This window comes from Pistacia vera, unplaced genomic scaffold (genome assembly GCF_008641045.1).
Source record: "Pistacia vera cultivar Batoury unplaced genomic scaffold, PisVer_v2 Contig576, whole genome shotgun sequence".
Lineage (NCBI taxonomy): Eukaryota > Viridiplantae > Streptophyta > Magnoliopsida > Sapindales > Anacardiaceae > Pistacia > Pistacia vera.
In genome coordinates this window covers 144,705-286,864 of record NW_022196419.1, presented here as the reverse complement: position 1 = coordinate 286,864, position 142,160 = coordinate 144,705, and the positions used below count along the sequence as shown (strand labels likewise).

At 36.2% G+C, this 142,160-nt stretch overlaps 13 protein-coding genes across 17 annotated transcripts; 7 read left to right on the top strand and 6 right to left on the bottom strand.

Annotated features, from left to right (window-relative positions):
* Positions 1–26,479: 26,479 nt before the first annotated feature.
* Positions 26,480–36,414, top strand: LOC116109246 (AT-hook motif nuclear-localized protein 7-like). Its single transcript, XM_031395484.1, has 6 exons — positions 26,480–27,092; positions 27,785–27,852; positions 27,930–28,061; positions 29,185–29,346; positions 35,774–36,110; positions 36,198–36,414. Exons 1-5 carry the CDS (start codon positions 26,666–26,668, stop codon positions 36,098–36,100), a joined length of 1,116 nt encoding a protein of 371 aa, XP_031251344.1. The 5' UTR covers positions 26,480–26,665; the 3' UTR covers positions 36,101–36,110; positions 36,198–36,414.
* A 204-nt stretch (positions 36,415–36,618) lies between these two features.
* On the bottom strand, positions 36,619–38,904 carry LOC116109235 (uncharacterized FCP1 homology domain-containing protein C1271.03c-like). The gene is made up of 8 exons (XM_031395467.1): positions 38,821–38,904; positions 38,425–38,563; positions 38,291–38,338; positions 37,631–37,858; positions 37,464–37,545; positions 37,305–37,371; positions 37,022–37,207; positions 36,619–36,930 (listed from the first exon to the last, which is right to left on the bottom strand). The coding sequence occupies exons 1-8, from the start codon at positions 38,902–38,904 to the stop codon at positions 36,688–36,690; spliced, it is 1,077 nt and encodes a 358-aa protein (XP_031251327.1). The 3' UTR covers positions 36,619–36,687.
* A 17,509-nt stretch (positions 38,905–56,413) lies between these two features.
* LOC116109234 (GRAS family protein RAM1-like) lies at positions 56,414–58,218 on the top strand. The gene has a single exon (XM_031395466.1). The coding sequence runs from the start codon at positions 56,414–56,416 to the stop codon at positions 57,962–57,964; it is 1,551 nt and encodes a 516-aa protein (XP_031251326.1). The 3' UTR covers positions 57,965–58,218.
* Positions 58,219–60,577: 2,359 nt separating this feature from the next.
* Positions 60,578–63,227, top strand: LOC116109242 (nucleoside diphosphate kinase 2, chloroplastic). The gene is made up of 7 exons (XM_031395478.1): positions 60,578–60,881; positions 61,075–61,131; positions 61,421–61,507; positions 61,860–61,940; positions 62,017–62,129; positions 62,261–62,310; positions 62,999–63,227. The coding sequence occupies exons 1-7, from the start codon at positions 60,642–60,644 to the stop codon at positions 63,064–63,066; spliced, it is 696 nt and encodes a 231-aa protein (XP_031251338.1). The 5' UTR covers positions 60,578–60,641; the 3' UTR covers positions 63,067–63,227.
* Positions 63,228–67,386: 4,159 nt separating this feature from the next.
* Positions 67,387–72,650, bottom strand: LOC116109243 (uncharacterized aarF domain-containing protein kinase 1). Of its 2 annotated transcripts, XR_004124745.1 has the most exons (10): positions 72,429–72,650; positions 72,213–72,341; positions 71,554–71,748; positions 70,601–70,648; positions 70,397–70,525; positions 69,980–70,104; positions 68,791–68,901; positions 68,224–68,332; positions 67,879–68,001; positions 67,387–67,525 (listed from the first exon to the last, which is right to left on the bottom strand). XR_004124745.1 is itself a non-coding variant. In XM_031395479.1 (9 exons), exons 1-9 carry the CDS (start codon positions 72,540–72,542, stop codon positions 67,875–67,877), a joined length of 1,083 nt encoding a protein of 360 aa, XP_031251339.1. In that variant the 5' UTR covers positions 72,543–72,650. The 2 variants fall into 2 exon arrangements, 1 of the variants encoding a protein (XP_031251339.1); XM_031395479.1 differs by lacking the exon at positions 67,387–67,525 and having other exon boundaries at positions 67,875–67,997.
* A 2,294-nt stretch (positions 72,651–74,944) lies between these two features.
* On the bottom strand, positions 74,945–78,940 carry LOC116109240 (26S proteasome non-ATPase regulatory subunit 6 homolog). Its single transcript, XM_031395476.1, has 8 exons — positions 78,790–78,940; positions 78,574–78,688; positions 76,644–76,734; positions 76,391–76,536; positions 76,078–76,297; positions 75,860–75,968; positions 75,497–75,665; positions 74,945–75,351 (listed from the first exon to the last, which is right to left on the bottom strand). The coding sequence occupies exons 1-8, from the start codon at positions 78,923–78,925 to the stop codon at positions 75,177–75,179; spliced, it is 1,161 nt and encodes a 386-aa protein (XP_031251336.1). The 5' UTR covers positions 78,926–78,940; the 3' UTR covers positions 74,945–75,176.
* A 3,188-nt stretch (positions 78,941–82,128) lies between these two features.
* On the top strand, positions 82,129–84,807 carry LOC116109241 (probable ubiquitin-like-specific protease 2A). Its single transcript, XM_031395477.1, has 8 exons — positions 82,129–82,209; positions 82,618–82,864; positions 82,945–83,112; positions 83,200–83,331; positions 83,422–83,503; positions 83,585–83,695; positions 83,790–84,186; positions 84,361–84,807. Exons 1-7 carry the CDS (start codon positions 82,149–82,151, stop codon positions 83,853–83,855), a joined length of 867 nt encoding a protein of 288 aa, XP_031251337.1. The 5' UTR covers positions 82,129–82,148; the 3' UTR covers positions 83,856–84,186; positions 84,361–84,807.
* An 88-nt stretch (positions 84,808–84,895) lies between these two features.
* LOC116109233 (telomere length regulation protein TEL2 homolog) lies at positions 84,896–89,978 on the bottom strand. Its single transcript, XM_031395465.1, has 10 exons — positions 89,923–89,978; positions 89,603–89,788; positions 89,221–89,381; positions 88,636–88,912; positions 87,841–88,055; positions 87,482–87,580; positions 86,870–87,396; positions 85,881–86,650; positions 85,370–85,568; positions 84,896–85,146 (listed from the first exon to the last, which is right to left on the bottom strand). Exons 1-10 carry the CDS (start codon positions 89,976–89,978, stop codon positions 84,988–84,990), a joined length of 2,649 nt encoding a protein of 882 aa, XP_031251325.1. The 3' UTR covers positions 84,896–84,987.
* Positions 89,979–100,939: 10,961 nt separating this feature from the next.
* LOC116109237 (26S proteasome non-ATPase regulatory subunit 6 homolog) lies at positions 100,940–105,011 on the bottom strand. Its single transcript, XM_031395471.1, has 8 exons — positions 104,786–105,011; positions 104,569–104,683; positions 102,639–102,729; positions 102,386–102,531; positions 102,073–102,292; positions 101,855–101,963; positions 101,492–101,660; positions 100,940–101,346 (listed from the first exon to the last, which is right to left on the bottom strand). The coding sequence occupies exons 1-8, from the start codon at positions 104,919–104,921 to the stop codon at positions 101,172–101,174; spliced, it is 1,161 nt and encodes a 386-aa protein (XP_031251331.1). The 5' UTR covers positions 104,922–105,011; the 3' UTR covers positions 100,940–101,171.
* A 2,337-nt stretch (positions 105,012–107,348) lies between these two features.
* LOC116109239 (probable ubiquitin-like-specific protease 2A) lies at positions 107,349–110,091 on the top strand. Its single transcript, XM_031395475.1, has 8 exons — positions 107,349–107,493; positions 107,902–108,148; positions 108,229–108,396; positions 108,484–108,615; positions 108,706–108,787; positions 108,869–108,979; positions 109,074–109,470; positions 109,645–110,091. The coding sequence occupies exons 1-7, from the start codon at positions 107,433–107,435 to the stop codon at positions 109,137–109,139; spliced, it is 867 nt and encodes a 288-aa protein (XP_031251335.1). The 5' UTR covers positions 107,349–107,432; the 3' UTR covers positions 109,140–109,470; positions 109,645–110,091.
* An 88-nt stretch (positions 110,092–110,179) lies between these two features.
* LOC116109238 (telomere length regulation protein TEL2 homolog) lies at positions 110,180–117,250 on the bottom strand. Of its 2 annotated transcripts, none has more exons than XM_031395473.1 (14): positions 117,051–117,250; positions 116,785–116,969; positions 116,462–116,490; positions 116,251–116,353; positions 115,727–115,898; positions 114,884–115,069; positions 114,502–114,662; positions 113,920–114,196; positions 113,125–113,339; positions 112,766–112,864; positions 112,154–112,680; positions 111,165–111,934; positions 110,654–110,852; positions 110,180–110,430 (listed from the first exon to the last, which is right to left on the bottom strand). In XM_031395473.1, the coding sequence occupies exons 2-14, from the start codon at positions 116,951–116,953 to the stop codon at positions 110,272–110,274; spliced, it is 3,066 nt and encodes a 1,021-aa protein (XP_031251333.1). In that variant the 5' UTR covers positions 116,954–116,969; positions 117,051–117,250; the 3' UTR covers positions 110,180–110,271. The 2 variants fall into 2 exon arrangements, with proteins under 2 accessions (XP_031251333.1, XP_031251332.1); XM_031395472.1 differs by having other exon boundaries at positions 116,785–116,958.
* Positions 117,251–126,611: 9,361 nt separating this feature from the next.
* Positions 126,612–131,315, top strand: LOC116109244 (TMV resistance protein N-like). 3 transcript variants are annotated; one of them, XM_031395482.1, is made up of 4 exons: positions 126,612–127,112; positions 127,298–127,341; positions 128,846–129,372; positions 131,086–131,315. In XM_031395482.1, the coding sequence occupies exons 3-4, from the start codon at positions 128,900–128,902 to the stop codon at positions 131,228–131,230; spliced, it is 618 nt and encodes a 205-aa protein (XP_031251342.1). In that variant the 5' UTR covers positions 126,612–127,112; positions 127,298–127,341; positions 128,846–128,899; the 3' UTR covers positions 131,231–131,315. The 3 variants fall into 3 exon arrangements, with proteins under 3 accessions (XP_031251342.1, XP_031251340.1, XP_031251343.1); XM_031395480.1 differs by having other exon boundaries at positions 127,295–127,341; XM_031395483.1 differs by having other exon boundaries at positions 126,622–126,714.
* On the top strand, positions 131,227–132,706 carry LOC116109232 (TMV resistance protein N-like). The gene is made up of 3 exons (XM_031395464.1): positions 131,227–132,179; positions 132,317–132,379; positions 132,578–132,706. Exons 1-3 carry the CDS (start codon positions 131,238–131,240, stop codon positions 132,704–132,706), a joined length of 1,134 nt encoding a protein of 377 aa, XP_031251324.1. The 5' UTR covers positions 131,227–131,237.
* The last annotated feature ends 9,454 nt before the right edge of the window (positions 132,707–142,160 follow it).

Genomic DNA, 142,160 nt, shown 5'->3' with positions numbered 1-142,160 from the left:
CTCTTGATCCCTAAAAAGATCCATTCCATCATAAAAAAGACGACGAAAAGATACTTGGTCCTGAAGTACTGTATCTAAATGCAATAGGTGCACTATTATATTTGGCACAATGTACAAGACCAGACATAACATTTGCAGTGAATCTGTTGGCAAGATTTAGCTCTACACCAACTCACTGACATTGGAATGGGATCAAACATGTCTTTCGTTACCTCAATGGAACAAAGGACATGGGATTATTTTATCCAAGGAAATATGTTAATAATCCTAAATTAGTTGGCTATACAAATGTTGGGTACCTTTCTGATCCTTACAAAGCCCGCTCTCAGAGTGGATATGTTTTCCCCTACAATGGTACTACAATATCATGGTGCTCTACAAAACAAACATTGGTAGCCACTTCCTCCAATCACTCCGAGATTCTTGCGCTTCTTGAAGCCAGCCGAGAATGCGTATGGTTAAAATCTGTCATCCATCTTATCGAAAGTACATGCAAATTGTCATGTACCTAAGATGCTCCGACAATTATAAATCAAGACGATGTAGCATGTATTGCCCAAGTCAATGGAGGATATATCAAATGAGACAAAACCAAGCATATTTCACCGAAGTGCTTTTACACTCACAAACTCTAGTAAAATCGAGAGATTGATGTCAAACAAATACACTCCAGTGATAATCTTGCAGATTTATTCACTAAGGCCTTACCGACATCGACATTTGAAAAGTTAGTATATAACATCGGTATGCAGTGGCTAAATAAGTTACTAAATTAATTCTAATATTATGAGGGGGAGCATTAATCAAGAGAAGCATCAATTAGGGGGAGTTTTTAGAAAAGTTTATTGTACTGGACATATGTGCACTATACTCTTTTTTTCTTAATCAAGTTTTGTTCCACTAGGTTTCCTAACAAGGTTTTTAATGAGGTAGTATAAAGCACGTCCAACTGCACGTTACAATTTCATTGTAAAGTTGTATTTCTTTACTTAGGTTTTTTCCCACATCATTTTTCTTAAGTAAGGTTAAATATAATTATCTGTAAATAGTGGAGGTCCAAGGGAGAGTGTTGTAAAATATTATGGACCTCCACTGTCTTGAACTTTGAGGCGGTGGAGGCGATCAAAAGGAGGAGGGGGTTTTTCTATAAATACCCCCCTCCCCTTCATTCTTAGTAATGAAAAAAGTTTGAGAGGTTCATATCATTTAAATAAAAATATGGAGAGGCTTTAGGCAATATCAATTAAGTCTCACAATTCTCAATTCTCTTTCTTTATTCCTTCTCTCTCTTATTTGTTAATTTATTCCCTTATTTGAGTTTATTATTTTTATTATTATATATACACACGAAAATTCTTTAGTCAAAATCGTTCTAACATAATTATATTAAGGTCATATTTGAATACCGTTTGATTCACTCATGTGATTGAAATNTAGAGTTAAAAGATATAAAAACCCTTACACATGATATAATAATAAAATTTCATTGGGATTTTTGAAATTATAAAAATCTCTCTGTCGTTATTAAATCGTTAAAATTTATAACACTTAAAATTTATTGATAAAAATTTTATGTTATTTTTAAATTTTCAAAGGAATTTTTGTTACTTTATTAAATATTTGAGGGATTAATCCATTGCCTCTCTTTCATTGCTTCATACTATGGTTATTAGTATCCTATGATACCCAAAACGTATCATACGATATGATTCGATACAGGTCGCTAACGATACGTATAAGAAAGTGTATCCTAAAACTTTCGATACGTTGATATGTGTCCTATGATACGATACGTATCCGTTCGTATCCTTAAAAATATCGATACAAATCGATACGACTTTATTAATTTGGGCCAAATGCCCAAAAAAAAAATCGGGTGGAAATCGGATCACCCAATCTGATTCACTAAAATCAGCCCAAATTTACCCATTTTACATGGAAAAAATGAAGAGGAACATGTGTTGTCCATTTTGCATGATAATAATAATACAATTGGAGATATTAGATATTGACATTAATCTTAGAAATAATATGAATGATTGAGAGAAAAAAAATATAGATTCTTAATTTTGTGATTAATTTTGATTATGTAATACCATAATTTAAAGCCAAGAATACCACAAAATTCTTTAATTAATTTTGAAGATGATATTAATTTTAAAAATTTTTTTTTTAATTTTTTGGAAAAAGATGTATCGTATAATAAGATACGTGATACATTATTTAAAAAATTAAATTTTTGATATACGGTAAAATACACGAAATAACAATCGTACTTTCTACACCTAAAGTTTTGTATCTGTGATTTTTTTTTTTTTTTTTTTTTTTTTTCCTTGTTACGTATTGACTCTGGAGACCGGAGAGATGGAAGTTTCTTAAAATTTGGGGTTGAATGTGGCAGAAAATACGGGTTTGTTGGTCAGCAACTCAACATGAATTACAGTCTCTGTCAAAATATTACATTCAATATCGATCAGAGTCAAATATTGGTTTTCAAAATTTTTGTTTTAATAGAATAAAATTATTTTCCCTTATATTAAAGATTAAAAAAAGAATATAGATTCTAATATGGTAGGCGGATTCTTTCATGTGATAGTCATCTGTTATTAAACACTATTTACCATTATCACAACAACTACGCATTATTTTTTTTTTTTTTTCTTCCTTCTGAGAGGAGAAATAGCATTAGATATAGATGGTCCCAGAAACTTTTAATATTGGAGTAAAGAAATGTGGCATGAAGATATCAATAATGATGCAGAAACTAGAAAAGAGAAACAAATAGCTCTCATTTGGTACTTTTATTTATTCAGATTGATTTAGATTGAATATATGCAACTAACGAAAGTCATATAGATGGTCAATTTTTATTGCACTTCTTCCCACTATGCAGTTCATGAGCTCATGTTCTGAATCAATTGCATGCTAAAAGAAGCTTCTCAATTTTTTTTTTTTTTTAATTTTTCGTGGGTTGATATATTGCAATAAGATCATGTTTATCCTTACCATAATCTAATAATCTTTAAAAGGTCAAAAAGTTGGGATTTGACTACAAAGCATGATCATTAAACTCATAAATGTTAGTGTTTGTGGAATAATACAACACACTATTGCTTCTTTTGTTTGATGGATTTTATTCATTGGAATAAGATTAATCAAAGACGTAATCAATAGGCTTTGAAAAACTTATATATAAAATAAACCTTGGTAATGACCAAAGATTGTAATATCTTATATCATAATGATTTTGGGTATGTAAAATTTTTCTTCAAAAAAATTATAATATATTTTGGTATGAGCTAACAGTTTGCCATTAATATCTGGGGTCATTGAAGCCTAAAGACAAGTAGTCACAATGTTATTATGGTAGCAATCCAAGGTTGAACCCAAAACCAAGGAATTGACAAACCTCCTAACCGTCAGATAACCTTATTTATCATATAAATATGCATTTTTATATCTTTGTAAATAAACTTCAAGATGTTGATAGCTGTATCAGCTGCAGCCAAGTTTTCGGCTAATCATTAGTTCTATTACAATTAAGCAAGTTCAAGATCGAGCCGAGCCTGTGAGTTTCGATTTTCTAGTCAACTCGAACTCAATATCGGGGGATATTGAGCTCGAATTCGAGCTCCTTAAAAGAGCCAATCAGGGCTTAGTCAAGGCTCATTTGACCTTAAGAAAAGTTAAAGCTAGTTCTCTATATGAAATTCATGTCTGCAATGATAACTTGGCCTATTACAGCAAAGCAGTTTTCAAATGAGAAATCATTGCGGATTTGTTGAAGATTGGTGTGACGGTTGGGAGCATGCACTGGGTGTCCTGGAGCAATTAGCCTTGGGCTGTGTAGGGAGAGACAAGGTGGAGATAGAGGTGCAAAGGCTGATGAGTGGCAGAGGAGGCAGTGAAGATGGGAGAAGAGCTAGAGAGCTTGGAGAGAAGGCCAAGAGAGTTGTTGAAGCAGGTGGTCATCTTATATGGATGTTGATGCTTTGATTCATGAGAACAAGTCTCTCTAGAATCTTTTGAGTCTGAAGTCTATTTGCTGTACGGCTACGGCAAGAAGAACGGCGTTTGAGCTTCTGGAGATTACAAATACAGGTGGCATCGGTGTCATCTGACGAGAGAACATCAACAACGACAAACAATAGGGATTGATGGTATTGTGAAGTGTTAGGGATTTAGGGATTTTGAATTCTTGATTTAGGTATCGTGTTATACTAATTTTAAAATTGGGAGGTATTTGTCATTTAAAAATTTTAGTTATAAAATATCATTTAATCCCCATATTTCTAAAAGCATCAAAAGAACTGGTTATGCGAGTCAGTCAGCTTTGGCGCCACAGCCTTCAGCCGAGTGAATACTATCGAACTCAACTCGATTTACAACGAGCGAGTTGAGCTTTGACAGATTTAACGAGTCGAGCCAGTTGGTGAAAGCACTCGGCTTGACGACACCGACAAACCCTAGTTTGAACTTTGAAATTACCCTCTATTGTATTTTTATTTTTAGTTATGTCATTCAGGAAAAAAAGAAAATTTAATCCAAACAAAAAATATTTTTTTCCCAAGCCCATATATATAATATAATAAAAAAAATTGATTTGTTATTAATAACATTGAGCAGTTAAATTTTACATTATTATAAGTGAATAAATATTACTAAATTATCCTCTTATCATTTATTTGAACACGTAAAACTTAACGGCAAAGAGTAGAGGGATTTCTATTATTTCTGATACTTTAGTGAGAATTTTGTTATTTTATCATACCTCCACGGATTAAGTCATTAACCTATTTTAAAATATAATATTGGAATTTTTAAATTTCATTTTTCGTTAAAGTAATTTTAACTGTAAGCTTTAGCAAACTTTTTCTTATTCTAAAGGAAGAAAAAATATATCCCAATTAGAGTGTGTTTACATAATTCATTTGTTTGCGAGAGAGAATTTCTTCCTTTTATCTTTTATATTGGGACTCTTCAAGTTCAAGGAAATTAATTGCAAAATATTTTAGGTTGGTATTCCTTTATTCAAGGCGTGTATTGGAAAACCAAATTTCTAATTTTAATAATGGAAGCCCACATTGAAGTTAAAATAAATTTATTAACAAATTGTTGCCTTGAAACTCTTTAACCCCACATGCTCATCACTAGAGAATCTACTTTTATTTTTATTTTTTTAAACTACTTTTCTTTTTATTTTTTATTATTTAAATTGAATTAAAATTAACATTAATAGATTTGAATAGCTGTGTTTGTGTGTGTCAATATGCCTGCTACAAAAAGAGAAGGGAAAATCTTAAGAAAAGAAAACATACATGATTATGAAGAGATCTTCAAACCTTATGGTAACTGGCTTTAAAGTTAATATATTATTTTAATTTGCTTTTTCTTAAACCCTTATTTAATGAATTAATTTCAGGATTATTGACTAATTTTTTTGTATTATAAATTTAATACAGCCGTTTTTTATGACTCAAGAATGTTAGCTAGCATGAATTATCTTCACTTTTACATCTTTCTTCCTTCTTTTTTATATCGAGTAAATAATAATACGTTGAACGAATACTTGAATGATAAATAAATGATAATAAATTTATTCTAGATCTAATCTTTTGAATTCTGGGCACAATTTTTAAAGAAAGAAATTTTGGATTTGCTTCTTTTCTGGTTTGACTTAAGAATTAATTAATATGTTAATTTGAAAATTAGGTAGAGAAAAAACAAAGTTTACCAAACGTTTTTAACAATTTTATCAATAAAAATTAAGTATGAAATTTAGATTTATGAACGGGTAGAATTATCAAGGAGAAAACTTGCAGTTATGTATAAACACTAGTGGTTTCACTTATTTTATTTATGAGCATTGAATATTAAATACTTGCATATATTCTTTTATTATAGACTTTATTTTGAATTCGTTAATGTAGAGCAGCTAAATTCAAACCAGTTGAACGGCCACATGTTGAAGAATTAAGAATGTTATAGCAATTCGATAAAGAATTTTTTTTACTCTATTATCTTTAAATTTAATGTTTTCCTTTTTATAGGTAAGTAATGTCATTAGTGGTATTAAATTTGACGATGGACCTACAGCATAAAATTAAATACCCCATCGGACTCGGATTTTAAATTATTCACAAGGAATTAAATTTATTTATTTATTTCAATTATTATTAATAATAATACCACTATCTAATTTTAAATAAAATCCATTTCTCTCTCTTATGAGTACATTCAAATTCAACCTCTCTTATAAAATTAATGGGGTGTTTATCTAAGCTGGTCAAACTCTAAATTAAACTGACATGTTTATTTATAACTTTTTTAAGCTTATAAGTTGAGTTTATAAGTAAAAAAAAAAAAAATAAGTTGGAGAGTGGGTACTTTTTTGTTTTGGTTTTGTGCTTATAAGCTAGTTTGACCAAGTATATTACCACATTATCATTGTTTAATTTTAAAATTTATAGTATACCCTTGTTTAATGTAGTACCATTTTTAGTCATTTTATAATAAAATGTACTTATAGTCACATTTTACAAACACGTCAACTACTTATCAGTTACTTATAGTACTTTAACCAAACACGTAATTACTTAAAATTGCAATACTTATAAGCTAAAGCTAAATAGCTTATAAGCTAATTTTCATAAGCTCAGACAAACACCCCCTAAAATAACATTGCTAAACAAATTTCTCATCTAAATGATGGGTTCATGTCTTAATGATAATAATTAACATATGGTTTTTTATGTTTTCGAATTTAACTTAATATAAGTTATTAAGATCTTTTAAGCTAACCCTAAGATGTTGGTCTGAGGGTCAAAAATATTTGCTCTCTTTATTGATTTCCTGGGTTCAAACCATATTAGGGTCACTTATCACAATTGTAACTTACCTTAAAACATTGAGTTTATAGAGTGTTCAATAAGCATTAGATATTAGTTGAGATATTTGTAAACTGGCCCAAACACCCTGATCATTAAAAAAAAAAATGGATCTTCTAAGCTTTCTTTTCTTTTTTTCGTCTTAATTAAATGAAGATTTTGAACATTTTTGTAATTTTGTCCAAGTAGAAAAACCGTGTTTCATAGAACCAAGAAACTTATTAAGTTGTTTAAGCATTATCAAAGTTTTAGAATAAATTTATATAGATAAAATAAATTAAAACTATAACTTATCTACACGGATATTTTTTATTCATGTTGTGTCAAATTCTAGGTTTTGACATGTTTTTTTATCCTATAAAATATCATTATTATTGTATTATTATTAAATAAATATTACATTCAATATCGATCAGAGTCAAAATGTTGGTTTTCATAAATTTTTGTTTTAATAGAATAAAATTATTTTCCCTTATATTAAAGATTAAAAAAAGAATATAGATGTCTAATATGGTAGGCGGATTCTTTCATGTGTTATTAAACACTATTTACCGATTATCACAACAACTACGCATTATTTTTTTTTTATTTTTTTATTTTTTCTTCTTTAGAGAGGAGAAATAGCATTAGATATAGATGGTCCCAGAAACTTTTAATATTTTGGAGTAAAGAAATGTGGCATGAAGATATCAATAATGATGCAGAAACTAGAAAAGAGAAAAACAAATAGCTCTCATTTGGTACTTCTTATTTATTCAGATTGATTTAGATTGAATATACTGCAACTAACGAAAGTCATATAGATGGTCATATTTTTATTGCACTTTCTTCCCACTATGCGTTCATGAGCTCATGTTCTGAATCAATTGCATGCTAAAAGAAGCTTCTCAATTTTTATTTTTATTTTTTTAATTTTTCGTGGGTTGATATATTGCAATAAGATCATGTTTATCCTTACCATAATCTAATTAATCTTTTAAAAGGTCAAAAAGTTGGGATTTGACTACAAAGCATGATCATTAAACTCATAAATGTTAGTGTTTGTGGAAATACATACACCACACTATTGCTTCTTTTGTTTGATGGATTTTATTCATTGGAATAAGATTAATTCAAAGACATGTAATCAATAGGCTTTGAATAAAACTTATATATAAAATAAACCTTGGTAATGACCAAAGATTGTAATATCTTATATCATAATTGATTTTGGGTATGTAAAATTTTTCTTCAAAAAAATTGTATATATATTTTGGTAACTAGTATCCTAACCTCTGGGGTCCATTGAAGCCTAAATGATCAGATAAGTCACAATGTTATTATGATAGACAGTCTAAGATTTGAACCCAAAAACTCAAGAAATTGAACAAACCTCCCTAACCGTTCAGTCAACCCTTTATTTATCATATAAATATAGCATTTTTATATCCTTTGTAAATAAACTTCAAGATGTAGCCAAGTTTTCGACTAATCCAACTTAGTTCTATTACAATTAATGCAAGTTCAAGATCGAGCCGAGCCAGTTGAGCTTTCGATTTTCTAGCTCAACTCGAACTCAATTATCGGGGGATAATTGAGCTCGAATTCGAGCTCCTTAAAAGAGCTCTAATTCGAGCCGGCTTAGTCAAGGCTCATTTGACCTTAAGAAAAGTTAAAGCTAGTTCTCCATATGAAATTCATGTCTGCCAATGATAACTTGGCCTATTACAGCAAAGCAGTTTTCAAATGAGAAACTGATTGCGGATCTGTTGAAGATTGGTGTGACGGTTGGGAGCATGCACTGGGTGTCCTGGAGCAATTAGCCTTGGGCTGCTGTAGGGAGAGACAAGGTGGAGATGGCGGTGCAAAGGCTGATGAGTGGCAGCAAGGAGGCAGTGAAGATGAGGAGAAGAGCTAGAGAGCTTGGAGAGAAGGCCAAGAGAGTTGTTGAAGCAGGTGGCTCATCTTATATGGATGTTGATGCTTTGATTCATGAGAACAAGTCTCTCTAGAAATCTTTTGAGTCTTGAAGTCTATTTGCTGTACGTCTACGGCAAGAAGAACGGCGTTTGTAGCTTCTGGAGATTACAAATACAGGTGGCATCGGTGTCATCTGACGACAAGAACATCAACAACGACAAACAATAGGGATTGATGGTATTGTGAAGTGTTAGGGATTTAGGGATTTTGAATTTCTGATTTAGGTATCGTGTTATACTAATTTTAAAATTGGGAGGTGATTTGTCGCATTTACAAATATTTAGTTATAAAATATCATTTTAATCCCCCATAATTTCTAAAAGCATCCAAAAGAATCCTGGTTATGCGAGTCAGTCAGCTTTGGCTCGCAAGCCTATCAAGCCGAGTGAATACTGATCGAACTCAACTCGATTATTACAACGAGCCGAGTTGAGCTTTTGACAAGATTTAATCGAGTCGAGCTGAGTTGGCTGACAAGCTACTCGGCTCGACGGACACCTAACAGCCCTAGTTTGAACTTTGAAATTACCCTCTATTGTATTTTTATCTTTTTAGTTATGTCATTCATTAGAGTTAAAAGATATAAAAACCCTTACACATGATATAATAATAAAATTTCATTGGGATTTTTGAAATTATAAAAATCTCTCTGTCGTTATTAAATCGTTAAAATTTATAACACTTAAAATTTATTGATAAAAATTTTATGTTATTTTTAAATTTTCAAAGGAATTTTTGTTACTTTATTAAATATTTGAGGGATTAATCCATTGCCTCTCTTTCATTGCTTCATACTATGGTTATTAGTATCATATGATACTCAATACGTATCATACGATATGATTCAATACAGATCGCCAACGATACGTATCAGAGAGTGTATCCTAAAATTTTCGATACGTTAATATGTATCTTATGATACGATACGTATCCTTAAAAATACCGATACAAATCGATACGACTTTATTAATTTAGGTCAAATGCCCCAAAAAAAAATCGGGTCGAAATCGAATCGCCCAATCTGGTTCACTAAAATCTGCTCAAATTTACCCATTTTGCATGGAAAAAATGAAGAGGAACATGTGTTGCCCATTTTGCATGATAATAATAATACAATTGGAGATATTAGATGTTGACATTAATCTTGAAAATAATATGAATGGTTGAGAGAAAAAAATATAGATTCTTAATTTTGTGATTAATTTTGATTATGTAATATCATAATTTAAAGTTAAGAATATCACAAAATTCTTTAATTAATTTTGAAGATTGATGTTAATTTTTAAAAAAAAATTACTAATTTTTTTTTGAAAAAAATGTATCCTATAATACGATGCATGATACATTATTTAAAAAATTAAGTTTTTGATACACGATGCGATACGCGAATTAAAAATCACACTTCCTACATCTAAAGTTTTGTATGGGTGATTTTTTTTTTTTTTTTTTTTTTTTTTCCTTGTTACGTATGACTCTGGAGACGGAGGAGGAAGTTTCTTAAAATTTGGGGTTGAATGTGGCATAAAATACGGGTTTGTTGGTCAGCAACTCAACATGAATTACAGTCTCTGTCAGTCGTTAGAATCTAGGTACTCTTATTTGGAACCTTTTATTATAAGAAGACGGCCAGTCGGCAACGCTACGAGAACATTAAAACGATGTCGTCAAAGGATGTAAAATCTTAGCCTAATTGAAGATGAAACGAAGATTGAAGGGTGAAAGAGAGTCAATGTTTAGAATGGTGAGAACTGAGAAGGAAGGCAGAGAAACAGAAACTTTTTGTTAATATTAGAAGGGATTGCGTGTTGGGTCAGGACCGTCAACGGTCTTACCGACAGCTTTTAATTACTGCTTGCTTTTTGCAGAGTTAAAATAAAATACCATTTTTCTTATTTTTCTATTTCATCTTTTCATTGGACGTCATGTGAATGTGATTGGGGCGCCCTCCCCTTTTATATGTTCTAATTTTTGGATTTATGTAAAATTATTTAATTTACATTTTGGACATTATCCGACAAGTGAATCAAATCAAAACTATAATTAAGTATAGTTAAGAAAAATATAAAAAGAAAAAGAAAGCTTGACCTACCTTCTCTCTAGGACGGGTTTTTTCAGTAAACCCCCACTAATTTGAGAAATTATCAAGTAGCGCCCACTGATTTGAGAAATTAGACCCTAACCCCCAATCTGTAAAGTTTTGTTGTTATTGTTAACGGACATGCAAGTAGAGTTTAGAAGGGCAGGCATTTTTTACTTCTTGCCTTTCCCAGGAGAACCCTAGCTAATTTTTTCTCTTTCTCCATCTTACCTTTTATCTTTTCTCTTGCTACTTTATTTTCTCTCTCTTTTACCCTTCACATCTTTCCTTACTCACTGATAAACGTATTAGTAGGCTACCAAGAGGCCAAATCGGGCCTCTTAAGGCTACTTAGAGGCCTAATATGGCCTTAAAAGACATTCATAGAGGCGAATCCAACATATACTAACATTGAAAGGATGAATTTGGCATCATTGACACCGAGGCTAGATTTGGCCTCTTGACCAATAGAGGCCAAATCGACTTCTACGCAGCCTTCAAGGGCTAGATTTGTCTTTTTTAGCTTCCATGAAGCCTCTTTTGGCCTTTATTACAAGGCCTTTGGTGGCCTCAAGCGGTGGAGCCCTTAAGGCCTCTAGTGGCTATCGTGAGGCCATAGAGGCCTCCAACTACGCCAAGAGGTCGTTGGAGGTGGCGACACTAGTGGTAGAAGGTGGTTACGATTAGGGGGTGGCAACAAAGGTGATTGGGAGATTAGGGGTTGTATTATTATTATTTTTTAAAGGTAAAATTTTTTTTTCACTCCTTAATAGATTTTCATTAACGAAACTGGATAAAATAGAGGATAGGGTCCAATTTCCCAAACCAATGGGTACTTTGTAATTCCTTAAACAAGTGGGGGTTTACTAAATGTTTTCCCCAAGGAATAAAAATACTGATCCCTCTTCAATTTGGTCAATCAAATGTAAATAGTGTTTTTTAATTCCTTTGTTTTTAACTAACACATTAAATTAATTTAATACTCAATAGGTTTTGACTTATTTGGTCAGTTTCTTCATTGTTTTTTCTCAACTCTAAATACAACCATATTTTCATTCAAAAAATTTCAAATGTTAATAACTTGTTTTTTTGTTTTAATTTTTGTTTATTTGTTAGGAGTGATGCTATATGCACCCTATTAATTCGCTTATTAGCCCTCATTCAAATAAATTCACATTAATTTCATATTACCCTTAGTTATGATTTTTTTTTTTTTAAATTACTTTACTTTCATACAAAATACCAAAACCAAGTGAAGCCCATTGTAGCGGAACCACTCATTCCATGAACATAAAACTCACTACTCACTAGACAACAAGTCATTCGTATGAATTTTGAGTCATAAACTATACATAATGGGATTAAATGTTTGCATTGTGGAAAAAAAAAATTATTTTGATGGAAATTATTTCATTTTGAAGTTAAAAAATATATCACATTACTTTATCCATTGAAAGAGTACTGAAAATTAAAGTAGCTAGAGACTATGGTTCATATGTTTTTAAGTAAAAGTCGATTGACTTGAAATAGAAGACATAAATTTTCAGAACTCTAGTATGAAACTTCTTTTGGGATATATATATATATATANTCCCTCTTCAATTTGGTCAATCAAATGTAAATAGTGTTTTTTAATTCCTTTGTTTTTAACTAACACATTAAATTAATTTAATACTCAATAGGTTTTGACTTATTTGGTCAGTTTCTTCATTGTTTTTTCTCAACTCTAAATACAACCATATTTTCATTCAAAAAATTTCAAATGTTAATAACTTGTTTTTTTGTTTTAATTTTTGTTTATTTGTTAGGAGTGATGCTATATGCACCCTATTAATTCGCTTATTAGCCCTCATTCAAATAAATTCACATTAATTTCATATTACCCTTAGTTATGATTTTTTTTTTTTTAAATTACTTTACTTTCATACAAAATACCAAAACCAAGTGAAGCCCATTGTAGCGGAACCACTCATTCCATGAACATAAAACTCACTACTCACTAGACAACAAGTCATTCGCATGAATTTTGAGTCATAAACTATACATAATGGGATTAAATGTTTGCATTGTGGAAAAAAAAAATGATTTTGATGGAAATTATTTCATTTTGAAGTTAAAAAATATATCAGATTACTTTATCCATTGAAAGAGTACTGAAAATTAAAGTAGCTAGAGACTACGGTTCATATGTTTTTAAGTAAAAGTCGATTGACTTGAAATAGAAGACATAAATTTTCAGAACTCTAGTATGAAACTTCTTTTGGGATATATATATATATATATATAGTTTTTGTGAGGGTATATAATACTTTCTGAAAATTATAATATTATATAGTTTTTGTGATTTCCACGAGCATTCATACTTTCTTAAAAATACAACATACTATACAGGTTTTATTACATAAAATTATATAAAAGATATTATATACTTCATAATATTAATGACGTGAGGTTGGATCAGCCCTCAGGTGGCAGTTAAGAGGCCTTATTTGGCCTCAATTGGTTACGTGAGGCCTCAAAGGCTTTCACGGCCGCCACAAGATCTCTAGTGGCTGTCGGGAGGCCTTGAAAGCCTCTAGCAATGTTCTCAGGCCATTGGAGGTGGTGTTGATGTCGACGGCAAAAAAAATTTGTGAATGGGGGTGTTTTAAAATTTTGTGATTAGGGGTGTTGTAAAGTTCTCGATAGGTTGAACAAGGGCAAATGTCATTTAGCAATCTAACAAATTTTCATTAACGAATGTGGAGGCTTATTGTTAAATTGCAAAATGCATAGGGTTTTAACTCAATATAAATATATTTGATTGATTATGAATTGCGGCTTAGTTTGAAATTGTTGTAGTTTCTCCCATAATCATTTAAAGTAATACTACACATACAGTATTTTTATACAACATTTCTCATACAATATTATGTGGTAAAATATGATTGGTTAATTTTAAATTAAAGTTAAACTTTTACTCAATCATCTTTTGCTACATAATATTGTATAAGAATATTATATGTGTAATATTATTCAATCATTTATGAGTTATAACTTTAGAAATAATCAATTTCAGAAATAATCTATTAGGGTGTTTGTTTTATTTAATTTTAAAACTACTTTTGATTTTAGGAAATAAGATATGACCAATACAAAATTACCAAAAAGGGTATTTTTTAAGTACACTTTTGTGTTATTATTTAAATATATTGAATTTAATTTCTTTAAAAAATTAAGAACTTATAAAATAAAAAAAAACTGGTCGGCAAAGTTGCTAGTCAGTTGTCGGTGGTTGTGGATGGCCATTGTTGTCAGAAATTTTTTTCTGGTAACTGACATGACATTGTCATGATCATCAAAATCACAGCCTGACAATCTACTCGAATATGTTGGCGGTTTAACCAAATTATCTAGTGTTACACCGCAAGAAGCCAGAGAGTTTCTGATAGAACCCTCGGACAACCACTCAACCACACAACACAGTAAACCAAAAAGACACAGACAAACTCAAGAATTATATCCAATGTAAAACTGGGTTGATTCTAATTGATATTGATTAAAAAATAAAGGACAGTTTACAAAGCAGTGCTCAACTACAATGAAATGAAAATGAGTAACAGATAGTCCCAACAATTCGAGGAGCTAGAGACCTCCTTGATTCACTATTGATAATAATCTGCCTTTTTAACAAATGGCTCTCCCTTTTATACATAAATCAGTTAACAGAATTATTCCCTTCTAAATAATTGGTTCTTCACACGCCACATGCCTCAAGCCATCCTCCACTAATGCATGCCTCTTCAATTCAGTTAATGGTCTTTTACCGTTGTGCCCTTTGTGTTGGTATACCTTCTTGATGGGAGGTCTATCAATCCCTCCCCCCTCCCTTGAAGAGCCACCTTGTCCCTAAGGTGGAAGTGAGGGAATTGAAGCTTGATGATGTTTGTCAGCTTCTAGGTGGCTTCAAATGGGGCTAAGTCTTTCCACTTAATGAGGACTTCCTGAGAGCCATTCACCAATGTGCAGACTGCCAAAACAGATTCTAGTTGTACCTACAACTCCATGTCCTTGGTAAGGCATGAGGGTAGAGGTTGGATGGGAACCGAGCTGTGCAGGCTATGCTTAAGCTGGGATACGTGAAAAAGGGGATGTATTTTGGCTGTTGGAGGGAGCACCAGTTTGTATGCAACCTGTCCAATTTTTTCCAAAATGGGAAATGGTCCATAAAAACGTGGGCTCAACTTTTCATTGAGTTTAGAAGCCAAGGACCTGAAGCAATATGGCTGAAGTTTTAAAAACACTTGGTCTCCCGGCTGAAAAGTAAAATCCTAGCCATGGGCATCCGCTTAGGATTTCATATGGGCCTAGGCAACACTCAGGTTATGCTTCCGCGTGTCCAAGATGGAGTTACAATCAGCCATTTACTGATTCACCTCTTCAACCAGTGATGGGCAATCGGTGAAGCGTAGAAGAGTGGGTGGGTCGCGGTCGTAAAGTGCTTTGAAGGGTGTCATCTTGGCTGCACTATGATAGGTAGAATTATACCAAAATTCAGCCCATGCTAATCACCTTGGCCAGTTTTTAGGTTGGTTGCTACAAAAACAACAGAGATAGGCTTCTAAACAACGGTTGACTACCTTCGTTTGGCCATCGGTTTGAGGATGATACACTGAACAGAATTTCAGCTTGGTACCTGCTACCTTAAACAATTCTTGCCAAAACTGACTTATGAACACTCGGTCTCTATCGAACACAATCGACTTGGGGAAACCATGCAGTTTGACAACCTCCAAAACAAACATATCAGCCACTTCTTTGGTCATGTAGGGGTGGTATAAGGGAAGGATGTGACTATACTTAGTTAACCGATCCACAATTGCCAATATCATGTCCTGTCCCTTGGCTTTGGGCAGCCCCCCTATAAAGTCCATACTAATGTCCTCAAACACTTGGGTGGGCATGAGTAAAGGCTGGAGAAGTCCTGTTGGCTTAAGAGCTGACTGTTTATTCAATTGACAGACTGAACACTGCTGTACAAAAGCCTAAACATCCCTTTTAATGCCCTCCCAATAAACCAGATTTGTAACTCGTTTATATGTTCTAAAAAAACCAGAATGCCTCCTGCTGGACTGTTGTGGAATTCATCCAACAATCGAGGAATAAATTTAGAGGATTCTGGAAGCACTAACCTGTGTTTGTAAAGAAGACAGCCACAGTGGAGACTGTAGTTTGGGTGGCTCTGGGGACAAACATCAAGTCTTGGATGATGGTCCGGAGCTTCACATCTTATTGTGCCTCAGCCGCAATACCATCGAATTTTGAGAAAGTAACGACCAATACAACAGCTAACTTTATGTCTTCTCTTCAGGATAAGGCATCGGCCACTTGGTTTGAGCTACCAGGTTGATTAAATGATATCTGAGTAACCTAGAAGCTTAGAAATCCATTTTTGCTATTCAGGAGTCTTCACCCTCTGATCTGTCAAGAATTGCAAACTGCGCTGGTCCGTTTTGATAATGAAGTTTTGTTCGCTGAGGTAATGGCTCCATTTGTGAACTGCAAACACGATTGCCATCAATTTCCTTTCATATACTGACTTTTGCTGTGATTGGTCGGAAAACGCTTTGCTGAAGAAAGCTATGGGACATTGGTTTTGAATTAAGACAGCTCCCAACCCTTGCCCAGATGCGTCGGTGTGGACTTCAAATGGGAGACTGAAATCGAGGACAACCAACTTGGGGACTGAGGAATGGCATTTTCAGTTTTTCAAAGGCTTGTTGAGCCAGTTCATTCCATCCGAAGGCGTCTTTCTGAAGCAATTTAGTCAACGGTTGAGCTATTAACCCATAATCCTTAACGAATCTGCGGTAATACCCTGTCAATCCCAAGAAACCCCTTAGACCTTTGATGGTCTGTAGAACGGGCCATGATAACATTGACTTAACTTTGGCGGGATCTGCCCTGACACCTTCTAAAGAGATCAAATGTCCTAAGTACTCCAACCTCAACTATGCAAATAGACACTTTTTGTGGTTGACGACAAGCTCATGTTCAGTCAGGATTTGAAAGGCATATCTCAGGTGATTGAGGTGAGCTTCTAGGTCTAGGATGTAGATTAAGATGTCATCAAAAAATACCAGTGCAAATTTCCTCAAAATTGGTCTGAAAATTGTATTCATCAGGGCTTGGAAAGTGAAGGGGGCATTAGTCAACCCGAATGGCATGACCAAGAACGCATAGTGCCCCTCATGAGTCCGAAATGCGGTTTTCGGCACATCCTCTATCTTTACTCTGATCTGGTGATATCCAGATTTTAAATCCAATTTAGAAAATACTATAGCACCTGCCAACTAATCTAGCAACATATCAATGGAAGGTATCAGAAATTTGTCGAGTATGGTTATGTTGTTAAGGGCGCGGTAATGAACACAAAAACGCCAGCTGCCGTCTTTCTTCTTAACCAACAACACCGGACTTGCAAAAAGGCTAGTACTTGGTTGGATTATTCCCGACACCATCATCTCACCCACCAACCTCTCTATCTCATTCTTTTGGGCATATGAGTATTTGTAAGGATGTAGGTTAGGGGGTTTGGATTGATTTTGGAGAGTTATGGCATCGTTAGTCGATCTCTTAGATGGTAAACAATGGTGTTGTTCAAACAAATGGTGGAACTCTTTAATTAAGGCAGCAACTCCAAGCTCCATAGGTTCGATCTTCTTCTCTCCTTTCCTTTCGATAGAGACAAATTCTACCACATACCCTGCTCCCTCACTTTGTAGTTTCTTGGGCATTGCTTTGAGAGAGACTACAGTCTTAACTAAGAAGGGATCACTTTGCAACACAATTTTCTTCCCGTTACTATCGAACGCCATTGTTAGGTTTTTCTAGTTAGAGCACACATCTCCCAACGTGCTCAACCAGGATATCCCCAACATCACATCAGCTCCTCCTAAATCAAAGGGGAAAAAATCCTGTGTCAACTCAACCTCCTGAATACTTATACTCAATTTTTTGCAAATCACTTCTCCTCTAACTGTGAAACCATTCCCCACCATCACTCCAAATTGTTTTTCCTTTTCAATGTCCAGGCCTAGCTTCCGCACTAATTTTTTGAGATGAAATTGTGGGATGCCCCACTATCCACCAGCACAATTACTGTCTCATCTCTAATCAACCCCTTGAGCTTCAGAGTTTTGACCATCGTCATCCCTACAATAGAGTTCATCAACAAAGCCAAGTGGTTACCTACCATGTTGATGTCATCGTTGGCTTCAGAGTTGGGCTCCTCCTTTTCCGGTGTGTCAGCATCGGTGACTAACAAAATCTGCAGTGACCTCGCTTTAGCAGTGACCTCGCTTTACACCGATGAGTTGGACTGTACATTTCATCGCATCTAAAGCACATCCCACATTCCTTCTTGCTCTGAATCTCGGAGTCAGTCATGCACCGAAATCCTGGCATGGGTGTATTGGTGGATCTCTCTCGTCGTTCACCTATTCTGTTTGGAGTAAAGTCTGAATTGTGTGAAAAGGGGCTGGGGCTCCACGCGTTTGTGCGCCATGTTTTCTGGGTTGGGAATGACCCGGTTGTAGTGCTCCATTTTATTAGTTTGGGTTCTAAATGGTTTGGGCCTACTTTTCTCCAAGACCCAATTTTTCTCCTCTACTCTATGGGCTTATTCAATGAGTGAAAAAAGTGTGGTTGGTTGGGCCAAATGCAATTCGGCCCGGATCTCTTCTTTGAGTCCATTGAGAAAAATACCCATCAGCAATTCTTCCCCTACCTCGCGCAAGGGAGCAAAATGTTCTTCAAAATTTTTCCTAAACTCTGTTACTGTTCCAGTTTGCTTTAATGTTACTAGTGCTTCATATGCTGAGCCTTTGAAGGATGGTCGAAATCTCACAACCATAGTAGCCTTAAAGGCTTCCCATGAACTGATTGGTGCCCTTGATTCAACCCACTGATACCAATTCAGTGCACGCCCCTCTATACAAACCGCAACAGCTTCTACTTTTTCTCCCTTTGCATAACGATTGACTGAGAAATAACGATCTGCTCTGAAGGTCCATCCGTAGAGATCCTCCCCATTAAACACTAGTAACTCTAATTTTTTACTCTTCCTTTCCTCCTTAGAGCTCTCGGTTTCTTTACTCTGATCAACTCTGCCATTGTCATTGCTATTTGAGCTCTCCCCCAATCGCGACTAGTATTGGCCTCCTTATCCTCCTTCAACCTCATCCATTCCCACAGCGCAAGGAGATATCCCTTGATGCTTCCTAACTCTTCCTTCATCCCTCCTAGCTCCTTCTCCATATTACCCATTTCCTTCTCCAATCCCTCAACCTTCTGTTCCATTCTCGATTTAGTCATTACCCACACAAGGCTTTAATACCAATTGATAGGAACCCACTTCAATAACTCAACAATTTGGGTTGGGGCATGGGTCTTTCATAGGCCTGGGTAGAACTCTTCTTGGAAAACTGGTTTGCCAAGGGAGGGTGCCCAAGCCTTTATAACCCAAATGCCTACCATTTTCCTTTTCAATCTGGGATCCTAACATTCCCCCACGCTTCGAGACCTAACGCCCTCGTTGGTCTTCTTTCCAAAGAGCGCCCGCCCTCATTGGTCTTTACTGCCCTCTTTTTGGGTCTTACTTCGCCTAAAAGCCTGTCAGACCCTAGAAGCCTGTCAGCAACTCTCCTTCTCGACCCCTCGGGGGGCCCACTAGGCCCTACTGCATGGGTTCCACATTAGCCTCTTTACCCCTTGGGTGACTTCGCATATCCCCTTTCCTTGGGGTAGCAGCCCAAGCCCAAGGTCAGCCTGCCACGCGTCCGCAAGATCATGCTCTAATACCAATTGATAGGAACCCACTCCAATAACTCAACAATTTAGGCTGGGCCATGGGTCTTTCATGAGCTTAGGTAGAACTCTCTTTGGAAAACCGGCTTGCCAAGGGAGGGTGCCCAAGCCTTTATAACCCACATGCCCACCTTTTTCCTTTTCAATGTGGGATCCTAGCATTTCCCCACGCTTTGAGACCCAACGCCCTCGTTGGTCTTCTTTCTAGAGAGTGTCCACCCTCATCGACCTTTACTGCCCTCCTTTTGGGTCTTAGTTCGCCTAGAAGCCTGTCAAGCCCTAGAAGCCTATCAATAACTCTCTTTCTCGACCCTTTAGGGGACCTACTAAGTCTTGTTACATGGGCTCCACGTCGGCCTCTTTACCCTTTGGGTGACTTCGCGGATTCCCTTTCCTTGGGGTCGCAGCTCGAGCCCAAGGTCAGCCTGCCACGCGTCCGCAGGATCATGCTCTGATACCAATTGATAGAACACCAGGACAACCACTCAACCACGCAACACAGTAAACCAAAAAGACATAGACAAACTCAAGAATTATATCTAATGTAAAACTAGGTTGATTCTAATTGATATTGATTAAGAAATAAAGGACAGTTTACAGAGAAGTGCTCAACTACAATGAAATGAAAATGAGTAACAAATAGTCCCAGTAGTTCGAGGAGCTAGAGACCTCCTTGATTCACTATTGATAATAATCTGCCTTTTTCACAAATGGATCTCCCTTTTATACATAAATCAACTAGCAAAATTATTCCCTTCTAACTAATTGGTTCTTCACATGCCACATGCCTTAAGCCATCCTCCACTAACACATTCCTCTTCAATTACATTAATGGCCTTTTACCCTCTGTGTTGGTATACCTTCTTGATGGGAGATCTATCAGTTTTGAAGAAACTTTGTTGGACTGCTATGGCAAACCGCCGCTTTATTTGAACAAACCATCGCCACCATTATGTAGATCGTCGTCTGGCCATCTCAATGGTGCCAGCGGTGTAATTGCACTCATTGAGAAACAAATTCTAGTAATGGTGAATCCGACTGGCTCTCCTGTGGCCAATTTATGTATTTTCTGTTTTTAATATTTTTATATTATTTTAACAATCTAATTTAAAATTTGTTTATACAAAAATTAGAATTTATGTTTAATCTTTAGGCATTTTGGTAATTGACTTTTCTAAGAGCTGATTTTGAATTAAAAAAACTAGAAATACCTGGTCTTGAGATCCTTGAAAAAAATAGATTATGGAAGAAGTATATTGTTCCGTAATTACTTTTGGAATGTGTTTACGAAACACATTTTAGATCATTGCTTAAAAAATAAGTGATAATGGAAGATGTTACAACAAACCTAGACTCACCCGACCTATTATTTATTAATAATCAATCATTTACTAATAGTTAAGTTGGTTAAGAGATATTAAGGAAATAACAAAAAATGAAAGGGGATTAGAAAAAATCAACCACATTTCTAAACCTTAAACCATATTGGTCAACAACTATCACGATTCCAAATTTATTTTCATGTAATTTACTCTCTTTCTCTTTTAATTTGAAATTCAATTTTGTGTTGTCTCCATTTTTGACAAATTGAAGTATTACTTTTAGCCATAATTAATCATTTTCATAAGATTACCGCTGAAGAAAACCGAAAATTTGATTGGAAGAGTTGGAAATTTGGTTTAGAAAGTATTGGTATTTTGGAGTTTGATTTATTGGATTTTTAATTAATCTATTAGTTTATGTTGGATATGGTGTATACTTCTCTTAGCCTTGACGAATTGTCTACCTACGGCGACTCACGGTAAGTGCAATGTTTTGGAATTAGTTTATTAATAGTTGGGCCTGGGTCGGGTTAGATTCTGGTAAGCCCAAATGGGGTTAGGGTTTTCTATTATGAGTATTTTGTAATAGTTAGAGGCCTAATGTGAAAAAGAATTGAGAGTTATAGTGAGCTATCATTGTAATTGCGTCAAGTTCTGATACTCAATAAGAATTCTCGGTTTGAATACTATACGTAGTTCCTTAATTGGAACGAACTAGAGTAAATCGTGTGTTCTATCTTTTATATTATACTTGTAATGCTTTCTTTCTAGCTAGAATACTCGTAAAATAACAGTAAAACTCACTAAATATATATAGGAAAATATACATGTAGATGAGTTTAAAATAACTTTACATCATGTAACAAAACTTCTCGAAATAGTCTCGACAGTGTTGCTCGCTCCTTCCGCTTCTTGACACTCCTTCCGAACGCCTCTCATCTACTACCTGCAAAAACATTGAAAATAACGGGGTGAGCACTAATTGCTCAGTAAGTAAACCCATTAGGCTACTCCTTTCTTTCCGTTGTTCAATTTCTGAATTTTTTTCCTTACAACACATTTCTTTCTTTTTCTTTGGTCTTTCTATATTCTTTCTCTCTATTCTTTCTATATTCTTGTTTCTCACTTACTCACGAGTAAGCAGAACTGGAGAAACTAATTCTCAATAATATGAATGCCATGATGCATATGCATAAATGCATAAAGAATGCAATTTCTTTTCTGTTTCTCTTCTTTCTTTCTCTTCTGTTCTTTCTTTCTGTGTTCTATTCTTTCTTTCTTTTTGTTCTGTTCTTTCTTTCTTTTTATTATTTCTTTCTTTCTTTCTTTTCTTTCTTTCTTCTTTACTATTCTCATCCATGTGTATGTGCATGGAACTATGCTCATTCTTTTCTATTCTTTCTAAATGCAAATGTGAGAATACATTATGACATATAAAAATATCATTAGAGAACTAGTATTTTTTACCAACAACATTCCCATATTTGAAATCAATCATAGATTATTAGACTAAAAATATTTTGAGGTAGTCATTCTGCACAGGTCATATTCAAGAAGGCATATCTCGAGTTATACACATCAGATTGCTACGACTTGGTCTCGTCTTAAAGCTTAGAGACATGGCTACAACTTTTATGTTTAGGTCTCAACCCAATTCAATCGGTAAGATGCCCAAAAATCATTCAGAAGGTCACGGCTATGACATGGCAACCATGGTAACATGTTTTCTCTTAGGATTTTCATCAAACAAATTGCATGCATACTCAAACTCTAATTTGGCTACACTTATTCTTCTTTCTCAAGCCACCAATATTTGGAGGAAAACTCCCTTAAATCAACACTAAACCTAGCTAGGAAAATACACTCCATAAATCACCATTAAGACAAAGTCTACATTCTCATGGCTGAATTGTAATTATCATCAAGTATCAATCTCATCAAAACTTCTCAAAAACATAAGCACATACATACATGTACAAATCTCTACAAACTTACTCAAATCAAACTTAGGGTTGGATTTACTTACCTTGATCTTGGGTAGTTCCACATTAGAAACTCTCTCTTTGGGTAGATGTCCTCTCCTTCTTAAACCCTTAGCATATAACTATTAGAATTCAACACTTTAAAAATTAATCTCACATCTTATTGCAATATCTCTTACCTTTGGATGGTTAGGATTGAATATCTACCAAAATCCAACCAAAAATCCTTTAAATTGCCTTGGAAATTTGATGAAGAAAATGAGAGAATTTGGAGATGAAAGTGGCGTGTGAAGGAGTAGAGAATGATAGGGTTTTCAAGAATGAACCTAGGATATCTCATTTATTACTTATACTTGCCCATTTTGTCCTTGTACTTTCTATGAAATTCCATCTATGTCCCTTAGTCAATTACAATAATACCCTCATTTTTATTAACTTCTTCATGAAATTCTTTCTCTTTTCACTCCCCACTTTTTCAACTAATTATGTGTGAAAAGACCATTTTACCACTAATGAAATTTTAAGGCATTTTCTTCACATTTTCTGAAAATAACTTTAACAAAAAAAATCAACTAAGGGTATAAGGGCATAAGTTAAGTTACATACCTCAATGTGGGCGTTACAATACTTTACTTGTGATGTGTTTGATTTTTAGTTTCAACAGTTTATAGAGTTTTTTTTTTTTCTGATAAAGTATCTGAGTATACTAGGTTATTATGTGCTACTACTTGCTATAGTATTAACATGACAAAAAATTGAGAATTGTGTATATCTTAATCTAAAAAGAAGAACTAGAAATTCGTCTTAAACCAACCCAGATTTTGTGTGAACTTTAGGTTAGCATATTGTCATGGATCCTACATCGAAAGGGAAATGGGGGGGTCTTGGGTTTATAAGGGGGAGAGTCCCTCCACCTAATAGGTTAGCCTTTTGGGTGTGAAATTCTCAACTCATGACAAGTGGTATCAAAGCTGACCCCAATCCATTTTTCAGTGTCCCGCCAAGTGTCCACACAGAGGGGCGTCCACATGTGATTGTGGGTCCACTCAAGGATAAGGTGGACGGGTAGGCAGGGGGCCCCACTTGTGACTGGTGGGGGGGGCATCACAGATTGGGTGGGAGAGAATGTCATGGATCCACATCGGAAGGGAAATTTTTTTTTTGGGGGGGGGGGGGGGGGTGGGGGGGTGTCAGGGTGTTGGGTTATAAGGGAGAGTCCCTCCACCTAATAGGTTAGCCTTTTCGGTATGAAACTCTCAACCCATGACATGTGCAACCTTGGGGTAGGAGAGGCCAACTTAGATTAGGGTATGCAAAATGTTGGATATTTTGAAAAATAATAAAGGAGAAAACAACTGTAGAAGAGTCAAGAAGTGGTTTTTTTAACCCCTAAAAATTGGTTAATTTATAAATATCCCTTAAGTTAAACTGATTTAATTACTACCCCTTTTAAGTGAAGCACATACCAAAAGTTTGCACTGTCTCTATTTCTAATTATTATAAATTTAGTAAACGACTTTTTCCCACCCAAATAATGGTTTAATGACACTTTCTCACCCATAAACTATTAAAATACCACTGACTACCCAAATTTATATTCCAGCGGTGAACAAAAGCAAATTCGGTCCAGCCATTAGGGCTTTTAAAAGGAGAGGCCGATGAGTCTTTTAGTGGTGGAAGGTTAGATTTTGGTGGTTGGATTGATCGCAATTTGACTTGGGAAGGGCGATGCGCAAATGCTAATCGCTCGATTGCCGACAATTGTGGGGTCGATGAGAATTGATTTAAGGGATTTTGGTGAGTGATGATTGTGAAGAGAATGATGGTGTGAGTCATAACATGCCGGAGTGGGAAACATAATATAAATTTGGATAGTAAAGTAATACTTCAAAAGTACGTGTTTTTTTTTTTTTTTTTTTCGGATAAAAAGAGCCAAACCTTAAGGAAAATCAATAATATGCTGCAAAGAATTATGGATCTCTCACCATTTGACACATTTCATCATACTATTGCCACCTCTTGATGGCAAAGGGTGGTATCAATTTTGTGGCACCTAGTGGCTAAATGGCAAGATTTGATTAGTTTGGGGGTGGCAAGAATTACTATGTAAACCCTTCCTCCTCTTTGTAATTCTTGTGTACTAAAGTGAGATGATAATAAATTTCAACCCCTTTGTTGTTCTTCTATTTCATAGCCCTTATCTTTCATTAGTTATGTATTAGTCCTTATATTGTCTTATATTTCGTAATTATTACAACATAATATCATCAAAAAAAAATATCGATGTAATAATAATATATTCTTAAGTTTTGTAAGCCATTATTAGCTAACTCAATTAACAAAAAGCTGTACACCACTTTCAATCTAGATTTAAGTTGGATTAATAAAAAACTATATAATATCCAAGAAATACGGACCAATATAAAAGAGGTTGGTAGTGCTCAATTCACAAAACCTAAAAGTAGAAGCAGGGAAATAAATGCTGTTTTAACTATGGTGGGTTGCCTTTCAATCAAATTAAGGAGGTGCCCATATCATATCTCTCAACTTTAAAAGAAATTATAATTAATTATAATGAGAACAAATTAAAATTCGGATTCCAATTATGTTGAAAAACGTAAGTTAGGGATTTGAACCTTTTTATTTTATTTTAATCAAAACAAAAAAAAAAATAAAAAGGGATTATTTTAAGGCGAGTTTATTGCTTTAACAGCAAAGCACCAGTTTGACTGCATTTTAATCCAAAGTTGTTTTGTGGACTTCCAAAACCGCCTTATTATTACTCTCCTTTTTCTTTCTTTCTTTCTTTTTTTTTTTTTTTTTTTTTTCTTTTTAACCATATTCTAAACTATTGCATGAGATATTACTCTTTTGCCCTTTCATAATAATAATATTGGATACGAAATAAATGAATTTTTTTAATAGAAATTCGATTTAATAAGATTTTCAACATGATTCAATTTCTATTTGCCAAAATTTTTAATATGATTAAGATGTTTGCAACAAAATATGTATGAAAATTTGAATTCAATGTATTTAAAATAGATTAAAATCTAATTCAATTCAACTCATTAAATTAAATAAATTGAAATCCATGAATGAAATTCACCCATCCAATCAACAAAATAAATTTATAATAACTCATGCAACACGTGACATTTTGAAATAATATTAATTATACCCAATCAATTTTATTATAAAATTGAATTTATCATAATCAGAGAAATATCATGAAAATCAAATCATATTAATGGACAAATTTGATTATATTTAAAAAAAAAATCATAAAATAGTACAAAGTTGTGACTTAAAAGAATGTGAAAAGGGTAATTTGGGTAAGGAAGGGCATTATAGTAATTGTATAAACCATACCGTGGAGTCCAGTCAAGAAAAAGACCAGTTTTCTGAGTCTTTTGCTTCTCCATTAATGGAGGGAAGTTCATAAAATTTCTCCAAAGTTCAAAAAGCTACACCACCTTCTACTTCTGGCGCCATTTGCAGTTACCCTTCTCTCTTTCAAACTTCTCTTCCATTTCTAGAAATAAAAAAACTCACACTTCTCTCTGAGTTTCCCTTTCAAATTCTTTCTTCATGGAAGAAAAAGAAAGCACTATATCCGGATCAACAGGTGGTAACTCGTACACTGACTCACCTCCACCAGTGAGTAACAACGTGTTGTTGCCGCAACCGCCGCCGCCGTCGTCTCAAGTAGCGGTCAGTAATGTGGAAAGGAACATTGATCTTAGTGCAGGGGCAATTGCAGTTGCAGCAGCCCCAGAAAATAATAATAACAATAATAATAATAGTGGTGGTAGCGGGGATTTGTTTGGAAAGAAAAAAAGAGGGAGGCCGAGAAAATATGATTCTGAAGGAAACTTGAGGTTGCAACCTTCTTCTTTTCCACTTGTATCGTCACCTCCTGGTTTTACTTTGACTCCTTCTCCGGATTATTCTTCTTCAAAAAGGGGTCGAGGTAGGCCTCCGGGTTCTGGTAACTGGCAGCTTCTTGCTTCTTTAGGTAAGTTCCGGGAAAAGTTTTCATGTTTGCGTTTGGTTGCTGAGAAAATGCTGGAAAGTGAAGGGAAGATGTTAGAATTTTTTGGTTTATTTTAATGTTTGCTAACCTTTTTTTAAAAAAAAAAAGTAAATATTACTCAAGTTACATCACAGAAGGAAAAAGAAAATTCTCGATATTTGTTTTGTTTTGTTTTCTAATAAAAAGCATTCCTAAAAATTAAAAAAAAAAAAAAAAAAAAAACTTTGTTATTTTATTTATTTTGTCTTTCATTGTCTCACCAACCCCATATGTGGTTGGTTGATAAAAACTCATTGTGAGAATTGAAAGAGTAGGTTGATCTATGGTGGGATTGAGATCTTAATTTCAACTCAGCAGATAATTGTAATTTTTTTAATGGATTTCTGACCAGGCTGGCTTCAACGAAATTGAACTTTTTTCTTCTTCTTAATTTTAATTAAAATTGCTGGTAATTCTCGCATAATAACACTTTAAAGTTGAATGTGTACTTGAAAAGGTCAGTCTTTCAGTATCATCATTGAACATTAATAATTAAGATTTTCCTGTGATCATAGAAATGAGTCAAGTTAAAGATTGTGTAGTACTTGTCATTATGCTCACTTTTTTAATGGGAAGAATTTGCTTTAGATTGTTATAATTTGATAAATATTACATCTGGAATTTGATCTGTGAAGGTGAATTGTTCGCGAACACAGCGGGAGGGGACTTCACACCTCATGTTGTAACCGTTAATACTGGGGAGGTAATGGACGTGTTTATGAATGCTTCGGTGAATTAGTTAAGAATATCTAAGACGAATCTTCCTCAAAATCTTGGCAGGATGTTGCTGGAAAGATTCTTTCGTTTTCGCAGAAGGGTCCTCGAGGAATTTGCATTCTCTCGGCTAATGGAGCTGTTTCTAATGTTACCATTCGCCAACCAGGGTCCTCTGGTGGTATCTTGACATATGAGGTATCAACTCCGAACTGAAAATTTTGTTTTTATGGCTTTTATTTCTTTCTTGGAATTTCTCCCTTCCTCTGCTTCCACAATAATTAATTGGGTTGGTGAGGTTTCCTTTCTCGTTCTATCATTCAATTATTAAATAATAATATAATACTCAAGTTACCTGTACAAATAGATATATACATAATACATGGGCAGTAGTTAACATGACAATCCATAACATTTCCACATCAGTTTGCATGTATAAATGTATGAATATTTTGTAAGTGTGGCATTCATTACTAAATCATCAACACTATGTTTAATAAATGTGATTTCTGAGGGCACATGCTGATATGTTTTAAGTACTAAAAGAACACAAATTTCCCCAAAGATACAACGACATATGCTCAGAAAATATGTTCTTTTAGTATTTCAGAAATTCAGTTCAGTTACTGGAGCAATATCAATGATAAGCTCTTAACTAGAACACCCCAAATAATTCATTACTAACATTCAAACCCTTCATTAACATACTCTCAGAGAATATGCTCTGTTTATATTTATAAAATCTGGAAAGCCCGATTGGAAGAATTAATGGTAAAATTGAGCCGAAAATAGCCCCGAGAGTCCTTACTATCAGACAAGCTAACTTGAGCCTCACAGATGATCTTTGAGCTCAAAACAGCAGTCTTACGCCCCAAATTCCAAGTCTAATTCTTTTTCACATACACGCTTGACCAAATTTTTTGTTCAACATATATTACGTTGCACAAACTTTATTTCTTTGGAAAACTTTGAAACTTGAGGCCGTGTTCTTGCTATATATCCTGGACACTTCATATATGCAGGCGGGAGGTTTTTCTCATCCAGTTTTGTCGTGTTTATAGAGAAGTAGGACTGTTACAGAATTTGTACCATGTGATAAATGTCCAACTGCCAGTAACTCAGTTAACTTCAATATCATCTTTCGTATCACCCGCTATGATTGTTTCATCTAAACATATTCTCCGATGCAGCACAGAGTAATTTATGTTTGTGCTCCTTGGCTTTGTTTGTTTTCATGATGATTTTACCACTTACTGATAAGACCTTCATTGAGATTTATATCTTTGTTCCTTCTAAATTTTTAGTAAAATATTCTTTGCAGGGTCGCTTCGAGATACTGTCATTATCTGGTTCATTCACAGTCAGTGATACAGGTGGCGTAAGAAGTAGGACCGGTGGATTGAGCGTTTCGTTGGCTGGACCTGATGGGCGTGTTATAGGTGGTGGTCTTGCTGGTTTATTACTGGCTGCTAGCCCTATCCAGGTAAGGCCTTTTTCTGCCTTTTGTCTATCTGAATTATTTTAATCAAACTCTCAGTTTTGAGCAAGAGAACAGAGCACTTTTCTCCTAATTTCTGGTATTAACCTGTTTCTTAAATAATTATTCTCTGTACCAATCTTATAGCTCCTGAAGTACTTCTTTAATAATATATAGCTTTCTCTCCCAATATGATTGTAATTAGAGAGAACATTAGTGAACTTGCATGTGAATTTGATAAACGCTGACCTGTGAATCACCAAGAAACACATGACAAATCTATCCAATACAAATTCACAATCAATAAGCACAGTACAGAAAAGGAAATAAACTTTCTATATTGATGTTAAAATAGAACAGTACATCCAAAGATCATGTTATATCATCTACCCAATGAACAAGCAACAAATTGGAACAATTCTAAGTATAGCACCCAATGAACAAGCAACAAATTGGAACAATTCTAAGTATAGCAAAGAAAATAAAGATAAGACTGAACTTCGAGGGTCAGTCACCTCCCCTTCTAAACCTTAACCCTCTTTTCTGAATATCCTCCAATTCCTTCTCTCCCTCACTTTTATTCCCTGACACCTTTTGCTCATAACCGAACTCTTCTTCCTTCCAATCTGATTAGGCCACATGTCCTCCCAAAAACAACTCCTAACCTCATGCATAACAAATATTCCTCTACTTCTCACCTCTACCCTTCCTACTGTAGACTAGCCTCCCAAGTGGCTTATCATTACCCTCCCCAAGGAGAACCACCTTATCCTCAAGGTGGAAAGAAAGAAATTGAGAGTGGATTGTGTTAAAATCCTCTCAAGTGTTTTCATAAGGAGCTAAGCCTTTCCATTGAATTAGTACCTCCCATTGTCCATTCAAGAGCTTTCTTTTCTTGAGTACAGCTTCAGGTTCAACCTGCAAAATAAAATCTTCATTGAGGGCTTCTGGTAGAGGTTGACTATTGGGGAGTGAGGAAATTGGCTTCTTCAATTGCGAGACATGGAAAATGTCATGAATACGAGCTAAGGGAGGTAATGCTAGCCTGTAAGGTACGACCCCAATTCTATTCGTGATCACAAATGGACCGTAAAACCTCGGACTAGGTTTCTTATTATATCGACGAGCTAGAGATCTTAATCTGTAGGACTATAACTTCAAATACATGGATTCCCCAATCTCAAACGTAACTTCTCGCCGTTGGTTATTAGTATAAGTCTTCATTCGGTTTTGAGCCTTGAGGAGATTCTTCTTTAACTCCTCTATGATATTGTTGCGATTTCGAAGTTGTTGGTCGACTTCTTCGACTGAGGAAGTGCGGTCAGCATACCTCAACACTGTTGGAGGGTCGCGTCCATAGAGAGCCTTAAATGGACACATACCTGTGGAGCTACTATAAGTTGTGTTAAACCAAAACTCTGCCCACGGAGCCCATCTCAGCCACTATTGGGGTTGGCTATTGTAAAAGCACCTGAGGTACATCTCCAAACATTGGTTACCACTTCGGTTTGACCATCTGTTTGTGAGTGGTAAGCTGAATTCATGTGCAGTTGGGTTCCTGACTGTTTAACTAATTCTCCCCAAAAGTGGCTCATGAAAACTCTATCCCGATCTGAAACAATGGTGCGAGGAAACCCATGCAACCGTACCACCTCTTTGATAAATAGATCAACGACCACTTTAGCTGTGTAAGGATGCTTGAGAGTTATAAAATGGCTATATTTTGTAAGATGATCAACAACTACCAGAATTGTATCTACCCCATGAACCTTTAGAGGCCCCATAACAAAGTCCATAGAGACATTTTCCCACGCTTGGTTAGGAATAGGCAATGGCTGTAGCAGACCCGCTGGGCTCAAGGCATCGTATTTGTTCCGTTGGCAAATAATGCAAGCTTCCACAAACTCCTTAATATCTTTCTTCATCCCCTCCCAAAACACTATATTTGTGATGCGTTTATATGTTCGAAAGAAACCCGAATGGCCCCAATGGGTGAGGAATGAAACTCATGTAATATTTTCTAGATATGAGGTCCAGATTTAGGCACCACCAGCCTGTCATGGTACAACAGGTGTCGGCCCACCAATTTGAAATAAGGATGGCTATTTGGTCAATCAAAAGTTGTTGCATGATCCCGTGTAACTTGTCATCCTGATTAATGGCATCTTCTAAATTTGTTATACCTGAGCAGCAACTCATAGAAAGAGCGTGATGCTCGACAACTTCCGGCATTCTAGAGAGAGCATTTGTTGCCTTGTTCTGTGGCCCAGGTTTGTACTGAATTATAAAATCTAACCCCAATAACTTGATAATCTATTTTTGGTGATTCTCACTCAACAATTTCTGGTCAGTTAAGAAATGAAGACTTCGCTAATCTGTCCGCATAACAAAACGTCTTCCAAAAGATAATGACGCCATTTTGCACAGTCATAACTATAGCCATTAATTCTCGTTCATAAACTAATTTAAGTTTGGAATTTAGAGACAAACCTTTGTTGAGAAAGGCAATAGGTCACCCCTCATGCATCAACACGGCCCCTAAACCATTCCCGGAAGCATCAGTCTCTATGATAAATTCTTGTGTGAAATTAGGCATTTAGAGGACTGGAACACTCGTCATGAGTTTTTTTAATTCTTCAAAAACACCTTGAGCTGTTGTACTCCACACAAACGAATCTTTCTTTAATAGAGCAGTGAGTGGGAGGGCTATCTTTCCATAATCCCGAACAAATTGTCGATAATATCCTGTCAAACCAAGAAAGCCTCTGAGTGTCTTGATGTCCCTTGGCGTTGGCCATTTAGTAATGCTCTATATCTTTGAGGGGTCAACCGCCACTCCTTTTGCTGAGATCACATGCCCCAAATACCCTAATTGTTGCTGCTTGAAATGACATTTTTTCTTATTGACCGCCAACTAATTATCTAATAGTGTCTTTAAGATAATGCTTAGATGCCTTGCATGCTCACCCATCTCCTTACTATAAATTAGTATGTCGTCAAAGAAAACTAACAAAAACTTCCTCAAATACGGCTTGAAGACATCATTCATTACTACTTGAAAGGTGGTTGGTGCATTGGTTAGGCCGAGGGGCATAATCAGAAATTCATAGTGCCCTTCGTGTGTTCGGAAAGCTGTTTGTGTGTGTCCTCTGGTTTAACTCTGATTTGATGATAGCCTGACTTCAAATCAAGCTTGGAAAACACTGTTGCCCATTCTAACTCATCAAATAACTCGTCGACAGCTGGAATCGGGAATTGGTCTGGAACTGTCACCTTGTTAATTGCCCTATAATCCACACAAAATCTCCACCCACCATCCTTCTTCTTTACCAATAAAATAGGACTTGAGAATGGACTTATGCTCGGCTTTATAATCCTAGAGGCCAGTATTTCCTTGACAATGCGCTTTATCTGATAGTAAGGGTACCTATACAGTCTAAGGTTTGGTGGTTGAGTTCTTGGAACTACTTGAATGGTGTGGTCTCTCGATCTGGCAGGTGGTAATCCTGGAAGTGGATTAAAAACTTGACTAGATTTCTCCAACACATCCAGCAATTGATCATCAATATCCCCATTTTCATCACACTGTGTCTGAATCTGTCTAAACTCTATCAAACAACCCTGCCCTTCACGTTACAAGGCCTTAATCATAGCTTTGAGAGACACCATGGTTTTGTTAAGTGATGGATCCCCACACAAACTAACTGTCTGATATCCCAATTTAAACCTCATTGTTTGCTTTCTCCAATTAGTGACTTTCTCACCTAGAGTCTTCAGCCATGCAATTCCCAGAACAGCATCAACACTACTCATGTCAAATGGAAAGAAGTTTTGAACGATGGTAACACCTTGTAACTCCATACAAACATCTCTACACTCTCTTTCACACCTCACGTTATACCCATCACCCACTCTAACCCCAAAAGACTGAGTTCCTACTATCGATATCCCCAACCTTTTAACCACCTCAGAACTGATAAAATTGTGGGAAGCCCCACTATCAATCAATACAATCAACTTCTTATCTTTGATTCTTCCTTTAAGCTTCATTGTCTTTGGACTATTGATCCCCACCATCAAGCTGAGAGAAAGTTCGACATTTTCTTGTTGTCGCTCAATTTCAGGTTCAACTGTTTCTCCATCACCAATCGATTTTGGTTCATCTTCTTCTTCATCAATTAAGATGATTTGGAATTGTTTTTCACCACATTTGTGTCCAGGAAAGAACTTACCGTCGCATCTAAAGCAAAGGCCTTTCTCCTTTTTTTTTTTTTTTTTTTTTTTGGATTTCTGCGTCTGTCATCTTTCTAAATGGAACTCTTTTCGTTGAAAGTTGGTCGCTCAAAGGTTCGAAAAGAAGATGGTGGTTGGTCGCGAGGGGAGTAATTGGGTGACGAACTCTGTATTGAGGATTCAGGTGTTCGTTGATTGTAATTGGAAACAGGGGTTGATTTTAGGGATTCTGGCAAATTTGGGAATTTTGGGTTGTCATTGGGTCAGGTCAGATTTCTGGATCCATGGTTGTTGAACCTATATGAAAGCCCAGCTCCACTCATGCGGGTAAACTTAGTTGCTCCTAATTGGGCTTCCTCTAAGGCTTGATTTCTCTCCTCTATTCTTTGGGCCAATTCAATTATTTGAATTAAAGAGCTAGGTTGGGCTAAACGAACTTCAACTCTGATCTCAACTTTAAGCCCATTTACAAAAGCAGCCTGTAATATCTCTTCCTTCTCCTCTACCAAAAGTGCAGCCACCACTTCAGATTGTCGACGAAATTCAGCCATTGAACCAATCTGTCTCATCGCCATTAAGGACTCATGAGGATTATGCTGTTGTGATCTACTAAACCTCTAGAGGAGTGCAAGTTTAAACATGGCCCACGAACTTATCGGAGTTCTGGATTCAGTCCACTGGAACCAATTGATGGTCTCACCTTCCATAAAAATGGCCGCCGTTGTCAGTTTCCCTTTCTCAGATATTCCGTTAAGGTTGTAGTAATGCTCCACTCTAAAAATCCATTCGTAAGGGTCCTCGCCAGAGAATATTGGCATTTCCAATTTTTGTCCTCCTATTTCACTGCGATTCTGGCTACTGTCACCAGACCCACTAGCTCCATTAGGATTTTTTACTTGGTGAGAGCGAACATTTCCCAATGAGTGCATCTCTGTTCTGCCAACTTCTTCTTCGTCCTTTCTTCACACCCAGGATTGTATCTCTACCAAACATTCTCGAATAGTACCCATTTCAACCCCTAACTTTGTAACTTCTTTCTCAACATTATCCATTCTAGAATCCATTCTCGTCACAACCATTACCTGGACACTAGTGCTCTGATATCACTTGATAGAACACTGAACTGTGAATCACCAAGAAACACACAATAAATCTATCCAATACGAATTCACAATCAATAAGCACAGTAAAGAAAAGGAAATAAACTCTATATTGACGTTAAAATAGAGCAGTACATCCAGAGATCATGTTCTATCATCTACCAAGTGAACAAGCAACAAATTGGAACAATTCTAAGTACAACAAAGAAAATAAAGATAAGACTGAACTTCGAGGGTCAGTCACCTCCCCTTCTAAACCTTAACCTTCTTTTCTGAATATCCTCCAATTCCTTCTCTCTCTCACTTTTATTCTCTGACACCTTTTGCTCCTAACCGAATTCTTCTTCCTTCCAATCTCATAGGCCACCTATCCTCCCAAAAACAACTCCTAACCTCATGCATAACAAATATTCCTCTACTTCTCACCTCTACCCTTCCTACTGTAGACCAGCCTCCCAAGTGGCTCATCAGAATCAAACACAACTACACTTATAAATACAACCATGACCTTGATCACAAATTTTTATAATTTAATTAATAATAAGCACAATTTGAACGTAAGACCACTAAATAACTTGACTTTTATATCATTTTAAGTAACCACTTAACCTCAAAACTTAAGTTTATAGTTATAGATGAGGATCCAACAAAAATATTTATGCACTTCCTGGTTGTATTCACCAGGTCATGGTTTATATGTCTATGTATTACAAAAATATCCTATATTAAAACCCAGCAATCAAATATGCTATTTTATGCCGCTTGCTATAAACTTGATGAAAATGCTGAAAAATTTAATACATTCTACACGTAGTCTGAATTTACCTCAATGGATACACACTCTTTGAGTGATGTTTTATGCAAACTTCATGTTAAATTAGTGTGCTAAATGGAACTGAAATGTGCTTTATTCAAATACATTAGTTAAGGACATACATGATGAACTGGTTTTATACAATGAAACATGTAGCTATATTTTGTTATTGCTCGTTGATTAAGAAATGGGAAAAAGAAAAAGAAGAAATACTTTCAACTATTTTTTACCATTTATGCTACTGTATTTGATGGATGACTTACATTGGTTCTGCTTCGTTCATTAGATTGTGGTAGGAAGTTTCATGCCAAATGGTTACAAGGTACATAAAAGGAAGCACCATCGAGAACATGCGATTCCTTCTATGTCTCCGGGTGCTCCTGATACAGTGACAGCAGCAAGACCAATTTCACAGGCAAAACCTTATGGGGAGACCTGTTTGACCCCTGTAACTCCAATACTGGTACAAAACCACGCAGAAGTGAATAACACCAAAAACAACGAACAATTGCCAAATGTCACATCATCCCCTAGTCCGGGTTGGAATGGCTCAGAGACCACATCTAACCAGGGGCCATCTCCTGATATCAATGTGTCTTTGCTCAGTGAATAGGCTGTACAAGGTATGTTTATATTTACTGCTCAGAAAAATTAAAAAACAAAGAACTAGTGGAGAAACATAAATAATTCTTATTCCCGTTCATTTTCAGGTGTATTTCGAGACTTGGAGGCTGATGTGATAACTGGATGAACTAATCTTATTTCATTTTTATTGTAACAATTAGATTAATTAACATGAAGTTCCCAAATTGCTGCCTGAAATTTAGAAATTAGAAACAAATGCAGCATTCATTTTTTAGCAATGTTGTAGAAGTATTTTTATTTTACAAAAATACTGATCGTCAACTGAACTAAATTAAGACAATTCTATTCATTCACTTGATATTATGTTTAGTTCTCCTTTCTCTTGTAATCTTGTTTGCCATTCTTGTGAATGATCGTTTCTTGATATGCATTTCAGCGTTTAGTTTTTGCTGTTCCAGAGCTGGTATTCTGCCTCATTGCAGCTTTTAATTATTAGATTTATTCATTGCTTAGTGAGGGAGAAAAACAGAATAAAGATATGCAAAGTCAAGCCACAAATTATTATATTAGATGAACAGCCACTTCACACACCCTTGCAAATGTATCATTTTCTTATCACCATTCATCACTTAAAAGAGTAGCTTTTTTGATGTGGGTGACAACCTTGGAATAATAATCCCAATGAGGATGCAAGGCTGTTATTGCAGGCTGTCCAAATGGGTGCTCTTTGATATATGAAGGAACATCATCTGCATCTACCAGGCCATCCAAGTACAGCCTCAGCTCGCCCTTAGGACCTAAGGCATCATCATCAACATCGCTTGCTTTGTATTCAGTTGGAAACACTGATGTGTGGGGCTGCAAGACAAAAGACATAAGATTAGGAAATCCCGAAGAAAATTTTCAGTTGTTCAAGTAAGAATATAATTGATGTTGGTTGACATATTACAGGATTTAGCAAAGCCTTGTAAGCGTCAGTATCAATCAACAATGTGTTGGACGATAAATATTGCCCCACACGCGAAGGTAGATTAGAGTATTTGTTTTCCCATATTTTGTCCAACTCCTTGAGAAAAATGGGCTTGTCTTTCTTCTCCAGGGTGCTGAACCCAGAATTCGTACATTCATTTTGCTCCTATAAGAAACCATCAGACATTTTAGAAATTCTTCAGCAGTACTTATCAATCTTAAAATTGGAGATAAATACTAAACAGTGTATAGTTTATGCTTACCCAAGCAAACAACAGTTTGCTTCTCAAACCAGCCATTATACAATCAAGGGCATTACTCATGTACCACCTGTTTTGGTATAAGTCTTGTGGAGTTAGGAAAACAGCATTAAATTTCAAAAGAAATAGAAATTAATAAATTATTATTTTAATAATACTAACTCCCTTGCAGATGACCATATTCCTACTTCAAATCTTTCCAGGCAAAACTTCATAAAGTCAGTACAGTAAGGTCTCTTGTAAACTGCAAGAAAGAATGAATTTCTTAAAAGATTAGTTTCATTAATTAATTATGATCAGTAGGCCAACAAAAATATGAAAACTTTCACCTATATAACTTCCATGGGCAGCGTCAGGACTGCGATAGATTGGAACGCTTGACCTCTGCTTATGACAGACCCTATGGCAAAGCAACCCTCCTAGCCCAAAAATAACAAGTTTCTTTCTTGGACCCAGATTCAGTTTCATCAATGAGAGACCACCATAATCTTCTGCATCTTCTTCCAAACCGCCGTGATCATAGCATACAATTTTCTTGTTCTTGTCGTAAATGTTTCCTGCCATTTTTGGAATTATATGTAGAAACACAGATTATTTTTGCGCAAAGGAGAGTGTTGAAGATGAATTATACAACTAAAAAGTTACCCGCCTTCTCTTGGAAGGTTCATCATTAGAAGAGAAATTTTCTTTTGGCTTTATCACCTGATTGGCTGTTTGTTACTTTCTTCGGAGAAAGTATAACTAAAATCTTTTAATAATTTACAGGCAGTAATAATTTAAGTATAACTAAAATCTTTTAATAATTTACAGGCAGTAATAATTTAAGTATAACTAAAATCTTTTAATAATTTACAGGCAGTAATAATTTAACGAAGTCAAGAAGATTGAAGTCGTCGGAATTTGATAGTGGAAGACCAAGACTTTTCAACTTTTTTCTTTTATGTAGGAAGTCTGAATAATAAGTAGAAATTATATATATATATACTGACTCTTTTGCAGATGACCAAATTCCCACTTCAAATCTTCGGAAGCAAAACCTCATAGACTCTTATGAGAAAGGTCTCTTAAAAGAATATATATGATTTATAAAAGTTAAAAAACATTAGACAGCTATTGAGTTTACCTAAATGGCTTCCATAATGAGCATCAGGTGTGTGCGCATTGGGAATGCTGGACTTGTTAGCCAAATTAGCCCTGTGTATTAGTAAACCATTGGGACTTCTGACAAGAGGTTTCTTTCTGGGTCCAAGGTTCACCTTCTCCTGTCAAAGGCCAACATCATCTTCCGCGTCTTCAAAAATCATCTCTGTTGCTGATAAGAGCTTGAATGTTGATATTTTGTTAGTGATTTAATTGGTTTATTTATGGAAAAATGTGTTTAAAGTATGGAATTTGGATTAATTTTTTCATAAATACCATTTATGGGATCACAAGTACATTTTAAGTGTTTTCAGGCTCAAACAGATTTTTGAAGGGAAAAGAATGATGTCGATGGGACTCACAACGTGTAGGAACAAACGGCACAGGAATCAGAGTCGAAACGAGAAAGTTGTGGCGCGTCAAAGACGTTACGTAAAATCTGGAAATCCTTTATCATGAGCATGTTTCGATATTTCTGTCATAACTTGAGCTGTAGAAGTCGGAATTCGACGATTCTGGTGGCGTTGGAAAGCTTATTCAGAGAGCTACAATGTTTTTGTTGGTGACTTTATCAAATTCTGAAGATTACGGATGCCTTGGACAGAAAGAACGATCACCGCAGTGACCATTCTTACCGCCGCGGCGATGGGTCACGGGTGTGTGTTAATTCATTATCCTAATCCGAATCTGAATGGGCTAAGTTTTCCAATCTTTTTCCTAAGCACAACCAGAACCCTAGGGATATAAAAGAGGGTCTTTAAGAAGTTAAAAGGGGGATTGAAAAGGGGAGAAAGGACGGCTACTACATTGGAGATTGGAGTTCTTGTGATTCTCATTCACAAATTAGCGAAGTGTTTATATTTTTCTTTCTTGAACCCATGTCATTCAATACAATGGTTGTTTTCATTATTGTAATTATGAACTGAATCTCTTTTCTAGGGCTAAAGATGTAGCCCAATTTATGAATATGTGTTGATTTAATTTGTTGTTAATTCTTATTGAGCATTTAATTCTAAGTTTTATTATTATGCATAATGCTTTCAATTCTTAAGGATCTGAGAGTTGAATGATATCATGAGTTGGGTTGAGATCTAGAGATGAAACCTGATTTGTCTAAGGTAATAAAACCATAGATTGAGTGAACGCTAGAGATAGGTTACCACGATCTGTGAGGCTCTGGTAAATTCTATAGAACTTAATGATCTCTTAACTCTTAAATCCAACTTAGAGATATTTTGGGTTGTTGCTTAAGGGTTAATTCGCTAATTGTTCGAGAGAAAGTTAGTGGAATAACAGGGAATTTGGCCTTTAGAATAAGCTTACTTAGGTTAGCAATAATTGTCGATGCATATGACTAAATTGGTGTGAAATCTGTGCCCTAGGTTTAGTCATATTGATCTTTACATCAAAGTGTTTACAAATTCTGCATTTATTTAGTCTTTAGTTTGTTATTTTTTTCATTAAAGCTATTCTTAAAATTCTGTTTTATCAAATAGCAATAGAATAGAGTAGTTTGGTACTTGGCAAGTAGTTGATTCGACACGCGTTTACTCGAGCTTTATTACTTGCACGATTTCATACACTTGCGAATAGCATGTCAGATGTCTACCTTATTTTCTACTAGACTAGTTGCAGCAAGCAATTGTGGATCCTATTTTTAGTTTTATAGCTTCTTATTGCCAACTTTTCAACTTCCTTCTTTTATGTAAGCTAATAATGGTACAAGGTTCAAAGTCGGAGAAATGATCCCATCCGACCTTAATTGTTCAGTTGTTAAATTGACGAGTTCAGCTTTGGAGATTATAGTACTTTGCTAATCTAGAGGTACAAGTTATTGTAGGACTCTTCAATTCGCTGTGTATTTATTACATCTAAATCCTGGAAAAAAAAAAAAAATCTTTTGTTTTCTTTTTCTGAAGTCATTATATTGGACTTCCCTTATACAGGAAAAACTCTCTATATAGTGATACTCTATAAAAATAAACTCCATATTATAAGAAGTTATAATTTTTCTAATTCTTGTCTTAAGGAAAGTTGCTTCCACATAGTAATAATTATATATATATATTACAAAAAAATATATGCTACGTTATATTAAAGGTTTAAAATGAAATAAAATTTTTATCTAAAGTTGTTTGGGACAATGATTTATGCTTTAGAGTTGTTACGACACTTTTTAACTTGCGGGTATGTAATAATTTGTTAGCATAGACATCTTCTTGTTAAAACCAAAATATTTCTAGCTTTTCAAGCATGTTTAGAGCTTCATGGCTCGAAACTTTTTGTATTTCTATACTATCATCCTCAGGATTATTTTCTTTCTCTTCTTGTCTAATTGCAGTAATGATTTCTTCTTCAGTTAAAGTACATACGACTTGTTACTCATTTGGATGAGCGAGGAAGATATTAATATGCATTCGATTAGTATAGTGAAGTTGTCGAATCTGATCACTCAATTCTGCAATGAGTCTTTTATTTTCTACATCCACTTCATTTGTAACTTGCAATTCATCAAAACCGAGGGTCCTAATTTTGCAATGCTTAAAACAATTGACAATTGTCTGTGACTTCACATCAATTGACCATGCAGCAACTGCATTTTCAATTTTATTAAGGATACTTTTCTTTTCTGGTTCTAATACATGATCTTCTATCCGTTTCAAAAATAGGCAATTAAACGTTGACTATAATAACCTTTGAAATTTCTAATGATGCCTACATCACACAACTGGATTTTGGAAGTGCTACTTGGTGGTAAGAACACAACAGTTGTGTGATACTAATACTGATACCAATACTACTAAAACAATTAATTGAAATCCCAATACACACTATTAAAACATGAATTATAAAATAAGAAATCAAAATATTAATTTTTGTAACTATACCTCTATTAAATTAGAACTTCTTTATAGTAATAAATTAGTTTGATCCCACCATTATGACTATAAAGAGGTTTTACTATATATACATATATATAATTAGCCTCATAAATGAAAAGGATAAAACCTATTAGAACATCTCCAAATGACTCTTTATATGACCCAAACTCTTTATTATAAAGAGTTTATCTATAAAAACAAGAGTCTAACAAACTCTTTATTTTTAAAATATAAATTAGAGAGTGAGTTTGACTCTCTACATTTAGAGGGTCAAATTTCACTCTCTATCCTAATTTTAATTAATAAACTACAAGTTCATATCTATTTTATTTATTAATTCTCTCTCCCATTAAGTCTCTTTCTTAAAAATAAAAATCATCTTCATTAAATTTAAAGAGTCTATTGGATTTGAATAAAAAATGTGTTCTTTTTATTTTAAAATTAATGAAGATGCGCTTTATTTATATGAAAGATGCTCTTTAAAATAAAGAGCACTATTAGAGATACTCGGCCAGCAAATTTCTTCTTGGTTCAGAATAGGTTAATAACTCACAAGAAAAGAATTTGGTGAGAAAAATGATAGACAAATCTCACATTTTCATTTACATAATACTATGAGTTTAAACTGCAGGGTCCTTATGCATGAATTTTAAAAAATTCAATATTTGCCAAAGCAATAGAATGATATGTGTTGATGCGTGATTTTGATACCAACGAAACGCACGTGTGAAATGCTGAGCTGGCTCAGAAGGCACACGTGAATGTAAGAGAAAATGAGAGTAAATGCAATAGGAACAGCTTTTAAAGTGGTTCGGATGCTAAGGAAGCAAGTCTTATGTCCACTGATGTTTGTATTAATGATAGAGGTCAGGTCGCTTTAGCGAACTGACTTACAAAATGATAGTACAAGAGAGAGAATGCTATATATTCTTGAGAGAGAGTAGCTAATCCCTTAAATGAGAGAGGGACTCTCAATTGTTATAGTGGGATGGATTAAGGTTATCATTACTGAATCTGTGAGTTGGTGGGATTATCCGTACAAATCTTCCTTTACGTCCCATTACCCACCTTCCAGAGTTATTTACGCGATTTGGTGCAGGAATTTGGACATGTGGAAGCTTTCCAGCTCCTGGCTAGTCTGGCGCGCACCCATTATACTGACAGGAGCATGCTGCTCCTTTCCTCACGTGACTCGGCTGCGGGTGTACCCATGCTCTGACTTTTACACGCTGACTGGACCTTACGTCAGCCCTGCATTCTTTAGGCATAACAAAAGTCCCTTAGTTTTTAAGGTTTGAGGATTGAACCTTGGAAACTATAATTCATGCCGCGACTGGATGCTTTCAGGAAATTCTGGTGATTCCGACCTGTTTGAAAAGAGGTTGGGGTAGTGCTTTTTGCGAACACGACCTCGCATGGTTATCGCTTGTTAAGGATGAGCGACCTGACCTCGTCAAGCGTTACCTGTTGTACTTTCAATACGGATGCATTTAATGAAGCAGCCTCTGCTCTGACAAACGTGTCATGTGCGTAATAAGTGCCAACCAGACGCATTAAATGCGTGGTGTGCTGACACGATACCCTTTATCAGAACATTAAATGCATGACATGTTGAAACGACACCCCTTATCAGAGCATTAAATGCAGATTGGGGCGCAATTAATGTTGAGGGAGAGAGTGTCGTCGCTTGAGTTTTTCAACTGAAAAGGATAAGGGTTTGGTTTTCTTTAATCGTGACGGTCACTCTTCCTCACTGATCTACGACATGTGGTCGTGATCAATGGTGAGACATTTTTCTGCCCAAATGTCATTTTGATTTCTAGAAAACCAAGCGTCGTTTCCTTTGCTATAAAAACTCAGATCCATCCCAGGCAATGTCACCACACTTGTCTTTTTCAGAGAGAGCAAGAGACTTTCGCAAGCTTGGAATCTTTGCCTTCCAAACCAGCGTGCTTTTGATATTTGAAGCAGAAGGAGCCATTTTCGTATTCCGAGAGGTAAGAATCGTTCTCTGCTTTTATTTTCTTATTCCCCGTGGTTGGTAAATGGCATTAGTCTTCCGGTAGTTGATCGGAGACGAGACGCTCATGTCGGGTTCGAGCCATGAATGGCAGCTTGAATCATTCTGTTAGAGTTTTCTCTAGGATTTAGGGAGTTTGTTTCCTTCTGCGTCATCGTACGGAATAGCGTACGATGGCTAAATGACCCCCCTGCTTGTCGCTTTTGCAGACCAGTAGAATGGACCCCTCAACGACCAGATCTAAGGAAGGAGTCGGTTCGTCCTCGCAGGGTGCTCCGAATGTCACTCCTGAGGTCTACTCGATACTCACCAGGGAAGAGTTCGAGAGGGTGACAAAACAATATGATGTCAATGTGGAAGTTTTCCGTGATATGACCCGCTCATCGCGATACCCTTCAAGTGGGATGCTCGCGATCTCCAAGGAGATCTTCAAGCGTGGGGGGTTGATCCCCTTCCGCCCTTTTGTTAGGTCGTTCTTGGATCACTTCGGGATTGCGCCGATGCAACTCATGTCGAACGCGTATGTTATTGTTGTTACCATGTACATCGCGTGTCGTGAGAATGGGCTGGGCAAGCTAACCGCGGCGGAGCTCGGCTGCTCGTATTACTTGAAAACGAGCAAGGACAGGGATTCTTATTACTTGTCAAGGTGACCCACTATAGCCGCAGGGATACACAGCTACCCTAGCAACGCGGGGGCCTACGAAACGAAGTTTTTCTTCTTTCGTTATGACGGCCATTACCACTTTTAGGACCCAAGTAAGTTCTTTTCCCTTGGCGAATTCATCAAATTTGAAGTGCATTCTTTTTTTAACGACATGTTTCTGTTTGGCAGTTAACAAGTCGACCGACTTAGGCCTACTCTTCGATCCGGATGGGATTGTAGCTTTCGGCTTCCTGCCCGAAGCTAGTCACAACACTAAGAAGCTCGTGACGACTGCGAATCTACGGAAATACGGTTTCTTCAACGCAAACGCATCCTTAGAGCCCCCATTGCGTAAGTCTTGCTAACTGGGTCTTTTCTGGTCATGCAATGAATTACTTTTGCTAACGATGCTTGCATGCAGCGACCATGCCTCCGAAGGTGTTAGAGTCGCCGCGACGAAGACAATTCAATTTTTCGCGGGCAAGGACCGCCAGGGCGACCGATACTGCTCATACCGTTCCCTCGGCTAAAGGTGCCACATCGGGAGCCCCAGTGTGACCTACTGGAACTTCTCAGCCTCAACCTTCGGACGCACCAATTCGACCTGCGAGGGCTTCCCAGCCATCAACTGTTCGCCTGAGGCTAAAGACAACGGCTCAATGACCAAAGAAGAAGAGAAAGCAAATTCAGGCCAAAGAGTCAGAGACCGAATCTAAGGGTGATCAGCCTGGGAGGTCGCAGCTAGACGTCGGGAGGAGGTTGGGTAAGGAACCGACAGTCGGCATGACCTCTGTTGAAGGCGTAGAGAAGGAAACTTCAGTGCTGGCCTCTCTGGGGGACCTGCCGGAACACCTACAGTCAATAGTCTACACTTTGCTAGAGTACGGACTCTCAGAAGCATTTGAGGAGTTCGTCGGTTCCAGTGACATGGACCTAATGTCCACCTCGCTCTAGCACTTAAGCAAGGTAAACGAACTATCCTCGGCGAGGACTTCCCTTACTTCTTTTTGATAAACTAACTTGCTAATTTTTTCTTGTTCGCAGGCCCTGCTTTCCATGCAACTATCCCTGCAGAAGGTTCGGCTGAGAGCTGCAAAGGGGGAGGTCGCATTGAAGGAAGAGAACGCACAGCTCAAGTGAGGCCTAGAAGCCACCGAAGTAGAAAGCGGCCTATCTTCTGAGTCGGCGAACCGGTACTTGAGCGAAAGAAATGCGGCTCTTCGCACAGTGGACTTCCAAAAAGCCGAGCTCGAGAAGCATGGGGTCCTAGTAAAGGAGCTCCAAAGGGCCATAGCCAGACTCTCCAAGGAGGTCGGTGAGAGGGACCAGGAGCTCAAAACGACCTCTCTGCGGGCCTTGCGAGCAGAACAAGAGAGTGAGGCCTCCGAGAAGCAAAGGCAAGCTCTTGAGGCCGAACTCCAAGTAAGTCAGGGAAAAGTTGCTTCCCTGACTGAAGAGTTACAGAATCAGGCAGCGCAGGTCGAAGAGAAGGCTACCGAATGGGCGATCGAGTCCATCTATGCCTTGCGGCCGAAGAATCCGCATATTGATATGTCTGACCTCCCGGAGGATTGGCGGGAAACTCTCATGTCCATGGCATGACAGGATGATGAAGCGACAGCCGCCCGAAGATCCGATCAGGGAGAGGGTTCGGGACATGCCCCGGAGAAGCCTCCTGCCGATCAGCCTTAGGATGATGAGGTTGGTCCTCTAGGAATCAGATCAGGGCTAACAGTTGTACCGTCTTGCTTGTTGTACTCCATATTAATGAAATATATTTTGCTTTTACAATTTCTGTTCGCTTTATTATATATGAGTTCACATTCTAACGGCTTATATTGGAACAAATCTATGCGAACATGATAACACGTTTATACGAACAATATTACATGCGAAGACTATTACAAGCGAACAGAATAATACTTATTTACATTTACAAAGATCAAAAAATAATCTTTACAAGGAAAACTGAGTTCGGAATTACTGATAATGTGGTCGGAGGTGCTCAGCATTCCAAGCTCGAAGTACTTTGGAACCGTTCAGCCTTTTGAGATGATAAGTCCCCGGGCCTTATCACTTTGGCGATGCGATATGGAACTTCCCAGTTCAGTCCCAAAACACTTGCATTTGGTTCCCTAGTTCCGAGAAGAACTTCCTTTAAAACAAGGTCGCCGACTCGAAAATCTCTTCTTTTGACCTTAGAGATTGCTGATAGACCACTACTCTAAGTTGAGCCTTGCTGCAATGTTCTTCAACTAGGTCCAAACTTGCGCGCATAAGCGCTTCATTATCAGCTTCGCTGTACAGGTCCCTCTGAAGTGAACTAGTTCCCACCTCCATAAGGATCATCGCTTTGCAACCATACACTAACGAAAAAGGGGTTTCTACGGTAGAGGTTCTCGGAGTTGTTCTGTATGCCTATAGGACTTCGGGGAGGTCGTCAGCCCAATTCCCCTTGGTTACGCTAAGCTTTGCCTTTAGAGTGTGCTTGATGGTTTTGTTGACTGCTTCAACTTGACCATTTGCTTGCAGTCTCGCGACTGAGACGAATTTTTTGTGAATACCCAGCTCGTCGCAAAACTGTTTGAACTCGTCGTTGTCGAATTGTTTGCCATTGTCCGAGATAAGGGTATGAGGAATCCCATAGAGGCACACGATGTTCTTGAAAACGAAGTCCTTGAACTTTTTGATCGTGATCGCGGCCAGTGGTTCTGCCTCGACCCACTTGGTGAAGTAATCCACCGCGACCACGACATACTTTACTCTCCCTTTACCAACTGGCATGGGACCGATAAGATCGATTCCCCACATGGAGAATGGCCAGGGGCTGGTCATGGTTATCAGTTGGTGGGAAGGAGCTTGCAGTATATTCGTGAACCGCTGGCACTTGTCACACCTCTTGACAAAGTTGTAGGCGTCTTCTTGGATTAGGGGTCAATAGTACCCTTGGCGAACAACTTTGTTAGCGAGGGATCGTGCGACGGTGTGATTACCGCAGATCCCTTCATGTATCTCCCTCATGATGTAGTATGTTTCTTCGCTGTTTACACATCGAAGGAGAGGGGCGCTAAAACCCCGCCTATACAACTGGTCTCCGATAAGGGTGTAACAAGAAAACCTTGTTCGGATGGTCCTCGCCTCGACCTTGTTGTCGGGCAAAGTTCCATCTCTGAGATGCCGAATGATAGGGGTCATCCAGGAATCTGATTCTGTTACATTCACAGCCTATTCGATTGGGCTGATATTGGGGATTTCGATGAATCGAACAGGAATGCTCTCCGGTGCATCCGAGTCTAATGACGAGGCTATCCTTGCTAAAGCATCTGCCACAAAGTTGCTATCTCTAGGAATCTGTGTGATCGCAAAGTGCTTGAATGGCTCGAGTGTGGCCTTTGCTGTTTTCAGGTAACTGATCATGTTTTCTTCCTTAGCTTGGTACTCTCCTAAAATCTGGTTGACGACCAGTATGGAGTCGCTGTGGATACTGATCGCGGTTGCACCCATGTCTCTGGCCAACTGTAGTCCAGCAAGCAGAGCTTCATACTCGGCCTCATTATTGGTTGCCTTGAACCCAAACCGGAGAATGCCATGAATGCGAGCCCCTTCGAGACTCAAAAGGAGAAGACCTGCTCCGGCGCTTTTTCTGTTCAATGATCCATCGACGTAAAGGCTCTAAGTCGATAGATTTTAGACAATTTCCTGAATGACTTCGTTGGGTTGTTGCTCCAACTCATCTGTCTCATCCGTCAGATGATGTGAAAATTCTGATATGAAGTTAGCACCAGCCTGCCCTTTTATAGTTGCTTTCGGTCTGTGCTTTAGATCAAACTAGCTTAATTCCCTGGCCCATTTGAGCAGTGTACCCAATGCCTCTGGTTTCTGGAGGACCTGCCTGAGCGGGTAATTCGTCATTACATGGATCGTACGGGCGTGGAAATAAGGTCATAACTTTCTAGAAGCGATCAGTAGGGCATAGGCTAATCGTTCCATTTTTGGATACTGCATCTCGGCATCCAATAGACGCTTGCTCGCGTAATACACTGGTCATTGGACCTTTTCCTCTTCCCAAACTAAGGCTGCATTGACCGCGAACTGAGAAACGGATAGGTACAGGAGGAGGATCTCTTGCGGGAGAGGCTTGGACAGAAGAGATGGCTTCCCGAGGTGTTTTTTAATACTTTGGAACGTCTGTTCGCACTCGGGAGTCCACTGGAACTTTTTATTGGCCTTCAGAACATTGAAGAATGGCAAACAGCGATATGTTAACCTCGATATGAAGCGACTTAGCGCCGCTATTCGCCCATTAAGGCTCATGACCTGTTTTTTGCTGGACAGGCTTTCTATATCGCGGAGAGCTTGAATTTTCTCGGGGTTGATTTCTATACCACGTTGGTTAACGGTGTATCCTAAGAATTTTCCCAAGGATACTCCAAACGAGCACTTAAGGGGGTTTAGCTTCATTCTGTATAGTTGGAGGATATCAAATATCTCAACGAGATGCGCTATGTGATCTGAAGCGACATGGGACTTGACTAGCATGTCATCTATATAAACCTCCATTGACTTACAGATATGTTCGGAGAACATCCGGTTAACCAACCGCTGGTAGGTCCCGCTAGCATTCTTGAGGCCGAAGGGCATAACTCTGTAGCAATACAGTCCCTGATCTATAACAAAGGATATATGCTCTTCATCTAGCACGTACATCGAAATTTGATTATATCCCGACTACGCTCCATGAAACTTAGTAGATCGTGCCCCGAGGTGGCATCCACGATCTGGTCGATTCTGGGTAGGAGAAAGTTATCTTTCGGGCATGCTTTGTTGAGGTCGGTGAAGTTGACGCAGGTTCGCCATTTGCCATTAGGCTTTTTTACTAGAATCGGGTTGGCAACCTAGGCCGGGTAGAGCGCTTCTCGGATGGATCCGTTCCGAAGGAGGTTATCCACCTCTAGTTTTAAGGCGGCATATCGCTCCGGATCCATCGCTCTTCTTTTTTGATGAACCGACTTGGCTTCACTGTCGATGTTTAATGTATGGCGAATTATATCCGGGCTGATCCCGACCATATCCGCATGTGACCACGCGAACACATCGATGTTCTCTCTGAGGAAGCTGGTCAGTTTGGTGGTGAGCTGGGGATTGAGATTGCTCCCGATCCTTAACACTCTGCTCGGCTCGCTCTGCTCAACCGATACTTCAGACAGATCCTCAACTGACCCACTGGAAGGGCATTCCTGAATACGAGGATCCATATTATCCTTGGCTGGACCAGGCTGCGGCTCGATTCGGCTGATCGCCATCGCCTGTCGGGGAATGCCATGTGAAATACCTTTCCCTTTGTACGCCATCTGTACTGCTTTCATATAACAATCGTGAGATACGCACTGAGATCCGCTGACTTCCCCTATCCCCGTTAGGGTGGGGAACTTCATCTTCAGATGGTATATCGAAGTGACTGCCTTGAAGTTTCTTGGCAGAGGTCGCCCCAAGATACCATTAAAAGCAGACGGGCAATCCACTATCAAAAATTTAGTTACCTTGGTCACCTCGTCAAAGTCACCCAGTGTGACTGGAAGCAAGATCGTTCCTTTGGGGATCAGGTGGTCCCTTGTAAAACCGTATAGAGGGAACAAGGCGGGTTTCACTCGGCCTTATCCAGGTTCATTCTTTCGAAAGTTGTCTGGAACAGGATGTTCACAGCCCTTCCATTATCCACCAACATCTTGTGGGTGTTATGGCACCCTATCAGAGGCGTGATCACAAAAGCGTCATCATAGGGATGATGCAGCCGAACTGCATCCTTTTCGGAGAAGGTAATTTCCTCCTCCTTGCGAACCTTCTGTGGTCACCGCGACGCGCTCATCACACTGATAGGGTCGTGATGAGCGGCGCGAGCATACCTTTCCTAGGCGCCTCGAGAGTTCCCCACGAAGTGCGGTCCTCCGAAGATCAAATTGACGTTGCATACCCCATTGCGATCACGTCGCTTCTTTCCAGGTTTCCCTTGACTTTTCTCTTGCGCAAGAGTGGAGTCATCAATATATTCCTTGAAATGCCCCTACTTGATGAGGTCTTCGATTGCCTGCTTGAGAGCTCAGCGCTCATCGGTGTGATGCCCATTATCCCGATGGTAAGATAGTATTTTTTACTATTTTTGGCTGATGGGGGATTTTTCATGGGCTCAGGCTCTTCAAGCAGGCTGGCTTATTCTGATTTATCAAGAATAACCGATACAGATGCATTCAAAGGTGTATATTGATTTCTGTCGCGATCGCGACGAGGAACAGGAGCATAAGACTTTTTGGGCTCATAGCGCGGTTTCTTTCATTTTCGTTGATCATCAGTAGCCCATCTACGATCAACTCTCCTATCCCGACCAGACGAACTACCCGAAGAGCCGTGGTCGCGGCGGTGAAGCGCCGCCATGGAACTTTCAATATAGAGGTATTTCTCCGCAAGGTTATAGAAACGAGTTAGGGAAACATCATCCTCAGCCTGTAACTCTTTCCACAGGTCAGTCTGTGGGCGAACTCCTGCTATGATGAGAGTCCGAACAGACTCCTCAGGAGTGTGAGCTACCTTGTTAAGCTTTCTATGGAATCGATCGCTGTACAATTGGAGGGATTCATCCCTCTCTTGTCTTATGTTGCTAAGGTAGCTCAAAGGCATCGAGAACTTTCGATTTGCTTGGAAATGCCTCAGGAATGTCGTGCTCATTTGAGGCCACGAGTTGATCGATCCCGCTGGGAGCGACCTGAACCATCGTTTGGCATGAGAGGTCAGGGTTACTGCTAAACAACGACACTTTGCTAGATCTGAGACCTAGTGAAGCTCCATCAGGTCGTTGAATTCATATAAATGATCTTGCGAATCAAAATTTCCATCAAACGTCCGCATGTCGAGCATTCTAAATCTTGATAGGAGTGGGGCGGCTAACACTGCCGGAGAAAAAAGGGGAAGTGGACGCGACCTGCCCTTGCTCGTTTTACTGAGCTCTTAGCTGGTCTAAAACTTGCTGTAACTCCTCAATCTGAGGCAACGGAGCTATCTGGGGATTGGTTTCTCCCATGCGAGTCCGACCTTCACGGTTGCAGTTGAGAAAAGTCCAGAGGTTGGATTCCTCTTCGCCTCGGCCGACAATTTCAGCCGCCCTCGACACACGCTGGCTAGAGCCGTGTGATAGCGACGAATGGTGTAGGGAATTGTCACGACCTTCGCGGTGGTACGAACCGCCCTGCGAAGTGTGGGAACCTCCCGCATGATGATGATTAGGGTTGTTTTGCTGGCGATGATAAGAATCGCCCCACCTCGCACTTTTATGGGGGTGTGCATGCAACGTGGCATGGGACGACTCGACTTGTGACTTTTCATCGAGTCTTAACGCCACGGGTATTCTACTTGGGACGTGGTCGGTGTTCACCAGCCCTTTGGAGCCCTTAGGCCCCTTTTTTGCCACTTGTTACACTTTCTTCGACGCGCTGCAGTGCTCGCGGCATGGGCTATCTCCCTTTGTTGTGCTTTCGCATGACCTGCAGGCGTTTTTTGCGGTTGCACCGTCCCAGCTGATTTGGGTGGCACGCCCTAGTCCAAACGGTCCAACCTTCGGTTGACTGGAGGGTATTGTTGAACCTCTCCAGGTAGCTTTTGATGGCAGGGTCAAGTTGTGAACTTGACGGGATATCTCCTGCAATATTTTGTGGAACTGAAGGCAACTCGGTAGAGGTGTCCTCCTGGACTTGGGGGATCTCTTCAGCCCCCCGATTGGTTCGCTCAGGTTCAGGTTGGCGAGCCATTTGCTGTTGTAGGACCAGTAAGTTAGAGATTCTCCTGATGAAGGACGAGTACTAAATCAGGCCCTCCTTCTAACGTCAAACTGTTGATGCGAGATTTTGACACCAACCAAATGCACGTGTGAAATGTTGAGCAGGCCCAGAAGACATACGTGAATGTGAAAAGATGAGAGTAAACACAATGAGAAAAAGCGTTTAAAGTGGTTCGGATGCTAAGGAAGCAAGTCCTATGTCCACTAATTTTTATATTAATGATAGAGGTCAGGTCGCGTTAGCGGACTGACTTACAAATGATTGTACAAGAGAGAGGATGCTATATATTCTTGAGAGAGAGTAGCTAATCAAAAGTAGAATAAGCGAATCCCCCAAATGAGAGAGGAGCTCTCAATTTATAGTGGGATTGATTAAGGTTATCATTACTGAATTTGTGAGTTGGTGGGATTATCCGTACAAATCTTCCTTTACGTCCCATTGCCCACCTTCCAGAGTGATTTACGTGATTTGGTGCAGGAATTTGGACATGTGGAAGCTTTGCAGCTCCTGGCTGGTCTGGCGCGCACCCACTGCACTGACAGGAGCATGCTGCTCCTTTCCTCACGTGACTCGGCTGCGGGTGTACCCATGCTCTGACTTTTACATGCTGACTGGACCTTACGTCAGCCCTACATTCTTTAGGCATAACACATATAATCTTGAATTGCATGCGCGCCAACGATCCTCCAGTACTTGTGTTAATTGGCTTCGATAAGTCTCCCTTTTCTGATCAAATAGATGGTCAGTTTAATTCTTCGTTTAATTTAATCCATAGCGATTACATCAGGTGATGTAATAATCGAAACTTTTTTAATATAATTAAGCTTTGGATTTAACAATAGTTAGCCAGGATCTTCAGCCTTGTTTAATGAGAGAATATTTGTTAATTACCTTACCAAACAAATAGTTGACCTAATTGAGTCGCTGCCTAAATTAAATTTGTCGTCATACATTCCATTCATTAAGATTAGTTGCCGGCTGCTTAGCTGGAGAGTTCAATGCACAACATAGGAAATATAATCTCAATCACAAACTACAGAATAGGTACAGCGTTTCCTCCTGGAGTTGATGGTGCTTTACAAAAGTGATCTTTAATAGAGAGAGACCATCACACCATCTTCCCCAGCAGCCTTAATTTTTCCCTTATAGATCATTTTGCTCCTCCATGCTTATGTTCCTATGATCTTCTACTAAAAATTAGCGAATAAATCATGGTCAAAAAGAAACTAATATAAGTCCTGAATACATGTATATAGATTATTAATTGCAAAATTCATTGTAGAGCCTGAAGCCGATATTAGTTGTTTAGGACAAACTTGTTACTGAAAAATGAAGAGGCAATATATCATTGCACTGTGTCTTCCATTGAAGTCCAATTGGAGGAATGGTGATTGGTACATGCATGAATATATACGTGTATATTATTAATAGAAAATTATTGGTGGAATCATATTTACGGCATTAATAAGCATGCCGGCAGCTGCCAGCCACTGGGTCTGGTTTTTTTTTTTTTTAACCTTAATGGACCTCATCTTTCACACAATCAAATTTATGAGGGTGAAATAAATAAAAGATCGAGAGCATAATGCAAAAGAAAAAAAAAAAAAAAAAATTGCGTTGATCTAAACCTTGAAGTTTTATTCACCAGTTTCTCCAAAATCAAGGGTCCCTTAGTCCATCTTTCAACCGTAATATAATAATCAAATGCAATCTAATGGGTTGTTGCTGAATGCCTTGATGTAATATAGAGAGTTAGGTGTTAAATATTGCTGGGTGCTATTAGGAACACCTTCAAACGACCCAAAACTCAACGCTGTTATAACTAGACAATTGGGCCCAAATCTTGGTTCAAATAAGACGTGTTGGTGTGATTTTTTGCACAAACCAGAAGTATGCATGATTCCAGATGCATGAATCTGTGTAGGAATCTACTTGAGACTTACGGATTTGATATTGGATCAATGGAACAATAATGTTATTGAGAGTTTATAAGAATGGCGAATCTCTCGAGTTATCTCTTTTCTCAGTCTCTTTGTGAATAAATCTGTGTAATGATTCTTGTGTCTTCTTCTTAAAAGAACTAGGGTTTGGGTTTATATACTGTACCTATTACAAGTTCGAATTATAAGTAAATACAAAATCAATGAAACAAAAAATTGACTTGATTTTCACCTCTTGATTTGCGAAGTCTTTATCACGAGATATCTCCTAGCCAAATTGGGAATCATTCTTTCCTGATTTACCGGATAAACAAAACGCAAAACACTGACCATAGTAATGCAATTCCACTATGAAAAGAAAATAATTAGAATATAGTACATGTATCAGATCAGAAGTTCATTAAAGAAAGCTCACGTTGATCATAATAGGAAAATGCAATGTGAAAATTGGATTGCCACTGTCATGGGGGTTCTCCAAGGTAGTGCTAACTCATGAGAGATTTAAAGAATGTAGATAATCCGCTTAGTATTTATCAAAACCCCACCCACTTATTTTTGGATGTGAGTGCTGCAATAGTATGTGATGAAGACAATGTTTGAAACCAAAATTAGTGTCACTTATGCTCAGTTGGCACTTTTGTCAAATAATAATACAAAGAACATCTTAAGACCTTGGATTTAATGAACCGAAGTGATACAAATGACAATAAAGAACCAATCAACAAGCAAACAGACAACCGCAACACAATATATAAGTGATTGTAAGTGGTTCATCAAAAAAATGTCTACATTCACAGGAGGTTATATACTTCACTAGATTAAAGAGAACAATACAATTACAATATATAATCGTTTCTCACCTTCTATATCTTAATCACTCAAAATCTCTCGTGTTAAGAGTTCTTGCTCATGTTCTCTCTCATACTTGTGCTGAACCGTAGCCACATCTCACACTAACTTAGTCACAAAATTACCCCGAATTAAAGACACAAGATTACCCATAATGAGAAACTAAGTATTAAATTTTTATAAGCCATACTTGAACAGATTGGTCCTGAAGATCCACTTTCAAAGTCTGGAGCTTAGGAAGCTTAGACAACATTTGCTTAATTACAAGAAGCTGTGCCCTTTTTCAGGTAGAGCCCTTTATCAAAGCACTTAAACTGGTTCAAAAAATTCCCACTTGGATCTTAAATAAATCTGGTGAAAACAGAAATTGGAGAAGTATCATGCATTTAGGCATAATGTTCCCTATTCTGTCCACATCCATTTGTGAGATATATACAACTTTTTCTGGAGCTTAGTATGAATTATGAAATATGCTTCGTTCATTACCAAGTATTTCTATACATACTGAAAATAGAATGTTCACCCTGTTCAATCCAATGCGCTGGAAAATCTTATTTCCTTCCCATTATGAAATATGCTTCATTCATTACCAAGTATTTCTATAAATACTGAAAATAGAAAGTTCACCCTGTTCAATCCAATGCGCTGGAAAATCTTATTTCCTTCCCATTTGTCTTTCCCTGATGTTCAATATGTGCCATGAATAGAATTGCAGCTCAATATAGAACCATATTTTGGAATAATAATGGAATGAAATGAGACACACCGAAACTCTCCTTTGAGGAGCTTCCCTCACCGTTCATGGCAGAGCAAACTCGCAGCAGGGTTAGCTCTGCTGCATTTATTTTTGTTACTTAGTAATCGGAGTCTTATAATTATGCTGTAAAGAACCTATCAAATGAGAATATATTGGTATATCACTAAACCATGCATAAAACGTCGAATAAGCATTAGATGTATTAAGATATAATATTAATATGTGAACCTAGTTGCGTAGAGGGTTTAAAAACGTATCAATGCACCATATGTATGTTGTATTTTTCTGTATGTATTCAAGAAGGCCGGCATTGGATGCAAGGCCAAGTATAGAATCCCATTACATGATCCACAATGCAGGCTCGAAACACAGGATCACAAACGCGTAGAGTTGCCTGCATTGTAACATTACCGCCACCAGCTGTGACAGGAGATTAGATTATGCTAAATTTCTGAAATGGGAATTGTGAACAATTCTGTATTGACTATTGAGCTTAAGGAAATCGTCCTTCAATCGTCCTTGTTTCCTTCTTTCTTGTCGCAAAACTGCAGCTTCTTAAAAACGTCCCAACTCCTAAAATTACCACGACTAAGAACATTTAATGATGTGGAACTTGTATATCTAATTGTCCTAATGCTTGTTTGCAGGTAACATTTAAGCAGGCCGGATTGATGAAAAGAAAGATTAAAATATATGAAATAGGTATCAATAAGGATATGCAGAAATGACATTTACTGATAAGATTTTTTCAATTACATTAGAAACCAAATGAGTTACCTCCTAGGCCGGAAGACTGACAAGTTAAAGAATACAAAACTCATAGAAAGCGACGGGCTTTTAAGATGATTGCTCGATGCTATAGCTTATTATTATTCTATGCCTCTGTCTTGGGGGACACCCATCAAGCCAATTGTTTTCTTAGTATCTTGTAATTTTCTGCGAAATTAACGAGGAAAATTGTGTCTATATAACGCACCAACCTTTGGTAATAGGTTCTTTCAGAGCGTTGTTGAATATATTTAGAGAGAGTGAGAAAGAGAAAAATCTGAAAAATGATGCCTGGTTTCCCTTCAAATAAGCTTTATAGTGATCAAAGGAGTAATGAAGTGATGGCCCTTGAACTGGGGCTTTCAACTTTAGATTGGTACATGCCTATGTTGAAACATGCGGCTGCTTCAACCTTGATCCTTCCTTTTTCGGAAGAGACCAGAGATCAAAAGAGGATTAAACGGACACCGAGTGTTGCTGAATCCATTTCAAGTAGCAGTAGTCTGTCCAGTGGCGGAAGCTGCATTAGCCGCAGTAGCAGCACTGGTAGCTTGAATAGTTTGCCGAGGCTCCACTTCCGGGATCATATATGGACTTATACTCGGAGATACCTTGCCGCCGAGGCTGTAGAGGAGGCGGCACAGGCCATGATGAATGCTGAGGATGGTGGAGCTGCCGAAGAAGATGGAACTGCCGACGGTATGAGGCTTGTTCAGCTTCTCATTGCTTGTGCAGAAGCCGTGGCTTGTCGAGACAAGTCACATGCCTCGGCTTTGTTGTCAGAATTAAGGGCCAATGCGTTGGTCTTTGGCTCTTCCTTCCAACGTGTTGCTTCTTGCTTTGTCCAAGGTCTTACTGACCGTCTTGCAATGGTTCAACCCCTTGGAACGTTTGGTTTTGCAGCACCACCAACAATGAACATAATGGATGTTGCAAGTTCAGATAAGAGAGTGGAAGCTTTGCGCCTTGTCTATGAAATTTGCCCGCATATTCAGTTTAGTCACTTCTTAGCCAACTCATCAATATTGGAAGCCTTTGAGGGAGAGAGTTTCGTCCATGTGGTGGACTTAGGGATGACCCTTGGTTTGCCAGATGGGCACCAGTGGCGCTGGCTGATCCAGAGCCTCGCCAACCGTGCGGGCCAACCGCCCCGCCGTCTTCGAATAACTGCGGTTGGCCTTTGTGTTGATAAATTCCAAATTATTGGCGATGAGCTTGAGGCTTATGCACACGATTATTGTATAAATCTGAACTTTTCCGTTGTGGAAAGCAACTTAGAAAACCTGCAGACTCAAGACATCCAAGTAGATGAAAATGAAGTTCTTGTTGTCAATAGCATCCTCCAGTTGCATTGTGTGGTTAAAGAAAGTCGAGGAGCTCTAAATTCAGTCCTTCAGATAATCCATGAGCTATCGCCCAAAGTTTTGGTTTTAGTGGAGCAGGACTCAAGCCATAATGGGCCATTTTTTCTGGGGAGATTCATGGAAGCATTGCATTACTACTCAGCAATTTTTGACTCCCTCGATGCCATGCTACCCAAATATGACACCAGGCGCGCCAAAATGGAACAGTTCTACTTTGCAGAGGAAATTAAAAACATTGTGAGTTGTGAGGGACCTGCAAGGGTTGAGCGACATGAGAGGGTGGATCAGTGGCGACGGAGGATGAGTCGCGCAGGATTTCAGGTGGCACCCATCAAGATGATGGCTCAGGCCCAGAAATGGCTCAAGAACAAAAAGGTGTGTGAAGGTTACACTGTTGTGGAAGAGAAGGGATGTTTGGTTCTCGGATGGAAATCAAAGCCAATAATTGCTACTTCTTGTTGGAAATGCTGAAGCATGTATAGCTGCATAATAAAGTTACCAGGGTTCTAATGGTAACTAGGTAGCAATGAAAACCCAATAATGTCTTTACTCCATTGGCGCTACTATGTTAGGCATGTAGCAAAATTTGGAGTGAAAGCAAGTTATTTTGAATGGAAAATAATACAGTCACCGACGGTAGTGTATCGAATTTGTGCATTGAATGACGTAGCAAAATCCTGACCGTTGATTAATTTTAACTTAATATTAATCAACGGTCAGGATTTTATCACGTCATTCGATGCACAAATTCGATGCACTATCATCGGTGGCTGTAGCATTACTCATTTTGAATTCCAGTGTGACCTGTTCATTGTCTTTGAACAGATGAAATAAAGTAAATGTATTGTTGTTTGGGTGCATAGAGGATGGGTTCCTAAATGTACATATTGATATTTCATTGATTCTTTAATTCAATTCATGACCAAAATTTCTTAAAAGTCACTTGTCTTTGATGATCAACCTTTTCCAAAGCACCAATCATTGGGTGGCCTGATGGTAAAAGAGCACATGAGGATTTAATATGGCCTTGCAAGTTCGAATCCCCTTAATAATAACAGAGCAAGGGGAGGATTTAACATGACATCTCAAGTTCGAGTCCTCTTGATGGTAAAAAAGCAAAAGAATAATCTAACATGATCTCCCGAGTTCGAGGCCATACAACCCCTAATAGAGATGACCACTAGAGCTCTTATTTGACTGGTATTTTCGAGAAATTAGTTGATATATGTGTAAATTGACCCAGATACCTCGGTTATCAAAAAAGATGAGGATTGATATGGTGTCCTGAGTTTGATCCCCACAACCCCTAATAAGGCTACATATTGATATTTCATTAATTCTTTAATTCAATTCATGACCAAACTTCTGAAAAGTCACTTGTCTTTGATGATCAACATTTTACAAAGCGAGGCAACAATAACACAAAAGATATATAGAAAGCTTGCATTTAGACTTTTATTTATTTTTTATTTTTTTATTATTTTTTTAGATAAAACCGATAATTGTATAAAAAGAATAAAAGAAACAACCTAAGAAATGAAATCCCCCCTAGGCTAAACCTTGGACAAGCCCAAGGCTAAGCTACACAAAAGACCAAGAATACTAGACGATGTACAATCCTTTAAGCCCAAAGCCTATTCAAAAAAACAATGCTTTAAACAAATGCTCAAAACCAAGTAAATAATAATAATAATAATAATACACGATACAATATTCTCTTATAATATTATATGATAGAAGATGATTAGATGAAAATTTATTTTTAATTTAAAATCAATCAATCATATTTTATCACATAATGTTGTATAAAAATATTATATGTGTAGTATTACTCAAAAAAAAAAAACAAAGACTCTTAATTTTGATGATCAACTTTCTCCAAAGTTGTGCTACCTTAATATATATAGAAGATAGAAGCCCGCATCAGGACTGGCCAAAATCGGCGGTAGTATGGGAGGAAATGGGTGCACAAAACGCCAATGACAGCAAAAGGAGAGAAGGGAGAAGCAGCTAGCCAAAGAAATAGGGAAAAAAGGGAAAAAAAAACAAAAAATTAATATTAATTAATCATCCTGCCCTCACTTATAACAGATTTTTGGCCATCTTGTTTTTTTTTTACAATGAGATTTATTTATAAAACTTTGCTATAGGTAATAAAATTATATTTTAAAATTTTTTAGATGAAAAAGTATCATTAAGTCATTATTTGAATAGAAAAAAATAGTTTAGTCTTCTATAAATGCTAAAAAGTCATAATACTGCACCTTTCACTTTCATAGTATTCAAAAAGTAATAAGCTCTGAGAACAGTTTTGATATATTTTCTAATGCATTTGGTAACGGGACAACCTCTAACCACCATATTCTAAACGTTTTGATAATGTATCAAAATTATGTTATGAAAGTTGTTCTTCGCAATTCTACTAATTCTCACCTTGTTCTTGTTCTCATCTCATATTCTATTTTAAGAGCAATTGGAGGTCATAATGAAAAAGGAAAAAAAAAGGGGGAGAATATCATTCACTATCCCTAAGGTTTCTTAATTTTATTTGGATGAAAATTTTTGCACCTTCAAATAGTCCCTTAAAGTTTGAAAATTATATTGTTTACCCTTTTGTCCTAATTTCCTTATATTGCTATAAATTTTAAATGGGTAAAATGGTAACTTTGAATCTTATGAACTAGTGTTAAAACAAAAAGACAACTTTAGTCTTGTAAGAAAGTAATTTTGTAAACCTAACAAAGTAAGTCAAGTGGTACGATAGGGACTCTTAGATGTATTATTCAAGAGATCTTAACTTCGAGTCTTTTTTCGATTGTTAATAGAGATAATTACTAAAGTTTTTACTTGGTCGATAATTTCAAAATCCCAAAAAATTAGTTAAAATAAGCGTAAGCTATCCCAAACACCTTCGATTATATATATAAAAAAAAAAAAAGTTAATCAAAGAGGCATCAATGATAAAATATTTTTGATAGTCTATTTAATAATGAAATGGCGTTCAAAATATATTTATAAACCTTTGAGGGTCAGCTTAATATTAAAAAAAATGATATTCTCCGTAAGTATGACAATGGGTAATTTTTAGTGATTCGCAAAAAGTGGAACTTTTTAAGGGTTGTGGAGGGAGAGAAAGAGAGAAGAAAAAATGATGGAGGGTGTAGGGGTGTTGGGTGTGTCATCATCAGCTTCTATTGTTTGTAAGAGAAGTTGCAGCTTATCCTACGCCTCCAACAAGCTTATCCAACGCAGCAAAACTCAACTTGCTGCATTCCCCTCTCACTCCCATCTTTTCCTAAAATCTCAAACATGTCCTCTTCAATCCAAAACCATTGCTCGCAACTCCACCAAACCTGGCATCTTCCTTCCCCACTTGGTCGCTTCCCTGGTATGATTTTGCTCCTCTCTCTGACTCTTTTTACATGATTTATGGCACCCTATTGGAGTGTTTTTCCCTTCTTTTTTATTTAGTTTGGTAACAGAGTATAATTAGCCTATTTCTCTATTTTCATATTCGGGGTCGATTAATGGAAACCCATCTGAGGTTTTTTTTTTTTTTTCTTTCTTCTTTTTGTGTTTAGGAACAAGTTGAGGAGACTTACATTATGGTAAAACCCGATGGTGTTCAACGTGGTCTTGTAAGTATTACTCGTTTTGTGTAATGTATTTGTTGAAAATTTAATGCTGGTTTGTCGCTGAGAAAAGAAATACAATTTTGTAATTTCAATTATTCCTTGGAGAAAGCCTATTGAATCAGTTGAACGCAATACAAATATGTTTCTGCTTATTTCAAATGGCTACTTCATTTCTGGATAGGACAACAGCAGAAAAGGATGTATGCTTCGGCTTTCTCAGCATAGGCATTAATCAGGAGACATTAAATAATTTTTTTGTTCTGAATTATCAATATGGGTTATGTTTTATTAGGTTGGAGAAATTATTTCAAGGTTTGAGAGGAAGGGATTCAAACTGACTGGCTTGAAGCTCTTTCAATGTCCCCAAGAATTGGCTGAGGTTTGTTTTTGTGATATACTTATATTCCTTTTACTGTTGTTTGTGAAGAAAAATCAACAGCTTACTTTCTAATATTCAAGAGTGACTGCGTATATAAATGAAGCAGACCAAGTAGTGCATTTTTTACAATAGAGCACATACCTGTTTCATTGTTGAGGAAATAGAAATTAGCATTCAATAATATAGTGTGCCGCCAGACTGTATGCCATAAGCTTTCTATACCTGCGTGTGTTGACAATGATTCAGAATATTTTAAGTTTCATCTTTGAAAATTTTGTCAATATATGGCTATTTGATAACCTCCTCATGATGCTTGGACAATTTTGCTTATGTGTATCTTCAATGGTTACAGGAACACTACAAGGATCTCAAGTCCAAACCATTCTTCCCTAAATTGATTGAATACATTACTTCAGGCCCAGTTTTATGTATGGTATGCTTCTCCTTTCTTTTAACTCTATATGTACCTTTTTAGTTCAAGAAACTGATGGTGATGTAATTTTATCAAGGCTTGGGAGGGTGTTGGTGTTGTGGCATCAGCACGTAAGCTAATAGGCTCAACAAACCCTCTGCAAGCAGAGCCAGGAACAATAAGAGGGGATCTTGCTGTTCAAACAGGAAGGTAGACCTCTTCAGACTTTTGACTTTGCTCTACTTAAGTGCATCTTATACTAGATGGTACTTAAATATTTAATCCTCTTGTAAACAATTATTTTGTCAATAGACAAAGTCTGATGATGAGCATTTTGGCAGGAATGTGGTCCATGGAAGTGACAGCCCTGAGAACGGCAAGCGTGAGATAGGTAACGTTGTTAATGCTTTTTTATGACATTGGGAACAGCATGGTGCTCATTTTCATGATTCTTTTCTTGATCTCAAAGTGAATCCCAGTGTTGGTATATAGCCTATGTGATGTGAGATGCTACTGAAGTTACTTGCCCTGGTTTTTTTCCCAGTACATATTACATACCATTCATATGAACTGACCAACACTGTAACCTCACCCGAACAATGCAAAGACCAGAGAGCAGCCAATCAGCCAATTAATAAATGATATATGTGTGATTATGATGCTTACATTGGTAGTAGTGAGAGATTTTTAAGTTACCAGGAACTCAGCACTTCAGTATTCCATAATCATCAAGTATCATATGAGAGCGAGACGTAGGAAGCTAATGCATATGATACTGAGAGCTTAAATGAAAATGGGGCATATAGTCAAGTGAGTATTGGGTTGGAAAGCCACAAATGGCCTACATACTGGGAAGAAAATGTGATAGTATAATTTGTTTCCCTCTCTGCATCTTCCTTTTCTATCTTCATGCAGACCTGATCAATAAAATTTGCTTTTTTCCCATTTTTTGGAAGCTAGAATATAGATTTTATGCTCTATCCATATCACTTTGGGTGAATCTATCTGATCCTAGTGCAAAATGCCTGTTCCTTCTCTCTTTCTCTCTCTCTCTCTCTCATATTTTGATTTCTCTGCAGCGCTATGGTTCAAGGAAGGTGAATTATGCCAGTGGATACCAGCTCAAGCACCATGGTTAACGGAGTGATCTTTCACCAAACAATTACAGTTAGGCACACCTTTGTAACAGCTGTCTTCGGATTACCCTAGTGTTTTAACTGATCTTTGATTCAAACAGTTCAATGAAAACTGCATGTAAGAATAAAATTGTCATTTTCTAATAGAAACATTCGGAAGTTTAGTCCTTCATTCTTTCTTTTCTTAATTTGACTCATTTCTCCGTTTAGATGAATGGCCATCTACTGCTGTATCATGTTCCAGCAACCCTTTTATGACTGAAATCTTGTTAAGGCTAGTTGTATCTGGCATTTTGAGAACTATTAATCTTGTAATATGGGAATATTGCAGTAATATTTACCATTGCTTGAGAAGAAAAGAAACTTGCCTGAGGGTTTCTGGCGTTAAACAGGGCCTATACTGGGTGGAAGAACTGGCTCAACAAAAAAAACAGAAAGGGATTCTAGTTGTAACTTGTAAGGTATTTAATGAAACCATTGCTAAAACTGAGATCTTGTTCAAACAGTCGTCAGCTTGGTCCCATCCATGGAGCAAAATACTTGAAAATGTAACGGAAATAATCTTTTATCAAATTTTTTTCTTTTTTAGTTTTTTACCGGACTTCTTTATAAACTTTTTCTAGACTTGATTTTATTTTTGTCATTTCAATTGCCAATTTAAACAAATTCTGCCATCTAAACTTTGTTAATAGATTCATATTATGCTATTTCCTGAAACTACGAGGCACATTACATTATTTACCCAGCATTACTTATCAGAACTCAAAAGTGAGCACAAATAATGAATTCAAACCGTTTTATCATGCTATTTCCTCAAAATATGCAGCACATAACATTCTTTACCCAGCATTACTAATCAAAAGTGAGCACAATAACTACAACAAAGTTGAAAATGAATTCAAACCGTTCTAATGTTAACACGTATCCAGATCAGGAACACAAAACTTTTCTCATGATTGACTAACAGGAAAAGAACTGATACAATCCTGTTCCAATCTACTAGAAGTTGTTGAAGTACTTACACAAGAACCATCATTCTCGATCATCATATTCTCCTCTTGCGATGAGCTTTTGCCTTGTCCAGAACTCCTAAATTTGGAAAAGAGGTAAAGAATGGACAAATTCCTGTTCTGCTGCTGTTGCAAACTGCCAGTAGATTGACAATCACTCGAACTCGATGAAATACTCGAAGAAGAACCATTAGTATCTATCACCATCTCATTATTGTGGCCCTGGGAAACAATATGGGAACTGTTCAACACTTTGAGAGAAGTAGAATTTTCCTCTGAACAATGTGAGCTTTTAGCATCCATGCAACTACAAGCAGTTTCTCTCTCCATATCTATATCGGGAGGTGAACCCAGATCGCGTTGAGAACCTAGTTTAAGCTTCATTAGTGTAACCTCTGCGCCAAGAATGGGAAAATTAACACGCATGGCCAAGTTTTGCAGCTACCGTTTTGAAAGAATATTGGTACAGCAGTTATTATTAATTTTTTTTTTTTTTTTTTTTTTTGGTGCAAAAGTTTTCAAAAAGGTCACATGCAGTACAATTGATATTGATACTATTTTTGAAATTCTCTCTAATTTTGGTCACACCTCAGATCAGAGCACAAATCATTTCTTGATGTCACATTAGAATAATAACACATTATCAGTATATGCTATTGATTCATGGCTTATTTATAAAAAAAAAAAATGAGCATCAATTACCGAGGAAATAAGCAGAGTATAAATAATACAAACAGTAACGCAGATGGTAAAAAAATATGGATCAAACGCCGTAGTAGTAAAGTTAACTTGCTACGAATCAATTATCAAATAACCAAAGACCAAAAAGAACGGAGCACGCACAAACGAGCAATAAAGCGTTGTTGATTACTAAATAAACAGATTCCACAAAATCAAATCACGTAATTCATTTCTTACAAAATCAAACCAACAAGCCAATTGAAGCTAAACAAATTTCAATTTCAGGCAACAAGATGGTGGATTCGAACAATTGAAGGCCATTAATAAATTAAAGATATACGTAAACATGAAAAGTATACCATAGATAGAGAAAGAATCATCTTGATAAGTTTAGACGGCGGCTTCTCCAATCCAGGCAGTCCAGTGTCGAAGAAGCTGCTCTCACTTCCGAACATTTCGGATCTGCCTTTTCTTTTTTTTTTTTTGGTTTGCGTGCTTTGGCGCCACAAATGCCCGCTGTAGAAGAATGGACTATTAGTATAACGGGTCCGGCCCAACGTGATCTCGGCCCACCTTGGCTCACTAACCAATTAACAGTGACAATTTGGTTGACACCGGGGGGTGGCGGACTCTGCCGGCACCCTTATTAGCAAAGACGATTGGTTGAATCGAATTTATCAGTGAGTATAATATTCAAGAATCTTAGCTTAAAACTGAATATTTCCTTCTTCTTTACCCTTTATTATATTATTATTTTTAAAGTTATTGAAACCTTATGTTTTATTTAATAAAGCCTTACCTAAAAAATAATTTAAAATATTCACTTGTATGTATTTCTCAATTCATTTGATATTATCCTTTTATTATTTCTTTGAAAAAATAAATCTCATTATTTTATCATTTCTTAATTATATTCTCCAGTGGTCTTTATAGAAATGTATATTAAAATTGAACTGTTTAATGAATATTAATTAAAATTGAACTACAAAACAAAATAAAAATTGATGAAGTTTAAATTATTTTATAATCATTTTCATTCATAATTTTGTTATGTTACTCCAAATTTCATATATTTTTTAAAAAAAAAAAAGTATTAAGAGAAATATTGCGTAGAAAGAATTTAGGGTTCTAACATTTTAACCCAAAAAATAATGATATAATAAAAGAATAGATTCTTTATAATACTATTATAAGCCAACAGGATCCTATCAGAGGCTCGACTGCTTGTTATGTTAAGAATAAATCAACAAAAATCCAAATGCTTTAATGGAAATAAAATACATTCAAAATATTTGTGCTTAGTTCAATCTTCAATCCATATTTGGTAAGGAGGTTATCATTTCCTCCCTTTCTACTTACACTTTCCGAGGAATTAATAAGATCGATGCTGCATTCAAAACCACAACAGATAGGTGTGTAAACATCAAATGAAGGATGTCTAATGACAGAGTATTGAATTTCAAAGGCAATTGAAGGTTTAATCAGTATACACGAAATATATCACTACATTTCCTGATTAAATGATGCCCACCTTTGACACCGGGGTCACTCTCTACGATTCAATCTTCTGAGAAACGCCGCCTGTTAACTCTAGACTTCGATCCTTGTCTGAAAAAGTACAATGAACAGTTAGACATGGAACACATAAATGATGTGTTCTATGTCTGAAAAACTAGGTGGGGAATATACAAACAACATAAGCATTCATATGAGACTACATAAATTCCTACAGGATTCGAGAACATGGAAAAAACGTCTGTCACTAGAGAATTAGTTCAAACTTCAGAAAGCCAACCTCTCAATCTTCCTGCAAGGTATAAAGCTTCTTCAGCAATTGGTCTCCACTGTTCTGCACACGAGTAATTGATTCCAAGACCAACACTAAGTCCTCTCAAAAGGTGCACTGTGCGAAGAACAGAAAACAGCTCTTCCGGGAAAGACTGTCATAGGCAAATTGTTAAGCATGAGAAATATAATCTAACTTCCTGCTTGCTCCATTGATGTTGCAAATCTCAAGTTAAACAGCATTCAGAAAATTATATATTATTATTTCACTAAACAGAATAACATGAAAGAAGAATACCATATGATACAAAACTGAGTATTTCATTTTATTTTCCTATTCAGTATAACACTTAAATTCAACATTTATGGTTTAGAACAATTTAATACCAAGAAAACAAAGGGCTCCTTGAAACTATTTTTGAAAAAACCCATACATCATATCATTCCCTTAAATCTTCACAATGAACAGTTGAAATTTTCGGTTACTAGGTACTCCTTGAGAACATCATAACCCTTAATATCAAAATGAAGCAAAGACAACATAGACTTGTTTCATAGGGGTTGTGGTTCCCATATGTCTTGAAAAACTTGAGAGATTCTGACACAAATATGTTCAACATAGAAAACCAAGAAAAGAAATATCTTATTCATAATCTGACACAAATTGGGGGTTTATTTTTAATCATACCATCAAATGCAATGCTGATATGAATTCTTACAATCACAATTCATATACCACCCCAATTCAACCAATTCTAACTCCACTCAGGCTAGGACTTCATTGAAATCCCTAGCATTTGTGATGAGTATGATGGGCTTGGATTCTCATCAAATGCTTACCTGAACGGCAATCTTCTTAATTGAAGATTCCTCTGAGAAGGGTTGTAGCATTGTCATTCCAGGAGGCAGTTTTGTATCAAACATTGTCTGGGCCAACTTAAGCAATTCCTGTTGTTCATTCTCACATTTGCTTAATGTGCCTATGCCAAGCTCCCTGACGTTGGAATAAGAAATAGACATGGCAGTTCAGCCCATTTGAGAGATTGCCCAATTTAGAACAATATCACAAAAACGGTAATGGTAAAATTTCTAAACTACATCCTTACTTCATGTAACCAGAAAAAAACTATATCATCCATTAATCGATAACAACCAAACAAATAATTGGCTGAAGTATAACTTTCAAAAGATTAAGATCAGATTTCTCGTAATTTTCCCATTTAAATTTTGAATCTTCAAGAGTAACAGAAACACAAGTGTACGCAGCAGCCTGCCGGTTCTGATCTTAGCTTCTCTTATAGTATTGGAAAACCGATTAAAATTGAATATATTAGGAAACAAGTTTACCTGTAGCTCTCCATCACTCTAATGGGGTCACTATCAGCTATGGCAAGAACTAAATTAGCATATCCAAGCCTCAACTTGTCTGGAAGATCCTTTACTTGTCCATAGTCTAATAAGGCAACCTGACTTAATATAGGAAACACAGACCAAGTTAATAGTTAAAAAACACAGAGAGTTAAAAAAGTGTTAAATTAATATATACCTCTTGTTTGTATCACCCATATTTAAGAAAAAGAGAATATTGAAGAGGGCTGTAACTACACCCCTTCAGGAGCAAGCTACACAAAAAGACTGCAAAACTAAAACTTACAGGATCCAGTATAAAACAAATGTTGATGGATTACTTGCCTCTGAACCTTTACAAATCAGGATATTTCCCGGATGAGGATCTGCATGGAAGAATCCACTCTTCAGTATCATTTGTCCATATGCTAGAGTCAAACTCTTAAGTATGTTCCTGCATCCAACGGAATTTTAACAAGCATGTCATGCTTTATATTGAAGATCACTAGTTTCTACAATGTCAGAGCGTGGAGAGAAGAGAGAGGGAAAGAAAAGATAAAATCATCAGTAAATGGTTACATAATAAGTAAACTTTCTGCAAAACTGATTACAACAACCAGATGTTAAAACTTAGAAAAAGCGCATTGAAGCAAAAGTCTAAGATGAAATCATGAGTGAAAAATTGCAGGCACAAGGGGACAGGCTATTGAGGTAATGGAGTTTGAGCAAAGACAAACATTCTCAACAAAGTTGAAACTCATAAGAGGACTTCAACTTTATACGAAAGAGACAATCAAGTAATCTGCAGTACCAGGAAGGAAAACACAATATAGGCAAAGTAATAGCCATCAAAAGAAAAAGAAAATGTGGCAAAAAAAGCTCCATACTCTCTGAGACAATCTAGGGGCTTACTGCTTTGCTGCTGCTGCAATCTTACCACCAGGATTGATTCCTCTTTTTGCTATTTCATCACCAAGATTTAGGATCGGGGTCCCATCAATGTATTCCATCACTAAGACTTTCCTGCCCAAACAAATTGATACTAAATTACTAAAAGCATCTAAATAAAATCAAAGCACAAGCAGTTATTCAGTACAAGATATTAAAGCGCAGATGCATCTTATGACTAGAAAAAAAGAGTAAAATTTAACATACTTGTGAATAATACAATGTTTCCAATCTGTTGCAGAAAATGGAAAGGGGGAAAATTATGAAGCTAGCACTCGACCAAGATGATGAAGATGTGGTAAAAATATCAACAATGCAATTTTATAGGGTAATTGAAGATAGTTTTACGATTACATAGACCATTAAAGACACACCAAGGAGCAAGGAGCAATACTAACATGAAAATTGCTATAACCAGAATTAAAACATCAAGCTCTTTTGGTTGGTCAAATTAATTACCAACCATTCCCTATCCAGCAATAAAGTAAAGTTTATTAAGATTATCTGCAGCAAATTCTCAGTCCAAAATCTACAGTAGTATGTCACTAACTTCAAGTTAGCAACATGAATCCTAGTCCACAGAATCACCATTACTTTTACAAAGTCTTTCTAGATTTGATGGCATGAGTTAAAGTTCTGCAGCCCCATGAGTCAAAAGTCAGTTTTCTTTTCCACTTAAGCATGAAATCCTATGTTCTTTTTTACTACATAAATTTCAATCCTTTCGAATTCTTGCTCCCGTATTTGGCACCATTGACAGCACAAACAACTCCCTGCTGGTTCTATCTCATATAAGAACAAATACAAAAATAGCAAACATGTAGTCATGACAACTGACAAGGATGGATTATTTTAAAACTAGTCAATTAGCAAATACATGCCCCAAGAAAATAAAAGTAAGAGCATGTATCACATAGCTTTAATAGCTATAAAACTAGTGGAACCTTTGAATGAAGGCAACTCACAATTCAAAGAATGAATCATATATAATACAACAAAGAGCTCAAAATGGTACAGCAGGTATATAAAAAATATCATCTTTATGGCTCTTCAATTGATAGCCACATAGTATCAAGCATTTTCTATAGGAAACAACTCCTGGTTGGACTGCTGAAGTTTGGACAACTTAAGAACATGGTGCAGCAACAAGTACCTGGTAACCATATCATGCAGTAGCCGTGGCACCACAACAGGAGACTTTTTGTTATTCTTGTACAAAAACTGCCGAATTCTCTCCATCGCATCTCCCTCTCTTTTAAAGTCAAACTCATATCCAATCTTGAATGGCAAAAACATGTATATATAAATTATACAGACATAGTAAAATTCAGAGCCATACAAAAAGAAGCTTTATATTCACATAATTAGAAATTATATCTTGGCATAATTTCACAAGGACTAAATGGTCAAACATGGCCAACCCAACCATGTTACTACTTATGCTATCTTCAACTACTTTCAAACTAAAGAAGGCAAAACTAACCAATATCAGCACAAAACAACCCTTATACACTTGGGGGAAAAATGATGAAAATAATGGAGAAAGACTATCAACAAAAATCACGTGTACCTGTTTCTCCATTTCTTTTGTCACAGAAAGTAGATCAAACATAATATCTGTCTTTTGCAAGTAGTAAGCAAATGCTTGCACGTTACGGATGTCTGTCATCATCAGATCCTGAACTCCTGGATGTTGCACCTAAAATGTACTTAATAGTTAGAATCTGACAGATAGCATACACCAACAAAAGATCATTTCCATGAGAATCCATACCTTTACAACAACATCACTATTATCACCTCTGAATCTTGCTCGGTGAACCTAATTTGAGCATAAAAGTTGTCAGTTATACATGCATATCTCTTTATAAGCAACATAATAAATACAATTTGCAGAGTGATTTTCACTCCTACAAGGCAGTAAAGTTTTTCTAACCTTAATGGATTAAAAAATTGCTGGCTATTAGATCTTCAAGACAACATGTAAATACAGTGACAGATGAAGATTACCTTCTGGGGTTCAAGATGAGATACCAGCTCTACAATTTTCCTAACTTTCGGATTAAAATTTTATACCACTTACAAGATTTTCAAATTAAATATGTAAAAGTTCATGGAAAACAGAAAAACAACAAGTTTTAGTGTTTATGTAAACACGTAGACTCTTCAAATGATATCCCCCCAACTGGCACAGACACAGACACTGTTTTCCTATAATTATATCTTTTAGCTTCAAGGGAGCAGTGTGTGAAGTTTGGAAGTGCATTTAGTGTCACCACCAGAAAGCACAGTTCTAATACTTGTTTATGTTAGGTTGGTCAAAAATGAAACAAAATGTAACCATTAGATACATTGCACATTGTTGCCAAAGAATGTCATTTTGACTTCACTCGCAGCTAACTCAATTCAAAGGTAAAGTCTATGCTCTAGTGATTTCTGTTTAGCATACAGATTGATACTGATAATGACAAAATCATCAATGGACAGATGGTGTCGAATTTTATTTCCTATATTCATTCTTGTTTCCAGATTACCAACTCTTGAACTTCAAGGCTCAGCCAAATTATTAGCTTAAAAATGTCAACAAAAAGGGGCATCGATCTTGATAGTCTTCATTAGTTTTCTTTAAAAATAAAATAAAATTCTTAATTGATAGATAATAAAATGTCTCAAGCAACACATTACCATGCCTTGTGGCATCAGAATATTTTTCTGGGTTTAAGATACCTGCGCAATAGAAGCAGAACCAAGAGGATTTACATCAAAGCTTTCAAAAATGTCGCCAATACTTCGACCTAATTCCCTCTCCAGAACGAGTTGAACAGCCTCGAATGGAGTTGCAGGAGCTTGATCACACAGTGTAACAAGCCTTCTCACCCATGCAGCTGGGGCCAAGTCAGGCTTCCCAACAATTTGGGCAATCTAGTTTAAAGCAATAAAGTTATAAATACATCTAGCACAGAGTACAAATCGGAATCATGAACAAGTTGCGGAATTTACACCTTTTAAACAAAAACCAAACTACAAAATGAGGAAATGAAAAAATGACATAACAATAAATTAAAGCACGATTTCAGAGAAAATTCTAAGACCAAGACACATAATAATTTTAAAAATAATTTCACGCTCCACTCCTTATTACAAATTGAAAGCAAAATCTATTAATTTAAATTAAGAAGAGGATAGTAATTATATTTTCCCAAATCAGAAGAACAGCTAAAATCAGACATGCAATAAGAAAGTTTTTTACAGTTCGATTAAACAGTAAAAAGTTGATGCGAAGACCCAAACCCCATTTGAGTTGAAGAATTCTCAGAGAATGATTCAACAGAAAGCAAATAGCAAAGAGAAAATTGAACTTAAAAAAAGAGAAACGAGTCAAGTACCTTAAGAAAGAAGCCACCAAGTTCAGAGCACATTGCATAAATCTTCTGAGCAGCAAGCTCATGTTGTTGTTCCCACATTGCCTCTTGCTTCTGGACATCTTTCACGAAGCTAACTCGAACTTGAAACGCCTGACAACAAACCCATATAAATCCCACTAAAGTTCATGACCATAAAGAGAGGAAGAAACAGAGAGAGAGAGAGAGAGAGAGAGAAACCTTGTAGCCCGTATAGATATCAACAGCTCGAACCCAAAACTGTAAGGAGCGTTGCCAAGGTCTCAAGGAATGGGAAAGCTTGTCTTGAATCTCTTTGAAATCGAAAGGAGGCATAGTGTTTGTTTGGTATGATTATTAAAATAAAATATTAAGATTATACTGACGTTTCATGCCGCGGAATCCTAGTGGAAGTGAGGAGGATATAATGTATTGATATGTACGATAAATGTATGCTGTACTNAAAATTGAACTTAAAAAAAGAGAAACGAGTCAAGTACCTTAAGAAAGAAGCCACCAAGTTCAGAGCACATTGCATAAATCTTCTGAGCAGCAAGCTCATGTTGTTGTTCCCACATTGCCTCTTGCTTCTGGACATCTTTCACGAAGCTAACTCGAACTTGAAACGCCTGACAACAAACCCATATAAATCCCACTAAAGTTCATGACCATAAAGAGAGGAAGAAACACAGAGAGAGAGAGAGAGAGAGAGAGAGAGAGAGAGAGAAACCTTGTAGCCCGTATAGATATCAACAGCTCGAACCCAAAACTGTAAGGAGCGTTGCCAAGGTCTCAAGGAATGGGAAAGCTTGTCTTGAATCTCTTTGAAATCGAAAGGAGGCATAGTGTTTGTTTGGTATGATTATTAAAATAAAATATTAAGATTATACTGACGTTTCATGCCGCGGAATCCTAGTGGAAGTGAGGAGGATATAATGTATTGATATGTACGATAAATGTATGCTGTACTAGGCAGAATGTTTGTGGGAGTGAAGTTGTGGCTGAGAAACCAAAGGATGGTGATGGTGAGTTCAGAATTCTTCAAAAAATGTGACGCTTAGCTTGCACGTCTAGTTTCTATTTAGTAAATTGCTGGTTTTTAAAGAAAAAATGGATGAACAACCAGGGAGGGAATAACTTACTGTAATACTAGCCTATAATATTTTTCATATAATATAACGTCATAAAAGATAATTAGATAAAAATTTATTTTTAATTTAAAATCAATCAATTATTTTTTGTCACATCATCAAAATATTTTACAAAAATATTGCATGTGTAATACCATGTTTAACTTAATCCACCCAGCCCTTTTCGGTCCAAATTAAAGTCCCATCTTTTCAAATATTATGAAATAATCCCCTCAAACTAACAATTACTAATCAAATAACTCTATCCATTTTGCCTTTACATGGGTTAAGCAGTGTTTTAAAACCCAACCCGGAGTGAAACCTGGCAAAGTGGTCGGGTCTCGGGTTGATCGGTTTAACCGACAGGTCAAACCGGTGTCTATAGGTTTAAAATCTAATAAAAATATTCCTAAAATTACTATAAGTCCCTATAGGTTTGAAGTCTTGCAAAAAATCTCAAACACTACCGTCGACGTCGGCAAATAGAGTTTGTTACTCTCTATCACCATGAAAACACTTCCCTCGGCCTCTTGATCAAAACCTATCTCACCCCTTTCTCGTTCACCTCCCCAATTGCCAGCAACAACGGCCTTTTTTTTGTCAACATAGTTTTGCAATGTCTAATCGATTCACTCACTGAAAATCACTATGCACTCACCAATCATTCCTCTTCAAAAACCCTAACATTCCAACCTTCAATTGTTCATGGATTGATATCCTAATTTCTAGAGCTTTCAATGAATAAAAAAATTTGTAACCCGACTCAGTGAAAGTATAAAGTCTCGATTCAATAGGTCGGCCGCATCAAGTTTTAAAACACTAGGGTTATGGTCAATTAAAATTAGCAGGTCTACTAGCAGTTTCAATTGCAGGATCGGGATAAAGTCATAAAACTAGACCCAAACCCCAAGAGGGTAACTAAAATTATCTCGATATCTATCACTTTTCCCCTTTTGTCCTTTAGACCCTTATCTATTTTCTGATTTTACTTTTTTTTTTTCTTTTCTTTATAAGAGCATAGCAGTAGGACTATGCTTTATCTTTTTAACTTGAGGTTGATATCACAGGAATCAATTTAAAATAAAACAAAATAATTGGTGGCACATATGCATCAAACATTGAAGGACTAAGGTTGAAATATTGATTGGCCCATAAGCCGTTGTTTTCAAAACCATAGTATCAAGTGGGCAAATGATAAAAGATACGGTAATATATTGAAAAATGGTACATGATATTAAAAGATTGGACAAGTTCTAGCAGTACTGTATGTTGCAGGAGCAGCGGGACCTAAAACCGTGGGAGCCTGAATTGAGTTATTCACCATCCAACTTTCTTTTAAGCATCACCAAAAGGGAAGACATTGGGGTAAAAAAATTTATCAATCAATTGAAAATGTGAAGGAAAAGAAGTATATAGCTTGCAAATACTGGATCCAGATCCACTAGCGATGGCCCAATAAGTCTTACATATCCCCACGCATCATATCACCGATTTCGTGCTCCTAAAGTTTCAATAATGCATTGGAAAAGCTATTTCTGAAACGACATCATGCTTGCTGAGAGGTTTGCTTAATTAGATCCCCAAAGCAAAATAATTAGATATCATGTATTCGTGCACTCAAAATAATCACCTCAAGAAGGAACTCATATAACAAATGGGGATGATGACAACTTAATCAGCTATAATTCTAAACAAATTTGCAAAGCAGAGAAAGCAGATCTTAACTAGTATCAAGTTAATTCAGATAAAGGCAAACAACAAGAGTTCCTATTCTCTGTATTTCTTTATAACTCGCAAATTTCAGCATCATTTCAGAATTAAAAAATTGCCTCAACCAATTTCATAGATCAATCACACGAGAAAGCTTCTGGATGCGGTTCAATAAGAAGTCCCCTTGCTTGATTGTTGCTTGGTAAAGAGCATTCTTTGCATCCGGGCGATTAGTTTCAAGAACACCAGCAACCTTATCAATCTTACAATGAAGCTTCCCAGCTGCAATAAACCGTGATAGCTCCCTGGAGAAATAAAAGGGTTACGCTTACTGATAGGCCAAAATATTCAAACATAACAGGACCTCAGAATATAAGGGACCATCTAAACTTTTTTTTCTTCAAAAGTATATATATAAAGGAACATGCATTCATGCAATTAGGTACTCACAGATCAATGAACTCCACTGTTACACCAAATGCCTTTGCCATTGCTTCAATAGTAACGCTCTTATAGGATTCCAAAAATTGAGAATACACAACGGTTCTGACCTCCCTCATGTAATACCGAAAGTGTGGATACAAATAACGGTCCAATTTTATTTGCTCTGTCAAGCCAGCTGAAAATAGAACAATAAAAAAAGCCTAGCTGTGAGAACATAATTCAGACACCTTATGAATGGTCAATCATTATATCACCACAAATTCAAAGGTGATAAAGCAGCACTATAATTCAGAGATAAAGCAAAACAACCAACAATTCTGAAGACATTCAATTAAATTGTGGTACAAGAAATATTAGATCTATACTTACCAAAAGCAGAGAAAAATGATTTGTATTGACAATCATAAAGAGAGTTTAAGAACTCGGAAAGATAAGGGATTTTCCCAATCACTGTCAAGATCTCAGGAGCATCCACCACCTGCAGTTAGTTCAAATTAGCAAGATTGACAGTAAGCATGCCATTTGACTAATAGAACAAATAAAACCAAGAATTCACTGCATAAACACTGGTGCATAACCCCAGATACCTTTTGCTTCAGGGAAACTCTGTCCAATGATATAATACTTGTAAGGACAGTGTAAAATATGAAGGTGTCATACGGGAAAAGCTCATAAGTTGTGAACGTTGAAATTGAATCGAAAAATAAATTGGCTGCCTTCTTAAAATTCCGAGTGGACATGCAGTACAAGCCTTCATACACCTTCAAACGGTTCTTCCTTTCCCAATCACCTCCCTCTTCAAACAAGCTGGCATCATAAACAAACAGTTAAATCAGAGATTCACAGGCCGCACTTTAGGGAAATGTAAATGAAAAAGGTCGTCGGAAATTGCTGACGCACTTCTTGGCCTTATCAATGCTCTTGGAAATAAGATCAAAATCCATGTAGAAAAACCCAAGCTGCAGTGTATAGAACACCAAATCCATCTTTTGCCCAACAGCAACTGTTTTGCCTTCTGTTATCTTCAGTTGTTCCAAAGCTTTTTCCTGGGTTCAAGTGGGACAATTTTTTAATTAAAACAACAAATGCACAAAAAGCATATAATTGTGGACTAAAATACTACAAAAAGCAACAAGTCATAATAGTTATATACCTTATCACCAATCTGAATGTAAAATAATGACTTAGCTAAATGAGCTTCACGAACTTCACTTTCACCCAAATTCTCTTCAGCATCAGCAATCCTATAAAAGACAACCAAAAGAAATGATTACCCATTTACTGATTGCTTTCCAATAAAATATAAGCAGGAGCCATGGGAGGGCTCTTATTTGACATGATTCAAAACAAACATCCAATGATTCACCCACAACATCCGACACTGACTCAATTTACAATGTTTCCATTATCTATGGCACATTAGGTCAGGCTTTCAAATCCATGAAATATCTCCCATTAAATACTGGATTTGCACCATTTAAAATTTAATAATCTTTCTTGTGAGAATGTTTTGCAAGTTTCATCCAAGCTTTGATTTTTGACAAAATAAAGAGACTCAATCCTAAACAAACACAGAAATCAAGCAAAACCAAAAGTCAGCCAGACATCTGTTACCAAAATATAACAATCAAATACTTTTTTGCTTATTATTACAAGCAAAATCCTATGATAACCAAATAGGCTCAGAAAAGACATATATAGTATAATTTAGAGAAATGGAAATCAAAGAGAGTCAACAAACTTAGCCTCTGAAAGAAAAATTCAGTTTCAGAGAAAATTATTATATTCATCCAAGATATTTACTTATTCATTATTTTATAGTCTATGATATTAAAAGACATGAGCCAACCAAATAAGAAAAGGACAGCAAGAGTTCTAACACCATATATCAAGCACAAAATATGGCAATTTTCTATCATTTTATCTTGCACAAATGGATGTTATCACCTAATTCCTTGTTTTCTTCCATCAGAGCTACAAAATACCCTGATTACCAACTTTAAATGATATAATCTTAGATCTCAAAAACCACTAAGCGTTCCTGAAGCTGTAAAATTTAGCTCAGCGCAATAAAATTACAGCAACAGGAGGGTGGGAGGGAGGGTGGGAGACGATTCATGCTGAAACCTACGCTATTAATAAAACTCAAGCACAGAGAATGACATGGCCAACAGAATTTCAAAACTAAATATTATTCTGTAACCTAGTCCCGTTGTCCTCAGGTCAACATCGGAATACAAAATTTGGAGAAAGAGGATTAAGAAGACAAGAATAAAAGAAAACATTAGAATAGCAGCCAGAGGGAAACCTTACGTAAAGACCATCACCCCCGAAAGGCTCTATTAAACATCTAGTTCAATCTAGTAAGTTCCAGCAGAGTACCATCAAGCCCAATTATTTCTGCAGACCCATCTTGTGTTTTCCCTTCAGTATTCACTGATGTGAAATCCAAATCCAAATCCACAGAGGGCTTCCAAACCATTTTATAAGGTTTACAACTGTAAGACTCTCTTCTAAGCCAACTATAAAACCACGGCGTTCAATTCTTTTATTCAAGATTTTTAACAACGCACACAGCCATTAAGAACACTGAGAAAAATCAGCCGACCACCTTTCCTCACACAATATAACAGTACTACCCATATTATCCTCAAATACTGAGATAACATTAAACTGCAACCAATTTGACATGCTTGCAACAGTTTGAAAAAGAAATACTCAATTTGAAGCAGAATATCAAGCAGTGTGCCCGAGGGACATTCTATCATAGTTTATCAAAACAATGCATCCCTTCAAACTTTAAGTTCCAATCTCCGTAATTAATTAGTTAAATATTTAATTTCGGTAGCATTAAGCCATTAACAACCACAATCAACAAATATGATTCCATTATCGCAATTACAACTAATGATTAACTTAGACCCGAAACACAAAACCGCTCCACTAAATTGAGCCTGATTCAAGAAATTCAAATTTTCACATAGAAGCTCAGTAAACAACCAGATAAAAAAAATGTAAATCTCTTCTATTTCCTTCCAATTATTCGGCAACCAAATAAAAAAAAGCACTTAAAAATAACTCACTTTTCATCAAACTTCTTAATCTCCTCGTCGATCTTCGCACGCATCGTGTCAAGAACGCTCTGATCCATATCCAGCACGGACTCCTCCGCTAGGGTTTCATAAAACGTGGCCATATCTACATTTGAAACAACAAAAATTAAAATGCAATACAAAAACTCTAGAGTAACTCGAAAAAAAAATGTAAGAGACTCAAAGTGCATCGAGCGAATTACGTACCGTCGGCTTTGACCATAGCGAAAACTTCTTCTTTTAGACGGACCTTCTCGATGTCTTGAACATCTGGGTGAGTTAGAAGGAAACGCTTGTGAGCAAGTACAAGGTGTGGTTGTTGAGTTCCGTCTTGGCTATCCATGGCTGAGTCGGGTTACTGAGTGACTTAGATTTCCAAGCTTAGGATTTCTTGAGAAAGGAGGAAGGTTAGAAGAGAGAAAGTGTGCGTGTTGTTCGTAGTGGATTATAATGATATATAACTTCAAAAGTCTGGCCTTGCAAATCTTAAGTGGGCCGTCGTGGGCTTTTAATTAGTTAAATTTTAAATACAGCCCATTGTTCTTGACAGTGTCAGAATTTTCTATTGTTTCTTCAAAATTTCAGGCTCCATTTGGTTTATTATTGGGTGGTTTTTAGAATAATCTTTTAAAAAAAATTAAATTAGGTGGGTATTACGATGTAGAATTTTTAAAATTAACATAAATACTCCTATGTTTATTTATTTACTAAACACTCCTATAATAAAATATTCAAAGTTAACAAAAACACCCTCAATCCACTCATAAATACGGACAGCCGGCCACCACTACTAGAGGGTGGTCGGAGTTGCCTTATCGGCGCGTGACTAACTCGATCTTTCCGTTCGCGTGCCGATCTGGCCTTTTCCGGCCTCATTGACGACCAAAGATACGGCCGTTGTTGATGGTCAACGACAACCATATCTTGGCCGTCGTTGACGACTGTCTACGGCCAAAGATCTGTCTACGGCCAGATCTTTGGCCATAGATCTGGCCTTTTCCGGTCAAATCTACGAAAAGACTAGATCGATGCACTACCAGTTGAATCTGGTCGGTAGTGCGCCATTACACCAGATTCCGGCCAGCTTTCGACAGTGGTGGCCAAAATCTGGTAAATTTGGGTTATTGGGGTGTTTTAGTCAATTTTTAAAAAAAATTAGGAATTGTTTAATTAAATTAACAAATTTAGGGGGATTAAAAAAAATTGAATAATTTAAAAAACTATTTTAAAAATAGGTGGAATAAAGTTAACTTTTTTGGAAAAACTATTATAGTTTTCCCAATATGTAAACCAAACATAGCCTCAGTATTTTATGAGGGTTAATTATGTTGATATGGGGTTTCTTGAACATTAATTATATATTTGTTGTGCATGACCTTTCCAACGACCAAATTTGTGCCACATGTCCTCGCATCAAACCAAGATTTGACGATTAAGCCTACCCCATGTGTCATTCACATAGCAGATGGCTTCCTACACAAGTCTATCAATATTAAACATGTGTGTTCAGACTTAAGTATGAGAGAGGTTAACTCGATTATAGATAATTATACGTGTAAACTACCCCGTAATTATAACTCTCAACCACTTCTAGACAATGTATAAAAGGAATACTCTATGTCCATTTTGAGAGAGGATGATTCACACACACAAAAATGAAACCCACTAAGAGAGAGTTTAACCTTGCTTTTACGTGTTTCCCTTGTAATCATTATGTATGTAAAGCAAATACAAAGCAATAACATAGCAATTGACGTATGTTTGATTCATATTTGTCGAACAACTTTAAAAACCTCTTTTGCCACTTTGTTGTGGATTTTCTAACTCATTCCAAATTAATTATTCTTAATCACGTACATATCCTACTCAATCTCATCATGGTCGATTGGGTATGTTGTTGCGTTTTGGCATAACAACAATATTCTACTCGTGTTTATTTTACTTCTTGTAATTGAATTTATATGGGAAAAAATTAGAAACAATATATTTATGTAGAAATAATAATGGTATTTTCCTCTAACCAAACGTTTTTTTCAATTTTTATTTATTTTAACTATGACTTAAGGGTATTTAGGTTTTTTAAATTTTTTTAGCTTAAGTTTGAAGGTAAATAACTATTAATTATCTCTTTCTCGAATAATTTGAAATTTATGTACCAATTTGTAAGTTATTAAATATGTTATCCCCCAAATGATATTTGATTCTATATAACTTATGTTACTGTATTTTGATCAATTTACACTTCCTCAGTAATAGAAAGTTGAAACCATACAAACAGAAACATTACCTCACCCAAAACCGTAGGAGCAATGCTATGTACAAACAATTGATACAAATATTTATGTACAAAGTGACGTGACAGAAAATAAATAAAAGAGTAAGTTTCCTATGCCACATCAGTTTGTATACAAATTTTTGTAAGATTTATTTGAATATTTAGTATTATTGAAACTGTACACTGAAGATTATTATTATTATTATTATTAGAGTAATGTTACATGTACAAATAAATCTTACAAAGATTTGTGTAAAAACTGATGTGGCACAAAATAAATGGAAGAGTTAATTGGAATAGTGAATATGATGAGTTTGACTTTTTATATAGGGAGAATAATATTTTCTCACCCAAGGTTTGGCAAAACAACATTTTCCCACCCATCAAGTTTCAAAATGACACTTTCCCACCCTTCGTTAGGTCTGTTAGTGTTTTTTTGTTAATATTTGACTAAAAGATAAAAATACCTTTAAATAGTTTATTATAAATTAAAATTTAGTTAAGTGAAAGTTTTTACTCAAGTGTAAAGATACTTTTTTTCCTTTGTTTATTTAATTAATTAGGAATATTAACTATTAAGATTTTCTATGTTAATTAGTAAAAATAAAAAATATTATATTAGTAGATTATTGAATAACAGTGATGAGATATTCATGATATTATAAATAAATAAATATTAATGTCATTTAACTTTAAACAATTTGATAGCACTACTCTTAACTTTTTAGTTGGCCTAACTATTTTTTCTTTTTTGATTTTTTAATATCTTACTTTTTGGCTAATTCAAAAATTAAAAAAAAAGTTATAAAGTCAAATATTTAAGAGTATTTTCGTCTTTTCAGTTAAATATTAATAGAAAATATAACAGATTTTGACGAAGGTGGAAAAATGTCATTTTGAAACTTGACGAGTGGGAAAATGTCATTTTGCCAAACCTTGGATGGAAAAATATTCGTTCTCTCCTTTTTATATTCACTCTTTTATTTATTTTAGAATAATATTACAGATACATCATTCTCATACAACATTATCTGACAAGATATGATTTGGTGAAAGTTTACTTTTAACTTTAAATTAGCCAATCATATCTTATCATATAATATTGTATGAGAAATATTATATAAAAATGATGTAGGTGTAGTATTACTCTTTATTTTATTTCATATTATTATTATTATTATTATTTTGGATTTTCCCTGTACGAAACTACGAATTCTTTGCAGTCAAAACGGCAGGGAAATAATAAAATGCGGGAGAACCCTAAGTGTTCCTGAGAAACAACTGAAAAGAAATGGGGAAAGCACAGATTGGCCATCTCACCAATCCAATTGATCTCGTCTCTAAAACTCCTGGTAACACTTTTTGGTTTTAGTTTTGGTAAAATGTTGGTGAATACAGTAAAGCTAGATGTGTTATTTTGAATTGCTTCAAATACTATGGTGGGAAAATTGTTTTCCTAAAAGGGTTTTTGAGTTGTTTTTCATTTAAGCAGCAGGATTTAGTGATTGTGTGTTATGTATTTATCGCATTCAAGCCCACCTTTTTACAATGACCCAAATGAGAGAATGCATAATTAGTTTTGATTATCCTTGAGATCTTTAAATTAGTTCAGAATGTTACTGAATTTTTCAACTTAATTTTTTTACTTGTGGGAACTTAAATTTATTTTATGCTTGTGTTTTTTTATTGAAGTTATATAAATATTAGATTGAATAATGAATAGAAAAAGATTAATGGCTGAGTGTGTTATGCTCTGGCAGATATTCCTGATCAAATTTTAAAGCATCGCACTTGTTGGCTGCAAGTCTTAGCAAATTTGCGTTCTCGCAGAATCAAGACATCTAGACAACAGTTAAAGGACTTTGAATTAAATGCCCCGTGTTTTTTAGATACAATCCCTTGCCGTAAACGATCAACGAGAACTGTTAAGTGCAAGAATGAAATCTCTAAACGACAGAATAGAAAACAGAACAAACTAGACTCAGGAAAATTTGAGTGCCACTTGGAGTAAGATATTGTTTCTGTAATCTCTTGTGGTAGCCTTTAATTTAGTTAGCTTGTGCTGATTTTAGGTAAAATTTGTGTAGTAATTTGTGGAGGAGCTTACCGGAGGATAAGAAGTCTTGTTTTATGTGCCTTGATTCTTTATGGTTTAGCTTGTATACTAAGGCATCTACCAAAGAAAAGGTTTTGACATGGATTAAGAAGAAGAACATTTTCTCAAAAAAATATGTTCTTGTTCCCGTTGTTTGCTGGTGAGCATTTCTCTTACCTTAGCCACTAAATAACAGATTCCTTGTTAGTGCATGTAACTGTATCATTTCAAATCCTTTGTTTTTCAGGAGTCACTGGAGCCTGTTAATTTTCTGTAACTTTGGTGAGAGTTTGCAGTCAGAAACAAGAACTCCGTGCATCTTGTTGTTGGATTCTCTTGAAAAGGCAAATCCCAGGCGAATTGAACCAGACATAAGAAAGTTTGGCGTTTTATTATTGTAGTTATTATTATTTTTCGAATTACTGTCTTTGCCCTGTTGAGTATTGAACATTTACTCTCTGTGTTCAAGGTTTGTGTTGGACATATATAGAGCAGAGAATAGGCCTGTGACTAAGGAGGCAATTTCTCGAATTCCCCTTTTGGTGCCTAAGGTGATCAATATACTAGCTCTTGGTTAATTTTTCATACCAATGCCTGTAAATTTGCTCTTGTTTAATTTTATTTTATTTCAGGTCCCTCAGCAGAGAAATGGTGAAGAATGTGGTAAATTTGTTCTATGTTACATTAATATGTTTGTGGAGAGTGCTCCAGAGAATTTTAACATTGATGGCTATCCTTACTTTGTAAGCTTTCCTGTTGCTCTTATATTTTATCATTTGCAGCGTTGATAATTTATATTAGTGACAAAGTCTTATTACTTTCCTTAATATTCTGCAGATGGAAAAAAATTGGTTCAGTCTAGAAAGCATGGAACTTTTATGCAAGAAGCTCAATGCTTTCTAAAATATTGATTTTCCTAGTGTGTAGATGCAATCTATGAAACGTTATGATGTAGGCATATTATATTGACTCCTCCTGTAATGAAAATAGTGACTTGTATCTAAGTTTCACTCGGGACTACCGCGGTCTTGCAGTCTTACTATTATTTTTTCAGCCATGCTTCTCTGTACTGAGTAACAGGAGCTCTCCACAACAGTATTGATTGTTGTTTGCCAAATGAATTATTTATAGAAATCGACTTGAACATTAATATAGAGCCTGGAAAATTTCTAGGGCAAGTGATCACTCCACTTTGACTGTACAAGCTTGCCAGTTCAAAGCTTCAAACGATAAGGTAATTCTATCAATCAAAGTCTTCTTCCATTCTGCAATTGCCTATTCTCGGGTTTGTGCTAGGAACACATATAAGAACGAGAATGCGAACATGAACCTGAAGCTTTTACCTTTTACAATTCCTCTGAGTGGCGGATCTTGCTTTTCACTGCTTCTTTTCATGATTACTCCAAAGAATCGTCTTCTCTTGTGCTCTCGGATAATATCAGCTCTGAAGACCGCACTCCTGAAGCGTTTCGGTGTCTTCTCCTCAGGATCATCACCCACATTAATCTGAACATTGTAATAGTAAAGAATGTTTGCATTAACCAGTGAAGGCCACACCACCGCAGTAATATCATCATGATCCGTGACTGAGGGGGCAAACTCAGTCGCTCTAGCTGTGACTATGGGGGTAAACTGGTTTTGGACCCTTTGGGTAGGCGACGTTAGTTGGTGGTTGTGGCGATGATGATTTTGAGGGGACAAGAGACGAGAAGAATTTAGAGACGGCTGTCAAAGGCCACAGCCATCATCACATGATTCAAGGATCCTTAACGCATCACTTTTAAATGTTGAATAAAATCTGTCTGATTATATTACTTTTAACTTTGATAACTAGAGGTAATTAATTAGCAGCAAATTGAGTTAGTTGCATAATTTTGATTTTTGTATACGCATGATTGGTATCTTGTTAGTTATCATCTGATTTGTTAACCACAGAATCCAGGGAATTGAATACAAAATTTCTATAAATTTAGAATGAACGTCACTAACTGTACAATCAAAAGATCATTATCGGTAGCAAGATGGCGAAGTCTAGCTAGTATTCCACATTCGAGTTGGGGATTATGATTGTTCCCTTTGAGAGAGTAGATGGAAGGCCAACACCCTTTGACTTGAATGTGCTTTCGGCTGATTCTAGTGCTCGCGAAGCTTGGAGAGCCACTTCAGCATGGAGTTGGAGACACGACATAGCCAACTACAAAACATCAACAGTTACTCAAATAAGTAGACAGAAAAAGCAGATATATAGGACATTCCTTATAAATAATGAGACAAGGTAAATTCTGGAAGACGTGTATAAAAAGATGACAATATATGTTTGACTGTATGTAGTGTATACTATAACCTTTTTCGGAATCGAAAAAAACAATGAAGCCAAAAATTTGAGCCTTAATAGAGCTTAAAAATTCCTTGCTTACTGTATAGCAGTCTCTATCGGTGTCTGAATCAACTACATCAAGCGCCCATGATCGAATCCATTCAAGCCCACTAGAAAGATCAGCATTTCCTTCAAGCAAGGCAGATGCTACAAAAGAGGGATGAAGTGCAACCAACACACATGAAGCTGCAAAAAGAACAGCTCTTCTGACATATGCTTCTTTGTGACGGCATACCTCCCTGCATGAATTGACACCTTTAGATTAAGTGACATATCAACAAATGTCTGTTTCTTCAAAAATACGAAGCTGTCTTCTAAATGTGAAAATATCAGATATCTATGCAAAAGAATGGGTAAACCGGTATCTATTAGAAGGAGAACTGCCATCAATACATGCTATTATCACTTCTACAACGGGTATGCACAAACACTGAAACATTTTTTGAGACCAGGGCAAATGGTTGATCCTGCCCTGCCACTAAATAATGCTTCTCCCACAAAGTCAATCTCAAGGTAATGCCACAATCTGTTAACTGATGGTCAATAATTACCTGGATTTTAACATTTCTAGAAGAGCCGGAGCCAATGCAGATGCTTCTGGATGCATAGATGCACATTTTATGCAAACACCGAGCATATAGATAAGTTTTCCCAAAACAATAAAATCCCTCCCTAGCAAGTCAACACCATGCCTTTTCTTATCAAATCCCTGCATGGCAGGAAGCATAAATGCTGCTGCATACACAGGAAATTTGTTATGGGACAATTCCATCTGGTTTTCTTGTATATTTGCTGATTTGAGGCTCCATCGGCGCGTCTTCCCTTTCTTGATCTGACCAGGTTTTGATGGAAGTTCTCTCTCATAACGAGCTGACCAGTTCAGTAGAGTTCCTGTCTCTGAGATCTCTTCCCAGGCACTGGCTCCAGGGGGTCCAGTGCTACTAGGCAAGAACCATGGTTGAGTCTCTGAAATGGTTGAAATGCTGGCCCTTGCTTGATGTTTAGGTTTCATAACTTTAGAATTGGCAAGCTCTTGAGCTGCTTCTGTCATGATATCAAGGATCATAATGCGTTGGCTGACGTCTAAGTTAGGTGAATATAACAGCTTGTCTAGGGTTTCAAGAGATTCAAATGGACATGTGACAAGCAAAGCAACCAAGGCTCTGTGTCTCTTCTCCTCAGCTGATTCTTCCTCACCTTCTACAGCCACATCAGAGCAACGAACTTGTACAAGAGTTTTAACTAAATCACCTGCCACATGAATAAGTTCATCAGGTGATGCTCGCACAAGCTTTTCGGCAACATCAAGAGCCCTCTCCGCCTGCAATAGCAAGAATACTTGAGTCCCAAAAGAAATGGTTAACAGGCTTACAAAAAATTTATTTTACAAACAATATGCATGAGTCCAAGCTGGGAGATCTTCGGATCAATAAAATCTGCAGCAGGTAAAATATGAGAGATGCCACAAACTATTACCTAAAACTGTCCTGTCAGAAAAACCTTTTGTGACAAAAATGATCAATGAACACAAATGACTCACCCCGTCAGCATCATCGGATTTCCGCAGAGCTCCAACTACATCAACCAACTGTGAAATTTTTTTTTTCAAATCATTGTCATCATCTGACAAGTCATAGGGCTGTAAAGATGAGTCTGAGGAATCAGAATCCTCACTTGCTTTTTCATCATCCTCATCTTGATCAGAGACTGATTCATAATTTAGTGTAGCTGGATCAATAATTTCATCAGGATCAATTGAGTTTTCAAATAATTTGTTCTTTCCACCCTTCTTTTTGGTGAGCATTTCATCATGTGTTACACAGTCAAGGTCCTTTTCTGGCATTGAGGTTGATGCTGTTATCATTTTGTCAAGATTCTTTCCTTTGGAACTTGAGGTGAGCAGAGCCTCTTTATCACGGGTGGTTATTCCAAATTCCCAATCAATAGTTTCCCCAGTACAGCTATCATCAAGGTATAGAGGATGTTTTGGGTCAATTACTTTAGAGAACATAAAAGCAACACTACTAGCCATTTTCCGAACCAAATCATTGGGGCTCTCCAGCCTACCTGGCAGCAATTAAATTAAAGATATAAGCCATCATCAATAAACATCACAAGACAGTCTACCAAAGACAAAGGAAAAAGAACCTACAGCTAACTCCTTGAAGAATCAAGTGCATCACATCCTTGGTCTTATCTAGTTCCTCTTTGGACATCTTCCCAAGGCAAAGGCCTAAAGCTGCAGAAACATCTGTTTTGCAAGATTAAGGACAACAGGATCTGAAAAAAATTAAAATGCAATAAAAATGAGAGGAGTTCAGAAACAAAATGTCACAAACATTTAGAAGAGAGAAGCATGGGAGAATAAAATGTTTCTTCTAAAGCAGCAGGATTTCACACAAATAAAATTTGTTTAAGTAATTACCCTCAACAACTTTTCCTTTAATCGTAATCACCACCCAAGAATCTCAAGAACATCTTATCAGAGTATTAAAGAATGATAAAGGATACATGCTTGCTGCTCCATTGTGGCAGACAGCACAAACTCTCTCTTAGACCACACTGATACCAGCCGCTGCACAGTGTCTAAGAGACCTTGGGTTTCATGGTCTTTTGTGAGTGGACCAGCAACAGGTGGGCATTCAAAAACAGCAAATTGAAGAATCCATCTCAGGCAACAGATAGGAAATACTTTCCAGAGTAAAAATTTATCCACAAACATTGACCTAAAGGAGAAATGAAGAAAAAGAATTGACATCAAGTATAAATGGAAGCAACATTGTAATGTGCTACTTGGTCATCATAAAAAAAAAAAAAAAACAAAAAAAAAAAACTAGTGTTCCATAAATAATATTAGAGACTTAATATAATATGTCTAGTTGCATGACATAAACTTCAGTGCACTTGATTGTTATCAGTTTATCTCTTTTATGCATGTATGTTCATAAAGTTAATATGACCTAACTTTATCAGTAGTTATTTGGTATCAAAATGTCAGAGCAAAATTCTTACATTTCAATAAAGATGAAATTCAAAAGCCTATCCAAGAAGTCAAATATAAGAGAAAACGCCGCCTAAATTCATCTAGGAAGATTTCAGTATTTCAGGACTACACAATTGATATACTGCAGATTTTCATGGTTTCATACCATTACTTTCACAGGAAGATGAATCATTATTTCTCACTACATTAGATTCTGAATAATCTAAATGTGAGGGAAAGGGAGAGGAGGAAATAGACAGGGAAACATAATGAGAATCAACTTCAGTTGGTTAAAGAATATAAATGAAAGTATGTCCACTGACCTGATTGATGTCTGATGATGAAAAAGCTGATGAAACAATAACCAAATAATCCAGTATGCTTCACAGTCAGTCACACTATCAATTGCTAGCTGATGCAAAAGCTTTTCAGACATTCTTTCCACAGCATATGGATCTTTAATTGCTTCCATCATCTTCGACCAAATTATTGATTCAGGGTTAGACCCAAAAATGTCTTTGGGAGCTACATCACTATTGGAGAATAAGACGTTCTGAACATGTCTAAGAACACGAAGGACTACTTCACTTGAAAGCACATCTGTGAATGAGGAAATTTTTGACTTCAGTGTCAACACTAATTCCATATGCCCAAAAGTATGAACGAAACAAAATTATTTGAAATATTAATCACAAAGCAAATTGGTCTACAAATAGAGGGCTGCAACCATCAAGTTTTATCAAATTTTCAGTTGGTAAAAGAATTTTTTTTTTTTTTTTTTTTTTTTTCCATTAGAAATAGAAAAAAAGAATTATGAAGAGTACAAGAAGACATCTACAGAAAAATAAATGGTTTTGCAGAAAATCAACTTGAAGCACATTGAATTAGAAGAAAATATATAAACTTACCAGAAGAACCACGCCGGCAAATGCGAGAAAAAGTTTCCCCAACAAATAGCGAAGTCCCATCCAGTTCAATTTTTTTAAAGGTAGCGACTTTATCTGAAAGATTGGCAGCCCTTTCTTCTAGTCCAGATAGAAGTTGAATGGTTATCATCTTGAAGAACAAACTATGATACTCTTGTGAAGAACTTACAATAAATTCATGGCAATTATAGAGGAAAGTTCAATCTGTAACAACCAAGGATAGTGTATTGACAAATCCCTTCAAATAAAAGATAGGCAACAACACAGCATTTGAAGAAAACGTGAACTCATTAAACACACATAGAAATGCTGTAATTGCATGCATAGTTAAACCATATATTTGCACATGAGAGAATAAGGATACTGTGATGTAAGTGAAGTCGGTGCTCTCAGCCGTGCTTTGTCTGGCACAGATGCAACAAGCTGTGCCACCCTTGAAAGAGATGGCCTCAGCCAGTCGTTTGTAGAATCTTCATACATGCAAGAAACGCCAAATTCTCTAGCCATCTGGAGAACTCCATTATTTTCAAGCAAGCAAAGTACAACTAATCTGTCATAAATTATTTAGATGGCAATGGATAGTTAGAAGTCTGTGTTGAGGCTTGATCAATTAAGAATGAAAAAAAAAAAATCTACGAAACAACAGAAATTTGTAGGATTATCATAGCAAACCAACAAATATACAATGAAATATTAGAATTGTTTGTCACAGTTGTCTGTTCTGTCAGAATGATGCTCATACTGTTACTCTCACACACTGTTGCAATTCATACAAAGAAGCATAGGTCGGCTTTCAAATCCATGAAATATCTCCCATTAAATGCTGGATTTGACACACTTAAAATTTAATAATCTTTCTTGTGAGAATGTTTTGCAAGTTTCATCCAAGCTTTGATTTTTGACAAAATAAAGAGACTCAATCCTAAACAAACACAGAAATCAAGCCAAACCAAAAGTCAGCCAGACATCTGTTACCAAAATATACATCAAATACTTTTTTGCTTATTATTACAAGCAAAATCCTATGATAACCAAATAGGCTCAGAAAAGACATATATAGTATAATTTAGAGAAATGGAAATCAAAGAGAGTCAACAAACTTAGCCTCTGAAAGAAAAATTCAGTTTCAGAGAAAATTATTATATTCATCCAAGATATTTACTATTCATTATTTTATAGTCTATGATATTAAAAGACATGAGCCAACCAAATAAGAAAAGGACAGCAGAGTTCTAACACCATATATATAGCACAAAATATGGCAATTTTCTTCATTTTATCTTGCACAAATGGAGTTATCAACTAATTCCTTGTTTCTTCCATCAGAGCTACAAAATACCCTGATTACCAACTTTAAATGATATAATCTTAGATCTCAAAACCACTAAGCGTTCCTGAAGCTGTAAAATTTAGCTCAGCGCAATAAAATTACAGCAACAGGAGGTGGGAGGAGGGTGGGAGACATTCATGCTGAAACCTACGCTTAATAAAACTCAAGCACAGAGAATGACTGGCCAACAGAATTTCAAAACTAAATATTATTCTGTAACCTAGTCCCGTTGTCCTCAGGTCAACATCGGAATACAAAATTTGGAGACAGAGGATTAAGAAGACAAGAATAAAAAAAACATTAGAATAGCAGCCAGAGGGAAACCTTACGTAAAGACCATCACCCCCGAAAGGCTCTATTAAACATCTAGTTCAATCTAGTAAGTTCCGGCAGAGTACCATCAAGCCCAATTATTTCTGCAGACCCATCTTGTGTTTCCCTTCAGTATTCACTGATGTGAAATCCAAATCCAAATCCACAGAGGGCTTCCAAACCATTTTATAAGGTTTACAACTGTAAGACTCTCTTCTAAGCCAACTATAAAACCACGGCGTTCAATTCTTTATTCAAGATTTTTAACAACGACACAGCCATTAAGAACACTGAGAAAAATCAGCCACCACCTTTCCTCACACAATATACAGTACTACCCATATTATCCTCAAATACTGAGTAACATAAACTGCAACCAATTTGACATGCTTGCAACAGTTTGAAAAAGAAATACTCAATTTGAAGCAGAATATCAAGCAGTGTGACCGAGGGACATTCTATCATAGTTTATCAAAACATGCATCCCTTCAAACTTTAAGTTCCAATCTCCGTAATTAATTAGTTAAATATTTAATTCTGGTAGCATTAAGCCATTAACAACCACCATCAACAAATATGATTCCATTTCGCAATTACAACTAATGATTAACTTAGACCCGAACACAAACCGCTACACTAAATTGAGCCTCATTCAAGAAATTCAAATTTTCACATAGAAGCTCAGTAAAAACCAGATAAAAAAAATGTAAATCTCTTCTATTTCCTTCCAATTATCGGCAACCAATAAAAAAAAGCACTAAAAATAACTCACTTTTCATCAAACTTCTTAATCTCCTCGTCGATCTTCGCACGCATCGTGTCAAGAACGCTCTGATCCATATCCAGCACGGACTCCTCCGCTAGGGTTTATAAAACGTGGCCATATCTACATTTGAAACAACAAAAATTAAAATGCAATACAAAAACTCTAGAGTAACTCGAAAAAAAATGTAAGAGACTCAAAGTGCATCGAGCGAATTACGTACCGTCGGCTTTGACCATAGCGAAAACTTCTTCTTTTAGACGGACCTTCTCGATGTCTTGAACATCTGGGTGAGTTAGAAGGAAACGCTTGTGAGCAAGTACAAGGTGTGGTTGTTGAGTTCCGTCTTGGCTATCCATGGCTGAGTCGGGTTACTGAGTGACTTAGATTTCCAAGCTTGGATTTCTTGAGAAAGGAGGAAGGTTAGAAGAGAGAAAGTGTGCGTTGTTCGTAGTGGATTATAATGATATATAACTTCAAAAGTCTGGCTTGCAAATCTAAGTGGGCCGTCGTGGGCTTTTAATTAGTTAAATTTTAAATAGCCCATTGTTCTTGACAGTGTCAGAATTTTCTATTGTTTCTTCAAATTTCAGGCTCCATTTGGTTATTATGGGTGGTTTTAGTAATAATCTTTTAAAAAAATTAAATTAGGTGGGTATTACGATGTAGAATTTTTTAAATTAACATAAATACTCCATGTTTATTATTTACTAAAACCTCCTATAATAAAATATTCAAAGTTAACAAAAACACCCTCAATCCACTCATAAATACGGACAGCCGGCCACCACTACTAGAGGGTGGTCGGAGTTGCCTTATCGGCGCGGTGACTAACTCGATCTTTCCGTTCGCGTGCCGATTGGCCTTTCCGGCCTCATTGACGACCAAAGATACGGCCGTTGTTGATGGTCAACGACAACCATATCTTGGCCGTCGTTGACGACTGTCTACGGCCAAAGATCTGTCCACGGCCAGATCTTTGGCCATAGATCTGGCCTTTTCCGGTCAAATCTACGAAAAGACTAGATCGATGCACACCAGTTGAATCTGGTCGGTAGTGCGCCATTACACCAGATTCCGGCCAGCTTTCGACAGTGGTGGCAAAATCTGGTAAATTTGGGTTATTGGGGTGTTTTAGTCAATTTTTAAAAAAATTAGGAATTGTTTAATTAAATTAACAAATTTAGGGGGATTAAAAAAATTGAATAATTTAAAAAACTATTTAAAAATAGGTGGAATAAAGTTAACTTTTTTGGAAAAACTATTATAGTTTTCCCAATATGTAAACCAAACATAGCCTCAGTATTTTATGAGGGTTAATTATGTTGATATGGGGTTCTGAACATAATATATATTGTTGTGCATGACTTTCCAACGACCAAATTTGTGCCACAGTCCTCGCATCAAACCAAGATTTGACGATTAAGCCTACCCCATGTGTCATCACATAGCAATGGCTTCTACACAAGTCTATCAATATAAACATGTGTGTTCAGACTTAAGTATGAGAGGTTTAACCGATTATAGATAATATACGTGTAAACTACCGTAATTATAACTCTCAACCAATTTAGACAATGTATAAGGAATACTCTATGTCCATTTTGAGAGAGGATGATCACACCACAAAAAGAAACCCACTAAGAGAGAGTTTAACCTTGCTTTTACGTGTTTCCCTTGTAATCATTATGTATGTAAAGCAAATACAAACAATAACATAGCAATTGACGTATGTTGATTCATATTTGTCGAACACTTTAAAAACCTCTTTTGCCACTTTGTTGTGGATTTTCTAACTCATTCCAAATTAATTATCTTAATCACGTACATATCCTACTCAATTCATCATGGTCGATTGGGTATGTTGTTGCGTTTTGGCAAACAACAATATTCTACTCGTGTTTATTTTACTTCTTGTAATTGAATTTATATGGAAAAAATTAGAAACAATATATTTATGTAGAAATAATAATGGTATTTTCCTCTAACCAAACGTTTTTTTCAATTTTTATTATTTTAACTATGACTTAAGGGTATTTAGGTTTTTAAATTTTTTAGCTTAAGTTTGAAGGTAAAATAACTATTAATTATCTCTTTCTCGAATAATTTGAAATTTATGTACCAATTTGTAAGTTATTAAATAGTTATCCCCCAAATGATATTTGATTCTATATAACTTATGTTACTGTATTTTGATCAATTACATTCCTCAGTAATAGAAAGTTGAAACCATACAAACAGAAACATTACCTCACCCAAAACCGTAGGAGCAATGCTATGTACAAACAATTGATACAAATATTTAGTACAAAAGTGAGTGACAGAAAATAAATAAAAGAGTAAGTTTCCTATGCACATCAGTTTGTATACAAATTTTGTAAGATTATTTGAATATTTAGTATTATTGAAACTGTACACTGAGTATTATTATTATTATTATTAGAGGAATGTTACATGTACAAATAAATCTTACAAGATTTGTGTAAAAAATGATGTGGCACAAAATAAATGGAAGAGTTAATTGAATAGTGAATATGATGAGGTTTGACTTTTTATATGGGAGAATAATTTTTTCACCCAGGTTTGGCAAAACAACATTTTCCACCCATCAAGTTTCAAAATGACACTTTCCCACCTTCGTTAGGTCTGTTAGTGTTTTTGTTAATATTTGACTAAAGAAAAAATACCTTTAAATAGTTTATTATAAATTAAAATTTAGTTTAGTGAAAGTTTTTACTCAAGGTAAGATACTTTTTTCCTTGTTTATTTAATTAATTAGGAATATTAACTATAAGATTTTCTATGTTAATTAGTAAAAATAAAATATTTATTAGTAGATTTGAATAACAGTGATGAGATATTTGATATATAAATAAATAAATATTAATGTATTTAACTTTAAACAATTTGATAGCACTACTCTTAACTTTTTAGTTGGCCTAAATATTTTTTCTTTTTGATTTTTTAATTCTTACTTTTTGGCTAATTCAAAAATTAAAAAAAAGTTATAAAGTAAATATTTAAGAGTATTTTCGTCTTTTCAGTTAAATATTAATAGAAAATATAACAGTTTTGACGAAGGTGGAAAAAAATGTCATTTGAAATTGCGAGTGGGAAAAAGTCATTTTGCCAACCTTGGATGGAAAAATATTCGTTCTCTCCTTTTATATTCACTCTTTTATTATTTTAGATAATATTACGATAACATCATCTCATACAACATTATCTGACAAGATATGATTTGGTGAAAGTTTACTTTTAACTTAAATTAGCCAATCATATCTTATCATATAGATGATGAGAAATATATAATAAAAATGATGTAGGTTTTAGTATTACTCTTATGTTTATTTCAATATTATTATATATTATTATTTGGATTTTCCCTGTACGAAACTACGAATTCTTTGCAGTCAAAACGGCAGGGAAATAAAAAAGCGGGAGACCCTAAGTGTTCCGAGAAACAACTGAAAAGAAATGGGAAAGCACAGATTGGCCATCTCACCAATCCAATTGATCTCGTCTCTAAAACTCTGGTAACACTTTTTGGTTTTAGTTTTGGTAAAATGTTGGTGAATACAGTAAAGCTAGATGTGTTATTTTGAATTGCTTCAAATACTATGGTGGGGAAATTGTTTTCCTAAAAGGGTTTTTGAGTTGTTTTTCATTTAAGCAGCAGGATTAGTGATTGTGTGTTATGTATTTATCGCATTCAAGCCCACCTTTTTACAATGACCCAAATGAGAGAATGCATAATTAGTTTTGATTATCCTTGAGATCTTTAAATTAGTTCAGAATGTACTGAATTTTTCAACTTAATTTTTTACTTGTGGGAACTTAAATATTTTATGCTTGTGTTTTTTTATTGAAGTTATAAATATTAGATCGAATAATGAATAGAAAAAGATTAATGGCTGAGTGTGTTATGCTCTGGCAGATATTCCTGATCAAATTTTAAAGCATCGCACTTGTTGGCTGCAAGTCTTAGCAAATTTGCGTTCTCGCAGAATCAAGACATCTAGACAACAGTTAAAGGACTTTGAATTAAATGCCCCGTGTTTTTTAGATACAATCCCTTGCCGTAAACGATCAACGAGAACTGTTAAGTGCAAGAATGAAATCTCTAAACGACAGAATAGAAAACAGAACAAACTAGACTCAGGAAAATTTGAGTGCCACTTGGAGTAAGATATTGTTTCTGTAATCTCTTGTGGTAGCCTTTAATTTAGTTAGCTTGTGCTGATTTTAGGTAAAATTGTGTAGTAATTGTGGAGGAGCTTACCGGAGGATAAGAAGTCTTGTTTTATGTGCCTTGATTCTTTTGGTTTAGCTTGTACACTAAGGCATCTACAAAGAAAAGGTTTTGACTTGGATTAAGAAGAAGAACATTTTCTCAAAAAAATATGTCTTGTTCCAGTTGTTTGCTGGTGAGCATTTCTCTTACCTTAGCCACTAAATAACAGATTCCTTGTTAGTGCATGTAATTGTATCATTCAAATCCTTTGTTTTTCAGGAGTCACTGGAGCCTGTTAATTTTCTGTAACTTTGTGAGAGTTTGCAGTCAGAAAAAGAACTCCGTGCATCTGTTGTTGGATTCTCTTGAAAAGGAAATCCCAGGCGAATTGAACCAGACATAAGAAAGTTTGGCGTTTTATTATTGTAGTATTATTATTTTTGAATTACTGTCTTGCCTGTGAGTATGAACATTTACTCTCTGTGTTCAAGGTTTGTGTTGGACATATATAGAGCAGAGAATAGGCCTGTGAATAAGGAGGCAATTTCTCGAAATCCCCTTTTGGTGCTAAGGTGATCAATATACTAGCTTTGGTTAATTTTTCATACCAATGCCTGTAAATTTGCTCTTGTTTAATTTTATTTTATTCCAGGTCCCTCAGCGAGAAAATGGTGAAGAATGTGGTAAATTTGTTCTATGTTACATTAATATGTTTGGGAGAGTGCTCAGAGAATTTTAACATTGATGGCTATCTTACTTTGTAAGCTTTCCTGTTGCTTTATATTTTATCATTTGCAGCGTTGATAATTTATATTAGTGACAAAGTCTTATTACTTTCCTTAATATTCTGCAGATGGAAAAAAATTGGTTCAGTCTAGAAAGCATGGAACTTTTATGCAAGAAGCTCAATGCTTTCTAAAAATATGATTTTCTAGTGCGTAGATGCAATCTATGAATCGTTATGATGTAGGCAATATATGACTCGTCCTGTAATGAAAATAGTGACTTATATCTAAGTTTCACTCGGGACTACCACGGTCTTGCAGTTCTACTATTATTTTTCAGCCATGCTTCTCTGTACTGAGTAACAGGAGCTCTCCACAACAGTATTGATTGTGTTTGCCAAATGAATTATTTATAGAAATCGACTTGAACATTAATATAGAGCCTGGAAAAATTCTAGAGCAAGTGATCACCCACTTTGACTGTACTAGCTTGCCAGTTCAAAGCTTCAAACGATAAGGTAATTCTATCAATCAAAGTCTTCTTCCATTCTGCAATTGCCTATTCTCGGGTTTGTGCTAGGAACACATATAAGAAAGAGAATGCGAACATGAACTGAAGCTTTACCTTTACAATTCCTCTGAGGGCGGATCTTGCTTTTCACGCTTCTTTCATGATCTCCAAAGAATCGTCTTCTCTTGTGCTCTCGGATAATATCAGCTCTGAAGACCGCACTCCTGAAGCGTTTCGGGGTCTTCTCCTCAGGATCATCACCCACATTAATCTGAACATTGTAATAGTAAAGAATGTTTGCATTAACCAGTGAAGGCCACACCACCGCTAGTAATATCATCATGATCCGTGACTGAGGGGGCAAACTCAGTCGCTCTAGCTGTGACTATGGGGGTAAACTGGTTTTGGACCCTTTGGGTAGGCGACGTTAGTTGGTGGTTGTGGCGATGATGATTTTGAGGGGACAAGAGACGAGAAGAATTTAGAGACGGCTGTCAAAGGCCACAGCCATCATCACATGATTCAAGGATCCTTAACGCATCACTTTTAAATGTTGAATAAAATCGTCTGATTATATTACTTTTAACTTTGATAAAGAGGTAATTAATTAGCAGCAAATTGAGTTAGTTGCATAATTTTGATTTTTGTATACGCATGTTGTATTGTTAGTTATATCTGATTTGTTAACACAGAATCCAGGGAATTGAATACAAAATTTCTATAAATTTAGAATGAATGTCACTTAACTGTACAATCAAAAGATCATTATCGGTAGCAAGATGGCGAAGTCAGCTAGTATTCCACATTCGAGTGGGGATTATGATTGTTCCTTTGAGAGAGTAGATGGAAGCCAACACCCTTGACTTGAATGTGCTTTCGGCTGATTCTAGTGCTCGCGAAGCTTGGAGAGCCACATTCAGCATGGAGTTGGAGACACGACATAGCCAACTACAAAACATCAACAGTTAACTCAAATAAGTAGACAGAAAAAAGCAGATATATAGGACATCCTTTAAAATAATGGACAAGGTAAATTCTGGAAGACGTGCATAAAAAGATGACAATATATGTTTGACTGTATGTGTGATACTATAACCTTTTTCGTAATCGAAAAAAAACAATGGAGCCAAAAATTTGAGCCTTAATAGAGCTTAAAAATTCCTGCTTACTGTATAGCAGTCTCTATCGGTGTCTGAATCAACTACATCAAGCGCCATGATCGAATCCATTCAAGCCCACTAGAAAGATCAGCATTTCCTTCAGCAAGGCAGATGCTACAAAAGAGGGATGAAGTGCAACCAACACACATGAAGCTGCAAAAAGAACAGCTCTTCTGACATATGCTTCTTTGTGATGCATACCTCCTGCATGAATTGACACCTTTAGATTAAGTGACATATCAACAAATGTCTGTTTCTTCAAAAATAAGAAGCTGTCTTCTAAATGTGAAAATATCAGATATCTATGCAAAGAATGGGTAAACTGGTATCTATTAAAAGGAGAACTGCCATCAATACATGCTATTATCACTTCTACAACGGGTATGTGCAAAACACTGAAACATTTTTGAGACCAGGGCAAATGGTTGATCCTGCCCTGCCACTAATAATGCTTCTCCCACAAAGTCAATTCAAGGTAATGCCACAATCTGTTAACTGATGGTCAATAATTACCTGATTTTAACATTTCAGAAGAGCCGGAGCCAATGCAGATGCTTCTGGATGCATAGATGCACATTTTATGCAAACACCGAGCATATAGATAAGTTTTCCCAAAACAATAAAATCCTCTAGCAGTCAACACCATGCCTTTTCTTATCAAATCCCTGCATGGCAGGAAGCATAATGCTGCTGCATACACAGGAAATTTGTATGGGACAATTCCATCTGGTTTTCTGTATATTTGCTGATTTGAGGCTCCACGGCGCGTCTTCCCTCTCTTGATCTGACCAGGTTTTGATGGAAGTTCTCTCTCATAACGAGCTGACCAATTCAGTAGAGTTCCTGTCTCTGAGATCTCTTCCCAGGCACTGGCTCCAGGGGGTCCAGTGTACTAGGCAAGACCATGGTTGAGTCTCTGAAAGGTTGAAATGCTGGCCCTTGCTTGATGTTAGGTTTCATAACTTTAGAATTGGCAAGCTCTTGAGCTGCTTCTGTCATGATATCAAGGATCATAATGCGTTGGCTGACATCTAAGTAGGTGAGTATAACAGTTTGTTTAGGGTTTCAAGAGATTCAAATGGACATGTGACAAGCAAAGCAACCAAGGCTCTGTGGTCTCTTCCTCAGCTGATTCTTCCTCACCTTCTACAGCACATCGAGCAACGAAATTGTACAAGAGTTTTAACTAAATCACCTGCCACATGAATAAGTTCATCAGGTGATGCTCGCACAAGCTTTTCAGCAACATCAAGAGCCCTCTCGCCTGCAATAGCAAGAATACTTGAGTACCAAAAGAAATGGTTAACAGCCTTACAGAAAATTTATTTTAACAACAATATGCATGAGTCCAAGCTGGGAGATTTCGGATCAATAAAATCTGCAGCAGGTAAAATATGAGAGATGCCACAAACTATTACCTAAAACTGTCCTGTCAGAAAAACCTTTTGGACAAAAAGATCAATGAACACAAATGACTCACCCCGTCAGTCATCGGATTTCCGCAGAGCTCCAACTACATACAACCAAATGTAATTTTTTTTTCAAATCATTGTCATCATCTGACAAGTATAGGGCTGTAAAGATGAGTCTGAGGAATCAGAATCCTCACTTGCTTTTTCATCATCCTCATCTTGATCAGAGAACTGATTCATATTTAGTGTAGCTGGATCAATAATTTATCAGGATCAATTGAGTTTTCAAATAATTTGTTCTTTCACCCTTCTTTTTAGTGAGCATTTCATCATGTGTACACAGTCAAGGTCCTTTTCTGGCATTGAGGTTGATGCTGTTATCATTTTGTCAAGATTCTTCCTTTGGAACTTGAGGTGAGCAGAGCCTCTTTATCACGGGTGGTTATTCCAAATTCCCAATCAATAGTTTCCCCAGTACAGCTATCATCAAGGTATAGAGGATGTTTTGGTCAATTACTTTAGAGAACAAAAAAGAACACTACAGCCATTTTCCGAACCAAATCATTGGGGACTCTCAGCCTACCTGGCAGCAATTAAATTAAAGATAAAGCCATCATCAATAAACATCACAAGACAGTCTACCAAGACAAAGGAAAAAAAGAACCTACAGCTAACTCCTTGAAGATCAAGTGCATCACATCCTTGGTCTTATCTAGTTTATTTAAAATAAAACAAAATAATTGGTGGCACATATGCATCAAACATTGAAGGACAAAGGTTGAAATATTGATTGGCCCATAAGCCGTTGTTTTCAAAACCATAGTATCAAGTGGGCAAATGATAAAAGATACGGTAATATATTGAAAAATGGTACATGATATTAAAAGATTGGACAAGTTCTAGCAGTACTGTATGTTGCAGGAGCAGCGGGACCTAAAACCGTGGGAGCCTGAATTGAGTTATTCACCATCCAACTTTCTTTTAAGCATCACCAAAAGGGAAGACATTGGGGTAAAAAAATTTATCAATCAATTGAAAATGTGAAGGAAAAGAAGTATATAGCTTGCAAATACTGGATCCAGATCCACTAGCGATGGCCCAATAAGTCTTACATATCCCCACGCATCATATCACCGATTTCGTGCTCCTAAAGTTTCAATAATGCATTGGAAAAGCTATTTCTGAAACGACATCATGCTTGCTGAGAGGTTTGCTTAATTAGATCCCCAAAGCAAAATAATTAGATATCATGTATTCGTGCACTCAAAATAATCACCTCAAGAAGGAACTCATATAACAAATGGGGATGATGACAACTTAATCAGCTATAATTCTAAACAAATTTGCAAAGCAGAGAAAGCAGATCTTAACTAGTATCAAGTTAATTCAGATAAAGGCAAACAACAAGAGTTCCTATTCTCTGTATTTCTTTATAACTCGCAAATTTCAGCATCATTTCAGAATTAAAAAATTGCCTCAACCAATTTCATAGATCAATCACACGAGAAAGCTTCTGGATGCGGTTCAATAAGAAGTCCCCTTGCTTGATTGTTGCTTGGTAAAGAGCATTCTTTGCATCCGGGCGATTAGTTTCAAGAACACCAGCAACCTTATCAATCTTACAATGAAGCTTCCCAGCTGCAATAAACCGTGATAGCTCCCTGGAGAAATAAAAGGGTTACGCTTACTGATAGGCCAAAATATTCAAACATAACAGGACCTCAGAATATAAGGGACCATCTAAACTTTTTTTTCTTCAAAAGTATATATATAAAGGAACATGCATTCATGCAATTAGGTACTCACAGATCAATGAACTCCACTGTTACACCAAATGCCTTTGCCATTGCTTCAATAGTAACGCTCTTATAGGATTCCAAAAATTGAGAATACACAACGGTTCTGACCTCCCTCATGTAATACCGAAAGTGTGGATACAAATAACGGTCCAATTTTATTTGCTCTGTCAAGCCAGCTGAAAATAGAACAATAAAAAAAGCCTAGCTGTGAGAACATAATTCAGACACCTTATGAATGGTCAATCATTATATCACCACAAATTCAAAGGTGATAAAGCAGCACTATAATTCAGAGATAAAGCAAAACAACCAACAATTCTGAAGACATTCAATTAAATTGTGGTACAAGAAATATTAGATCTATACTTACCAAAAGCAGAGAAAAATGATTTGTATTGACAATCATAAAGAGAGTTTAAGAACTCGGAAAGATAAGGGATTTTCCCAATCACTGTCAAGATCTCAGGAGCATCCACCACCTGCAGTTAGTTCAAATTAGCAAGATTGACAGTAAGCATGCCATTTGACTAATAGAACAAATAAAACCAAGAATTCACTGCATAAACACTGGTGCATAACCCCAGATACCTTTTGCTTCAGGGAAACTCTGTCCAATGATATAATACTTGTAAGGACAGTGTAAAATATGAAGGTGTCATACGGGAAAAGCTCATAAGTTGTGAACGTTGAAATTGAATCGAAAAATAAATTGGCTGCCTTCTTAAAATTCCGAGTGGACATGCAGTACAAGCCTTCATACACCTTCAAACGGTTCTTCCTTTCCCAATCACCTCCCTCTTCAAACAAGCTGGCATCATAAACAAACAGTTAAATCAGAGATTCACAGGCCGCACTTTAGGGAAATGTAAATGAAAAAGGTCGTCGGAAATTGCTGACGCACTTCTTGGCCTTATCAATGCTCTTGGAAATAAGATCAAAATCCATGTAGAAAAACCCAAGCTGCAGTGTATAGAACACCAAATCCATCTTTTGCCCAACAGCAACTGTTTTGCCTTCTGTTATCTTCAGTTGTTCCAAAGCTTTTTCCTGGGTTCAAGTGGGACAATTTTTTAATTAAAACAACAAATGCACAAAAAGCATATAATTGTGGACTAAAATACTACAAAAAGCAACAAGTCATAATAGTTATATACCTTATCACCAATCTGAATGTAAAATAATGACTTAGCTAAATGAGCTTCACGAACTTCACTTTCACCCAAATTCTCTTCAGCATCAGCAATCCTATAAAAGACAACCAAAAGAAATGATTACCCATTTACTGATTGCTTTCCAATAAAATATAAGCAGGAGCCATGGGAGGGCTCTTATTTGACATGATTCAAAACAAACATCCAATGATTCACCCACAACATCCGACACTGACTCAATTTACAATGTTTCCATTATCTATGGCACATTAGGTCAGGCTTTCAAATCCATGAAATATCTCCCATTAAATACTGGATTTGCACCATTTAAAATTTAATAATCTTTCTTGTGAGAATGTTTTGCAAGTTTCATCCAAGCTTTGATTTTTGACAAAATAAAGAGACTCAATCCTAAACAAACACAGAAATCAAGCAAAACCAAAAGTCAGCCAGACATCTGTTACCAAAATATAACAATCAAATACTTTTTTGCTTATTATTACAAGCAAAATCCTATGATAACCAAATAGGCTCAGAAAAGACATATATAGTATAATTTAGAGAAATGGAAATCAAAGAGAGTCAACAAACTTAGCCTCTGAAAGAAAAATTCAGTTTCAGAGAAAATTATTATATTCATCCAAGATATTTACTTATTCATTATTTTATAGTCTATGATATTAAAAGACATGAGCCAACCAAATAAGAAAAGGACAGCAAGAGTTCTAACACCATATATCAAGCACAAAATATGGCAATTTTCTATCATTTTATCTTGCACAAATGGATGTTATCACCTAATTCCTTGTTTTCTTCCATCAGAGCTACAAAATACCCTGATTACCAACTTTAAATGATATAATCTTAGATCTCAAAAACCACTAAGCGTTCCTGAAGCTGTAAAATTTAGCTCAGCGCAATAAAATTACAGCAACAGGAGGGTGGGAGGGAGGGTGGGAGACGATTCATGCTGAAACCTACGCTATTAATAAAACTCAAGCACAGAGAATGACATGGCCAACAGAATTTCAAAACTAAATATTATTCTGTAACCTAGTCCCGTTGTCCTCAGGTCAACATCGGAATACAAAATTTGGAGAAAGAGGATTAAGAAGACAAGAATAAAAGAAAACATTAGAATAGCAGCCAGAGGGAAACCTTACGTAAAGACCATCACCCCCGAAAGGCTCTATTAAACATCTAGTTCAATCTAGTAAGTTCCAGCAGAGTACCATCAAGCCCAATTATTTCTGCAGACCCATCTTGTGTTTTCCCTTCAGTATTCACTGATGTGAAATCCAAATCCAAATCCACAGAGGGCTTCCAAACCATTTTATAAGGTTTACAACTGTAAGACTCTCTTCTAAGCCAACTATAAAACCACGGCGTTCAATTCTTTTATTCAAGATTTTTAACAACGCACACAGCCATTAAGAACACTGAGAAAAATCAGCCGACCACCTTTCCTCACACAATATAACAGTACTACCCATATTATCCTCAAATACTGAGATAACATTAAACTGCAACCAATTTGACATGCTTGCAACAGTTTGAAAAAGAAATACTCAATTTGAAGCAGAATATCAAGCAGTGTGCCCGAGGGACATTCTATCATAGTTTATCAAAACAATGCATCCCTTCAAACTTTAAGTTCCAATCTCCGTAATTAATTAGTTAAATATTTAATTTCGGTAGCATTAAGCCATTAACAACCACAATCAACAAATATGATTCCATTATCGCAATTACAACTAATGATTAACTTAGACCCGAAACACAAAACCGCTCCACTAAATTGAGCCTGATTCAAGAAATTCAAATTTTCACATAGAAGCTCAGTAAACAACCAGATAAAAAAAATGTAAATCTCTTCTACTTCCTTCCAATTATTCGGCAACCAACTAAAAAAAAGCACTTAAAAATAACTCACTTTTCATCAAACTTCTTAATCTCCTCGTCGATCTTCGCACGCATCGTGTCAAGAACGCTCTGATCCATATCCAGCACGGACTCCTCCGCTAGGGTTTCATAAAACGTGGCCATATCTACATTTGAAACAACAAAAATTAAAATGCAATACAAAAACTCTAGAGTAACTCGAAAAAAAAATTGTAAGAGACTCAAAGTGCATCGAGCGAATTACGTACCGTCGGCTTTGACCATAGCGAAAACTTCTTCTTTTAGACGGACCTTCTCGATGTCTTGAACATCCGGGTGAGTTAGAAGGAAACGCTTGTGAGCGAGTACAAGGTGTGGTTGTTGAGTTCCGTCTTGGCTATCCATGGCTGAGTCGGGTTACTGAGTGACTTAGATTTCCAAGTTTAGGATTTCTTGAGAAAGGAGGAAGGTTAGAAGAGAGAAAATGTGCGTGCTGGTCGTAGTGGATTATAATGATATATAACTTCAAAAGTCTTGTCTTGCAAATCTAAAGTGGGCCGTCGTGGGCTTTTAATTAGTTAAATTCTAAATACACCCCATTGTTCTTGACAGTGTTAGAATTTTCTATTGTCTCTTCAAAATTTCAGTAAATGTATTTTATGAGGGTTAATTATGTTGGTATGGGGTTTCTTGAATTTGTTGTGCATGAACTTTCCAACGACCAGATTTGTGCCACGTGTCCTCACATCGAACCAGGATTTGACGATTAAGCCTACCCCATGTGTCGCTCACATAGCAAATGGCTTTCTACACAAGTCTATCAGTATTAAACATGTGTGTTCAGATTTAAGTATGAGAGAGGTTAACTCAGATCCAGATTATAGAGGATTATACGTGTAATCTATCCCGTAACTATAGCTCTCAACCACTTTTAGATGATGTATAAAAGGAAGACTCTATCTCCATTTTGAGAGAGAATGATTCACACACACAGTTTAACCTTGCTTTTACGTGTTTCCCTTGTAATCATTATGTATGTAAAGCAAATACAAAACAATAACATAGCAGTTGATCGTATATTTGATTTATACTTGTCGAACCACTTTAAAAACCTCTTTTGTCACTTTGTTGTGGATTTTCTAACTCATTCCAAATTAGTTATTCTTAATCATGTACACATCCTACTCAATCTCATCATGGTCGATTGGGTATATTGTTGCGTTTTGGCATAACAACAATATTCTACTCGTGTTTATTTTACTTCTTGTAATTGAATTTATATGGGAAAAAATTAGAAACAATATATTTATGTAGAAATAATAATGGTATTTTCCTCTAACCAAACGTTTTTTTCAATTTTTATTTATTTTAACTATGACTTAAGGGTATTTAGGTTTTTTTAAATTTTTTAGCTTAAGTTTGAAGGTAAATAACTACTAATTATCTCTTTCTCGAATAATTTGAAATTTATGTACCATTTTGTAAGTTATTAAATGTGTTATCCCCCAAATGATATTTGATTCTATATAACTTATGTTACTGTATTTTGATCAATTTACACTTCCTCAGTAATAGAAAGTTGAAACCATACAAACAGAAACATTACCTCACCCAAAACCGTAGGAGCAATGCTGTATGTACAAACAATTGATACAAATATTTATATACAAAATAATGTGACAGAAAATAAATGAAAGAGTAAGTTCCCTATGCCACATCAGTTTAATTTTTATAAGATTTATTTGAATATTTAGTATTATTGAAATTGTACACTGAAGATTATTATTATTATTATTATTATTATTATTATTATTATTATTAGAGTAATGTTATATGTACAAATAAATCTTATAAAGATTTGTGTAAAAATTGATGTGACACAAAATAAATGAAAAAGTGAATAAGATGGGTTTGACTTTTTATACGGGGAGAACAAATTTTCCTACCCAAGGTTTGGCCAAATGATATTTTTCCACCCATCAAGTTTCAAAATGACATTTTCCCACCCTTCGTTAGGTCTGTTAGTGTTTTTGTTAATAGTTGACTAAAAGTCCCTTAAATAGTTTATTATAAATTAAAATTTAGTTAAGTAAAAGTTTTTACTCAAGTGTGTTTATTTAATTAATTAGGAATATTAACTATTAAGATTTTATATGTTAATTAGTAAAAACAAAAAACATTATATTAGTAGATTATTGAATAATAGTGATGAGATATTTATGACATTATAAATAAATAAATATTAATGTCATTTAACTTTAAACAATTTGATAGTACTACTCTTAACTTTTTAGTTGGGCTAACTATTTTTTCTTTTTTGACTTTTTAATATCTTACTTTTTGGTTAATTCAAAAATTAAAAAAAAGTTATAAAGTCAAATATTTAAGAGTATTTTCGTCTTTTCAGTTAAATATTAATAGAAAACATAACAGGTTTTGACAAAGGGTGGGAATGTGTCATTTTGAAGCTTGATAAGTGGGAAAGTGTCATTTTGCCGAACCTTGGGTGGAAAAATGTTTATTCTCTCCTTTTAATATTCACTCTTCCATTTATTTTAGAATAATATTATACATACATCATTCTCATACAATATTTCTCATACAACATTACGTGGTAAGATATGATTGAGTGAAAGTTTACTTTTAACTTTAAATTAGTCAATCATATCTTACCACATAATGGTATATGAAAAATGTTATATGAAAATGATATATATATAGTATTACTCTTTATTTTATGTCACGTTAGTTTGTGTACAAATGTTGTACACAAATGTTTGTAAGATTTGTTATTATTATTATTATTATTTTGGATTTTTCCCTGTACGAAACTACGAATTCTTTGCAGTCAAAACGGCAGGAAAATAATAAAAAGCGGGAGAACCCTAAGTGTTCCTGAGAAACAACTGAAAAGAAATGGGGAAAGCACAGCTTGGCCATCTCACCAATCCAATTGATCTCGTTTCTAAAACTCCTGGTAACACTTTTTTGTTTTAGTTTTGGTAAAATGTTGGTGAATACAGTAAAGCTAGATGTGTTATTTTGAATTGCTTCAAATACTATGGTGGGAAAATTGTTTTCCTAAAAGGGTTTTTGAGTTGTTTTTCATTTAAGCAGCAGGATTGAGTGATTGTGTGTTATGTATTTATCGCATTCAAGCCCACCTTTTTACAATGACCCAAATGAGAGAATGCATAATTAGTTTTGATTATCCTTGAGATCTTTAAATTAGTTCAGAATGTTACTGAATTTTTCAACTTAATTTTTTTACTTGTGGGAACTTAAATTTATTTTATGCTTGTGTTTTTTTATTGAAGTTATATAAATATTAGATTGAATAATGAATAGAAAAAGATTAATGGCTGAGTGTGTTATGCTCTGGCAGATATTCCTGATCAAATTTTAAAGCATCGCACTTGTTGGCTGCAAGTCTTAGCAAATTTGCGTTCTCGCAGAATCAAGACATCTAGACAACAGTTAAAGGACTTTGAATTAAATGCCCCGTGTTTTTTAGATACAATCCCTTGCCGTAAACGATCAACGAGAACTGTTAAGTGCAAGAATGAAATCTCTAAACGACAGAATAGAAAACAGAACAAACTAGACTCAGGAAAATTTGAGTGCCACTTGGAGTAAGATATTGTTTCTGTAATCTCTTGTGGTAGCCTTTAATTTAGTTAGCTTGTGCTGATTTTAGGTAAAATTTGTGTAGTAATTTGTGGAGGAGCTTACCGGAGGATAAGAAGTCTTGTTTTATGTGCCTTGATTCTTTATGGTTTAGCTTGTATACTAAGGCATCTACCAAAGAAAAGGTTTTGACATGGATTAAGAAGAAGAACATTTTCTCAAAAAAATATGTTCTTGTTCCCGTTGTTTGCTGGTGAGCATTTCTCTTACCTTAGCCACTAAATAACAGATTCCTTGTTAGTGCATGTAACTGTATCATTTCAAATCCTTTGTTTTTCAGGAGTCACTGGAGCCTGTTAATTTTCTGTAACTTTGGTGAGAGTTTGCAGTCAGAAACAAGAACTCCGTGCATCTTGTTGTTGGATTCTCTTGAAAAGGCAAATCCCAGGCGAATTGAACCAGACATAAGAAAGTTTGGCGTTTTATTATTGTAGTTATTATTATTTTTCGAATTACTGTCTTTGCCCTGTTGAGTATTGAACATTTACTCTCTGTGTTCAAGGTTTGTGTTGGACATATATAGAGCAGAGAATAGGCCTGTGACTAAGGAGGCAATTTCTCGAATTCCCCTTTTGGTGCCTAAGGTGATCAATATACTAGCTCTTGGTTAATTTTTCATACCAATGCCTGTAAATTTGCTCTTGTTTAATTTTATTTTATTTCAGGTCCCTCAGCAGAGAAATGGTGAAGAATGTGGTAAATTTGTTCTATGTTACATTAATATGTTTGTGGAGAGTGCTCCAGAGAATTTTAACATTGATGGCTATCCTTACTTTGTAAGCTTTCCTGTTGCTCTTATATTTTATCATTTGCAGCGTTGATAATTTATATTAGTGACAAAGTCTTATTACTTTCCTTAATATTCTGCAGATGGAAAAAAATTGGTTCAGTCTAGAAAGCATGGAACTTTTATGCAAGAAGCTCAATGCTTTCTAAAATATTGATTTTCCTAGTGTGTAGATGCAATCTATGAAACGTTATGATGTAGGCATATTATATTGACTCCTCCTGTAATGAAAATAGTGACTTGTATCTAAGTTTCACTCGGGACTACCGCGGTCTTGCAGTCTTACTATTATTTTTTCAGCCATGCTTCTCTGTACTGAGTAACAGGAGCTCTCCACAACAGTATTGATTGTTGTTTGCCAAATGAATTATTTATAGAAATCGACTTGAACATTAATATAGAGCCTGGAAAATTTCTAGGGCAAGTGATCACTCCACTTTGACTGTACAAGCTTGCCAGTTCAAAGCTTCAAACGATAAGGTAATTCTATCAATCAAAGTCTTCTTCCATTCTGCAATTGCCTATTCTCGGGTTTGTGCTAGGAACACATATAAGAACGAGAATGCGAACATGAACCTGAAGCTTTTACCTTTTACAATTCCTCTGAGTGGCGGATCTTGCTTTTCACTGCTTCTTTTCATGATTACTCCAAAGAATCGTCTTCTCTTGTGCTCTCGGATAATATCAGCTCTGAAGACCGCACTCCTGAAGCGTTTCGGTGTCTTCTCCTCAGGATCATCACCCACATTAATCTGAACATTGTAATAGTAAAGAATGTTTGCATTAACCAGTGAAGGCCACACCACCGCAGTAATATCATCATGATCCGTGACTGAGGGGGCAAACTCAGTCGCTCTAGCTGTGACTATGGGGGTAAACTGGTTTTGGACCCTTTGGGTAGGCGACGTTAGTTGGTGGTTGTGGCGATGATGATTTTGAGGGGACAAGAGACGAGAAGAATTTAGAGACGGCTGTCAAAGGCCACAGCCATCATCACATGATTCAAGGATCCTTAACGCATCACTTTTAAATGTTGAATAAAATCTGTCTGATTATATTACTTTTAACTTTGATAACTAGAGGTAATTAATTAGCAGCAAATTGAGTTAGTTGCATAATTTTGATTTTTGTATACGCATGATTGGTATCTTGTTAGTTATCATCTGATTTGTTAACCACAGAATCCAGGGAATTGAATACAAAATTTCTATAAATTTAGAATGAACGTCACTAACTGTACAATCAAAAGATCATTATCGGTAGCAAGATGGCGAAGTCTAGCTAGTATTCCACATTCGAGTTGGGGATTATGATTGTTCCCTTTGAGAGAGTAGATGGAAGGCCAACACCCTTTGACTTGAATGTGCTTTCGGCTGATTCTAGTGCTCGCGAAGCTTGGAGAGCCACTTCAGCATGGAGTTGGAGACACGACATAGCCAACTACAAAACATCAACAGTTACTCAAATAAGTAGACAGAAAAAGCAGATATATAGGACATTCCTTATAAATAATGAGACAAGGTAAATTCTGGAAGACGTGTATAAAAAGATGACAATATATGTTTGACTGTATGTAGTGTATACTATAACCTTTTTCGGAATCGAAAAAAACAATGAAGCCAAAAATTTGAGCCTTAATAGAGCTTAAAAATTCCTTGCTTACTGTATAGCAGTCTCTATCGGTGTCTGAATCAACTACATCAAGCGCCCATGATCGAATCCATTCAAGCCCACTAGAAAGATCAGCATTTCCTTCAAGCAAGGCAGATGCTACAAAAGAGGGATGAAGTGCAACCAACACACATGAAGCTGCAAAAAGAACAGCTCTTCTGACATATGCTTCTTTGTGACGGCATACCTCCCTGCATGAATTGACACCTTTAGATTAAGTGACATATCAACAAATGTCTGTTTCTTCAAAAATACGAAGCTGTCTTCTAAATGTGAAAATATCAGATATCTATGCAAAAGAATGGGTAAACCGGTATCTATTAGAAGGAGAACTGCCATCAATACATGCTATTATCACTTCTACAACGGGTATGCACAAACACTGAAACATTTTTTGAGACCAGGGCAAATGGTTGATCCTGCCCTGCCACTAAATAATGCTTCTCCCACAAAGTCAATCTCAAGGTAATGCCACAATCTGTTAACTGATGGTCAATAATTACCTGGATTTTAACATTTCTAGAAGAGCCGGAGCCAATGCAGATGCTTCTGGATGCATAGATGCACATTTTATGCAAACACCGAGCATATAGATAAGTTTTCCCAAAACAATAAAATCCCTCCCTAGCAAGTCAACACCATGCCTTTTCTTATCAAATCCCTGCATGGCAGGAAGCATAAATGCTGCTGCATACACAGGAAATTTGTTATGGGACAATTCCATCTGGTTTTCTTGTATATTTGCTGATTTGAGGCTCCATCGGCGCGTCTTCCCTTTCTTGATCTGACCAGGTTTTGATGGAAGTTCTCTCTCATAACGAGCTGACCAGTTCAGTAGAGTTCCTGTCTCTGAGATCTCTTCCCAGGCACTGGCTCCAGGGGGTCCAGTGCTACTAGGCAAGAACCATGGTTGAGTCTCTGAAATGGTTGAAATGCTGGCCCTTGCTTGATGTTTAGGTTTCATAACTTTAGAATTGGCAAGCTCTTGAGCTGCTTCTGTCATGATATCAAGGATCATAATGCGTTGGCTGACGTCTAAGTTAGGTGAATATAACAGCTTGTCTAGGGTTTCAAGAGATTCAAATGGACATGTGACAAGCAAAGCAACCAAGGCTCTGTGTCTCTTCTCCTCAGCTGATTCTTCCTCACCTTCTACAGCCACATCAGAGCAACGAACTTGTACAAGAGTTTTAACTAAATCACCTGCCACATGAATAAGTTCATCAGGTGATGCTCGCACAAGCTTTTCGGCAACATCAAGAGCCCTCTCCGCCTGCAATAGCAAGAATACTTGAGTCCCAAAAGAAATGGTTAACAGGCTTACAAAAAATTTATTTTACAAACAATATGCATGAGTCCAAGCTGGGAGATCTTCGGATCAATAAAATCTGCAGCAGGTAAAATATGAGAGATGCCACAAACTATTACCTAAAACTGTCCTGTCAGAAAAACCTTTTGTGACAAAAATGATCAATGAACACAAATGACTCACCCCGTCAGCATCATCGGATTTCCGCAGAGCTCCAACTACATCAACCAACTGTGAAATTTTTTTTTTCAAATCATTGTCATCATCTGACAAGTCATAGGGCTGTAAAGATGAGTCTGAGGAATCAGAATCCTCACTTGCTTTTTCATCATCCTCATCTTGATCAGAGACTGATTCATAATTTAGTGTAGCTGGATCAATAATTTCATCAGGATCAATTGAGTTTTCAAATAATTTGTTCTTTCCACCCTTCTTTTTGGTGAGCATTTCATCATGTGTTACACAGTCAAGGTCCTTTTCTGGCATTGAGGTTGATGCTGTTATCATTTTGTCAAGATTCTTTCCTTTGGAACTTGAGGTGAGCAGAGCCTCTTTATCACGGGTGGTTATTCCAAATTCCCAATCAATAGTTTCCCCAGTACAGCTATCATCAAGGTATAGAGGATGTTTTGGGTCAATTACTTTAGAGAACATAAAAGCAACACTACTAGCCATTTTCCGAACCAAATCATTGGGGCTCTCCAGCCTACCTGGCAGCAATTAAATTAAAGATATAAGCCATCATCAATAAACATCACAAGACAGTCTACCAAAGACAAAGGAAAAAGAACCTACAGCTAACTCCTTGAAGAATCAAGTGCATCACATCCTTGGTCTTATCTAGTTCCTCTTTGGACATCTTCCCAAGGCAAAGGCCTAAAGCTGCAGAAACATCTGTTTTGCAAGATTAAGGACAACAGGATCTGAAAAAAATTAAAATGCAATAAAAATGAGAGGAGTTCAGAAACAAAATGTCACAAACATTTAGAAGAGAGAAGCATGGGAGAATAAAATGTTTCTTCTAAAGCAGCAGGATTTCACACAAATAAAATTTGTTTAAGTAATTACCCTCAACAACTTTTCCTTTAATCGTAATCACCACCCAAGAATCTCAAGAACATCTTATCAGAGTATTAAAGAATGATAAAGGATACATGCTTGCTGCTCCATTGTGGCAGACAGCACAAACTCTCTCTTAGACCACACTGATACCAGCCGCTGCACAGTGTCTAAGAGACCTTGGGTTTCATGGTCTTTTGTGAGTGGACCAGCAACAGGTGGGCATTCAAAAACAGCAAATTGAAGAATCCATCTCAGGCAACAGATAGGAAATACTTTCCAGAGTAAAAATTTATCCACAAACATTGACCTAAAGGAGAAATGAAGAAAAAGAATTGACATCAAGTATAAATGGAAGCAACATTGTAATGTGCTACTTGGTCATCATAAAAAAAAAAAAAAAACAAAAAAAAAAAACTAGTGTTCCATAAATAATATTAGAGACTTAATATAATATGTCTAGTTGCATGACATAAACTTCAGTGCACTTGATTGTTATCAGTTTATCTCTTTTATGCATGTATGTTCATAAAGTTAATATGACCTAACTTTATCAGTAGTTATTTGGTATCAAAATGTCAGAGCAAAATTCTTACATTTCAATAAAGATGAAATTCAAAAGCCTATCCAAGAAGTCAAATATAAGAGAAAACGCCGCCTAAATTCATCTAGGAAGATTTCAGTATTTCAGGACTACACAATTGATATACTGCAGATTTTCATGGTTTCATACCATTACTTTCACAGGAAGATGAATAATTATTTCTCACTACATTAGATTCTGAATAATCTAAATGTGAGGGAAAGGGAGAGGAGGAAATAGACAGGGAAACATAATGAGAATCAACTTCAGTTGGTTAAAGAATATAAATGAAAGTATGTCCACTGACCTGATTGATGTCTGATGATGAAAAAGCCGATGAAACAATAACCAATTAATCCAGTATGCTTCAGAGTCAGTCACATTATCAATTGCTAGCTGATGCAAAAGCTTTTCAGACATTCTTTCCACAGCATATGGATCTTTAATTGCTTCCATCATCTTCGACCAAATTATTGATTCAGGGTTAGACTCAAAAATGTCTTTGGGAGCTACATCACTATCGGAGAATAAGACGTTCTGAACATGTCTAAGAACACGAAGGACTACTTCACTTGAAAGCACATCTGTGAATGAGGAAATTATTGACTTCAGTGTCAACACTAATTCCATATGGCCAAAAGTATGAATGAAACAAAATTATTTGAAATATTAATCACAAAGCAAATTGGTCTACAAATAGAGGGCTGCAACCATCAAGTTTTATCAAATTTTCAGTTGGTAAAAGAATTTTTTTTTTTTTTTTTTTTTTCCATTAGAAATAGAAAAAAAGAATTATGAAGAGTACAAGAAGACATCTACAGAAAAATAAATGGTTTTGCAGAAAATCAACTTGAAGCACATTGAATTAGAAGAAAATATATAAACTTACCAGAAGAACCACGCCGGCAAATGCGAGAAAAAGTTTCCCCAACAAATAGCGAAGTCCCATCCAGTTCAATTTTTTTAAAGGTAGCGACTTTATCTGAAAGATTGGCAGCCCTTTCTTCTAGTCCAGATAGAAGTTGAATGGTTATCATCTTGAAGAACAAACTATGATACTCTTGTGAAGAACTTACAATAAATTCATGGCAATTATAGAGGAAAGTTCAATCTGTAACAACCAAGGATAGTGTATTGACAAATCCCTTCAAATAAAAGATAGGCAACAACACAGCATTTGAAGAAAACGTGAACTCATTAAACACACATAGAAATGCTGTAATTGCATGCATAGTTAAACCATATATTTGCACATGAGAGAATAAGGATACTGTGATGTAAGTGAAGTCGGTGCTCTCAGCCGTGCTTTGTCTGGCACAGATGCAACAAGCTGTGCCACCCTTGAAAGAGATGGCCTCAGCCAGTCGTTTGTAGAATCTTCATACATGCAAGAAACGCCAAATTCTCTAGCCATCTGGAGAACTCCATTATTTTCAAGCAAGCAAAGTACAACTAATCTGTCATAAATTATTTAGATGGCAATGGATAGTTAGAAGTCTGTGTTGAGGCTTGATCAATTAAGAATGAAAAAAAAAAAATCTACGAAACAACAGAAATTTGTAGGATTATCATAGCAAACCAACAAATATACAATGAAATATTAGAATTGTTTGTCACAGTTGTCTGTTCTGTCAGAATGATGCTCATACTGTTACTCTCACACACTGTTGCAATTCATACAAAGAAGTCGAACTAACCACATTTAAGATGAAAAAAAACCCCAATTCTCAAGACTTTACATTCATATTAAAAAAAAAAAAAAAAAGGCTTTCCAACAGATAACAAACTAATTGATCATACAACATCACACCTGAAGTAAGTTAACAAACTAACTTATGTTAAGTTTTTCAACAGACCAGAAATTCAGTTTTGCAAATCCGCTAAAAGGAAAACAAAAGATTGTATAGTTTTGCAACACATCACCAATAGTCTATGCACAAAAAATAACCATTTGCACTCAAATAAGCATGTTCCTGTTGTTTTAGCTCCATGCATTCATCAGATTATTATCTTATGCAATCTGAACCATTCACAAATAAAATTTTTGATTAAGAAACAAAAGAGAGTCAATTTTGGCAATACTTTAGCAAGAAAGGAAGGTCTTTATTCCATACCTTTCTGCATTTGAGAGGACAGCATTAACTTCAATACCATCACTTCCACTCAGCTGTAGACAAGGAACCAAAGTCTGAACAACCTCGGCCATGAGACCATTAACAAAGAAAATATCATAGACATGTTTCCGTGCTGAAAAGGGGAAACAAACAAGCCAATTTGAAGCGACATCTGCATGCAATAGTAATGGTATTAGGAATAATGGATAAGCACAATAAGATCATTCAGACAAAAAGATAACAGCAACACGCATTAAACCAGTAGAGGAAGAAAAGAAAATCCCCATGCTACACAAAAGATTTTAAAAGTGAAAACATACAATCAAAGTATGCAAGGTAAGCAAAAACACCAATTACCAAGCAACAAAAGAGAGCAAATTAAGATTGTTTACACATGAAAATACTTGGGACTAGTATTAAACCAGTAGAGTTAAGAAAAAAATCCCCATTTACCCAAAAGCTTTTTAATCGTAGAATTTAAAAAATACCATCAAATTAGAAGAGGTAAGCAAAACACAAATTACCATGTAATAACAAGCGAGCCAATGTTGAAAATGCAGGTCCTCGGTAGAAGGCCTGCCACCAATCATCTCTTTCGTTTATAGAAGGGACCTTAGTACTAAGAACCTATACAAACCATAAGCAGTGAAGTAAGAAATAATTAAATTAAACGAATAATAACCTATGAAAAAACACACATACTAATTTCTTGGGTTTTCAAATGGCAACACAAACCTGGTCCAAGTAAAGCTGATCAATACTACCTGCATATTGACAATGCCACAAATCACTCGCATTCTGAAGTAAAATTTCTGGTGAATGTAAATTGCTTAAAAAATACAGATTATTAAAATTGCTGTCAAATTTTAAAAAAAAAAAAAAGTAATTCCAGAGTACATTTTCCACGATTTCTGCAGATTTTCTTGACTTCAACATAAAATTGTCAATCAGTTTAGTATCTAAGCCACTCCTACATTTAAATAGCAATGAAATAACCAAATATACAAAGTAAAACTTAAAATATACTTTTGAAATTGAGAAGAATGGTTGAGACTGACCTGAGATAAGAGAGGAATCGATAGGGAAGAGAAGGACCGCAACAGAGTGAAGAGCGGCAATAACTTGGTCAACGTGTTTTGCATTTTTAATAGCTGTGATCGCTTCCCCGACCTTTTCGAGGACTCTAGTTTCAAGTTCTGTTTTTCTTCTCTTTGAATCATCCTCCATAGTTTCTATTCGATTTCTTGAAATACTATTATCTTCTTTTGCCTTCTTAACAGAAAAAGGGAATTTAAAGAAGACAACTGTTGCGAAAAAAAAATACCAGTGGTGGAAGACGGTGAGGTTTAAACGCCGCCGTTTTGCATTGTCGCTGGTAGAGGGTCTAAGAGGCAAGAATTCAACTTTAACAACTCCAAATCATCATAAATTAAAGCAATATAAGAACCTCCATTCGTTCTCAGTGCGCCAGTTTTTTGTTTCGGTTTTAATTTTTTTTCCAGGGAAGTGAAGCAGACTAGCGGAGGTTGTTGTCTGAGTGGATGAACAATTTGTGGCTAGTGAATATTAAACAACCACATAAATAGAGAACATGAATATAAATGAAGAACATGTACATAAATAAAGAACAAGAACATAAATGAAAACATAAATATTAAACATGTTAAAGAACATAAATTAAAACATAAATTGAAACATATATGGAATCTTTTGCTATCTATAACATTTTCAGAGTATTATAACACCCTTGAGATTGAGGGAAACTTAGAAATATGAAAGAAACATGGAAGAATGTAAGTGAAGATGTGTAGAGAAAGTATGGAAGTGTAGAGAAAATATGGAAAAGAAGAGTGAGAGATATAAATAAATCTTTTAAAGATTTTTATTCGAAGACATAGTGACAGAAAATAAATGAAAATCAACTCTTCTATTCATTTCTACCACATAACTTTGTACATAAATTTTTGAATGTGTTTGCTTTAATATTTTTGAAAAAATAAAAGTTTGATAGTTATTACGAGGTAGGATTTAAAAATTAACAAAAACATTTACTAGGTTTGTTAATTTACTAAACATCCTTATAATAAAACATTAAAAATTAATAAAAACATCCCCACTTACCCACTAAATACCAGCCGCCATCGCAGCCGTAGAGTGGCCGAAGTCGCCGTATTAACGCACGACCGACCAGATGCAGCTGGTCGTGAGCCGATATGGCTTTTTCTAGTCATATCCACCATGGATCAGGTCTAAAAATGTCAGATCTACAACTAGATACGGCCATTGATGGCTAGATCTGGCCGCGTTTGGTCGTCAACGACGTCCATATCTTGGTCGTCGTTGATGACTAGCTACAGCCAAAGATCTAGTCGTCTTTGACCATAGATCTGACATTTTTTAGCCAGATCCACAGTAGATCTGACCGAAAAAGGCTAGATCGGTGCACTACCGGCCAGATCCAGCCGGTAGTGGGCTATTATACCAGATTTTGGCTATCTTCCGACGATGGTGGCTGGAATTTGACAAATATGGGTGGGTAGAAGTGTTTTTGTCAATTTCTAAACTTTTTTTTTTTTTTTTTGTGTTTAGTTAAATTAACAAACTTATGAGTTTAAAAATAATTGAATAAAATATAATAATATTTTCAGAATAGAAAAATAAATGTGTATTTTAGAAATGATAAGAATAAGACAGGGCAAAAATAAGGAAACGAACGCACCCTTTTGTTTGTCTAGCATTATTCTTATTAAAAAATTATTAGATCAACTTTGCCAATATTCATTTGCCAAAAACAACTCTAACCCAGTGTTTGATTCGATGAATTTTTTATTAATAAAAATATATTATTACTACTAAGATATATTATCTTGAAGATTAACGATGTTATATTGATATGTTTTTCATAAATATTAAACATATTAAAGAACATAAATTAAAAGCATATTGGGATCTTTTGTTATCTATAACATTATCAAAGTATTACAACACCCTTGAGGTTGAGAGAAAGTTAGAAGTATGAAAGAAACATGGAAGAATTTAAGTGAAGATGTGTAGAGAAAGTATGGAAGTGTAGAGAAAATATGGAAAAGAAGAGTGAGAGAAATAAACAAAAGTGTTTACAAAGTTTACAACAAAGTTCCTCCTCCTCCCGAGAAGGTAAAAGCCTTTATTTATAAATAAAAGGGATACAACCACTTATAAATAAGACATTAAATACAAGACTAACCTTTTTGACTTTTTTATTTTTTTATTTTTTAATATTACATAGCCTACAATTCTTGACAAAACGTAATCTTACAATATTTGACTTTTTACAAAGGATACAGGAGATATTACATTGAAAAGGCAAATTACCATTTAGTCCACTCCTATTTTACATAAAAGACACAACTATATATTTTAAGACACGCAGATCTTTAATCGTCTGATAAGTTGGTAACGTACCACGAGTCTTCATCCTAGAAGTCGAGACAACCCATTGATTGAATCCAGTCAGCAGGGATTTGTCGGGGAGATATATCTGGATAAGTATCCGAAGAAATGTCTGGAATCTGAGATGCTTGCTTTGCAGATATACTGGGTGCATGCATGTATTGTTGTCGCCTGGATTTATGGAGATAGTAATTACGAAACTGCTGAAGCTCTTCTTCCTACACAGTATCTGGCTATGAGTCCAGGTACCACCATTTTGGATAGGCTGAATCGGTATCGAATTGAGCATTGATGGAACGTATGCATGTCTGTTTGGCTTGGAATAATTTCTCAGTGTAGTCTGGAGGAAAGAGTTCCCACGGAGCATCATCGTGAAAAGATGGCCATATTGCATTTGGAATGATATGATTTTTTTCAAAAAGGATTTTTTGAATTGATCTAGTCTCAACAGGATAATCAAACATATTATGGACGAGGTCATATGGATAAGACCGATGAAATGTGACTTAATGCTGTGAAAAATATAGACCATCAGATCTGATGGAGTGATGTCTGTGAAAAAATATGATAGACCATGCCATTTTGGTAGACATAGGACTTTTGTACCGGGCAAGTTGGTGAGCAAACACAGATTTTCATTTGTCTAGGGTTTTGAACCATCGGAGAAAAGTCATCAAAAAGCGTAATTCAGGGGTTGAGGTTGACTGATATTGGAAAATTATTTTCAACATATGATGGATCGCGAATTGAATGGCAATGTGGAATTGGTGTAACATATACCAAAAAAACTATAATAATTCTTCTGGAAATATGATATCAAGTCCTGGAGGTAAACAAAAAGATTTTTGAAAAGAGAAAATCTGGATGGACCCCTAACATATCATACATGGATTGACCACATTTTTCAATGCATTGAAGTTGGTAAGAAAACATGAGGGTGGTAGCATTTTCATCAATGGTACGAGTTCGAACAAGGTCATCGAATCTAGGAGGGACGTCTGGGGTATGCTTTGGTGAAGAGGATGATGAACAGGAACTAGACTGGGTTAATGGTTGGAACATGAAACATGGAAGAGGTTTGGATCTAGGGTTCATGAAACCAACTTGTTTAGTTTTAGGTCTAGATAAATAATCTACAGTGGTGTTGGTGTGACCTTTGATATGCTAGACGGTGAAGGAATATTTATTGAACCATTCTGCCCAACGAAGTAACTGCTGATACGAAACCTTTTTCTTGTGGAAACGTAGCATTCGATCAAAAGACTTCATATCCGTTTCAACAAAGAAATGATGTCCAACAAGGTGGAATTCAAACCTTTCAATGGTATTTTTTACTGCTAATACTTCCTTGAAAGTAAAATGATAATGATACTGGTGTGGTTTGAATTGTCCACTCTGGTATCCACACAAATGTCGTACCTTGTCCTTATCTTGTTCAAAAAGCACTGTACCCCAATGAGTGTCACTAGCATCTGTCTAAAGAATGCGTTTCCCCGAAGAAGGAATCTTCAACGGCTGCGTATGAAAGGATGCGCGCTTGAGACTTTTGACTGCATTTGTCTGCTTTTCAAACACTCTAGAGGATTCTTCTTAAGTATCTGGGAAAGTGGAGTAGTGAAACGAGAAATGTTGCGAATGAAACTGCGCATGTAATTGGCAATTCCTAAGAATTGTTGTATTTCTTTCTTGGTTGTGAGAACATCTGGGAATTTTTGCAATTCATTAGCAATATGAGGCTGAAGATCATACTTGCCATCAACAATCACCATACCAAGAAAATCAATCTTTGTTTGTCCTAACTGCATTTTCTTCTCAGAGAGCATGATACCATAAGTGTGGATGATATCAGCAAAGTCACGAAGAAGACGGATATGAGATTCCTTATCCTTTGAAAAGAGAAAGATATCATCGATATAAATGAGACATGTATGCAGAAGGGGAGCAAAAATCTTCGTCATGGCTTTCTGAAACAGGGAATGAGCGACTTTAAGTCCAAAATGCATGATTGTCCACTGGTAATGTTGATTGGGAATGCAGAAAGCAGTCTTATGATGATCATCAGGATGAATTCCAAGTTGCCAAAATCCAGCTTTGAGATCAAATTTGGAAAACATCGTTGCATTATGGAGATTTGCAAAAAGAACTTGTCTGAAAGGCAGAGGAAATTTATCATCACGGGGAAAGAAATTCAATGGCTGATAATTGATAACAAGTCTGAGTTTTCCTCTGGCCTATTCTACCCGTTTATTGACATAAAAAGCTTCACATGCCCATTTAGAGTCTGTGGGTTCAATCAATCCTTGAGATAAAAGCTAAGTACATTCTTGTTGAGCTAGACTGAGATGTTCTGGTGACATGCCGGAATGACTAGCTTTAGTGGGATTGATATCTTCGCTCTTGATGAATGGAAGACGGATAAAGAAATATGAATTCTTCCATAATGGATGAGCACATTTAGTGAGAAAATCAGAATGAGAATCTGCGCAAGAGCGGGAAATAAGCTGGGTCTTGATCTACTCAATAGGATTGCCTTCATTCTGAAATAAATTAGGCTGAGTGCTCCAGGATTGAAAAAACATCTTGTACCGAACACCATCAGGGAGGATTATAAGTTTATTGAGTTTAGAGCAAACATCAAAACCTATAACCATATCTTTGCCAGGTAGATCGGAACCAAGAACTTTATGAAAAGTGAAACAGCTTGGGAAAATTTGGATTTTAATGGGTTTGCTGATTAGATGAGTAGTGAAAGTCTCACTATTAGCCGTGTAGAAGACCTCCTGATGAGGTTTCCACTGAGAGGATGGGAGGATCTTAGGGTTGATAATGGTACGAGTAGCACCTATATAAAAAAATGCTATGACTGAAATGGGCTTGGAGTATTTGGTGGGGAAGATCTGAACTTTTGCTGTAGGTATGTGACATGAGAAGGCTAATGATGGAAGGGATTGTGGTGCCTATTGGATATGGTAGAAATAGTGGCAATCATCTGAATTAGAGGACTTAGTATCAGTGGCTGCAAACTGGAAAATAGTGTATGAAGTGGGTTCTTCATCCATGGAAAACCAACTTTCAACATCACCATCAGAAAAATCTATATCGGTGAGCTGAGAAAGTTGTTGCATCATTTTAACTGACTGCTTGAGCTTGTTTGGACAATTTTTTGCAAAATGACCTGGGCTGTTGCACAAATAACATCGATTAGACCGTTTGCCTTTGCGTTTCCTTTTCTAAAGAAACTTGCGGTGCTTGAAACATTGAAATCTACGTCTAGCCGGAGCATTAGGTGGAGAAAACTTGATGCGTCTAGAATGAAACTTCTTCTTGGTAGGACAAGAACATGAGCGATCTGATTTGCATTTGATCTGTAAGTCTGGTCTTTGACAAACCTTTGTCAGCTTTTTAGAACGCTTCATATAATTATCAAAAAATTTTTTTTTAGAATAGAGCTTTTCTAGAGCAAGAATAACAAACTAATAAATTTCGCCAAGAGAAGTGGATCCAAGTTGTTTGTTCTGGGACTGCATAAGCTTGGTTGCTTAATGACTTAAGGATTCAAGAATAGATGCCAAAAAGGCTTGCTTCATGTTAGGATTATCCATATCCCTAAGTATATGATATCGTTTTACCATCTCTTTGTAATGCCTGTCAAGATCTTTCTTTTTTAGAGAACAGCATCGCATCTTGAAATATTCTTCTTTGACCTGGTTCTCATAAAGGTGAGGTAATCCACAGAATTCATCATACAGAAGATACAGAGTTTGTTAATATCTGGCATTTGGATGAACAAATTTTGTCTATACTCCTAAAGACTTATCCACCAATCACGAAGAATGCCACCAAATCTAGCTGTAAACTGTGTAAGTACAATAGAGACTTGGGCATTAGGTTTTAGCATCTCAGCTTGTAACCAGGCCCGAAATTCATACATCCAAGTTCTCCATTTGTGTGGATGAAGATCATCGACGGTAAAAGTGTGGAGCTTTGTTGAAGCTGTATAAGAGTCACGTTCAGCCGGAGTATGATGAGATTGTCGATACATAGGCGGAAAGTTTGGAATGGAATCATCTCCTTCAGGCATCTCATCACCGACCTCAGAAACAACAGGTGGTCTTGACGATTCAGGTTGATGGGTCATCAGTTGGGGATAAACATTAGGATGTTGATCAGAAGTATTACTGTCAGAGTCAAAGTCACTTTCAAATGATTCATCAGTCGAAGGTATATCAGCTTCTGATTCTATGTGAGAGGTAGATAGAGAATCCTGAGAAAGACCCAAAGCGGCAAGACGTTGCCTTTCTGCCATGTCTCTTAAAAAAGAGCTCATAAAATTGGAAGAGACGGGATTTTCTGAAGAGTCAGGATTAGCAGAAGGTTGGTGGTCTTCCATCATCATTATGTGCATTAGAGCCTTATCCTTAGATAAAGACGATGAGGCCTAGGAGATGGAGGATCTGAATGAGTGGAAGAGAAAGAGTCTGGAATATCAGCTAATGGAGTCTGCTGTCTAGCAGAATACTTTTCTCGCTTCTTTTGTTCTCATTCCAGCTTGATCTTTTCATCACGTTCTTTACGGAGCTTGGCATATAACTGTTCAGTGTTGCCAAAAGCTTGAACAACACCTGAAGGTATATGAGGTGAGACCAAAGGTTAGCTAATTTTTGGGAAAGGGGAAAAAGAGGGTTGTGGCCATGCTGTTGTGGAGTCAAAAGGGTTTGGTATCAATGACATTTCAGGGAAAGTCTGTGGTTGTCTGAGTTTTTGCTTAAGATATTGTTGTTGAAGCGATGCCATTTGGGTTTTTAATGACTTCATTTCTGCTTCCTTCTGGAGAAACTGAGCTGAATAGCCATGAGAGTTGCTGACAATGTGCATCAATTCCTGATGGAACTGATCAATCTGGTTTTGGAGATGATCAATTTGTTTTGTAGCCAAGAAATTAGCATAGTTTGGTTTTGAGACTGAGAGTCCACCTGATGAGCTACTAAATCCAGTTTTTGTTCAAGTCTGGTAATGGTTTTGTTTTGGGCTAAAGCATTTTCAGTCTGTCAATTGAGAACTGCTTCAACTTGGGAGAGTTTGGGTGTGGATCCATCAGGCCTATAATTTTGGAATGAACCACTTTTGGTTGTTGAGTGGCAATTTCTTGAAGGGAAGGAAATTCTGTGTCATAATTGAAATGATGTCCTATCTTTGTGGGCTCGGGGGTTGGATCATCATAACGGACTAAATAGGTGGAGTATGAGCAAGGGGTGAATGGGTTGGTTTATTTTCTTTGGCAATCCACCTGAGGGACTGTTGATAACATGGTAAAGGCTGTTTGAAGTAAGGTGATTTAGTAGGTTTGGATAGTTGTAAAGGTGATTTAGGTTGAGGTTTCGAAGGGATGTCCCGTGAGGGATTATTGGATGGTAAATCTTTTCTGGCTGGTGGAGAATATTTGACATAATAGTCAAATTTGCCAGACGGTTGACCAAGAAGACCAACTTCAGGATCATGGTCTTCAAATCGGGAATGAAGATATGTCTAACTGTAGCGAGCTTTCTCCTTTTTCTGGTTGAAATAGTTTCATCTTGGAAGATAATGCTCATCGATTTCCCAAATAGGATCATCACGGCATTCCGAGCATTGGCAGTCAAGATCAAATGGAGTGTGACCAGTGACTGGATCATATTGATGATAAACAGGAGCACCAGATTGTTGAAAAGAATGAATGGAAAGTCCAGGTTTCCGTACTACTGTAGTGGGTATGACCGGAGTAATCATGAATTGAGTTTGTCGAAAATTCAAAGGTGGAGCACTGGGAGTTACTGGAGACTTAAATCTGATAGTTGTTGTTCCGTCACAGTTATCATGCATGGTAGATTCTGTAGAAACCACCAGAGTTTCTTTTTTGTTAAGAGACTCGTAATTCGTCACCCAAGAGTCGGGTAACAATTTAATCAAATCATCTCTGAAAATTTTTCTGGGAATATTGATGCAGTGAGGAGAATTCTGAGAGTCAATAGTAAGGAGCAGTGCATCAGTAGTTGTAGGGATAGCGAGATCAAGAGCATGGTCTTGGATTCGCTAAACTATTTGATAATGCAAAGTAGTTGCAATACTTTTTGGATTTAAATCTGCCCCAACGATCTGTAATTGAACTTTAAGAGCCTTTGAGCAATGAACATCAGAGAGGGACATGTTGAAATTAGAAAACAGTGTCATAATGACTGTCCCAACATTCAAAGTTGTCTGTGCTGTCCCTATACAAGCATGTTGATATTGGACAAATCTGGTGTCCAATAAAGCAGTTCGAACAGATACTGGGAGTCCTTTTCTGCCATGATATGATAGGGCGAGTCGGATAGCGCCAAAGTGTACATGAGAGTATCCTTCATGGATCCATTGAGTAATGGATTCTTGAGGGATTTCTAAAGTAACATATTGTTCTTGGGTTGTGATTGGAATTTGACACTTGTCAAAAGTACTAGTCTGGACATACTCTTTGACTGACTTTCTGGAAGGTCTAACAAGAGTTTTAAAGGTTTTAGACAAAGAAGACGAGGACTTGGAAAAGGTTGTATAAGGATTTACAATGGGAGGAATAGTATCTTGGATTTTTTTATTTTCTAGGATATAAGATATTTCATACAAACTGTCTACCTTAGAAGAAGATCTTTAAGAATAAAAATCGTTTAAGAGTTAGTTTCAATCGAAAAAACTAATGCCAGTGGAACCTATGGGCCCTAAGTTTGGCCCAAACCTCACGGATTTAAATTGATTTACCTATTAAATTGGACATGTACCATCCAGTACGCTATAGTTTACAAAATTCCAACTAGTCCTTGTGTTATCCGAATTATCTAACTACCTCTCCAGCCATTAGTTTTTTCCGTTAAAACTACTTTTTGACCTGTTTTGACTTATGAAATGACCAAATTATCTTAAAATAAGTTACTATGAAATTAAGAAAAACATCTAAATTTTTCGAAAAAAATTAATTTAATATTAAATATTCAATAAATTTTCCTAAAACATAAGAAAATTTTAAAACAATTAAGCAAGCAAAAAAATAATAATAATAAAATTAAATTCTTCTAAATGGGTAGTTTTTTTTTTTTCCAAATTTTTTTTACGATTTTTTAGTACTTTTAAGATTTTTCTTGGAAAATTTTAGTACTTTTTTTTAAATGATAAACTTATTTTTAAGGTCAATAATGGCCAAAATGGGTCAAAAATTAGTTTTAACGGTAAAAATTAACGGCAGGAGAAGTAGTTGGATATTTCGGATAGGTTTAAAACTACAGGGATAATACGGGGAGTTTTATTAAACGTGAAAAACTGTTCATAGCCAAGACTGAAGACGCGTTTTATAATACCTCCACGAACTTTATCATCACAACTTGAAGCATTCTATGATACTTCCACGAACTTTAACATCAACACTTAAAGCATCCTATGGGACCTCCGCGAACTTTGCTTTCTCATTGTCATGAATCAAAATCACTCTGTATATGTGTAGTCTTCCATTATTGAAATGATTGCAAGAAACGAAGGCTTTGCAAGTTGTAACTGTAAGTCTTCGATACTTCTGTATTTCTTGGGAGGAAATATTGCGAAATCTCCATTGCTTCTTCTTCAGCAATAACGTAATTGCTGATTTTTCTGATTATTTTCTTCATTCTCATTTTTCTCGGAAATCTGTTGTGTTGTTTGTGTTTATGGTTGAGCTGAACAAATCAGCCAACAGATTCTGATATTGACGAATTCATCAGAGCATCCAATAATCTTAGTAGCTGTACTAGTTTTGAGGTTTTCGATCCTGATAGATTAGCAGTAAAAAGTACTCTCATCAAGCGAAGCTGTGATTACTACTTCATTGATCAGCAGCCGTATCCAAAAAGATTGAAGTGATACCGTTTGATTGCTTAAACCTCATGAACAAATAATTCTTGGACTCGCTATGGTTTTTGTGGGTGCTTGTTCCATATTACTTCTTGTATTTGTTTTTTGGAAAATGAATCCAGAGTATCAAAATATTTTTATGTACAATTCTGAAACATACGGGGTCCAACTGTAATTTTAAAGGGTGATATATACATTTTCTCTTGAAATTCTTGATTTAACTAATTGATTTCGCCATTTTTTCTTCAGCAGTTTCCAAATTCAACAAACAGAGGTTCTTCAAGTCGCCAGAACAAGTATGTTTTTGTTTATTTTATTTTTGTAATTAATCTGTTTTCTTCGGCAGTTTGTGCTTTGTTCGTGCATAATATATATGAGAATGCTATTGTTGAAGGGCGAAACCAAGAATTTCTATTTGGGGAGAGCTGCAAAATTGTTTTAAAATAATTATCTAATTATATTTATTCGATTTGAATAAACCTCAATAATTTGGTTCAAGAAATATTATATTAATAACAAGATAGATTATCGGAATGTTTAGAAAAATGTGTTTAGTTGATTCGAATAAATTGGTGGATATGTTATATAAATTACTAAATTGCCCTCCTTTTTTTAATATTAATATTATATTATTTTTTGAATAATTCTTTTAACCCCTTACATTTCAGATTTTGCTAAAATACCCCAATAATAAAAAAGTTTAAAATTTAACAAAAATACCCCTATTCACCCTAAGCCACTATCGGCGGTCTACCACCACCGCTGTAGGCGACGATAGTGGAGATCTAGCCATGAAATGACGGCCGTCTCAAGACCAAATATCTGGCCTTTCACGGCCACAGATCTAGCCGTGAAAGGCCAGATCTGGCTATTTACAGCTATGATCTGTGATCCATAGCTAGAAATAGCCTTAGCGGCGCACAGCCAGCCAGATAAGGCTGGCCGTGAGCTATTTCGTCGCCGTCAGCGGTGGTTGCCGACAATTGGCAGTGGTGGCTAGATTCGACCACCACCCTTTGGTAATTTTTTTAAATTCTAAGGGTATTTAAGTCCTAAAAACTTTGTATATAAAGATAATATAGTCAATTGGTATTTTTATAAATTGTTTTTAAAACAAGGGCATTATTATCCTAAAATTTTATTAGTAAGGAGTAAAATTATAACAAAAATGAGATTATCGAATAATCTTAAAATAAAGCTAATATAATTAGTTTGCATATTACCAACAGTAACTACTATTGGTATTAAAAGATTATTAGAATCTTATATTACTTGACAACCAAACATAATAATCAAGTAATATAAAATGATATTACCTCAATAATCTCATATAACCCTCAACCAAACAGCGTTACCTTTCAAAATGTTTGACAACTAGAAGCAAGGATACAAAGAATTTTGACGTCAATAATATAAAGAATTTAGATACTATAAATCAAAACTGGAAGCAAGGATACAAGACTCTCTTCGGAGTAGTGGTCCTGATCGGCTTAATTTGAAGATGGAGTGATAATTAAAATAAAACAGAAAGGCATTCTATGATACCTCCACGAACTTTACTTTTTCATTATCATAAATCAAAATCACTCTGTATATGTTCAGTCTTCTAGAGTTAATTATTGAAATATCATAACAAGTTTTCGCCATCTGTGATTGCAAGAAACGAAGGCTCTTCATGTTGTAAGTGTTGAATACTTTTGTATTTCTTGAGGGGAAATAATGCGAAATCTCCATTGCTTTTTCTTCATCAATAACGCAATTCTAAAAAGTTCTTCAACTTTTAAATTTTCTGTTCTGCAGGTTTGGTTTAATGACTTAATCTGTCTCCAATAGTTTTGTAATGGCTTCCACAGTATGCAAAGCAAAATAGCATCTGGATGGAAATATGATGTGTTCTTGAGTTTCAGAGGAGAAGATACGCGCAAAAACTTCACTGGTCATTTGTATTCTGCGTTGGATCAGAAAGGAATATTCACCTTCAAAGATAACCACAGACTTGAAAGAGGAAAGGTAATATCGTCAGAACTCTTTAAAGCAATTGAAGAATCTAGGTTTGCACTCGTTGTTTTTTCAGAAAATTATGTTTCTTCGACATGGTGCTTGGATGAATTAGCGAAGATTTTGGAATGCATGAAAGCAATGGGTCAGATAGTTTTGCCAGTTTTCTACAATGTCACTCCATCCGAAGTTAGAAAACAGTCAGGAAGCTTTGAGAAAGCTTTTCGGGATCACGAAAAGAATTTCAGGGAAGATTTGGAAAAGGTGCAAAGTTGGAGGGTTGCCATGACAAAGATTGCTAATATCTCTGGATGGCATTTGGGGGATAGGTAACACCAATACTCGTTTCAAAATAGATAGCCAGTGCAGAGATCTTTTTCTCACTGTTCTGATGGCTTGAAGGAAAGCTTCTCAAACTAATTAATCGCATACAAATGCGTCTATCTGTTAGCTAATTCATGAATAGAGAGCAAGGCTAGAGTTGGGAAAGTAACCCGTCCAGCCCAACCCGACTTGGCTCACGACGGGTTACTGCTTTTGGCGGGTTGGTCCTAACCCGCCCGCCAACAAAGGCAGGCCGGGTTAGGCCCGCCATTTTTGGGGGAATGCCTGGCCCAACCCTGCCCGCCAACCCTAACCTGCCGGGTTAGGCTACGGGTCGGGCCGTGTTAACCCCCCTTTTTTTTAAAAAAAATTTTTGATTTTGTTTTATTTAGTTAACTTTTCAAATAAATAATTAACGATTTATAAATGAATAAATGTAATTGTTTTTAATTAACTTTTCAAATATCAATAATTCAATTAAATTAATTTTTTTTATTAACATTTCAAATATTAATTCAATTTTAATACAATAAAATTGTAATATAAGAAAATTAGATTTATTCATTCAATTGATGAAACTTTAGCATAAGAATGAATTATATTTTATACAAGACATGGAAATTTGAGAATAAGACTTCAGTATTTAATTTTTTTATATTTTACATACCATAAAAAATAATAATAACAATGTGTCAAATATTACGAAATTTTATACATTTTAATATTTATGATTTAGAAGTATAGTTTAATATTATTGTGTAAAATTATTTGTAAGAGTTTAATTAAAAGAATTAAAAAAATGAGAGAAACTTGAAAAAACTAATTAATTTTCTTTTTAATTTTTTTTTGTCAACCTGGTGGATTGGCTATTGCAAACAAATAGCAACTCATCGGGTTGACGGGTTGCCATATAGCAACCAGGCCCGCCCGGGGATTGCTGGCGGGTTGAACCCTCTTCATTGCGGGCCGGGTTAAGGTTGACCTACCTAACCCGACCCATTTATTCCACCTCTAAGCAAGGCTAATTTCAAGGGCATCTAAACTAAAACAATTATACATATTTGGAAATGTACCTGTTAAGTAAATTCGAAAATAGTATTTTTATACTGTTGGTTTTTACTTTATGCTGTTAGTTTCTCGCTCACGTTACTTGGATTGTTAGTAGTTCATTTCAACTTATTTTGATTCAATAGTTTGACATCTATTGGAATTGATATTCAATTCCAATTAAAAGAAAATTATATACTCTCTCCATTTCTCTTTAAAAGTCGTTTTAAGTCATTACATGTTTTTTAATAAATTAATTTTTTAATGTAATTTTTTTTTTCTTTGCTCCTTTCTTGAAAGTGCATGGGAAATGGCAATGATGAGCGATGAAAAATAAATAGCTTTAAAGAGAAAGAGAAAGAGAGAGAGAGAGGAGATAAGGGGTGAGGGAAAGAGAGAGAGAAGACAGAGGCATACTTCGAGAAAGAGAGAGAGGGTTGCATTTGGCCAAACGATATTTATTTTGGAAAAAATTTACAGAACTAAAATGACTTTTTGAGAAAGAGAAAGAGGGTTGCATTTGGTTAAACGATATTTATTTTGAAAAAAATTTAGAAGGTTAAAACGACTTTTAAAGAGAAACGAGGGAGTATTGGCTTAAGTATTTTTTTGCCTATTTGTAGCTCATGCTAACTTTCCACATGTTTGATTTTTTCTTCCTTCATTTGTAGGGAAGAATCAAAATTTATTCAAGGCATTGTTGACGAAATATCAAATAAATTGAGTTCTACGTTTTTAAACACAAATGGCAATCTGGTCGGAATGGAGTCACGAATGAAGCAAATGGGGTCCATTACTAGGTATAGGTTTGAATGATGTTCGAATGTTAGGGATTTGTGGAATGGGTGGAATAGGTAAGACAACTCTTGCAAGATCTGTTTTTGACAAGATCTGTGATCAATTTGATGGGAGTAGCTTTCTTGCCGATATTAGAGAAGTTTCTATAACACGAGGTCTGGTCCGTCTGCAGAAACAGCTTATTTCTGAAATCTTCACAGGAAGAAACATAAACATATGCAATGTTCACAACGGATCTAAAGAGATAATGAGAAGGTTACGCCATCAAAGGGTTCTTGTCATACTTGACGATGTAGATCAAATAGAACAATTAAAAGCATTAGCTGGAATGCATGATTGGTTTGGGTTGGGAAGTAGAATCATCATTACAACCAGAAATCGACATTTGCTTGTTAGCCATGGCGTGGATAATGTGCATATGGTCAATGGGTTAAATCCTGGGGAAGCTCTTAAGTTGTTTTGTTGGAAAGCCTTTAGAAATTGTCATCCTACTAATGATTATTTGGAGCTTTCTCAGCAAATGGTCGATTATGCTGATGGCCTTCCATTGGCCCTGGAAGTTCTGGGATCCTTCTTGTTTGGTAGAAGTAAAGCTGAGTGGAAAGGTGCATTGGATAGATTGAAAGAAGTTCCTGACGAAAGAATTTTTGAAATACTTAAAATAAGCTATGATGGACTACAAGAACTGGAGAAGAAAATATTTCTAGATGTTGCTTGTTTCTTTGAAGGAAGGGACAAAGATGAAGTAAGACAAATACTGGACAGTTGTGATTTTTACCCAGATATTGGAATTAGTTTTCTAATTGATAGATGTATCATTTCTCTTTCAATCAACAAATTGCGTATGCATGACTTAATGAAATGTATGTGTAGGGAAATTGTTCGCCAACAGGGTCCCACAAAACCAGGCCAACGTAGTAGGTTATGGCTCTCTGATGATGTTTATCGTGTATTGACAAAAAATGAGGTATGCGATTTTGAAGAAACCATAAACTTAAAACCGTATCATATCAATTTTACATGTAGTATATAGACAATGTCAGATAATAGTATTGAAGTTTATTATCTCCACCTGATTGCATCATTATGCTCTTTCTTCTTCAGGGGACAGAGGCTGTTGAAGGCATAATTCTGGACTTTCCTGCATACGAAGAGTTAAAATTGAATGTATGGTGATAATAAGCTTCGTAGCTTGGTTGTTACTACTAGATTTCGTCAGTGCGAGTGTCTGCAAAAAGCTATATTAATGGAACGTCTAAAAGCATTTGCTAATTACTAGTTGTGTCTTAGGAGTCTCAGAGCTAATAAACATAAAAACCACTAATACTTTTTCTGTATACTGGGGTTTTTATCTCTTTTGCACAGGTTCTTACTCATCGCTTTTTGTGGCGTCGGATCGACACCCACCTTGCAGTAATGTTAGAGAGATCATGTCCATCTAAGTGCATCTCGCCAATGCTTAAAGTTCTTGATCTAATGGGACCTCAAAACTAGACCAACTTGCCCAGATGCTCCAGAAGACTTGGACTAGCATGGCAAGTTTGAAAAATCTTGATTTAGGTGGAACTGTCTAATTAACCAACCACCATCTCTATTGTGCATTACAAAAACTCGAACATGATCTTTCGTCATGGATCCTGCACAAAGGAACTTTAAGTACCTCGCAAAGTCCAGGAGTTATCTCTTACTCAGTTTTCCATTGGTTCTCTAGAGACGCAATCAGAGTCCGGTGGCATTGACGCGTTCGTTTGTCTTTATCTGGTTTTGTCTCGATTAAGGACCGCTTGGATCTAGGCTGATTGCCACATCTCACAACGAAGTGTGCAATTCCCTCTGAGATGGATTTACCACTTTAATACAATTGATTCTGAGACAGGAATAAAATTGTTCAGTGTGTACGTTCCAAAGCCACATATCCTTCCTAAGCTTAACCCCAAACCCCTTATACTTTTACACAATATTGCGATACGGTCTTCATAGCTTGCAGCTATGTCCAGGTCAAGTACAGATTTGCAGCTATTGCTCGAATTGCAATCCCTTTTTGGAAAAATCTCCATCAAGTCCATTACTAATAGATTCGATCAATATCACGATTGTATTTTGTTTTACTAATTGCATCCCCAACTATGCGGCGAAGTAGAGAACCAACCATACTCTGTGCACAGTCACTTTTTAAAACTGGCTCCATCGCTCGTGTAATAATCGTCAAAGGTCAGGTATGGTTACTATACAGTTTATTTTTATTTATGACTTCAGATTTAGTTTTGATATCTCTAATATAACCATTATTTTAACTTAATTGTAAAATCATATGAAAATCAATTAGTAAATGGTAGCTATTGCCTATACATGATGACATTGACTATGACGTAGAAAACAATTTGATGAAAACCATATCTGGTAATGCCCTCTTCTTTATTCACCAGAGACTTAATTTGTGGGTTACACGTTTTGAACATCTCAAAACACGGTTCTTTGTTCACCTGGATTCATTAACGAAGGTCACTAGATGCTATTAGATGTGAGCGGCCTGTGACTAGTTTGTTGATGCACGTCGTTAACACATACATGATCAACATGTATAAAACTTGATTGTAACGTACAAGGGTGGGCATCCTACTCAAGCACTGTGATCGGTTTCCAAGACACCCTGATACAAAGGATTCCTAGTCTCCATGTCAGTCCTCCAAAATTCCTTGGTGGGACAGATCACCTCTGGTTGTTCTCATTTCTAGAAGTATCCACCAGCAGATATATTTTATCTAAGTGTGGTTTCTTTGGATACCGATGAAAACGATGAAGGTAAAGGAATGTGGGCTCTCGTCCAGTATATGATTCTGATTGAAGAACTCATCGCGACTCCAATAATCTTAGCACACATACTAGTCTGAGGTTTTGATCCAGATTAGCAGTCAAGTACTGTCATCAAGCGAAGCGTGTGATTGCTGCCCTGATCAGCAGCCGTATCCAGAAAAGATTGAGTGCTACTGTTTAGTGCTTAAACCTCATGAACAAATAACTCTTGGAATAAACTCTTCCCTCCTTCCTGCTGCCTTTTCCTCACCTTGTGAGCTGATGTTTATGTATGTGCTTGGCATTTTTGTATTTGTTCCGTATCATGTGTTACTTGTTTTGTATTTTGTTTACTGATATCCCAAATTAAATCCAGCAAATACAATTGTCTGTAAAATTAGTTTTCTTTTTAGCCTCTTTCCTTATAGTTCCCCCACTATTTCTTCCCCATCCCTCTTTATTTTAGAACTCTGCTCCCCTAACCGTCCTTCTGTCTTGATTCCCTTCCCTGCCTCTAGTCACACCCCACTCCCCGCAGAAGTCATGCCCTCCCCCCTTTTCCCACTTACTCTAAACTATCAACACAAGTCAGATCCCTCCTTCCTACCTCAACTGTCGATCATCCGCCTTCTTGTGTGGGCTGGCAAGAGCCATGTGCGCACGATCACGCGGGGTGTCGATCGGCGCTTCAACTGAACAACTATGCCAGGCGAGGTCAACTCTTCCTTCGACACACCAGCATATGGGCGCGCCACCTTCTCGTCGCACTCAGCCGGCCACTGGCCCCCGTCTCTTAAGCCTGTCGAATTCATTTTAACACTCTAATGCTGCGACAACTTGGTCAATTCTGCTGGCTTAGTTACGAGCAATGAATGGACACGATGCATAGGGATCCCGTCACTCGACTAAATTCTATTGCGTAGATGTAGTTAGCTAGAAGAATCATGGCAACAAATAAAAAAATATTGTGTGAGATGCATCAGCATATGGCACTTATTCACGAACTTTTTTTCCCCTTACTGTTACTTATTGTGTGGAATTTATGTGGTAACTCTTCAATATACAAATCAAATGAATAATGCTTTTCCAGTAAGATTGTGCTTTATTTAACGACACCAGTATGATCAATAAGTCGTTTATCTAGCATTGCATTTCCAGGTAAAAGTCTCACGACTGAAATGCTTCAGTCATATTCTTTGTAAAAATATTGAAAGGTTAAGGTTTGTCTCGATTAATAATAATGTTCTTTCAATTTTGAGAGATCATTCTTTCATCTGTCAGCTTACTATTGACATTGATTTACTTAAAATACTCTTTAAAGCGATGGCTTTTATTGTTATATGTTATTTTTGTGCAAATTTGGGAGAAGATAATGACCGGTCCCGATCAACGGAGGTAAGCAATAATATCTTTGTTTAGATTTGTCCGATTTAAAAATTGTGAGAGTTAGGAGTTTTCCGTTTTAGATTAAAACTATATTGGGTAAAAGGACATACTTGCCCTTTATTGTTAAGTTCAACTATTGGAAACTGAAATTGGGTGGAACGTTGATGGGTTTTTCAAAGTGAGGGTATCAGCTTGTATTCTGGCTGAACCTGGGTGGGGACATTAATGCAGCCCAAATAAAAACAGAAAAACCCTTACACGTGTAATAGAAAGATGTTCCATCAAAAACAGTCCTTTTCTGGCTACATTTAATGCAGTCCAAAAAAAAACAAAGAAAAACCCTTGCATCGTGTAATAGAAAGATATTTCATCAAAGACAGTCCTTTTTTGGTCAATCAGAGAGTCACCAACCCCAACTAAACACACCACCAGATCATCGTTCGTTGGGTTGCTTTGAGTTCCGCGTTTGTTCGTATGGCTTTGCGTGCGCTCGTATGTCATTACGCGAACATTCAAAGCCCACTTGTCGAACCCACCAACTGTAGAACACTCTGTTTAGTAGTCTCTTATACCCCTCCCGGTCCCGACGAAGTATCATCCTTTACAGCGCCATCCACTGTCCTCCACGCTCCCCTTATCGCCACCATGCGACCTCAATCCAGGATAGGCTTTCCTCTCATAAACTCCCACACCTTGCTCACTCTCCGAGCCTACACACATGGTCATACTCACTCCATCACCAACCCAAGTTATCATGCCAACAACTCTAAAATGGCCCACCAAACACAGCTTCTTGCCATACCCATCCGATCCAACAGTCCCCCCCTATTGCCGCAATCGTACGTTGTCGATAGGCCCACAATTAATCGCATAGAACTATGATAAATGCCAGGTCACAAATGTTGACACATGAGATTTCAGTTGCACGTTGAATGGTTGATATGGAACACGTGTTTGCCTAAGTTCAAGTTTGGCCACGTCTGCGCCGTGTGCCTAAGATGCTGCACGGTGAATGCGAATATATGACTGCAGAGACTGAATCATGGAGTGAGAGAATGCGAACAAAACAAAAGTGATTTGGTCCTTGTTATATGTGTCTCTACTTGCCGTTCACAAGAGAGTCCGTATCTGCTCCAGAGGAGAAGATCAAAGTATATTGAATCATGGGAGAGTGGACTATTCCAGCTAAAGAAGCATTTTAGGCAAAAAAAAAAAAAAGTTCATATTAACGAGATTTTATGAATAAAACATATAGATATATGAACGAGATTTCATGAATCGACATAGAATAAGTATTAAAATACAAAAAATAAGATGATATCTAGATTCTAATGGGAATCATCAATACTCAGTTAAAATCGAAAATCGTGTAATTGAACTAATTCCAGATAATAGGTAATAATGGACACTTCTATTACTGGTGTTACACCTCTCACTCACTGTCGTTAGATAGTAAATATTTATTCAGTGTTTTTCCAACATTAGCCAAAGAACAAATTGAAACTATGCAAGTTTTGATGTTGTGCTTTGAAGGTACTGTGAGCATTGAGGCAACACGCCTAAACTAGGACGATGTGTTTGTTGTCAATTTATCAATGTTTTTGAATGGGTTTATCTGACTTTTCTCCTGTAAGATTGCTAATATTAACCTCATTTGTTCTTTCGAAAGTATTAAAAACCCTTTGTAATTATAAAACCTCTCTACCATCAAACTCCTCTACAAAATAATATAAAAAAAACCCACATTGACAAAATTAAATCAACGAAACTCAAAAAAAACCAGGCTAAGGAGTCATTTTCGAATAAGCCTTGTTAACCCACTGAGAAGTTGGATGAGTGATGATTTTATTTGAAAAGGGACATAAGTATTGTGGTGTGGTTTATGTTGATTTTTAGTGTAACTGGTGTCAAACAAAGCTTTGTGTACTGTTTACAAGTTAATGCGGTGAGATGTATTGCTGCATTTACTAAGAATAGCAGTTTCAATATGATGGAAGGGTTTTCATTGTAGATGTTGGCCTGTAATCTGGACTTTTATCAGTACGTTAATTTAATAGTAGAGTTAGAGTAAATCAAATCTTCTCTCGTCCACATTCTGATCAATAGATTTACCGTTTTACATTCCAAGTTGAGCTAAACACAAAGATCGAATAACCGTTTCTTCACCACCCTATCTTTGCCTTAACAAATTGTCACACCCTTAGTTTAGAATATAAACCTTACACCCAATATTCAACGCGCGTACACGGTGTGTTCTCGTCATTTCCTATCCTAATAGATAACATAAATCAACCATACACATATCCTAATCAAAAAACCCACAAAAACATAGGAAAAAACACACAAAACAAATATCAACACAAAAACTCAACCATTCACGACAGCTGAGTTCGTCGCTGCCTCCATGGCCTGTGCCGTCGCAACCCATCAGCAGGCTGTGTAGGGTCAGATTTTGTTTCCCCTTTCCTCCTTTGATCGAGGACCATTATATTATTTTCTGGCAATGCAATAATCACCCTAAATCTCCCTACCCGATTGCTTTTGGGGTATTTGGTTCTTCATGTTGTGTTGGTTCCCTACTACAGTCCAGTGCGCTTTTGGGTTATAACTTTACTTGTTCCTGGGCGCCCTTCGGATTTTGTTTGGGGTTGACTTTTGGTGTATGGATTTTTTTGGTTAATAGTAATTATCGACGCCCAACATACTATTCTTAACAACATGCTTCCTACAATTCGATGTGACAGCTGAGTACGTCATTATCTGTCAATCCACCACACCGAAGGTACAAAAAGGATTTTGAAGCGCAATCAGTCTCCACTTCTGAAGGACCCACAAGAGCCTCCTCCTTTCCTTAGTTCCTCTCAAGAAAGAAAATGGTGTGCCTTTACTATAAGAATAACTATTCCTACGAAAGGCAATACAGGTTCTTTCATAGGAAACAACATTCTTTATGAAGGATGAATGACCATTTCTTAAGGTTGTTCCTTAGGGTCTGCTTGGGAGTTTTTTTTCAATGGTTTTGGGGTGTTGTTATTAGATGGTTTGAAGGTGTTTACAGAATATAACTGTACTCTTCGCACAGATTTAGGGCTGGTTTTGAATGGTTTAAAAGCCCTCCCAAAACAACACGTGTACTGTATGTTTGAGGGGTTTATAAAACCCAAATCGAGGTGTTTTGGTTGGTTAAAAATATATTATCCCAAAAAAACCTCATTTCCACAAATGATAATAATCCCTTTGCTGCACACAAATCTCTTGCTGCTATGTTGATTTCTCTCTTACGAAGTGAGTGAATGGTTTATTGTGAGTGATGGTTTTAATTTGTGAGGGAAAGGTTTTATTTGCTGCACACAACTCGTTTAATTTGTGATAGCAAGAGCGGCGTCAACCAAAAATTAGGCATTTTGGTTCTGATAGTTCGAACAGAGTTGCTATTTGCAATCGCTAATTCACAAAAGAGTACGTTTCATTTTCTTGTCTTCTTTATTTGTTTATTTTATATAATTAGTTTATTGTATTAGATTCTCCTCACTTTCAGCATTTTGGGTTTGTATATAGACAAAGCTTTGTTGATTGTGTGATGAATTGTTGCTTGTTTGAAAGGCTATACTGCATTAAGTGTTGGGTTTGTAATTATAGACAAAGCTTTTCAGTTGGAAATACTATGAAGAGAGTGGTGTCATTGTGGCAACTGTTTGGTTTCAGGAATCCTGTCAGCCTTTGAATGCCCTTGGATCTGCCATTGCGATATTAGGAACTTTCTTGTATTCACAGGCTACAGCTAAGAAGAAAGTTGAAGGTGAAAAGAAGAGTTAAAAATAATTCAGTTGGGCTCTTTATTATTGTTTTCCTTGATGGGATGACATTTGCATTTTTGTCCTAGTTTCTCATCTCACAATTAAAATCTTATCATGCTTGGATGTTTTTTCATTTTTGTGCTCTGATTTTTTGTGACAATGTGTTGCTCTATCTTTTGTGTTTTACAGTGATTTTGGGTTTGAAGCTGCACATCTGGCTACATCACAAACCCGGGGCCAATTGAGTGAAGTGTAATTACTATGGCTCACATGTTTACTTTGATGTAGGAATTGAATTAATTATAAAGTTAATAAAGTTGTTGTGTGAAATTGAATAAGCAAATGTTTTAAGTTGAGCCAAAACGTAATCAGTAATACTGTTCGGGGCAACCATCCATTCTGCAGATATAGATTCTTATAATTCATCACATACATTTTAACTACACTTCACGAGTGATATGATGTAATAACGAAGAAATTATAGAGAAAAATTATATAAAATATTTCATATTTGTTTATAGTTATATTCAACAAAGAGAGTGTTTTAACTTATGAACATATATGTAATTTTCATGTAAAAAAACTGTCAGAACTGTTAGAAAATAAACTCCCAAGCACAAGTTGGGTGTTTTAAAAACCGCTACTAAAACCTTCAAAACCGCTAAGGTGGTTTACCCTCAAAACCGTACGAATAGTTTACCCTTATAACCGCTACGATGGTTTACCCTCATAACTGCTACCATAAACTCCTAAGCAAACCCTTAAGGACAACCATTCCTTATGAAGGAAGGGGTGTTCCTTCATAAGACATTTTTGTCTATATAGATGTTCTTGGTTAATTATAACTCCCAAGCAGACCCTTAAGGAAACAACCATTCCTTATGAGAATGGGGTGTTCCTTCAGACATTTTTGTCTTCATAAGACGTTTCTTGGTAATATATTGGTTTTGAACTTGTTTCATTAATGGACAATAGGTATTAGGTGGACATTAGGTAATATTTTTCCCTATTGTTGTTTTAGAATATTGCGGTTTAATATAGGTATAGAGTGGCTAATAAATTAATATATGCCGTCCGCTTTATAAATCAAATTGTAATAAATAATCATGTATTAGGTGCTAATAATATATGTATTGTATAGTAGTAGATGTATAAAATTTACATCTGATCTTGCTCAAGCAAGTCTTCTTCTTTGAACTATCTTGGGTGGTTGAGTGGTTCGATGGAGACTTTGGGTGTATTACTGAAGAGGTCTGAGTTTGAGTCTTTCTTTGGTTACTAATAGGGTCGCCGATAGTTCTAAGCAAGGGCGTAGCCAAAAATCATTCTTGAAAGGGGGTTGGTCAGATGTTAATTGAACTAATAAACACAACCGTAAATAAACTAAATAATATATTGGGATAAGTTATACAAAAATATGGTATTTATTTATGATGCTTTTTATATTAATATTTATGATTGTATTTGACGAAGGAATAAATTTATAATACTTTAACGAATGTAAACAAAATCAAGAAATTTACTAATGAACAAGTTATTTAGCCAACACAAATAAAAACAATTCCAAATTAAATTATAATAAAATTTATAATAAAATATTCAAAGATTTGTAACGGCCCCACACGGTGGCCGGCCATGATCACACAGCATGGCAGGATATATCTCCCCCCCTTAAGGAGATTTCTTTCGCCTTCCCCACCACTCGAACCCAAGACTAAGGGGCTAAAGTTAGCCTGATGGTACTCACCATGCTTCCCAAATGACTTTAGCCCTTGGTCTTGGGTTCGAGTGGTGGGGAAGGCGAAAGAAATCCCTTAAGGGGGGGAGATATTCCGATTGAGTCGCGGCCGGCTTTGTGATCTGGTCTGGGCCGCTACCTGTGTGGGGCGGGCCTAAGCCTCCTGTGTGAAGGGGTTGCGACAAGATTTATCTAGCTTTTATAGAAAATATTATAACTTTTATTGTAGTTTCACTTATGTTTCGACCCTTTAAAATAATGCATCAAAATACATATTTTATATTTATCTTATTTTCCTAACTTCAATATTTTGATATGACTCATTTGTGCATAGTATAGATAGTTAGAACGAATTGGGGATAGTGTAGATAAAACACCAATCTAAGGTTCAATTCTCCATTTAAGCATCCACAATTTAAGTAGGGGACATTGAAAGTGGGTTGTAAGCTAGCCCTTAATATATATGACAGTAATTTAATTTGACAAACAAATTTTAGAAATGATATTATTTAAAAAATATATGAAAGAATATACAAATTTTCTTCATTTTGTTTTGTGATTAAATTAAATAATTTAATATATAATCTTATATAATTTATTAAGTATTGGGATTTTTTGTAAAAATAAGGATTTAATTTGTATTATTGATGAATTTAAAAGTTAATTTCATATATATATAATTTGAATTGTGAAATTTTTCAAAGTAAGGAGGGTCAATTGACCCTCTTTGACCCCCCACCTCGCCCCGTTCTAGGTCTACGGAATATTGTTGGGTGCGTTAAGTTGGCTCGAACACTTCTAATAAAAAAAAAAAAAAAAAAAAAGTCTTCTTCATTGCCATCCATTCTTCAGTTTCTCGTGGCAGATGAAAAAGGAAATTGAGTAATTAATTAGGTCAAAAATTATGTTGGTTAATATCTTCAAACCCCATAATTTTAAAATAACGAAGAAAACTCTAATCTATGCAAAAGCAAATCAAAACAATCATACTTTATAAGAAGAATTAAATGAACTCAAAACCTATACAAAGACTAATAAATACACGTACAAAAACATCTTACAAAGATGTGGTAGAAAGAAATGGAAAAGTGAATATAATAAGTTTGATTTATTATATTCACTCTTTCTTTCATTTTCTGTCCATCACTTTATATGTAATTTTTTGTAAGATGTCTTTGTACGTATAGTATTACTCTAAAAAACATAAGAAATGTAGTGGAACCTATGGGCTTGG

Bases quoted from the DNA above. Each gene is read 5' to 3' on its own strand.
- LOC116109246 (XM_031395484.1), top strand. From the start codon at position 26,666: ATGGAAGAAAAAGAAAGCACTATATCCGGATCAACAGGTGGTAACTCG. The intron at 27,853-27,929 runs GTAATGGACGTG...AAATCTTGGCAG, and splicing joins TAACCGTTAATACTGGGGAG to GATGTTGCTGGAAAGATTCT. The intron at 28,062-29,184 runs GTATCAACTCCG...TATTCTTTGCAG, and splicing joins GTGGTATCTTGACATATGAG to GGTCGCTTCGAGATACTGTC.
- LOC116109235 (XM_031395467.1), bottom strand. From the start codon at position 38,904: ATGCTCATGATAAAGGATTTCCAGATTTTACGTAACGTCTTTGACGCG. The intron at 37,372-37,463 runs GTTAGTATTATT...ATACCAAAACAG, and splicing joins ATATGGTCATCTGCAAGGGA to GTGGTACATGAGTAATGCCC. The intron at 37,208-37,304 runs GTAAGCATAAAC...GGTTTCTTATAG, and splicing joins GCAAACTGTTGTTTGCTTGG to GAGCAAAATGAATGTACGAA.
- LOC116109234 (XM_031395466.1), top strand. From the start codon at position 56,414: ATGATGCCTGGTTTCCCTTCAAATAAGCTTTATAGTGATCAAAGGAGT.
- LOC116109242 (XM_031395478.1), top strand. From the start codon at position 60,642: ATGATGGAGGGTGTAGGGGTGTTGGGTGTGTCATCATCAGCTTCTATT. The intron at 60,882-61,074 runs GTATGATTTTGC...TTTTGTGTTTAG, and splicing joins CCCACTTGGTCGCTTCCCTG to GAACAAGTTGAGGAGACTTA. The intron at 61,508-61,859 runs GTTTGTTTTTGT...CAATGGTTACAG, and splicing joins GTCCCCAAGAATTGGCTGAG to GAACACTACAAGGATCTCAA.
- LOC116109243 (XM_031395479.1), bottom strand. From the start codon at position 72,542: ATGCCTCCTTTCGATTTCAAAGAGATTCAAGACAAGCTTTCCCATTCC. The intron at 72,342-72,428 runs GTTTCTCTCTCT...GTTTGTTGTCAG, and splicing joins ATATCTATACGGGCTACAAG to GCGTTTCAAGTTCGAGTTAG. The intron at 68,902-69,979 runs GTACTTGTTGCT...TTGTTTGGGCAG, and splicing joins CTGCATGATATGGTTACCAG to GAAAGTCTTAGTGATGGAAT.
- LOC116109240 (XM_031395476.1), bottom strand. From the start codon at position 78,925: ATGGATAGCCAAGACGGAACTCAACAACCACACCTTGTACTTGCTCAC. The intron at 76,735-78,573 runs GTGAGTTATTTT...TGTCTTTTATAG, and splicing joins ATTAAGAAGTTTGATGAAAA to GATTGCTGATGCTGAAGAGA. The intron at 75,969-76,077 runs GTATCTGGGGTT...AACTAACTGCAG, and splicing joins GAGTTTCCCTGAAGCAAAAG to GTGGTGGATGCTCCTGAGAT.
- LOC116109241 (XM_031395477.1), top strand. From the start codon at position 82,149: ATGGGGAAAGCACAGATTGGCCATCTCACCAATCCAATTGATCTCGTC. The intron at 82,865-82,944 runs GTAAGATATTGT...AAATTTGTGTAG, and splicing joins AAATTTGAGTGCCACTTGGA to TAATTTGTGGAGGAGCTTAC. The intron at 83,504-83,584 runs GTGATCAATATA...ATTTTATTTCAG, and splicing joins TTCCCCTTTTGGTGCCTAAG to GTCCCTCAGCAGAGAAATGG.
- LOC116109233 (XM_031395465.1), bottom strand. From the start codon at position 89,978: ATGAGCATCATTCTGACAGAACAGACAACTGTGACAAACAATTCTAAT. The intron at 87,397-87,481 runs GTAGGTTCTTTT...AATTGCTGCCAG, and splicing joins GATTCTTCAAGGAGTTAGCT to GTAGGCTGGAGAGCCCCAAT. The intron at 85,569-85,880 runs GTAATTATTGAC...CAATTCATGCAG, and splicing joins CTAGAAATGTTAAAATCCAG to GGAGGTATGCCGTCACAAAG.
- LOC116109237 (XM_031395471.1), bottom strand. From the start codon at position 104,921: ATGGATAGCCAAGACGGAACTCAACAACCACACCTTGTACTCGCTCAC. The intron at 102,293-102,385 runs GTGCGTCAGCAA...TTATGATGCCAG, and splicing joins AGCATTGATAAGGCCAAGAA to CTTGTTTGAAGAGGGAGGTG. The intron at 101,347-101,491 runs GTGAGTACCTAA...TTATTTCTCCAG, and splicing joins ACAGTGGAGTTCATTGATCT to GGAGCTATCACGGTTTATTG.
- LOC116109239 (XM_031395475.1), top strand. From the start codon at position 107,433: ATGGGGAAAGCACAGCTTGGCCATCTCACCAATCCAATTGATCTCGTT. The intron at 108,149-108,228 runs GTAAGATATTGT...AAATTTGTGTAG, and splicing joins AAATTTGAGTGCCACTTGGA to TAATTTGTGGAGGAGCTTAC. The intron at 108,788-108,868 runs GTGATCAATATA...ATTTTATTTCAG, and splicing joins TTCCCCTTTTGGTGCCTAAG to GTCCCTCAGCAGAGAAATGG.
- LOC116109238 (XM_031395473.1), bottom strand. From the start codon at position 116,953: ATGGAGGATGATTCAAAGAGAAGAAAAACAGAACTTGAAACTAGAGTC. The intron at 116,491-116,784 runs GTCAGTCTCAAC...GTCAATATGCAG, and splicing joins CGATTCCTCTCTTATCTCAG to GTAGTATTGATCAGCTTTAC. The intron at 111,935-112,153 runs GTGAGTCATTTG...TTGCTATTGCAG, and splicing joins AATCCGATGATGCTGACGGG to GCGGAGAGGGCTCTTGATGT.
- LOC116109244 (XM_031395482.1), top strand. From the start codon at position 128,900: ATGCAAAGCAAAATAGCATCTGGATGGAAATATGATGTGTTCTTGAGT. The intron at 129,373-131,085 runs GTAACACCAATA...CTTCATTTGTAG, and splicing joins GGATGGCATTTGGGGGATAG to GGAAGAATCAAAATTTATTC.
- LOC116109232 (XM_031395464.1), top strand. From the start codon at position 131,238: ATGTTAGGGATTTGTGGAATGGGTGGAATAGGTAAGACAACTCTTGCA. The intron at 132,180-132,316 runs GTATGCGATTTT...TTTCTTCTTCAG, and splicing joins GTGTATTGACAAAAAATGAG to GGGACAGAGGCTGTTGAAGG. The intron at 132,380-132,577 runs GTATGGTGATAA...TCTTTTGCACAG, and splicing joins ACGAAGAGTTAAAATTGAAT to GTTCTTACTCATCGCTTTTT.